General features: G+C 40.1%; 2 protein-coding genes across 2 annotated transcripts; both read left to right on the top strand.

The window, feature by feature from the left end:
- Positions 1 to 14,940: 14,940 nt before the first annotated feature.
- IL18RAP (interleukin 18 receptor accessory protein) lies at positions 14,941 to 46,910 on the top strand. The gene is made up of 10 exons (XM_069493853.1): positions 14,941 to 15,010; positions 15,481 to 15,802; positions 15,897 to 16,080; positions 33,654 to 33,801; positions 37,804 to 37,869; positions 39,331 to 39,454; positions 41,261 to 41,412; positions 42,547 to 42,684; positions 45,474 to 45,647; positions 46,426 to 46,910. Exons 1-10 carry the CDS (start codon positions 14,941 to 14,943, stop codon positions 46,908 to 46,910), a joined length of 1,863 nt encoding a protein of 620 aa, XP_069349954.1.
- A 22,003-nt stretch (positions 46,911 to 68,913) lies between these two features.
- SLC9A4 (solute carrier family 9 member A4) lies at positions 68,914 to 127,461 on the top strand. Its single transcript, XM_069494832.1, has 12 exons — positions 68,914 to 69,169; positions 73,945 to 74,408; positions 98,381 to 98,640; positions 99,970 to 100,187; positions 103,900 to 104,102; positions 104,656 to 104,742; positions 107,716 to 107,786; positions 109,614 to 109,775; positions 116,271 to 116,367; positions 120,901 to 121,032; positions 121,562 to 121,658; positions 127,106 to 127,461. The coding sequence occupies exons 1-12, from the start codon at positions 68,914 to 68,916 to the stop codon at positions 127,459 to 127,461; spliced, it is 2,403 nt and encodes an 800-aa protein (XP_069350933.1).
- Positions 127,462 to 144,179: the final 16,718 nt, after the last annotated feature.

Here is a 144,179-nt window from a genome sequence, read left to right as displayed (position 1 = left end):
ATAGAATTTAAGTTGGAAATGCAAGCATGGTGGGGGTCATTGAAAACTTGATGGAATCAATATAAGACTCTTTTGTGATTAAATGATTATTGGAATTACAGGATTTGGGGAATAAAGCTGAATTATAGGAGGTAATTTTCAGGGAGTAGGATGCTTGAAATTGAGAAGATGAAGGTGTAGCAATTATTAGTAATGACAAGTATAGGGTATGACCATGGGAATAAATGGCTAAGGTAAGGATGGAGGACAAGAGCTTTGGAGGAGGGGAAGTCAAAGAACTGAGAGCCCAGGATGTTAAATTGATCATCTATGTAAATACTAAAATGACCTAGAATCAAACAGGAAGGTTTCTTGTGACAGAAAGAGTGGGCTGGGAGCCAAACTCTGCAGAGAATGAGACAGAATGACTGTGAATGACTGCAACAAGGAGGGGGGTAATGGGTGGCTTAGGGAAAGGATGTGATATCCCTAGGAGGAAGGGAGGTACAGTAGCAGGACACCAATAGCACAAGGGGCCTGAGAGAGAAAACAACCACCATTCAAGTGCTGTTAGAGAAACGATGTCCTGAGGGGAGAAAAAGTCTAGGGAAGGGTGTGCAAATACTAGAGAGGATCAATTTAACCGTCTACACCTGAGGTTTCAAAAAATTAGTAAACATTCAGTGAATTCCCTCTAGGAGTCATCCTTTAGTTCCTAGCTTAGCTAAGAGCCCCTCTCCCCCATGGTCTGCTGTGCATACCTCTGTCTAACATTACCACGTAAGAAATAACCTTTAGAAGTCCCTCTCCCTCCGCTAAACTGTTAACTTCTGAAGGGCAAGAGCCATCTCATATTCATCTGTATGATGACATTTCCCAGGGAAAAAAGAAAAATAGCTCAGAGTAGTCTGAGCTATATGAGGTATGTAAAATTTATCAGGTCCAGAGACATCAATATGAGATTTCAGTCATGAATCCCTTGCCTGGGGGCCATTGTTCAAAAGCATTTTGTTCCTGACTAGCTGCCTTGCCCATTGTCTTCACATTCCTGGAATTTTTGATACACAGAACAATGTATAGCAAATCAACAGCTTATATTATTATTATTTTAATGTAAATTCTTGATAAACAATTTAGGAACTGCCTCTTTTTTTCTTTGAAAATTGCACTTGTAACTGCTGCTAACTGGAGTATTAGGGCACTTGAATCCATGCTCCCTGGTTGCAAATTCAGAGCAACTTGAATCTATCTATGCTCCTAGGTTGCAGTCCTCAACTTTAGCCCAAACTCTCTACTTATATGAATTTTGCTTTGCCTTCTTCCTTTTGGGTCAACATATTTGGCATAGTTGGCAGGATTCAGAGTGACTCCCCTCCACCACCTGATGTTTTTCCCTGAAAGCGAGGCTTGATACCAGCATGAACTCATTGCATTTTCTCCAGCCTCAGAAGTTCCTTTGGGCTCTCTTGTATTCAGGCCTCTCACTCTTTGGTTGAAGGTCTAGACTTTATTTGGGCTGTTTTTCAAACCCTCTCTTTTCATTAAGAGTGAGGCCTTTGGTCTCTGTCTTATTGGACAGAAGATTCAAGTAAAGAGCTTGCAGAGAACTGCCTTTTTTTCCACCTCTGTCTCACAGCAGAAAAAAAGGGTCAAGGTTTTTATGCCTCTGTTTCAAGACAGGAGGTTCAGGTCAAGGGACTGTCAGTATGACACTGGTGTTCTCATTTTACATAGCATGCTTTTAAGATTGCAGCTGTTTTCTACTATTCGAGGTTGAGACTTGGTTTTTCATTTATGACCAACTCTGGTTAAACACCTGCTAGATTCACATATAACACTCATGGGGCACCCTCTTGTAAATTATCTAGGAAAGTGGACCTAACCTGGGATGGTCATAAGCAGCAGTCGCCAAAATTGGATCCTTTGAAATGTCTAAAGTAATTCATTTGTGTACACGACTGGAAACAAAAAGCTGCTTTTAGAATAAGACTAACTGAATGAGAGACCTACTCTATGTTCCTCCTGGCTGAAATCTGATGATAAAAGATTTGGAAGCTTTTTTTTTTTTTTATTTTTTTTTAGAGCTCTATGGTCAGAAGTCAACTTAATTGAAAGCTGATATTTAAGCTACAATTTTTTTGGGAAAAATGCCTTTTTGCTTTTTCCTTTTTTGGATCCTATTTCTGGAATATTATCCATTGACTAAAGTGCCTTTTTAAAAACGTTTGATCCCTCTGTTGGCTTCCTATTTTGTTGGCATGATTTTTGCTGAGAAAAATGTAAAGCTTCATTGGCTTCCTTTAAATTATCAATCTGTTGATTACTTGTTTCATTGCCCTAATCTAAACAATTGTTAGCTAGGCAACCCTACATTTGCCACTTTTAAACCTGAATGGTTGTTACTGAAGGGAGTACTCATTTCTTTGGGCAGAAATAAAGGTAGGTTTGAATACTTGGATGTTGTGGGAACACTCACCACCAAGGGATATGACTCCTGTGGGGCAAGGGCTCTCACAGAGCGTCCTGATTGGCATTAGGTCACCCACCAGACTCAGGGCAATGTCTTTGTAGCAAGAAGCACCATGGAAATGTGCATTCCAGTCCCATGGTGTTTCCCTCTGTCCTCTGTCTGGGGTCCCAGTATTCAATACAGAAGTGGTGTTAGCAAAAGTTCAGTACTTGCCCTTGAGGCCAAACGAAGAACAAGGACAAATGGTTTGAGGAAAAAGAAAGAGAAGTATATTAATTTGCTGGCATATGAGGAGGATGGCAAACTCCTGTCTTAAAGTACCATTGTCTTATCTATAAACAGAAATACAGAGCTTTTCAAAGGAGTGTTCAGCTCCGGGCTATTGCTGTTTAACTATAGCATCTCCAGTGAAGACAATCTCATGACCTTGGCTGGGAGAATTCCGTTGAGCCATCTCCTGTGGTACAAAGAACAAAGAACATGTTCCTGTCCCTCTGATTACTGGCCTCAGGCAAGGATGTAGGTTTTAATTCCCAAAAAGAGTGAGGGTGTCTTAAAGAGACAGCTCATAAAATATTTTGCTCTTTTCAGGCCTTTACTTCTGTTACAGTGGGATCCTCAATTTTTAAAGATCTAGATATGCTACCTTCTACTTGTGCCTGCTCTTCACATATTTAAATATTAGGCCCTGGAAACTGCAAATACTTTATTTGCCTTGTTCATAGAAAGGCTTCACCATGAAGACATTAATCTAATCAAGAGACAAACTAAGCTGAAAAGACCATCTAACTAGATTGGCCTCCAAAATATGCCCTTCTGGCATTTAGCTGGCTATTTTGAAACACTTTGTAAAAAAAAAAAATTGCATCTATAAAGGAAATCACTAGGTGTAATTGCATCTCCCTGCACCCAAGCCACTAGAAAATTTTACAGTGGGAAAGACTCTGGCTTAAAGTTTCCATAACAAACCCTACATTTGTTTAAGATATTTTTCCTGGGAATCTTGTCCTGACTGAGCCTTTTTGTCTATGCTTTTTATGTTTTGGCAAATTATCGTGTTTAGATCTAAAGTTCTGTCCCTTTGAGATGTAAATTTTCAACTAAGTGTCATTTCTTTGGAAGTGCAAATTTAGGATGACCTAGCTTGTTTAGGGCAATGAAATAAGAATCAACGGCTTGATAATCTAAAGGAGAGAGGGAAATTATTTGAAAACTAACAAATAGAAAAACCTGATAAAGCTATAAAATCTGCTTCTGTGTGTCCATATGTCTATGTTTATATATGTCATGTTTATCTGCTCTATCACTACCAAATTATCTGAAAGAGCTCTAATTAATTGACTTATAGAAAAAGTAAGTCTTAAATCAAATATTTTATCAGAAAAGTAGAAACTGACTCAAATGCCTTTTGGTTCACATGACTTGAATAAATCTTTGGTAAATAAGACTAGTTTTTGGTTTAGTGAAAAGTTATGTTTTTTAGTCAGCAAAATACTCATGTATTTTTTTTTTTTTTTTTTTGAGACAGTGTCTCACTCTGTTGCCCAGGCTAGAGTGAGTGCTGTGGCGTGAGCCTAGCTCACAGCAACCTCAAACTCCTGAGCTCAAGCGATCCTCCTGTCTCAGCCTCCCGAGTAGCTGGGACTACAGGCATGCGCCACCATGCCCGCCTAATTTTTTCTATATATATTTTTAGCTGTCCATATAATTTCTTTCTATTTTTTAGTAGAGGTGGGGTCTCGCTCTTGCTCAGGCTGGTCTTGAACTCCTGAGCTCAAACGATCCGCCCACCTCGGCCTCCCAGAGTGCTAGGATTACAGGCGTGAGCCACCGCGCCCGGCCAATACTCATGTATTTAAGTTTTATGGGTGGCAACTGCCTAATGTTCACAGGCTGTAGAAATTATTGACAAAGGAATAATTTGAGATAATGGCTAGCTTTGTTTAATGAACTGCTCAAACACAATTGTTACAAATGAATACAAATGAATGTAAATGGGATAAAAGTTCATAAGTGAACTTTTCATAGTTTCAAAAATCTTTTTCCAAATTTAAATCTTAAAGTAATGTTATGTTAAATTAAGTAATAGATGATCATAAGATGTTTGATAAATTTTTATGAGAGGAAAAGCTAAATATATGTAGAGATGTTAATAAAAATTAAAGAAAAACTATCAAATAGTTTTCTTCTACAAATACTGGTATAAAAAATTTCAAAATTACTTACTTCCTAGAGTTTTCACTGGAAATTAGGGTTACTAAGAATTAACATTGTAGTTAATATATATAATTAAAACTACTAGATACAGGAGAAAGAATTTTACAAACAGAGTGTATAAAGAAAGTAAGATGTAAAGAAAGTTGAAAGTTGAAAAGAGAGACTAATTTTTTTCTTTTATATTATGGAGGACTTTGTGTGGTCAAAACCATAAGGGGGAAAAGAAAGTAAAATTTTGTAGAATGCCAATATAAAAAAAAAGGAAGTATAGGACAAAACTAGAGACTTAAGAAAGCTGTAGAAGGTTTATGGAAGATTAATCTCATGTAAATAATTTTGTGTTTGATCAAGTTGTCTACAATTAGAAGGGAATTATTTATAAGTTTTTTCTAAAAATTGAGCATCAATATGAAAAACACACTGATTTAAGGTCAGAGTCTGGGCCCTTGTGGGAGAACACCAAAGTTTTTTCAGAGCATTGATCTGGTCTTTAATAGAAAATTATGAGGTTGCAATAGGTTTATGGAAATCTTATCTTGTGAGGTCAAAGCTGATTGAGATTGGATAAATTTGTTTAGAAATTATTATTAAAATTAGCTTTAACCTTAATAATATACTGACCTAATGATAGAATTTGGTTTTCTCTTTTGAACAAGATTTTTGTGTAATATTAATGAGAGATGATAAAAGGTTTGTGTTCATATTTTCAGTAAGCTTGAAGAAAAAAAAAGGGGGTTGGGGGAAGAGTTTACCTCATGCTATTTTTATTAGGTCTTTTGATTATTTGGAAAGCTGAGTCTCCTCTCTCTCAAAGAGTAAAGGTTTTTGCTTTCTGAAATTTTTTAATTATCGTTTTGGCTAAATTGTAAGAAGAAGTTTGGTACTTGTCCCTGAGGCCGAATCACTGAGAATGAAGAATGAGGAGAAATGGCTTGAGGAAAAGGAAAGAGAAGTTTATTAATTTGCTGGCAAATGAAGAGGGTGGTAGACTAGCATCTCAAAAGACCACCATCCTGTCTTTCAGCAGAAAAACAGGGCTTTTTAAAGGGGGGAGGGGTTCAGCAGTTGAGCCTGGGTCTACGTGACCAAGTATCACATGTCGTGGCTTCTGGCTATTGTTGGTTAACTATAATTGGTGGTTTCAGTCAACTTTATTTCTAGTGACCATGATTTTGTGACCCTTTGTCCAGACAGTTCTGTTCAGCTATCTCCTGTGGTTTAAGATACTAGAAAACAAACATCAAAAAACATTTTTCTGCCCTTTTGATTACTGGCCTCCAGAAGAAATGCAGGTTTTAATTCCCCCAAAGGGTGGGGAGTATTAAAGAGACAACTCATAAAACATTTTGTTGCCCTTTTTCAGACCTTTATCTCTGTTAAAAAATGAATGACCATTATTTTTCAGGGATCTGTGATCCTATTTGGATCAAGTGTTTTAAACCTTTAATGTTTGACTTACTTCCCAAAATCAAATTTCAAATTCTAAAATTAAGTCTTTTCCAAAAGGAACCCCTGGAAGTCCAAAACAGACATATTAAGCTTATTTGGTATGTTAAAATTGTACAGGAAGCATTGCCAAATAAGAATTTGAGTTATATTTGTATGGATACATTATTAATATGTGTCCCAAAATTATGTGAGATTCCTAAAATTTTGATATGTCTTAATATGTCTTGTCCAATATAATTATGGTTATTATGTTAAAATATTAAATGCCACAGAAATAACCAAGTTTCCTTGCCAATCTCATCTTTAACCATGGATACTCTAAGTCTTTTGTCATTCACAGTTATTATTTTACTTTGATACTTCTCAAAAAGTGGTTTATAATTGGCTACAGTCCAAAATTACTCTTTCTTCCAGATTCATAGAAAAGAACCCTGGCAAATACTCATGAATGCAGTTTTTTGATAATTTTGGAAATCATATCACTGAACTAAGTAAAAACTTTCAGAGCACTAATAAACTGATGCATTCATGAAGTTTGCTAACCCAACATCAAACAGAACAAGAATTAATTACACGGAACTGAACTGGTAGAAGACTGAAATGATTTGTAATAACTTTTATTTGAAACATTGCTGATTCTTTTTAAATTTTGTTTTCCAGAGTCAAGAAAACTTTTTTATTTTGAGTTATTGATATCTTACAGCAATTGGGTAAAATATACCTTTGTGAGCAAAGTTGAAACATATGCTTTTTTCTCCACCCGATTTCTCCAAGATTGGGAAACTATCCATGAGTATTCTTATTTTGTGGCAATCTAGTTATTTACATAAGTTTAGTAAGAATCTGTTTTCTGTAACAAGACACAATTGGAGACACTGGTTCTTTTACCAAGCAAGGTTTTGACTGGAATGGCATATTTTCAGATATGACCAGACTGCTTTTAGGAGTTGACATTGACTTTATAGAACTGAGCAAAAGCCCCTTGGATCTCCAAAACCTCACAAGGACAGCTCCCACACCCCAACTGACTTTGTTCAACTAGACAGTTATTGAACACTTGTCATAAACAACACCTTATTTTTAGCCTTTTTCACCACCCAACCATATCTCTCCCAGACTTCCCAGGTCTACTGCCCTTATTCTTATCCTTGGTGCTATTTCCACATGCACTGTGAGCCTGGAGCTTCACATTCATGGAGTGTATTTTCCACTGCTCCCTCTCACCACGCTTGCAATTGGCTTTAAAAAAATACCCTAACATCCCCTGCAATTGTAGGCAAATTCATGATCAGTGGTGGATACATTTTTGGAGCTCATTTCTGGCTATAGTTGCTAATTCATCTTCTACACTTCATCCCAAAGTAAAGTTAGTTTTTATTTGTAGTTTATGTTATTGTCCAGTTATATGTAGAAATAGCTTGGAGCTTTGATGTTGAAGGAGTTTGAGAAATTTCACCCTAAAATATGACTCCTTGGTATAAAGAGTATTTTGAATTAAAGGTCTTTAGAGATCAACAGGCTTTGGAAGCGGCTTTTTTTTTTTTCTTTTTGGGATATCGTATGAGCACCCTCTAAGGAAGCAGGCTTTATTTGCATTTTAGGAGTGAACACATATATAGAAAATGCTGCAACAGGTTGATATGATGCTCAGTCCCTTTTTAAGTGACTCCCTGGGGAGAAAGTCAAAGACCTCGGGAAGCAGAGCAATGGAATGCGAACACAGAAATTACCTACGGTTCACCTTGAGTAAACGACATGGCCTAACTGCAGCCACTCCCAAGAAGTGTTCTTCCCGCCAAGGAGTGTTTACTTCACGTAAACACCAAGGAAACAACATGCCAAGCTGCGTATTTGAAACAAACATGAAGTTGCCTATACTGGCCTCGTGTGTACAGAAGGAACTTTGGTCAGACCGTGACAAAAAAAGGCAGATGGTTATGTGGAATTCAAAGCACAGTTCTTTGTGTCTAGGAACGTCTTACTGGCGACACTAACTGTATGATAACAGAACGTTAACTGGGACAGGATTTTATGCTTCTCTTCCTATCCTAAAAAGAGGTGCAACAGAGGAAATAGACGCAAAACAGAGGAGGATATTGTTTCCCGGGTTATTTCAGTGCACTGTGGAACTGCATACACGGGCCAGAGTGAGGGGTGCCCTTAGCTGTAGCCCCCCGAGTTCTGCGTGTTCTGCGATGGTTATTTACAGGAGGGTTTGACAAAATAGTTAACTACTAACGGTATCTAAAAAAAGCCTGAGAAAATCTGGTTAAAATGCATACCCTTGTATTGCTACTGATGGGAGTAGTCAGTCCATCTGGACCCATCAAAAAGAACAATTGACTTCCCTTACCCTCCCTGTTATCTCAATATATTACAGGAAAGCAGATCAAGACTCCAACCAGATTTGACCCAAATCATTTTAAATATAATGTCTGTCTCTCTGGGTAATGAAATTTCCAAAGAGAATCATTTACAAGTCAATCTGTTTCTCTCCATCCATTCATTCTCCCAAGTATCTATTCATCCTCCCTAGTAACCATTTATTGTCCCTAAATGGAATTACCTATATTCCTCATCGCGCTGTCCCTCTAAAACGAGATTATATAAACTTCTGTACTCCATTGGTATATTGAGTAATCACTCTGTGATTTTCCCCATGCACATGGTAAATAAATCTCTTTCTCTTATTAATCTGCCTTGCTGTGAGTCAATCTTTCAGTGAACCTTCTGGGGTGAAGAGGAAGTTTCCCCTCACCCCTACAATATGTTAAGCTATATCAGGCTTATCTTTATTAGGATATTAGACTCTTGAAGGAGGATGATATCTAGACTTAACCAAGATGTTTTCTAGATAAAACTCTTTATGACCAGTGTGGTCTCTGAGTGTCCTAAGTGTTAAGTGGTTTTAGTTGCTCTGTCAAAGGAACAATGAACTTCTTAATTATATGTTCTTTTCTGAAGTGTTCTCTTAATAAATAGGTATGAAAAACCTTGAGCAATTGTAGACTTTAAATTTACTTCCCTCTCTGTATCAATAAATTATTGCTTCATATAAGTGGTATTGGAAAGATCTTTTTTCTTTTTCAGAACTAGAAAGTTAATCACAAAACAAGCTTTAGTTTTTATCTTAAAGGTTACACTTTTGGGGGTTAGTTTTACAAGAAGAAAAAAAAACCCACAGTTGAGAAAATGAGTTGATGTTAATATTCTTTACAGGAAATTCCTGTAAAGGAAACAGGCTTACTCACTCTTTCAACTAAACCCAACCACAAAACTTATCTAGTCAAGGAGGCTGGTCAAAGAAGAGTTTTATATGCTTCATCTTGAGGGCATTTCCTTCTACCGATAGAGGTAGTTTATTTGATTTTCCTCTGTACGACCATGCATTTCACAATGTTAATGGTCATTTACAAAATACCAAAAGTTTTCTTTTTTCTCTCTAGGTAGAATAAATTCAAAGTGTGTGAGTTAAATGGCTATTGTGTCTTCTCCAGGTATCCCTCTGATTAGGAAGAAATACAGTAGAACTCTTTGAAAATGGATATTCTCACATGTTTTTCTTCAGTTACAAAAGCCGGCAGTCACTGAAATAAGGACTTGAAGTTCCTTCCTCTTTTTTTATGTCTTAAGAACAGGAAATAAGGTAAGACAATAGTACATTTTGTTTCACTAGATTTCCTAACCCAAAAATATAAATTGGGAAAAGAGCTTAAATAATTTTCAAAATGAATTGCTAATACAATTACTTTTCCTGCCATATTTTAGAATACCAGATGTGCTATCTCACTAGTATAATTTACATCTCCATATATATGGTTTGTTTTTTTTTTTATAAAAAAGCTTTTTCACTTTTTAAAAAACTGGTGGTTATAAAATAAACCCATCCATAGTGCTTTGAGCATTTTACAGGAATAGTTAAGAGTAGAGGGATTCAAGATGTTCGCTGAATTTGAATGCCCATTTTAACTACCCACTTTAAGATCTTTGAGGGCAGGCACCACAACCTTCATTTTCTCTTATCCTTAGACAGTGGGGTATATAGCTACCATGGACCATGTGAGAATCCTAATAATATTAGTTGAATTAAATACTGTTACTATCATACCAGACCAAATCTCTATTTGCACATGTGTTCTCCATGTAAAGTAGTTTAAGTCTGCTTTTGACAGTGAGATTCCTCTTATGGGCCTCAGATCTCCTGTTGACACCTGTCTGCTCCAGCATTTTCTCCTCTCTCCTCCCCTTCTCCCATCAAAACCTTTGGTCAGCGAAAATTTTAATTCTTTGTTCCTTCCGAAGATAGTTGAAGGTATAGCCTTGACTAACTGAATGGGAAATCTTCATATTCTGACAAAAGTAATATGATTTTCAAAAAATGCATCTGGAAAATGCTTTGGGAACAAGACCTACAGATTCTCGAAGCCCTGTCCGGCTCTCATTCCCTTTTATGAGGGACAGCATGGGGTGACGGGAAAATCAGAAGCTTTGAGACCCTCTACACCTGGAGAGCAATCTCTCTTCTAAATCTTGCCGGGCAATGTGAGCCTTGGTTGTCCATCTGTAAAATCAGAACGATGACACTCGTCTTTACTTTACAGAAAGTAAATGAGTGCTACATCATCGTACTTCCATGAAAGAGTCTGCAGCCTGGTTTGGCTTTAGTTGCCCAGTGCTCGATAAATGATATACTCTGCACTTGCATGAATCCTTATGATTCACTGAAGCATTTTGGTGATGGTGGAATTAAAGGTATCCCTTAGACATTAGATGGTCTTAAAAAGGTAGACATGACAAGCCCTAAGGTGTGGGTGAGATTTCCAGAATGGGCTTTTCCATGTGTTGTTCGATTGCCAACAGTGCTGGAAACAGCTACTAGAATTTAACGCTGATCCACCTCTCCAAGTTCTATGCTTGTCCCTGACCAGGGCTTCCCCAAAATGTCTCTTGGATCATGGTGATTGCCCTGATGCTTGTTTATGATATAGATTCCATTGTTCTTCTCCGTAAGAATCTGATTTAATGAGTCCTTGGTGAGCACAGAAATCTGCATTTGTAACAAGTGTTTTAGGTTAGTCTTAAGATAATTTGAGAAACACTGTCCCAGAGTCAAAGTTGCAGCCTGGAATCGGCCCCAGGCAGCCTGAGGTCCAGGGTCAGCAGGTGGGTGCATCACTAGGGAATGTCTGTCATCTCAAGGTTGGAATGGGAATTCTGAGGGCTGGAGACTGCTGAGGGTCTTGGTAATCAATTTACTACAGGCTTGGACATGCAGACATGGAATATAAAACAAGTATATGAAACAACAATTCTGTGGTAGTGTGGCTAAATTCTGAGCAAGCAGTTACAGAACTCCTGTTGTTAGCTAGGCACTGTTCCTGGAGAGAGGATGCAGAGCCCAGAAAGACAGACTCAGTTCCTGCTGGCACGGAACTTATATTTTCGTTTGGGGAAAATCTTAGGAATAAAATATTTTCAGACAATAATATGTGCAAGGACAAAAAGAATATAAAATGAGTAACAGGGGAGATGACTTCTGGTGAGGAGGGAGGGAGGGGCTTCTTTATCCAGGTGGTCAGGGAAAGTCTCTCTGAGGAAGAAATCCTACAGGGTTTTGTACATGGTGCATTGGAATCAGCTCTTTATTTCATGGGTGTTGGGAATCGGTGGAGTTTTTAGTATGAAAATGAAGTTCTCAGGGTTGATCTTTAGGAAGATGTCACAGGGGGCTCTAGCTGGAGAAGACTTTCTCTCCGGGGTAAAGGAAAGGCAGGTGGGGAGACAGCATCTTTAAAGGCAGTTGCTTATCCTGTCTGGTTCTTGCTTGCAGGCCTTGTAAGAAGAACCAATGGGGATAAAGAACACAGTGACCTAGCGCCCCCCCACCCCGTCCCCAAACCGTCCCCAACCCGGTGCTCTACAGGGCTCATTTCCTTCTCCCCTGAGCAGGCCCTCGCTCTCAGCCGACCGCAAGGTTAGCAGCCAGGTGGCGCCGCCCCGGACTCGCAGCTCCCACCTGGGCAGAGGGGCCTGGGCAGAGCTCCTCATTCTGCCAGGCTCTGCCTGCCTGCGACCCACATTAATCTCTCCGCGGTGTCGGGGACCCCATCTCTTCTGGCCTCTCGCCAGGGAGAAATGAGTCCATGCCCTCCCTCCTCACTGTCACTTGTACTTGACCCCGCTGGCAGGCTGACTCATCCCCTCGCAGGGGAATCTTGCCCAAAGCGCTCTCATCTTCAACACCAGCGACAGCGCCTCGCTTCCCAGCGTTTCTCCCACACTCCCCGTTCCCTCCTCTGCCCTCTTCATCCCGCAGCCTCCATCACCTCACCCCGCTGCTCATCTCTCAGGGGCAGACCCGGGGGACATGTCTCAGTCTTGCCCGTGCGACCCTGCAGCTGCCGACGTTGATGTCTAGTCTCTCCGCCAGACTGCCTCTGTCCTGAGTGCCAAGGTGGTCTCTCCGCTCTGCTGCTTGCCTTCCTTCTAGGTTTGTTATTCTTTATTTCCCTAGGGCCTTGCCCACTCTTAAAGGCTGATGTTCCTCCGGGGACCTCGCCTGCCCTTCCTCTGGGACTGCGGACTCCCCAGTCATGCGGCTGACACGCGGACCCCGCTCTGTCCCAGCCACCCACACAGCTGCCCTGGGACCGCTCCGCTTCCATCCCCGAGACACCTCAAACTGAACGTTTCTGCTAGAGAAACATTAATTGCCAATTAATTTAGAATGATTACAATTACTTCCTCCATCCTAAAGATGTTGGAGACGGGATGTGTGTGTGTGGCAGGCGGCAAGGGGGAGTGATTACAGATGAATTTTATAAGGTGAGAAAAGCTAAGTATGTCTTCATGAGAAAAGATGGAGCTACCTGGAAAGAAAGGTCCTGGGAAAGCTGGGGTTGGGGTTGGGGCTGCAAGAATGGCCTAAGAGCACAGGAAGGAGTGAGGAGAGACACTTCCATGGCTGGATAGACGCAGAGGAGAGAGACAGAGAGAGAAAGAAAGAGATTGATTTTGTCAGTGGCTTAAAAAAATCAGGGATATTATGAGGAGACAATTTTTAAGGGGCATTTTTAGAATGACCATATAATATTTAATGTAACTTTCCCTCCCTCTCTTCTCCTCCCCTCCCTGCCTCCCTTCCTTCCTTCCTCCCTCCCTCCCTCCCTCCTTCCTTCCTTCCTCTCTTTGGTTCTTTCTTTTCTTCCCTCTTTATTTTTTTCTTTCCTGTCATCACTGCACTTTGTTTCCTTATTGCATTTTGTTGTAATGATTCATCTGCATGTTTATGTTGACAAGGACTCTTTCCCTGGCCAACTTTTAGTCAGGTCCCCCGAACCTTCTTCTCCATTAGGCCTCAGCCTTGGCACCTGTCCTATCTTCCTCCTGCCCAACTCAGTTAGCAAAAAATCCTGCTAAGTTATCATCCACCCTTGGAATCTATTCACTCTTGATATCTGAGCAAGTTCCTCATCCACCACCCTTGATATCTAAGTTCTGCATTTAGAAAGAATCCTGTTAGGTCAGTTTAGCACGATTCCGTGTTTCCTTGATGTGTCTTAGTAATTTTCCATCCATTAAACCCCACCCTGCTCCTTGGCTATAAATTCCCAGGCATCCTGTTATGTTGGGAGGTGAACTTGCTCTCTCTCCCCTATTGCAATCAATACCTGTGTTGCAACAGTCTTGAGTAAAGTCTTCCTCATTGTTTTAATGAGTGTCAGAATAATTGTTTCTTTTACTATATTCTCCATACTGTGATAGATCCTTGAGGACAGGCACTGTACCATTTAGTACCCCGCCCCCCACTTCCCCGAGAGATCCTATGACAATGTGGAAATGTTTTAGTGGGAAATTTTAGCCAAAGTTGTGGGGGAACTTACTATTACCCCAGGGGTTATACATAAGTTATTTTTAAGTTAATGATAGTAGTTCAGAATTCTAAGAGACGAGACAAAACTGTTCTGTAGCTAAATACTTTTAGTTTCTACCCAAAACAAAATGAAATAATAATCAAATATTACCCACCCAGGCTTCTCATCTCTGATCTCTTGTAAGTGGTTTGAAAGTTACCATGACCACCCAATCATCAAAGGAGATAAAAGCACCACGGACACAGCCCAGCTCTGATTCTCTTTCTTGGGGTGACCTATTCCCCACTTCCTATTTGAGAAGATTGGTAGTGATGCCATCCAGGGACAACTTTCCCTTTTTTATTTAGGGCAGGGAGAGGCAGGCTTCCTCTATTCTCCAGCAGTTAATACAAACTAGCGATATGCAGGCATTCTCACATTTAGTAGATAGGAGCTATAGCTCCAGCTTCCCTAACTGTGAAGAATCTGACGTTTTCATTCAATCTGGGTCATCTTTTCAGGAAAAGTTAAACTTAACTCTTTCCAAATTACTCATAGAAATATACATGCTAGATAAGAACATGAAAAAGAAAAGAATTCTATGAGGGAAAAAATGGCATTAAAAGAACACACTGTATTGTGCAGAGGTCCAAGGGATACCATGAGCTGGAGATAAGTTCCCTCCTTTAACTGTGTAAGAAATGACACAGATAAAAGGATTGTTACACGCCACTGGAAATACCCACACAAAGTATGGGTATGCGGGTATGCGAAGGCCCGTTTGGGTAGGACCTGCCCTTTGAAAGCTTCCTGTGTGACTTGTATTTTGGTTGCTGGTTCCGATTTCTCCATTTCCCATTTCTTGATTTACAGAAATGAAGAGGATACTCAGGGCGGAGCTCTGACTCTCATCTTGCTCTGCTCTGGCCCAGAACAAAGTTCCTGAAGTGATGACGGGAACGGGGGAGAACAATGCTTTATTTGGGCTGGATGTTTCTTTGTCTTGTCGCGGGAGAGAGGATGAAAGGACTTAATATTTCAGGTAGGAGTTTTCACTTTTCATGTTAACATTGCGAGTCTTGTGGTCAAAGTTTAAAGTGACAGATAATTTGATGTATCAGCAGTGTGACATATCAATACAGAGCTTTTCCTTTCTACTGTTAAAAAGAGAGTAGGAGGAGAAGTATTGCGTGTGAACAGCTTTCAGCTGACACTAAGCGTTAATGGGGGACTCAGTAACTGCAGCTGAGTGTTTGGTGAGCACAGCTAAGGAGGAATGAACAATGGTTCAGCCATCTTTCACAGGAAACCGGGGTGCTACAGGCCATGCTGACGTCCACTGCGAGGGAATTAGAAATTGCACTTCCTTTCCCTGATGAAGTGGTCACAGTGAAGAAGAAAGACACACAAGGAAACTTAATCTCTTGCCAAATCAAGTACTATTTGTAAATATAGGTTAGAGTTTCATCTTCTAATGTGTTTCTGTGTTGTTTTGTTTATTGTGATTTTCAGATTGTTACACCAGAAAACTCCTTTGGATGTATTCTTCAAGGAGTGGTGAAGAGTTTGTCTTATTTTGTGATTTGCCAGAGCCACAGAAATCGCATTTCTATCATAGAAGTCAACGCTTACTGACACGAGGCCCTGAACACCTGCCCTGCGGGGGCAGTAAGGACCTGTCTGATGTCCAGTGGTATCTACAACCTCAGAGTGGAGATTCATTAGAGGAAATTCCAGAAAGCTCTCCTCACATCATTCAGGAGAAGAATACCCTTCGTTTTTTGACCCCAGAGATGAATATTGCTGGGTCATATATCTGTAGACCCAGGATTAGGTACGTTCCAATGCATTCCTATCTGGGAACATTCCCAAATTCTTTATTATGTGGGTAAAATATCTATGTTCACATGACCTTGTTAATCTCCTAGGAGCCCCCAGGATGTGGCCTGTTGTGTCAAGACAGTCTTAGAAGTTAAGCTCCAGACAAACTCATCTTGTGAGAACCCGCCATTACACAACCAATACCTACTTTTTGGTAGCACTAACTCCATTCATTGCCCCAGTCTCAGCTGCCAAAGTGGCGTACAAAGTCCAGAGGTGACCTGGTACCAGGTGAGAATGAATTCTCTGAAATTAATACGAGAACATTGTTTTTATGGTAACATCTCTGCAGGCACTTTATAGAAAACGTTTAGAACTTCTCAAAAACAAGCCCCATGCCTGTGTAGGAGAACTGACTTTCTCAAATGGTCTCATCCCCTGGATAGCCACACAGAGCCTGATATGCTAATTATTTAGAACCACCTTTTCATCAATGCCAGAAACATTTCTAAAATTCAAGTACATTACACATCAGGTAAGACATAAGCTTATATCTGGTAATGCAGAAGGGCAGGTTAATTCATTTTTTCTGTTTTTAGAAAGCAGTGGGCACTGAGAAGGGAACACCAAATAAGAAAGTTTTGAAGGGTTTGTGAAAGAAATAGGAGGAGACTGGAATACTTTCTAAGAAGGACACACCTGGGAGGACAGTTAGGACAAGCCCCGGGTGGCCCTGGGTAGCAGGTGTTTTGTACAGGTGAGATGGTGGGGAGTGAGTACAGCGCTAGGAGAAAAAGGGAACAAGGGTAAGTTTCATAATGATGTTGAGTCATTGACCACATGTACATGAACTCCTGTAACAGAAACATTTCACATTTCTACCATGGTTTATGGCTTTGCCAAGTGCTAGCAGATGCGTAAATGCTGTTTAAATATCTCCTTCAACAGAGGCTTGTGTCAGTTAAACCCTAAGTGGTGGATTCTGGGAAGAGAATCTATACTGCCCCCCTACAATTATAATATCTGAAGTCCAATACTTTGCCTTAAAAATCATGCACAATTTTACACTCAACTTTATAATATTGTTTGTAAATATAAAAATATCATTTTAAATTGCCACTAATTAAAGTCAGAAAGGTGGATCATGCTTACCTGGTGGTTTTATGCACCCCAAAATTTGAGAATGAGGGACTCCTGGGAGTGCAGTTAGGTACAGTTAGTGTGGCAAGAGAAGACATTTCCCCACTTGATTCTTGACACTCTATGATGACAGGTGGACAGAAATAAGTACACAGACAGGGCGAATGATGTAGCTGTGGTCTTCCATTTGTATTTTAAAATGACAATGAGAGAATACTGGTCTCAATAAAATTCGAATTCAAGAAACATTAATTTTATAACCTCTAAAATGAGGTTAGTAAGAAGAGTCAATACTTCTGTTCATTATTTTCAGTTCTCTCTCAAGAACAACACTTCCCTTCGTTCAAAGTATCTGTAATCAGGAATGACAGCTGTGCCGCTGTCTAGATGGGCTGCTCCTAGGTCAGCAAAGCAAACTTGTCCCAGTTATTTCAGATGAAAATGTGTTTGGGTTTTCAATGACGGTATACCTAAAATGAAAGCTATGTTCACTTTTCAGGTGAGCACGAGGCACATAGTACTGTTGCCGGCTCTCTGCATCTGTTGCTCTTGTAAGCTAAACCCTAAAGTTGTATGCTAGTCACAAAAGGAAGTTTTGTTTCACTTCTCTGAAACTTTGACTGCAAACATCAGTATATGTTTAATGGTGAACAGGCAGCTATTCTGAATGTAGGCAAACAATAGCTGTTGTGATAATCATCCCTCTTCTGATAGAGATTTGGATAGGTCCTAGTTCAGGTTATGTTTCACGAATTACATGTAAGCTGGATGTCGCAGACCTCATGGCAGTTGCATATCACTAAAAGTGATGACATTAGGCAGGGAATAACTCCAGTGTCCCTTTCCTTCATGCTAACCCACAGTTTCTCGTGTGGTAGGTGGGTCACACTTAAGATCTCTGAACAGATGAAGCTGACACTTGCTGAGAGAATGAACGTGGTATTATTGAATTCAAATGAAACTGCTGACCAGGGATACACCTACAAGATGTACAGAATATCGAACTGAAATAAATTCAGGGGCTTGGAGTCTCTGGAGGGTCCTAAAATATTTTTAGTAGGTACATGAGAAAATTTAGGATTGGTGATTCTTTTAAAATTTTTTCAGCTATTTTATTTTATTATTCTATTTTTTATTCTTTTAAATAAATAAATCATACTTGTCTACATTTAAAGGATACGGTGTATACAATTATGATGATGTTGTGATGTTTTGATATACTTATACAATGTGGAATGATTAAATCAAGCTAGTTAGCATAGCCATCATTTTGCTTACTTTTTGTGGTGAGACATTTGAAATCTACTCTCTTAGTTATTTGAAATATACAATATATTATTATTAACTATAGTTACTCTGCTATGAAGTAGATTTCAAAACTTATTTCTCTTGTCTGTCTGAGACTTTGTACTCTTTGACCAACATCTCCCCATTCACCCCCTTCTCCCTTCAACCGAGCATCTGATAACCATTATGCTATTCTCTACTTCTATGAGGTCAACTTTTTCATCTTCTACAAATGAGTTGTCTTTCTGTGCCTGGTTTATTTCACTTAGCTTAATATCTTCCACTTTCATTCATGTTGCTGCAAATGAAAGAATTTACTTCTTTTTAAGGATGAGTAGTATTAAATTATGCATATCATATATACCATATTTTCTTCATCCATTCATTTATTGGTGGACACTTAGGTAGATTCCATGTCTTGGCTACTGTGAATAGTGCTGTAATGAGCATGAGAGTACAGATATCCCTCTGACGTATTTATTTCAATTCCTTTGGCTACATACCAAAGTATATATTCCAAAGATATATACCAATTCCAAAGGTGGCATTGCTGGATTATATAGTATTTCTACTTTTTAGTTTTCTGAGGAAGCTCCATAGAGTTTTCAATAATGTCTGTCCTAATTTACATTCCCACCAACAATGTGCAGGAGTTCTCTCTTCTCCACATCCTTGCCAACATTTATCTTTTTTTTTAATTTAAAAAAATTTAGGGGTTACGAGTGTTCTTTGTTATGTGTATCGATTGTATGATGCTGAAGTCAAGGCTTTCATTGTACCCGTCACCAGGATAGTGTTCACTGTACCTAATAGGTAGATTTTTATCCCTCAACCCCCTTTTACCCTTCCCTCTTATTAATTTTCAATGTACACTCAGCCCTTTATGACCATATGTTCCCTCATTTAGCTCCCACTTATAGGTAAGAACATGTGGTATTTACTTTTCTATTCCTAAGATACTTCACTTAGGATAATGGTCTCCAGTTCCATACAAGTTGCTGCAAAAGACATTGTTTCATTTCTTTTTATGGCTGAGTAGTACTCCATGGTGTGTGTGTGTGTGTGTGTGTGTGTATACCCACAGTTTCTATGCCTGGTTTTTTGAGAGTTTTTATTATGAAGGAATGCTGGATTTTATTGAATGCTGTTTTCTTCTTTCCTTTAATGAAACTGCCAAGCAAATGCTTTTTCTGCATCTATTGAGATGATTATATGGTTTTTGTTTTTAATTCTGGTTATGTGGTAAATTACATTTGTTGATTTGCACATATTGAACCATCCCTTGCATCACTGGGATGAAATTGATCATGGTGTGAATTGTCCTTTTCATGTGGGTTGGATTCAGTTTGCTATTACTTTGTTGAGGATTTTTACATCTATGTTCATGAGGGATATTGGTCTGTAGTTTTCTTTTTCTGCAGTGCCCTTTCCTGGCTTTGACATCAGGGTAATATTGGTTTCATAGAATGAGTTAAGGAGGATTCCCTCCTTCTTGATGTTACGGAAAAGTTACAGTAGGATACATGATAGTTTTTTGTAGGTCTAGTAGAATTATGCTGTGAATCCATTTGTTCGGGGGCTATTTTTTTATTGGGATATTTTTTACTACTGTTTCAAACTTGCTACTTATTATTGTTCTTTTCAGGATTTCTGTTTCTTCCTCATTCACATTTGGGAGTTTCCATAAATTTATCCATTTCCTCTAGATTTTATAGTTTGTGTGCATAGAGGTTTTTATAGTAGTCATGGATGATATTTTGTATTTCTGTGGTATCAGTTGCTCTTTTTTATTTCTGATTGAGTTTATTTGAGTCCTTTCTTTCCTATTTCTGGTTGACCTAGCTAGTGATCTATCAATTTTATTTATCTTTTCAAAGAACTAAACTTTTGTTTCATTGATCCTTTGCATTGTTTTTGTTTGTTTGTTTGTTTTTGTTTCCATTTCGTTTAGTGCTTCTCTGAGCTTTGCTATTTTGTTTCTTCTGCTAGCTCTGGGTTTAGTTTGTTCTCCTTTTTCTAGTTCCTTGAGGTATGATATTAGGTTGTTAATTTGTGATCTCTCTGTGTTTTTGATGTAGGCACTTAAGGCTATGACCTTCACTCTTAGCATGGTTTTTTCTCTATCCCAGAGGTCTGTGGAAGCTTGTGTGGTCTTTGTCAGTCAACTGGAAAACCTTTTGATTTCCATCTTAATTTCATCAAGGATTTGACCCAAGGATTGCTCAGCAGCAGGTTGTTTAATTTCCATGTATTTGTGTTGTTTTGAGAATTTCTCTTGAAATTGATTTCTAGTTTTATTCCACTGTGGTCTGAGAAGATATATGGTGTGATTTCCATTTTTCTAAATTTGCTGAGACATGTTTTGTCTATCCTGAAAAATATTTCACTTTCTGATGAGAACAATGTATATTCTTCAGTTTTGGGGTAGAATATTCTGTAAATGTCTGTTAGGTCCACTTGTCCTAGAGTCCCATTTAAGTCCATCATTTCTTTGTTGATTTTCTGCCTCGATGATCTGTTCAGTTCTGTCAGTGGAATGTTGAAGCCCCTGACTATTATGATGTTGCTCTTTATTTCTTTCATTAGATCTAGCAGAATTTGTTTTATGAATCTGAAAGCTCATGTGTTAGGTGCATATATATTTAGGATTGTTATATCTTTTTGTTGAATTGCTCCCTTTATCATTATATAATTACTGTTTTTGTCTTTTTTTTGCCATTGTTCATTTAAAGTCTATTTTATTTGATATGAGAATAGCTATTCCTGCTTGCTTTTGGTTTCCATTTACATGGAATATTTTTTTCCATCTGTTTACCTTGAGTCTATGAGAATCTTTGCAAGTTAAATGGATTTCTTGGAGACAACATATATTTGGGGTTTTTTTTTAATCCATCAGCCAAGCTATATCTTTTAAGTGAGGCATTAAGAACATTTACATTCAATGTTAGTACTGATATGTGAGATAGTGTTCTGTTCATCATGTTAGCTGTTACCAAGTTGCTCTGTTTTCTCCTTGTGTTACAGTTTTATAAGGGCTGTGAGCTTTAACTTTTGGGTGTTTTTACACTGGTGGGTATTGATTGTTCTGTTCCATGTATAACTTTTGAGCATATGTTGTAGGGCAGATCTAGTAGTGCCACATTCCCTTAGAGTTTACTTGTCCAGGAATAACTTTATTTCTCCTTCATTTCTGAAAATTAGTTTTGCAAGATACAGAATTCTTGGCTGACAGTTATTTTGTTTAAGAAGACTAAAAATGAGACCATAATTCCTTCTTGCTTATAAGGTTTCTGCTGAGAAATATGTCATTAGTCTGATGAGTTTTCCTTTGTAAGTTATTTTTTGCTTTCCTCTCTCCACTTGTAGTATTTTCTTCTTCACTGTGACTTTGGCCAGACTTCTGACTATGTGCCTTGGTGATGTCTGTTTGCTATGAATCTTTCAGGTGTTCAATGAGCTTCTTGAATCTGGATATCTAAATCTCTAGTGATACCAGGAAAGTTTTCCTCAATTATTCCCTCAAATAGGTTTTCCATGCTGCTTGCTTTTTCTTCTGTTCCCTCAGATATACCTATGATTTTTATATTTGTTTGCTTTACATAGTCCCACACTTCTCTGAGAGATTGTTCATTCCTCTTACTTCTTTTTTCTACATGTTTGACTGACTGAGTTAATTCAAAAGTCTTGTCTTCAAGCTCTGAAATTCTTTCTTCTGCTTGATCTAGTCTGTTGTTAAAACTTTATACTGTATTTTGAAATTTCCTAAATGACTAATTTCTATGAGTTGTGTTATATCTTTTCTTACATTATCTATCTCCTTAGTGATTTTTTTTCTTTCATTACCTGAATTGTTTTTTTTTTCCTTTGGGTTGGTTTTCAACTTTCTCATCAATTTCATTGATCTTACTTCCTATCTATATTCTGAATTCCACATATGAGATTTCAACAATTTCCTTTTGCTTGGAGTTAGTTGCTGGTGATTCTTTGGGAGTATAAAAACATCCTGTTTTTTCATGTTGTTGGAGCACTTATTCTGGTTCCTTCTCATCTGGAGCCTCTTCTCTCAGTTCAAGAGAGATAAGTTTGTGGTGCACTTGTTCTTTTCTGGTGGGAACTCTATTGCTCAGTGAAGAGAGAGAGAAATCCCTGGATGGTGCATTTGAGTCCTACTCTGGAAGATTGAACAGGTAGGAGAGGGGCAGATGCACTATGAGCCTTTAACATTGCTGCTCTCCTGCATCTCACAATTTCCTGTGGTTGTCATGGGCAGTTGGTGTGCTGTGGTATGGGCGATCACCCTGCCCAGGTCGGGCAGCGGCAGCAGGGATTGGTGTGAAGTAACCTGAGCATTTCCCCACCCTGGTCCGCCCAACACTTACCTTTCATTTATTTTATAAGAGCAATTCTAACAAGTATGAGGGGATATGTCATTGTAGTTTTAATCTGCATTTCCCTGATTATTAGTGATGCTGAGCATATTTTTAATATACCTGCTAACTATTTGTATGTTTTCTTTTAATAAATATGTGTTCAGATCCTTTGCCCATTTTTATTTTATTTTATTTTTATTTTTGAGATAGAATCTCACTCTGTTGCCCAGGGTAGAGTGCTGTGGCATCAGCCTACCTCACAGCAACCTCAAACTCCTGGGCTCAAGCAATCCTACTGCCTCAGCCTCTCAAGTAGCTGGGACTACAGGCATGCACCACCATGCCCGGCTATTTTTTTCGATACATATTTTTAGCTGTCCAGCTAATTTCTTTCTATATTTTTTTAGTAGAGACAGGGTCTTGCTCTTGCTCAGGCTGGTTTTGCCCATTTTTAATTGGGCTGTTTGTTTTCTTGTTATTAAGTTATTGGAGTTCCTTATACATTATGGGAAATAACTCCTTATCAGAGTTTGTAAATATCTTTCTCCATTGAGTGTATTATCTCTTCATTCTGTTGTTTCCTTTGCTGTGCAAAAGGTTTTCAGTTTGATGCAATTTCATTTGTCTATATTTGCTTTTTTTACCCAGATCATTGTTTTGGAACTTTTTCTCTATGTTTTCTTCTAGTAATTTTAATTTCAGTCTTATATTTTAAGTCTTTAATCTAATTTGAATTGACTTTTGAACATGGTGTGAGGTAAACATCCAATTTCATTCTTTTACATGCAGATAACCAGTTTTCCTAACACCATTATTGAAGAAAATATCCTTTCTCCATTGTGTATTCTTGGCATCTTTATCAAAAATCAACTGAATGATAATTCGTAGGTTTATTTCTCTCCGTTCCCATTGGTTGATATATCTGTTTTTATGCTAGTCTGATGCTATTTTGATTACAATGACTTTACAATATATTTTGAAATCAGGGTGTGTTGTACCTTCAGCTTTGCTTTTGTTTGCTCAAGATTGTTTTGGCTTTTTGGGTTCTCCTGTGGTTCCACATGAATTTAAGGAAAGTTGTTTCTATTTCTATGATAAATAACATTGGAATTTTGGTAAAGATTGCACTAAATCTGTAAATCACTTTGGGTAGTAAGAACATTTTAACAATATTAATGCTTCTAATCTATGAACACAGGATATCTTTGCATTTATTAATGTTTTATTTCATTTCTTTCATCAGTTTTTGATAGTTTTTAGTACACAGATTTTTCTCCTCCTTGGTTAAATTTATATCTAAGTATTTTAATTTTGTTGCTGCTATTGTAAATGTGCTTATTTTCTAATTTTCCTTTCAGATAGTTCATTTTTATACATAGAAACATTACTAATTTTTGTATGTTGCATTCATATCCTTCAACTTTACTGAATTCATTTATCACTTCTAAGAGTGTCTTGTTGGAGTCTTTAAGCTTTTCTATATATAAGATTGTGTCATCAACAGATAGAGACAATTTTACTTCTTTCTTTCCTATTAAGATGCATTTTATTTCTTTCTCTTGCCTAACTGTTCTGGCTAGGACTTCCAGTACTATCTGAAAAGGAGAGGTCACAGTGGGCATTCTTGTCTTGTTCTTGATCTTAGAAGAAAGGCTCTAAACTTTTCATAATTGAATATAATGTTAGCTATGAGTTTATCATATGTAGCCTTTATTGTGTTGATGTACATTCTTTCTATACCTTATCTGTTCAGAGTTTGTATCATGAAGGGTGTTGAATTTTGTCAAATGCTTTTCTGGCATCTATTGAGAGGATCACATGATTTTTATCCTTAATTTTGTTAACATTTATTTATTTGTGTATGTTGAACCATCTTTGCATCCCAGGGATAACTTTCACTTGATCATAGTGAATGATTATTTTAATGTGCGGTTGAATTCAGTTTGCTAATATTTTGTTGAGGATTTTTGCATCTATATTCTTCATGCATATTGGCTTGCAATTTTCCTTTTTTGTATTATCCTTCTCTGGCTTTGGTGTCAGGGTAATGCTAGCTTCATAAAATGAGTTTGGAAGTATTCCTACCACTTCAATTTTTTGGCAGAGTTTGAGATGAATTTATATTAGTCTTCTTTAAATGTTTTATAGAATGCAGCAGTGAAACCATCCACTACTGGGCTTTTCTTCGATGGGAGACTTTATTTTTACTGATTCAGTTCCCTTACTCATTATAGGTCTGTTCAGAGTTTCATTCTTCATGATTAAATCTTGGTAGGTTGCATATATCTAGGAATTTATACGTTTCATTTATATTATACATTTTGTTTGCATATAATTATTCATAGCAGATTCTTATGATCCTTTCTACTTCTGTGGTATCACTTGTAATGTATCCTCTTTCATTTTGATTTTATTTATCTGAGTCTTCTCTATTTTGCTAGTCTAGTTAAGCTTTTATTGATTTTGTTTATATTTTCACAAAAAAAATTTTAGCTTCATTTATTTTTTTATATTGCTTTTTCTAATCTCTATTTCATTTATTTCTGCTCTAATCTTTATCTCCTTCTTTCTGCAAACTTTGGGTTTAGTTCTTTTTTTTTTTCCCTAGCTCCTTGTGGTATTACATTAGATTGTTTACTGGAGATCTTTTTTCTTTTGATGTGGGCATTCATTGCTATAAATTTCCCTCTCAGGACTGCTGTTGCTGCATTCCATAAGGTTCGGTATGTTGTGTTTCCATTTTTATTTGTCTCAAGGTCTTTTTAAATTTCTTTTTTTATTTCCTTTGTGACTCATTGGTTATTTATGAACATGTTGTTTAATTTCCACATTTTTATGTATTTTCTAAGATATTTCCTATTCCTGATTTCTAGTGTCATGCCATTGTGGTCCAGAAAATTACTTGATTAAGAGGATAATTTCAATCTTCTTAAATTTTTAAAGATATTTTGTGAGTTAACATATTATCTATTTTAGAGAATGTTCTGCGTATGCTTGTAATGATGTATATTCCGCAGCTGTTGGATAGAATGTTCTGTATATATCTGTTAGGTCCATTTGGTCTAAACTGTAATTCAAGTTCAACTTTTTTTAAACTAATTTTCTCTCTAGATGATCTGACCATTTTTGAGACAGGGGTACTGAGTCCCCTACTATTAACGTATCACAGTCTATCTCTCCCTTCATTTAATAATTGCTTTATGTATTTAGGTGCTCTGATGTTGGGTGCATATATATTTAAAATTGTTATGTCCTTTTAGTGACTTGACATTTTATCATTATATAATGATCTTCTTTGATAATTTTTTTACTTAAAGTCTATTTTTCAGATATAAGTAGAACTATCTTGCTCTCTTTTGGTTTTATTTGTGTAAACTATCTTTTTCCATTCTTTCACTTTCAGTGCATCCTTAGTAGTAAAGTGAGTCTATTGTAGACAGCATATGGTTGGATTTTTAAAAAAATCCATTCAGCCTTTCTATGACCTTTGACTAGAGAATTTAATTCATTTACATTCAAGGTAATTATTGATAGATAAGAACTTCCTACTGACATTTTATAATTTGTTTTCTGGGTATTTTGCAGTTTTTTAATTTATTTTTTCCTCTATTGCTGTCTTCCTTTGTGTTTTAATGGTTTTCAGTGGTGTTATGTTTTGAGTCTTTTCTTTTTCTATTTTGTGCAGCTACTACAGGTTTGTTTTGTGGTTACTATGAGGCTTACATAAAACACTATTCTTATAACAAGCAATTTTAAGTTATAACAACTTAACTTTAGTCACGTCAAAAAACTATACTTTCACCCCTTCCCCACTACCTTTTATAATTTTTATGTCAAAATTTTCACTTTTTGTAGTTTGTATTCTTTAATAATTTATTGTAGCTACAGTTGTTTTTTTTAATTAGTTTTGTCTTTTAAATTTCACAGTAGCTATAAAATTGCTTTATATATTTATGGACTAGAGAATTCTCAATATGACTACACATTACTTATACTATTGTTTTCTAGTTTCATTTTTGGGGTTATTAATTAGAAGCTTTTCATTTAAGCTTAAAGAACTCTCTTCAGCAATTCTTGTAAAGTAGTCCTAATGATAATGAATTCCCTTGGCTTTTGTTCATCTGGGAAACATTTATTTCTCCCTCATTTCTGAAGAAAAACTTTACTGAGTAAAATATTTTTGATTAAGTGTTTGTTTTTCCCCTTCAGCACCTTGAACATATCATCCCACTCTCTCCTGGCATACAGGGTTTTTGCTGAGAAGTTCACAGATAGTCATATCGGTATTTCCTTGAATATGGTATATTTCTTATCTCTTACTGCTTTCAGTATTCTTTCTTTGTCATTGATTTTTGATAATTTGATTATGATGTGTCTTGGTGAACTCCTCAGTGGGTTGAATTTGTCTGGAGACATCTGCACTTTCTGCATTTCATATTGTCTTTCCTCAGATTTGGGAAACTTTCAGCCATTATTTCCTTAAATAATGGTTTTTCTCTCTATTTTCTTCTTTTAAAATTCCCATTATGTGTGTGAATCTTATTTCTCTTGATGATATCCCATAATTCCCTTAAGCCTTCTTCCTTATTTTTCATTCTTTTTTCTTTTTGCTCCTCTGACTGGATAATTTCAAATTTCCTAGCTTCAGAATCACTGATTCTTTCTTTTGCTTAAAGCTTTTTATTGTTTTTTTTTCAGTGCAGTCTATTAATATTATTTATCTCTAGGATTTCCATTTTTTTTTATTGTTTCTATTTCTTTTTCCAAGTTCTCATTTTATTTATGAATTGTTTCTAAAATTAATTTGATTTTGTATACATATTTCCTGAGTTCCCTGAATTTCTTTAAGATTATTCTTCTGAATTCTTTGTCAGTTATTTCATTGGTCTCCATTTCTTCAGGTTCCATTATAATAGATTTATTAGTTTCTTTTGGTGATGTCCTATTTCCTTGATTTCTCATAATCTGTGTGCCTATGCATTTGTGCCTGCACGTTTGACCAAATAGTCCCCTCTTCTGGTCTTTGCAGATGTTCTCTGGTGGTGATAGACCTTCACTATTTAGTCTAGCGTAGGATTCTAGATGGGCCAGCTAGTAGTCACCCCAGATAAGCAGAACTTGGTGTCAGGTTTTCTACTGGGCTTGGCTGCCACCTGTACTCTGAGGTCAGATGGAACTGTTGGCTATGCTCTGTGGTCCAGTGAGACCACTGGCTATTCTCTGTGGTCAGGCAGAGCTGCTGGCTGGGCTCTGAGATTGCCTCTGATTAGTCAAAGTTGCAGATTATTTTCCCTGCCTGGGTGGTACTGCTGTTTAGACTCTGCAGGCTTCAAAACAAGATGAGTTCTCTGTGGTTGCTGCTCAGCCACTCAGAGTGAGTAGGGGTAGAGGCTATGCTCCACAGATATGTGTGGACTTAATTTTGCCTCTGGGTCTAGGGTAACCTTAAGCAGAGCTGTGAGACTTGGTTAGGTTGCCACTTGGCTGCTGGGACTGGGTGGGGCCACCTGATCCCTCTGCAGATAATTGCTGACCTTCACTTGCTTCCTGGCCTGGAGAAGGCTTAAGCAGAGGACTGGGGCCTGGCTGGGTCACATGCTTGGAGATTCTTAATTAAAATATTTAATAACTAAAAAGTCAGAATTAAAGTGAGTTATTTGTTCTTTATTCTAAGAATATTTTCTCCATATTTTCCTAATTTCTAGAAATATAACAAAAATACCTTGGCATAAGCAAGCTTTATCTTTAATGATAATTATGTTTAATGGAATGGCATTTTTATGATGTTCAGCTAAGCAAATCTTTGACACAAGGCAAAATTATAATGAAGAGCAGCAGTAGGAAAGTATCCTCTAGAATGGCCTCGAGCAACAAGGTATGGGTTTCACTGACACCGCAGTGACCTGTTGTTAGTAGGACGTGTGCCCTGAATAACATTTCCATTGGTGGTTTAAAACAATCTCACTCATGCCATATTCACTTGCCACAATGCTGATGTGGCTGCTGGGTTGTTTTTGAGGCCTGTGTTCCATAGAATTTTTTCACCTAGACCTGCCATTTCTTCTCATTTCTTTTTGACCTAGTTCTTATAACTGGCAACTGTTGGCATTCTGTGAGCCTAGTACTGTGAAGAATTGGTGGGCATGGTGAGATTGGCTAGACTCCAAATTTACTATGTTTCTAAATGGGGAAGATGTAAAGATAACCTAGATTATATTTTTGAAAACTATTTCCATGGTTGATGCATTGGCCCATTCAGTTGTTCTCACTGTGAACATTTCAGAACTCTCATGATGCTGGACAGCTTCCTAACACCTGTTCAATACAATAATGCCCATGCTGTCTAACCAATACTGAAAACAGAGAAACTATTTTCTTCCTTGTTCTGAACAGAATATTAATGCAGCCCACAATTGCTTTAGCTTTGGGACAGCCCCATTATACAGTTAATTTATTCTGAATTGGCAGGGAGGTATTTTGAACAAGAACTAAAATGGAGCCAATTATCTCTATTTTGTGCTTACAGAGTAGAATTTGTAACCCATACTCATGATTTTACATTCATTACTATTAAATTATAATTTGTTGGCTTTAGCACATCATTTCATGTGTCAAGATATTGGAATTCTGATTTTGAATTCCAACATATTAGCCCTCACACCCAGATATGTGAGGCTTGTAGAAGAGATAAGCATGTGCAATATGGGCTCACTAAAGCCCCTAGTAAAACTACTGCACAGGCTAGCTCTGAGGACAGAGTGATCCTTCTAGTTACATATGGTCCATTAATCCACAACTTGGGTGTATTGCTGCTCAATTATGTAAGAAGGTACCCAAATGTCCTATCATTCAGCCCACATGTGTCTTTTGTTTAACAGAGAGGTCGTGAAAGTCCTTTCCAATTAACTCACTATGGTGAAGAAACACTGTATCTGCTATATTCCTCTGAGCCTCTGGTCTAACCATTCAATCAAGAAGGAAAATGTTATAACTTTGATATGATTGTTGTTAGTGAATGCAAGCTGGCTGATATTAACCATCTACTTCCTTTCCTATGGGTTCATAAACCACCTGTTAAATAATTAAGACTTTCACTAGGGAATCACATGTATCCCATCATCATTAATTTCCATAATGTACCCTTTTCCCATTAAAAGATAAGTATTAGTGCAAAAATTATGCATAAATAGAATGCTCTCAGTTGATAATTGGGGCAAGAGACTGTGCTGCTATACTTAGCAAGAAAGAGCAACATAGGCAACAGAAACAAAAAAACAAAGGGCATATTCAGTGAATGATGAGGGCTCAGCATGATGGAGCAGAGAGTTCTTGAATGGTATAACAAGAGTAGAAATGAAGGTTGTGGGTTGATCATATGAGATGGTTACTGGAACCCTCTTGATGTGTTTGAACTTTACAAGTGTGAGTTCTGATCCAGGGAACTAGAAGTGGGAACAGAAAAAAGGTGGCAGATGCTAGTGAAATTTTTATGAAATAAAAAGACTAAAGCTTTGACTCAGGGTGGGTAAAAGAAATGACTATAATGTTTTGGGTATTTCTGGCTCAAAATATATTCATGGTGTTTACTAATTTACCATTTGTCATTTACCAGAGAAAGTCGAAATTAATTCAATTAGGAGTGGGAGAGAGGTAATGTATGCAGATCTGGACACATGAGTCCATGATAGGGCACATTAAAATGGACATGAAAACCTGAAGCCCTTCAGAGAGGACAGGACTAGAAATGTCCATCCTAGGAGTCCTCCCAGATGAGGTGGTGGAAGCTCAGCTAGGAGCCCCTCTGCGTTGCCCAATTCCAGGGAGCACCATCCCCACAGAATTATATAGTGTACATGATGCTCCCAGGAGTAGCTGTACTGACTGGCAGTACAAGAACTTGTTGAGATTGTAGTATAATATCATCATAACTGCCCCTAGTAGTAAGAATGATTTTCTTCTTCTCTTTGCTTCACACATACCTTTAAACGTCCTTGCTAATGTCTTCAGCCCTTTTTTTGTTTGTTTGTTTGTTTGTTTTTTGCGTATTTCAGTTTTTTCTAGGACTTACTGACAGTATTCATGCAGATTCACACTGGTGGATATTCTTCCTTCCCTGTTTTGTTCACAACTACTTCACATATGAGCAAAATAAAGAGCTCCCTGTGCAGTTACATTAGCCTGTCTCTTTCCTACTAGGATCATTTGTAATTGTATTATCTGAAGGTTTCCCATTATCCTTGACATAAATTGCTAATTTCTTTTCTTTGATGTTTCCTTTGAGTTCCACGTCATAAAGGCTTAATGATACGCACTAAGCCATGCTTACCTTTTTATGAAAAAGAAACCAGGTCCATGTGGTTATGCCCCATGTTCCCCAGTGACTCAGCTGAGGTCTTAATGACACTCTGCATCCCCTCTCCGCTACTTTCTCATGTGATTTACTACACACTTCCCCTCTAAATTCTGATCTTCACATGCTATTACTGTGTTCTTTAAAGTTTTTTTCTGAATTCCCACCCCCTTCACCAACCTCTTAAACTTCCATTGGAAAGGTTCTTGGTCCTTGAGATCATCTAACAAATATTTAACCTCGTCTGTTCCGACCTCCTGGCCTTTTGCTACTTCCTCCTCCCTGCAGCTGCCTCTCTCTGACAAGTCTGGCCTTCCTCTCAGGCTCCTAGCTAACCTACTGGAAAGTCCTTTTTGGACCACAGGAACCACACCAGAGATTTGGAGTGGGGGAATCCCTGCTTCTACCAGTCGGCAGGCAAAGCGGAAGGGAAATTCCTCAATCAGAACATGAAACTCAGAACCAGAAAATGCTAGATTAATTCTCAGTGCTCTCATTTATGAGCTTTGTCATATAGAGAAAAACCACTCAAATTCCAGAACGTCTGTTTTCTCATCTATAAAATGGAAGAAATAGAATCCACAAAAAGCAAGACAGAATCCTCTGGATGATCATATGCAATAATATGTGAGAAAGAACTCTGTAATCTATGTAAGATAACAGACTCTTATTATTTTATTTTTTTCTTTGTTTACCTCTTTTCTTCCAACTACAATGGTAAGAGATATGCTCCTGGTTCTCTCAGTTGGAAACTGGAAGCGTACGTACCATAGGACATTATTATACATGGAGCACAGGGGCTACATGATTACTGGCACAGTGGTAATCATTCAAAAAATATCTATTGAGCCCCTACTATGTCCTAGCCCCTGCTGACACAAAGGTCACTATGATAGTCTTTGCTAAAGCTTACAAGAATTTCCATACCAGCTGCCAGTCCTTTCTCTAAAATGTTTGAACGTGTGACTCTCCTGCTCGAAAACCTTTTTTTTTTCAATTGTACATTCACTTAGTCACTCATCATTTTCAAAGAGCTTACTATTGCTGTCCCACTTGATAAATACTGGAGACACAAAGATCAAACACGTCTTTGGTCATCATCCCTTTCACCTTGGCCTTGTTTCCTAAGTACACACTTTGCTTCAAATATTCCTAAAATGGCACTTCCTTTCAACTGATTGATTCCTACATATTATTCAAGGCTCTGTTTAGCCTTAAGGGAGCATCTCTGCATCGCATGAGCTGAGATAGGGCCACCTGCGTGCTCCCTGCGCATGCTGTGCGTGGTGCCATGGAACGGCTTACTACTCAGGGCCTGCATTCTTAGACTGAGAGCTTGCTGAGAGAAGGGACCTGGGTTTATTCCTCTCTGTGGGTTCAGGACCAGCTAGATGCCTTGGCACCAGGGCTGTTCTCAATAACCATGGAGAAGGAGATACATAAACACATAATTACTACAAAAGGGCTATGCACAATAATGGTTTGTGCTCACTATTTGGGAGCTTGACATGACCAATTCTGCTGGGATATGCGTGATGACTTATCACCTTAGGAGCTACCTGTTGAGTTGGAGCTGTAGACTGAGCAGCGGCCTACCCAGTGGGAAAAAAGTGGTGGGAGACATGTGCAAGTTCAGGGATCAGGAAAGAACTTGGTTATTTAGGGAATGGCAAGTGGGTAGATGGGCAGTACCAGCAAAGGAGACGAAGGAGGATTGGCAAGACCAGACCATAAAGAATTTTAGACTTTTTTCTAAAGACAGCAGGGAGTCACTGATAGATTCTAAGTGCGGGAGAGACAGATTAACAATCACATTGAATTCTTCCTTGACTTCAGGTCCACTGTGAGCTAAATAATTGTTTCTCCGTCTTTAGTCATTCTTTGTACTATTTATGCATACCTGTTTATTTAATATTTTTATCTAAAAATTATTCTTTTATTAGAGTTAGCTTTATTTAAAGAGGAAATTTTATATATAACCCTCAGACATGGGCAATCTGTCAGTTTCCAGAAAAAAATATATACACATACACACACACTTTTTTTTTTTTTTAAATTCATTTAGGTGTCAGCCCTTAGAACACAACAAGCTTCCTAGAATACTCTCAGGGACCTGAGCCAATGCTCTGAGAAATCCTAGGCTAAGTAGCTCTTTGTGGGCTGATCAGGTTTGGCTCCCTCATTTCTACATATGATGTAATTGTGTTAGAAAATGCCCCTTCGCCGTTCATGGTGGCTCACTCCTATAATCTTAGCACTTTGGGAGGCAGAGATAGGAGGGTCACTTGAAGCCAGGTGTTTGAGACCAGTCTGGGCAATACAGAGAACCCCATGTCTACAAAAAAATTTTAAAAATTAGCTATGTGTGGTGGTATGTGGCTGTAGTCCCAGCTACTTGGGAGGCTGAGGCAGGAGGATTGCTTGAGCCCAGGAGTTTGAGGTTACAGTGAGCTATGATGATAAAAAAAAAAAAGAAAGAAAGAAAGAAAAAGAAAAAGAAAAAGAAAATATCTCTTTTTTCAAATAAGAATCTTACAAATATAGTTTTTTAACTCAATATCTTCATAGCTTATGGGATTCCCTTTTCTCAGACTGATCTTCCTCCTCCCTGGTTCAAATTTGTAAAGTTTTTCTATAGGTATGATTCATAAAATTTTTCTTTAACGAAACCCCTATGGTTAAAGAAAGTTGTTTAACTTTCTTATCTTTCTGATTAGAATGGAAAACTCTCTGAACAAAGGAGCAACCCAATGGTAGTGGATGAAGTTTATGACTTTCACCAGGGCACATACGTGTGTGATTACACTCAGTCGGATAACGCAAGTTCATGGACAGTCAGAGCTGTTGTTCAAGTGAGAACCATTGGTAAGTGAGATTTTTGTCTCAGTATTTGAGATCTTAACTCCAACTGGACAAATTAAAATTATCTTCCTTTGACTTAGTAAAAAAAAAAAAAAAAAGGACAGTCATATATTTGTAGTCATGAAAAGCCTTGAATGTGGGCAAACATCAGTTTTCCCACTAACCCAGTTCCTATCCCCCAGGGAAGGCTTGGTTCTGAACCATGTTCAAGCTGTCACAAGTTGGGTTGTCCATGCATTGGTTTCTGATTTGCTTTTGCAATAAATGAAAAATACATTAAATATATTTCACACACAAAAATATTAAGTGACATACATGTACCTATCACCAGCTTTAAACACATTAATGTTTTTCCATGTGCTTAAAATCTTGTTTTTTTGTTTTTTTTTCCACAAAGAAACAAAACATTGCAGATGTAGCTTGAGGTCTATGCCCTATTCCTTCTCTTGCCCTTTCTGTGCCAGTATAGTCACATCTTATAGTTTATGTCCTTCCCATTTGTGTATTTATGTTTTTTCTACAGATGTATGTATCTATTAATAAAATATTGGTTTGTTATGGAATGTGTTTCGTGTCACAAGCACATGGAATCATACTAAGGTATCATTTTGCTAATTTACACCCTCATCAGTAATGAGCAGATTCCTATTATTCCCAAATGGTATTTGGTGTTATCAGACTTTTTGATTGGCATTACACGGGATTTTTTTGTTTGTTTGTTTTCTTCCAATTTACATTGCCCTGACTAATAATTGGTTAAATGTCTTGTCATATGTCTATCGGCACATTGGATATTTCTCTCTGTGGCTTGTCTATTTTTGCCCTAACCTTTCCCTTGGGTTGTTCTACAAGTATCAGCATGAATAAACTACATGATGTAATTAATTTAACCATGGCTTACGAAGTGAAAACATAACAGAGCCAGTCATTCATACTTTGTGTCAAAGAGCTACTGAGTGGTTGACTTAGCTCTCAGTAAAGATATTAATCAATTTTATCTCCTCTTCTTTTATTGTAACATACAAACCACATGGAGCACCCGAAGACAAAGTTAAACACCCTGCCTACTTCCTGGCCCTTGCGCCCTCTAGTATTTCAGATTCGTTTTATTTTATTTTATTTTATCTCAGATTTCATATGTATTAGATTGCTCCTTGAAAAAGTAGTTAGAATGTAAATACCAGTAGAGTTAGGGTTAGGGTTGGGGTTGGGGTTAGAGTTCAGGTTGTGCATCTCTTGTCCCCTCCAAGTGATGTGTGATTGTTCTTTTATTCAGCCATCACTCAGCCCTTCAAATTCTCAGTGGCACAATCTGCTTTTCTCTGACACAAAGGACACCTGGCAGCATCTATTGCATCTATTTCAATCTAGGCTGCTCTGCCGTCATTCCTGTCTTCCTGATCAATGCATTCGTTCTTACATTTATTCTTTCCCACACAAATATTTATTGCACATCTAACACGTGTCAGACTTGGAGCTAAGGATGTGAGAATGAGTACCTGAACTCTTTATCTGGCCTCTGAGGACTTACCGTTTGGGGAGCAGACAGGTGGGAAGTAGGCTACCGCAATACAGTGTGGCGAGAGAAAGGGGAGCAGTGGGCATACGGGAAGCCCACCGGACCCAAACCTGGGGAAGCCCACCCGGTCCAGGTGAGAAGAGCTAGCTCAGTGAAGGTGGAAGCTGCCATTCCAGGCTGAGGGAGCAGCACAGCTGTTGGGCAGGAGAAGGAGGAGGGCGTGGTACCATCCAGAAAGAGCAGGAAGGTCAGCTGAGGGGGGGAGTGTGGAAAAGGACTGACCTCACACTGTTCTAATAAGTTTGGATTGCATCCCAGGAACAATGGGGCGACACTGAGGGTTTTAAGTGGGAGAGTGTCATGAATAGATTCGTATTGGAGGTAGGTCCCTCTGTCTGTTGTGCAGAAAATGGGTTTGAAGAGCAAGAGTGGAGGCAGGGAGAGGAGTCAGGAGGTTGCTGAGGTCAAGCAGGCAATTGCTGAGGGGACCTGAACTGGGGAGTGGTGGGAGACGGTGTGAAGTTAGGAGGCTTGTCTGGAAGCATTTAGTGATGGGAGTGAGCAAGGGGGAAGGAGGAGCCAAGGATGAGAGCCAGGTCTTGAGTCGGGCAAACAGGCAAACTTCCTGCAATGTCCTGAGTCTGTCAGTGCAGAGGCTGACAGAGCACAGGGCTGGGGCGCAGCAGGTGTGGGTCCTGTCATTAAAAGATGCCTCTGGGTGCTCTGTGAGTAGACTTAGCAGAGGTAACAAGAAGTGCCTGGAGGAGTGAGCCAACAGAACATGATGATGGATTTTGTGTAGAAAATAGGCGAAAGAGAAAATCAAGGATGCTTCAGTTTTCTGGCCTGGATAAGTTGGTAAATGTTGACACCATATCATAAGGCTTGAACATGCTGAAGAAAAACAGGGTCTGAGGAGGAGATTAAGTATGAGGCCTGGAAGGTCTTGTAGTCATCCAACTCATGACGACAAGTGGGTATTTGGATAAACCAGCCTGCTGAAGTTCTGGCTACTGGTGTGAATGTGAGAATGGCCAACTTTTCCATGATACCTACAGCCAAGGAACTGAATGAGATCACCTAGGAAGTGGGCATAGAGAGAGAAGGGTCTAGCACCAGGCCCTGGAGTATCCCAACACTTGGAAAGGTGGGAGAGAGGAGGAAGATCCCCAAAGAAGCCAGAGCATGAGTATGAGAACACAAGTCGGCAAGTGTGTGTCAGGGGAAGGATGGGGAGAAGAGGAGGGAGGAGGTGGAATTGATGATGCAGAGAAAGAAAATCGCAGGCACCACAGCCCTTCATAGGGAGGGGTGAACTGTACTCCCCCGGGGGGAGCAGGAAGAGTGAAAGAGCACTAGGAGAGAACTGGGAAAACAACTGATGTGCAAAAGAGGCCCAGAGGAAGGGGTGCCCACAAGGACACAGAGAAGTGAGCACAGAGGTTGAAGGAGAGGACAGGAACATGGGTTTGAAACGGCGAAAGGGTCTTGAAGAGAGTGTGGCCAACAGTGCCAATGCTGTTGAGAGGTAAAGTAGATTAAAAACTCAATTGTGCCCAGTGAATTTAGGTGCAAGGGTGTCACTGATGACTTTGGCCAAAGCAGTCTCAGGGGAATGACTGGAACAGAAACAAGACTGCATGGCAGGTGAGGGAATGGAGGAAATGAACACAGAGAACTCTTTTTAAGAATTTGGCTGGGAACGAAGGAGAATGGGTGAGGCAGGGATGGAAGGAAGAGGGTAGGGTGTTTTCTCTTTTTTAATACAATGAGACTGAGGATTCTGAGCATGGATAAATGCTGATGGGAAGAAGGGGAGGGAGAGAGAGAGAGAGTGAGTGCGTTAAAGACACAGGACAGAGATGGTGTAACTGCAGTAAGGTCTCTGAGAGGTAACAGTGGGTAACATCGAGAAAAAAAGCCCTGAATTTTCCTTTATCAGGAGATAGGACACCTTCAGGAGGAAGATTGACAGTGAGCGCAAATGGAAAGTTTGTGGTAGGAAGCTGAAGGGTAAAATTGTTAACTAAGGGCTGGACTGTCCGTTATTTTGAAACAAACCAGGAATTTAAGGATGGAGGAGGTGGGCTCAGATCTGCTTGACTTGTACAGTGTCTCAGGTGGATTCTTCTTTCCGTTGGATTACTCAGCCAGAAGGCATCAAAAAGAAATCTAGGAGAAGACCAGGATGGGGACTAAAGTCTGCAAGGGATGAGCAGGATTGGTGAGGAAGAAAAGGCACTCAGGCAAATACAGATTAATCAAGAACTGATGTTTTACTAACACCTGTAACCTGATGTCACAGTCATTCTGGGGACAAGCTTTTCACCTGGAAACTTGAGTTCCTAGACTCATGGATTAGGGATAAAATTTGAAAAGGGTGATCCAAAACATTTAGATCAAACTGTGGCCATGCACCCACATCTTCAGCAAGCAGACCTTCAGGTTTCTCAATGCAAATAATGATTTTTATTGTCCTCTTTTAGTGGAAGACACTAATCTCAAACCAGACATTCTGGATCCCATCCAGGACACACTGGAAGTAGAACTTGGTAAGCTGTGCTTTATCATCCTTGAACAACATGTGCTTCTGAGAGCAGGTCTAAGTGTGATATAAGGAAAAGAGGATCGGCCTTTCCAGTCAAACAACTGGGTGTGAATCTTGACTCAGCCACTGACTAGTTTTGTGACCTTGCACATTTACTTAATCCTTCTAAACCTCAGTCTTTAAATCTGAAAATAAGTATCAATACATTGATCTTACGAAGTTGCATTGAGAAATAATGGGACAATGTATGCTAAGTGGCTGGGCATTGGATATGACCGATAGATTTTAGATTCTTTCTTAACTCTCTGCAGGAGCAGGTGTATATTGGTTAGGTCCATTGAGTACCTCTGTAAATGTACCAACTTGAGCAGCATTAACCCTAATGAATATGATGTTTGGTCTGGCCTTTAAAAATCATTGCAGTGGAATACTACAAGCCTTGCTCAAACAATTTGCATTCCGAAGTAGTGTCTTCTGTTGGGTAGAGAGGAAAGTGACTTCCCTGTGGTCTCCTTTTATTTTGTCAATTTCAATAACATCTATATCTTTCCACACAGCCAAATAAGAATTGCTCTATTTAAAACCAATTGCCAGTTGTTTCACTAAAATAAGTGCTCTTTTACCTGCAAATAAAAGATTTATTTTTGTAGGAATAACTGTAAAAGTAGATATTATGGTGTAAGATCAGTAGGTGGCAGTAGTGGCCTGTCTTGATTGCAGAAATTGCAGTAGCCATATGGGCAACGTCACAAGAATGGAAGGAGGGAGAAAGGAGGAAAAAAATAAATTAATTTGAAATAATCAAGTTACATATGATGGGATTAGTGAATTTAAGGTATCACTGGTGAAAAAAACATTAAGGTGCAACGATGAGTTTTCAAGTGGAGTTCCTAACCGTTTCATGGTTAGGTAGTAAGTGTGAGTCAGAGCATACCTGGGTAACCCTCGTGGAGAAAATGGGTAGAAAGAAGAAAATCTAATAACACGTGTGCTCATCCCTAGGGCATTGTTCAGAAAAGCATCTGAATACCTAAATAATTTTTTTCTTTAAACTACATGTTATAATAACCTCTTGATTTTCATTTAATATAGAAATATTGGTTAGGAAAACATTTTCTGTTGATGCCCCTTGTTACTCAATGGTGTTGAAGGCAGAGCTGTTCACTGAAGCTCCTCGTTTTCCAGTGTCTCTATCAAGACTTTTAGTGACATGATCACGCTCATCTTCATTTTATGAACACACAGTTACATGGTCGAGATATCAAAATTGCCCATTAAAGACAAATGTACCTGGTTTTGTGTGTTTCTGAGAGAGAGCTATGTAGGTGGTTCGTTATTGCTGACACAACTGTTCTATCTGCAAACCTGACCGTCAGCAGTCTTCTGGGCAACTCTCCCCCGCTCTGCACAGGACAAAGCGTTCTCATCACTGCCTTCCTGTTTTCTCTGGCCTCTGCATTTTCAGGAAAGCCTTTAACTATTAGCTGCAGAGCAAGATTTGGCTTTGAAAGGGTCTTTAAGCCTGTGATAAGATGGTACATCAAAGATTCTGACCAGGAGCGGGAAGTCTCAGCACCTGAGGTGAAAAGGTAAGAAGAAAACTCTCGGACTCTATTCTCTGTAACCCAGAGGAGAAGCTTCCACCTTTAGAAACTTCTAAAATACACACACAGAGTCGACGGTGTAGCCAACAGCACCAATTAGTGGTGAAAATAAAAGTACAGAAATACAAAGTGAAAAGGGCCACAAAATGAAATATTTAAGTTGTTTTAAAACTCAATTTGTAGCAACATTTGATGTGGCTGCTTTAAAAGTCAAGCTATGAAGCAGACAGACATACTGACCGAGGCTTCAAGAGAAGTAGCACGTCCAACAACTGGGAAAGAAAGCCCCAGCTCCCATGTCGCTTGTGCCATCCACTCAGAGCATGTGGTGAATTCAGGGTCCCAGGTGCGTGGAGCAGTGTGGAAAGTGTCCAAGGGAAGTGGCACCATTATAAGGAGTCTGGCAAAAGAATATGTGAAGTGAATGAGGCATGGTTGAACCAACTTAACTTGGAAAAGGAGGCTCAGAGGTTGGCTCTCTGTCTTGAAGTACTTGGAAGCTATTATATATTATGAGAAATTAGACTTAGTTTGTTGCTCTCTGGAGCCCATAACCCAGTTCAGTGGTCAGAATCAGTGATGAGAGGTTTTGACCAATAGCAAGGAAAACTCTAGTGTTCAGAGGTAACCAATATCTCAAAAAGTTGGTCTCCAGTCCCCAGAAGGGTCAAAGGGCTTGGGTCCAATCATCCCCAACCAGACATGTGGCTAAAGGATGCCTTCTCTCATTTTTCCAAGATCTCACCCAAACTAGGAATCTATGCATTAAGTACCGTCTCCTGATTTTTGGAACATTTCAATGAACAAATATGACATCATTTTGAAAAATATACATCATTACAAAAAATAAAGGACAGATTTTGATAACAATAATGAAATTTAATGAGAATTCCTAAGTTCAGGGAAATCATTGGTGTCCATCTTAACCTGACATTACATTAAAGTTCAGAGTAGGAGAGTATGGCAAAGACAGTATACTTTGATGTCACCCACACTCGGATTTGAGTTTCTTCTCCATCTAGTAGCAATGTGACCCTTAACCCCAGCGAAACTCCATCACTCCACCCATAATCCACCCATGGATAACAATGTCCACATTGCAAGGTCACTGTAAGGGACAGATACAGGCAGGGTGATATGCTTATCACAGTCAGAGCAACACAGCCTAAAACATCGTCCCCATAAACATGTGAAGACACATTGTAGACTGGCAAAATTATGAGTAAATGCCAAGACTCACAACTCCCTGGATGGGACAGAATGGCACATACCCTGGAGTCAGGCTGCCACTCCCAAGCGATGTGACCCAAGGCTGCTCACTCACCTTCTTTGCCCTTTTTGTGTAGCTGGCTAAGTTGGGATGATTGTATCATTATTTTGTAGGATTCCTGGGAGGTGAGGAATGGAGGAGATTAGAGAGTCCATATTCACTGCTCAGAAAAGTGCCCGGTGCATAGTAAACCCTCGGTAGGAATTAGACATATTTAATATTATTCTTACAGTGTTGTTATTATCTGTTCTTGTGGGGAATTCTTAGAGTTAGGAAGGTCAGATGAGGCCCCCAAATAAATTACATCTTAGTGTAAATGTTTAGTAGAGTCATCAGTTTAATCAAGAATGAGCCCTCTTTGACCATCTTACATTCTTCTGGATCTTCTTATACTATAGATCTCACAGTTCTGAAAGCCAAACTGGTGGCTGTTTATAAGAGTTCCAAATGCTGCACGTGGATGCTATTTTATGTAACTAAACGAATGTGGTGGTTTTTTTTTTTTTTTTCTCTTTTCCCAGTATTAAATCCACTCTAAAGGACGAAGTCATTGAGCGTGATATCATCTTGGAGGAAGTTACTCGGAGTGATCTTCACAGGAAGTTTGTTTGCTTTGCCCAGAACTCCATCGGGAACACGACCCAGACCATCCAACTGAAGGAAAAGAAAGGAGGTATGCCTGGAAGGTTGTCCCAGAATATATGCAACCACTTTTACTTGAGAGGGGAGGAACTTTCCTAAAGAATAGTAATAGCAATGATAGCAATTAACATTCTCCAGATGCAGACATTGTTCTCAGCGCTTTGTTTGTGTTAACCCATTTAATACCTTGACAAAAGCCAGATGACAAGTAAATTACATATTAGTGATCCAGAGCTGGTCCTCTTAACTAATTAATGCTCCGCATATGGCAGCTGTGTTGGTAAAACCAGTCATTCTTTCACTGACTCACTCATTCATTCATTCTACAGATACCCACGGGGCATGCCCCCTGTGGCATGCATTGTGCTAAGACCTAGCTCCCTTTCTTATTTTCCTTTCCTGGCTTCCAAATCCAGAGAACATGATGGATTCATGTTCTGATGGATGGAGAATGGAGGCGAGAAAGAGTAATCTTGCTCAGTGTTCAGAATGATATGTGTATGTCACAGACCGTAGCCTTTTAAAACGCTGGAGTAGAAATTCCAGGTGAGAAATAGCTTTTAACTTGCTTTAAGAAGATGCCCAGAGATGAAGTTGATATCATTCATTCATTCCCTCATCCAATTAATAGACAACTATAGTACAAGCAGATTTGAATGTGTGTAAGGCTCAAGCCAGACAAAGTTTGGTCCTGGCCTGTAGTGGATGCTCTATAGAGGTGGCTTCCCTCACTGGGGGTGTGAAGGGGAGCCCTGTGTTGGGTACCAGGGAGGGTGCAAAGGTAAGCCACAGGTGACTCCAGGTCTCAGGAGGTTTAAACTTAGTAGGGATGTTAATCCATGAAAATACTTTACAGTATACAGTACGAGAGATGCAAATGGGCTGTGTGGAAATTTATAGGGGGAAAATAAATAAACTGGCTACAATGTATTTCCCAGGTCATGCTGGTCAGGAATTGCCCGTTCCCCTGGATCTAGAGTTTATTAGAAGATAGTCCTCAAGATGTGATTTAAAACATTCCCAGGTTCGAGAGAACTGCTGCCAGTGGCAGTGATTTTGATAAAATAATGGGGCAGGAGAGGGCGCTGGGTGGGCCACGCGTCCTGAGTGTGCTTGGCCAAGACTGCTGCCTCTGCACCTGCTCACGGCTGCCGTGTTTCCCCAGTGCTGTTCCTATACCTCCTGCTGGGCACCGTCGTGACGCTGGTGGGCGTGCTGGCGGCGAGCGCGCTGCTCTACAGGCACTGGATTGAAATAGCGCTGCTGTACCGAACCTACCAGAGCAAGGACGAGACGCTCGGGGGTAAGGTCACCCCAACATAGGACCCTCTGACTTGCCCTCTCGTAGTTGACATAGAGCAGGACACTAGAAAATGCTATCACTGCCCCTTGACTTTGTTTCCTCAAAGTTATCGTAGGTGAGAAAACTTCAGATGCCTCCTGCCAGCCAGGGCAGAGCTTGTGGGAGGACCTCAAGAAAGGGGGGGCCTCTGATGGATAGAGTCATGCCCCTGATGTTTTGAGACCTTCCTCCAAGTCTGGTGGCGTCACACTGGGAAAGGCTGGAGAAACAATGGTTTTTTTCATTCCGGTTGCCAGGAATCTTGTAGACAATGCTACTGTGAGACATGCTGGACTGGAGAATAATCTCTCTGCTAACCAACCTAAAGCAAGATGTGCAAACAACTTAACAACTCTGTGCCTTAGTTTCCTCATTCATAAACTAAAATTGTAATAGCATGAATCACAAAGGATGCTGTGAGGGTTCATTGACATATTATTAAGACATGTTAAGCATTTAGAATGGCACCTAGCATGTAGTAAGCACTCAGCATGTGCCAGCTATTGCTGTTAATATTTTATGAGGACTGGAGCATATGCCCATCATGGCTATTAGCTGCTTTAATTTTCACAGCAGTCCAATGAGCCAGGCAGAGAGAGATGAAGTCATGTGCCCCAGACTGAATTGCTGTAAGGCATTAGAGCTTGGGATTCAGCCCCAGCTTGTCTGGCTTAAGAGTTCCCATCAGCTATCACTTCAGTTAGCCTCCTCTGTACAACAAGAAGCTTTAAGATGGTGGAAATGCCTCCAAAAGTGGGAAATCCTGCAAAATGCAAACACTATTACTATTAATAAAGTATCTGTCAATTTTCCCACGAGACAGGATAGTCATGTTCATTAATGTTTCCTTCTTTAGAATAGAAAAGCTACTTCTGTTTTTTTCTAGTCCTGGAATTCTCTAAGGTTAGAATGTCTGCAGTTTCAGTAAATGATTCTGTAATCCCCTTCTGCTGGATTTCATGGGTAATTATTTATCTCACTGGGAGGACTCTCCAAACTCCAGTGCTTTTTCCACACTAGGAATTCAGTGAGGAGCTGTCAGATCCCTGGGGAAAGGGCGACTAAAGAAATGCATCAGCTATATCTTTCTTTAGACTAATTACTGAGAATACATGCTAGAAATCCTTAGGCCAAAAATGTTTTTAAGATTTATTTTTTTAAAAAATTAGCTTTTTCAAATGGAGCAAAGTATTGAATCCATGTCTTAATCGTTTCCCTAGGCAATTTCATAGGTCTTTTACTGAAATGCTATTTACCTTAAGATTCTAGAAGGTAGAATCTTAAGATTCTAGATGTAGAAGACTCAGTCAACTGTGAAACATTTCAATGTATCCTTTCTCTTTCTATTTTGCAAAGACAAAGTAGTCATCAGATCTGGAGGCAGAACCGGGTTTTTAAGCACAGTGGTGCAGTGCCCTCTGCTGGACAACCTGATGTTTTCCAGCAAAATGATTGCTTTGAGGTTAATGCTGAGTATCTAAAATTTTAGAGACGTAGAATGTTAGAATTGTGCAGGGCCAAGGAGGACAAATAATACTCACTCTCTAATTTTATGACTAATGAAATTTAGTTTCCAAATTATAGAAAAATAATAGTTTGCTGGGGTTTCACATGATACGGAAGATATATAGGCAACTCCGGTGTGTGACGCATTTACGCCGCAAGGCACTTGTACTTACCTGCCAGCCGCGCCCGCCCCTCGAGTTCCTCCTCTGCACCTGCACGATGGACTGGCTCACAGATTAGCCTCGTGGCCTCACCTCGGCTCTTTGGTGTTCTCCTCCCTTGACTCTTGGATCTTCCTCTCGGGTAGCTGCACTTCCATCTGCCGAGGCCTCTTTTTAGATCCAGCTTGAGCAGATATACTGCTAAATAGCATCAGACACCAGCGCTATTGTTTACCACTTTGTAACAACCCTTGACAGGGCTTGCGGGAAGCGCTGGGATCTGAACCCTGTGTCCCATTCCAAAGTGAAGTCCAGTGAGTTAACCTCTGGCATTTTCTACTTCTTGCAGGTAGTTCCTTAGCATGTCCCAGTCATCAATGTGCATTTGTAATAGTATAGTCAACAATAACGTATGAAATCTTTAAAATACCCTGTAACAAATTCTATAGTTTCCCATTAGAAGGGAGGCGAATGGACATTTATCTTGGGCCTGCTAGGAGCCAGACACTAAGTACTTCGTATACATTATCCTATGCTACCCTTAAAACAGCCCCCTGGGGAGTTAATGTTACCCTCATTTTACATATGGGGATGCAAACATAGGTGTATGAGCTGTCAGCTCTCCAAGGAGGTAATTTTTCCTCCTACGGATACAATGTGCTGGGTGTTAGCAGAACTTTGCTCACTGGATCTTATCACGCTTTGATAGCGCAGTCTCCTCTTTGATGTGTAACTAATGAGACAGAAACGCTGCAGATGCAAAGAAGGCTCAGAGGAACTCCCGAGTACATGAGATTTAATCATAGAAGGCCCCAGCTGTTTGATGTAACGTCAGTGACGATGCAAGAGTGCTTCATAAATTAGAACTCGATTGTGGGGGGAACAGTCAATACCACTCTGCGGCGTGGTTTTGAAATGGATGCAGCTGCTGCTGTTAATTTTTCAAATCAATTTTGTAAGGATCTCAAATCTTATTTCTTATCCATTTGCCATACATTTCAAGCATGTATATGTGTACCGTGATAGTAAAAGAAAAAAAATGTAAATGGCTTACACTTTTTTTTTATTGTTCCTCTTCCTCAGATAAAAAGGAATTCGATGCTTTTGTATCCTATGCCAAATGGAGCTCTTTTGAGAGCGAGGCTGCGTCATCTCTGAGTGAAGAACACTTGGCCCTGAATCTGTTTCCTGAGGTTTTGGAAAACAGATACGGCTATACCTTGTGTTTGCTTGAAAGAGACGTGGCCCCAGGAGGAGGTAGGTCCTGCAAGCCAAGAAAAAATACAGAATAAAAAGGGCAGTTAAAGTCAAGCTCTTTCTAAGTGTTTTCTGTCATCTTTTCTTTTGGGATGTACATCTTTTTGTGAGGTCTCATGAACTTAGAACATCTTGGGCAACAACACAGAAAAATATGTATTCAAGTGACCTGCACCAGCATCATAAAAAAAAAAAAAAATCCACCTTCAGAAGAAAATAATAATAGGGAGCCCTAGGAAGGCCTCCCAGAACAAAGATATGTTTCCTGGCTTTGCAGCAGGAGGTTGTCTCTATTGTCCCAAACAGGTGTCCTGCCACCCACCATCCCTGATTTCTGGGACTCTGCCCTCCACACACCTAAGCACGGTTCAAGCAGACTCCTCAGGCCTGGGCCCAGCCCTGGCCACCATGGGACATCCAGACCTCAGGCTGTCCTGGCCTCAGACACTCCCACCGAGGAGTCTGGGACATTCCAGGACCCCTGTTACTCCAGCTTACCTAGTTCCAATGTGCTTTGCTCCTGGAGGAATTGGCAATTTGGGGAGTCAGATCACAAAGGGAGGAATGTAAACTTGAGGGTCACTGGACACTAGAGTATATCTTCAACTATCAATAGAGTTGATACGTTAAAAGTGATAGTGTAAGCCTGTCTCCTTTCCCCCTTATGCAAAGAGTACCCATTACAACAAACTCTCTGGATAGATCTGGGAGATTCAGGGTTATGGTGACTCATGGTTTAACCATTTCAACTGAAAATATTTAAATTCTTTATTTCCAGTCTACACAGAAGATGTTGTGAGCATTATTAAGAAAAGTAGAAGAGGAATTTTTATCTTGAGCCCCAGCTACGTCAATGGATCCTCTGTCTTTGAACTACAAGCAGCCGTGAATCTTGCCTTGGCTGATCAAACACTGAAACTCATTTTAATTAAGTTCTGTTGCTTCCAAGAGCCAGAGTCTCTACCTCATCTTGTGAAAAAAGCTCTCAGGGTTTTGCCCACAGTCACCTGGAGAGGCTTAAAATCAGTTCCTCCCAGTTCCAGGTTCTGGACGGAAGTGCGCTACCACATGCCGGTGAAAAACTCTAAAGGATTCACGTGGAACCAGCTCGGGATTATCCCAAGGGTGTCTTGCTGGAAAGGACTCAGTAAAACAGAAACCACTGGGAGGAGCTCCCAGCCCAGGGAACAGTGGAGCCACCTCCCCTCCAGTCCCAGGGACAGAGACACTGCTGGACAGAACACACAGCATGGATCAGGCTGATAGGAGTTTGAAACAGTTTTCCAACAGCCACAAGCAAACCTGACAGACACTGGAATGAGATTGAGGCTGTGGTTTGGAGCCTTTGATTTCCTGGACTGGACAAAGGGTGAATAAATCCCCTAGACCTCGTGTGTACTCAGCACACAACACCCCCGAGATCTTCCCAGTGGTCTGAGCAGAATCAGCAGGTGCAGCTGCCTGGTGGCCATGGACCGTCACATCTACCCTGCATTGTACATATGACTTCATGTACACTTGCTGTCAAATAAATAGTTTATTAGAAACGAGTGATTTAAACTCTGCTTAAAGCATTTCTGTAAAGAAGGCAATTTTTACTCCATGTTCTCCCATCAACTCTGGAGCACAGAAAGTAAGTATCAAAGGTAGAGACCGATGGGACACAGAGTAGACAGGGCTGTTGTTAGTTTCTACTGTGTCCTTATGTGAAGTGCCCCCTCTGGGCGGAAGGAGCCCTTTCCTTTGGGCCGATGCAGTCTGTGCCAGGATACAGGCTTGGGGAGAAGGGTAGGGTTAATCTTAGTTCCTCCTTGTGCTGTTGGTCAGAGACCTTTGTTATGGATATAAAGTATACAGCCTTACCCTGGGCTGCTGGAAATAAGAGCCAATTGGACCAAAATTATTAGGCCAATGAGGAGACAGGAAATGTGCGAGCAGTTCCATACAACTTAGAGAGGCAGTGGCAAGAGTCAGCAGCCATGCTAAGAGTCTGGGAAATCGATGTATACACTGGTTAAAAGGCAGCGAGAGTGGAGCTCGAACAGGCTTTAGTCTGAGCCATTCACCCACTATGTGCTTCCTGACCTAGTGGTCTCAGTTTCAGCCCTCCTAAGTAATGGAGGGATGGGCTGGAGGGCTAAGTAGTTGTTCCTGATAGACAAGGCTAATTTCATTCTCATAATTTTGTTTTCTTTACAAGAGTTCAACCTGCAGTTAAAATAGTGTTCTAGTCATAGATGGATATCCTACCCTGATACTCTGTCCTCCCTGATGGAATGGAGTGATTCATCATTTGAACAATAAAGAAAAGCAACTTTTGGACTCATTCACATGTAATGGGTCACATCCACCCAATGTGATCAAGTTCAGAGTGGCTAAAAGTCATGGCCATCTGGCCACTCCTGGTGCCTGTGTGAAATTCTCTTTTGGTCATTCTTCACAGAGGCACCCACATCATAAAAACCACGGTGGCTTTGGCACCAAGCAACATCCTTGTTGGAAATTTCAGTGATAGAGTTAACGATGAGTTAAAGGGTATAAATTATTCCTGGAGGAAGTTTCTGGTGGGAAGGATCATTGCAGGGTGTCAGTGGGGAGGAACCCACACTGTCATTGTGCCTTTGTGCTCTGGGGATGGCCAGGATCCCTGGCTTTTCTGCCAGCTGCTCTCTGAGATCTAAGGCTCAGAAATTTCTTTTGGCCAGTTCATCCAGGTTTATCTTATTCTCAGATAGATGTTACTGTAACTGTGCTATCCATAGGTCTAGAGTTTTGTCCTTAGCTTTATAGGAAATCAAACAGAACCTCAGGTTTGTACATACACAAAAGGATATATATCTAGCTCTGATATTTACAGGATATACTCTTTCCAGGTTAGTAGGTACCCTGAAAATGATAAATTAGCATTCAAAACAAAGGGCTATCTATACTTCTTACATGTAAGTCAACCAAAACAAAGCAGATAACCAAAACAAATGTTCTGTGTAGGAGACTGGTTTTAATCAAACAATTGGATGCAGTTGTACACAATTAGTAAAAAGTGTTTTCCCATCACACTTCTAAATAAGGTGGCATGTGTTCTGGGTCCTGGTTTACACCTGCTGTCTAAGTGTAATTATTATAGTGCATTCTTTCACTCTGAAAAAGTGTGCATGATGAAAAGTTTGGATGATGGCCAGCCTATTTCTAATACACACTGTAGAGTCCTCCTTCCTGACCCTGTATGATAGCCAGGCAGTTCTCACAGCTTTCCTGGTCTCTTTTAGTTTTTAATATCTGTATTTAACATATATATTAGTTCCAAGTTGTAATTCCAGGTAAGATGCAGTAAACGCACATCATCCTGTCTCTTCCTCTTATTTCAGCTACAAAACCTGTATAAAATGCATAAAAAAATCAATTTGAGGATTCTAAAAAGTAAATAAAAGCAGGAAGATTGCAGAAGGCAAGAATTCAAAATTCCACAATTTAATTTCCCCCGAATTTCTCCTGACTTAGGCTCAGTACAATTTGAAACCCAGAAGTAGACTCCAGTGATAATAGAAAGTGCTCCAGAAAAAGCCCTCTAGTTCTAGCCTGAAGACTAGGAAAGGGGTTTCCTAATTCTCCTGCATTTTCTCTTCTATGTTCTTTCACTGCTCAGCCCCGAAACAATCCTGTGGTGACAGCAGTGGCACCAATAAAAGCAGTGGCAATTGAGGTCCTTGGGGGCCTACAACTCTGAGGAACAGGAATTGTCCACTTTGATGTAAGGAGCTGCGGTCCGAAGAGGGTGTGGCAAACTTCTACTGGTTTTTTCTCTCTTCGTGTCCTCTTACCATTTGGTTATGCAGGTGGAAATAGTTATGGAAAGTGCACTGTGCAGTGGGGTAAATAAAGCCCCAACACTCTGGCCAGAGAACTGCACAGAGGGGAGGAGGCCTATGGAACCAGAAAGTGCGGTGGAGGTAGCAGACAGAGAAGAGCTCAGGAAAATGAACCCATAAAGCAACTGATAAACTCCTGGCCTCATCCCCAAGGTGTATATGTATGACTCTGACCCTAAAATGGAATACTGTACTCTTTGAGAATTGAACTATAGGATAGAACACTTCTGAGTCCCAGACTGGCCACTGTAAGGTGTGTGTGTGTGTGTGTATATATATATATATATATATATATGTAGGGTAGGACCATATAGGACTGAAAGGCAGTGAAGTAGAACTGACATTGGAACCACAAGTCTGCTTAAAGTTGAGGGCCTTAATCCCACTGGGTCAACTGTCTGCTAAAACAAAAATAACACTCTACATAGGTTTTCAACAAGACTCAGAGTTGTATAACATAATATTTAAAACATTCAGGATGCAATCTGTTGAAAGCAAAATATGACATTTTCTCGTAGTATTTTCAAGGTAGGTAGATGTAATATGTAAGTTATCTACAACATAAAAGAGAGAGGGTAGGGAGACTTATATAATAGTAAGGCATCTACATATCACTTAAAGTGGTAAAATACTGATTCTAAGTAGAACCTGAAAACAATAATATGTTATATTTTAATTCATTAGGCAACCACAAAAACAAACAAAAAAACCAAATAGTGTTAAAACATGATCAAAAATGGAATATTATTCAGTCTCTAAAAAGAAGGAATTGGTGCGATATCCTTCAACATGGGTGGACTTGAGAACATTATTTTAGGTGAAATGAGCCAGACACATAAAGGCAAATACTGTGTGATTCCACTTATATGAGGCATCTAAAATAGTTAAATTAATAAAATCAAAGACTGAAATGGTGGTTATCAGAGACTGGAGGCCATGGGAAATGAAGAGCTATTAATCAACAGACATAAGGTATCAGTTAAGTAAAATAAATAAGCTCTAGAAATCTACTGTACAACATTGTACCTACAGTCAACAATAATGTATGGTACACTTAAAATTTATTGAAAGGATAAATCTCATGTTAAGTGTTTTTACCACTTTATTCCATTAAAAAAAAACTCACATTTTTAAATGGAATAATAAAAATGTTTAAATAACCCCAAAGAAAAGAAAAGAAAAGGAACAAAAAACTGAGGAAATAAACAGAAATCAAATAATAAAACTGTAGACAAAAATCCATACATAATAATTATATTAAATATAAAATGTCTAAACACAATAATTAAAAGACAGAGATTAATATCATGGAGTTTTTAAATGACTCAACCTTATTTTTATTAGAGATATCTCCTTACAATAAACATACTTCAAATACAATGACAAAGATAGGTTAAAAGTAAAATGTTAGATGAAAATATATGAACATTAATTAAAAGTAAGCTAGAGTGCCTATATGAACATCAACTAAAGCAGACTTCAGAGCAAAAAAAAAATTACCAGATATAAAGATAAATATTACATCCTGATAAAAGGATAAATTTACCAAGAAGACATAACAATCTTAAATGTGTGTGTACCTAACAAAAGTGCTTTGAAAATACATGAAGGAAAAATTTACAGAACTGAAAGGAGAAATAGAAAAGTCTACAATTATAGTTGGAGACTTCAACATTCTTCTCTTAGGTATTGGTAAAACTGGTAAACAGAGATTTAGCGAGGATATGGAAGACCCGAACCCCACCACTGAAAGGGGGTTTTTCTGGACCTACTTGACAGTCGTAGGATTCTCCACTGAACAACAGCAGAATACACATTCTTTTGATGTGCACATAAAACATTCACCAAGATAAACCATATCCTAGATTATAAACATTAGCAAGAATTAAAAAATTATACAAAGTCTGTTCACTATTTGTAATGGATTTAGAATAGAAATTGTTAGCAGAAAGATGACAGAAAAATCTGAAAACTTTTGGAAATTAAACAACACATTTCTAAATAATCCATGGATGAAATAGGAAGTCTCAAAAGAAATGAAATAATATTTTTAAATGAGTGTAAATAGAAATGCAACATATCAAAATTTGCTGGGTGAGACTACAGCCATGCTTAGGGGGAAGTGTATGATATTAAATACTTACATTATAAAAGAAAAAAGATCTTAAATTAATAATCTAAACTTCCACATTAGGAAGTAAATAATAAAGATAAGAACAGAAATTGATTCCAATGACTATCAGAAAACAATAAAGAAAATAAATATCACCAAAAGCTTGTTGTTTGAAAAGATCAATAAAATTGATAAACCCCTAGAAAGACTGACCAAAAAAAAAAAAAAAAAAGGAAGGCACAAATAACCAATATTAGGAGTGGAGGAAGAGCCATCACTACAGAGTGCTCACATGTCAAAATGATAATAAGAGAATACTATGAATACTATATGGATACATATCTGACAACTTAAATGAAATAGACAAATTCTCAAACACCACAAGCTACAAAAACTCACCCAAGATTAAATAGATAATTTGACTTGGTCATAACTATTAAAGAAATTGAATTCATATTTTTAACTTTCCAAAAAGAAATCTCCATATCCAGATGGTTTCACTGTCTAATTCTACTAAACATTTAAAGGGAAAAAAATTGTACACAATTTCTTTCAGGAAACAGAAGAAGAAGGAACACTTTCCAAGTAATTTTATGAAGCTAGAATTTTTCTAATACCATAACCAAACAAAGAAAACTACAGACCAATATTTTTCACAACATTGACACAAAAATATTCAAGAGACTATTAGCCAATTGAGTCCAGCAATGATAACACACCACAATGAAGTTGAGCTTATCCTGGATGTGCAAGGCTAGTTTAATATTTAAAAATCTCTCAATGTAATCCTCTATATCTGTGGTCCCTGACCCCTGGGAAGAGGACTGGTACTTGTCCATGGCTTGTTAGGAACCAGGCCACACAGCAGGAAGTGAGTGGTGAGCAAGCAAAGCTTCATCTGTATTTACAGCTGCTCCCCATCACTTGCATCACCAACTGAGCTCCACCTCCTGTCAGATCAGCAGCAGCATTATATTCTCATAGGAGCACAAACCCTACTGTAAACTGTGCATGCGAGGAATCTAGGTTGCATGCTCCTTATGAGAATCTAATGCCTGATGATCTGAGATGGAGCTGAAGTAGTGATGCTAGCCCTGGGGAGTGGCTGCACATGTAATAAATGTAATGCACTTGAATCATCCTGAAACCACACCCCCCACTCCTGTTCTGTGAAAAAACTGTCTTCCATGAAACTGGTTCCTGGTGCCAAAAAGGTTAGGGACTGCTGCTGTATATTAACGGTCTAAAGAACAACCACATGATCATACCAACTGATTCCAAAGAAACATTTGAAAATATTCACCAGCCATTCACCCATTCAAACAAAAAAACTATAGCTAAAAATCACACTTAATGGTGAAACACTATGTGCTTTCTCTGTAAGACTGGGAAAAGGGCAAGAATATTCAATCTTCCAATACTGTAGAACCTTGTATAAAAGTTTTCACCAATGAAATAAGGCAAGAAAAAGAAATTAAATGCATGTAGTTTGGGAAGAAAGAAAGAAACCTCTCCTTTTTCCTGAAAATTGATTTTCTATGTAGAAAATCCAAGAAAGTTACAAAAAATTTCCTAGAACTAATATGTGAGTTCAGCAAGTTGTCAGGATACAAGATTAACTTGTAAAAATTGAACATATTTTTATATCTAGTGACAAACACTTGAAAACCAAAGTTAAAAGGTAAAACCACTTACAATAGCTCAAAAATAAAAAAGAAAAATTAGGTATAAATCAACAGAACATGTGGATATTGTATAAGTTGAAATCTATAACATGCTTATGAGTAAAATTAAAGAACAATTAAGTAAATGAGGACGCATAGCATGTTTGGTGACATAAAGATTCAATATATTCTCAAATCAACAATTCTCCCCAAATTGATTTAGAGGTTAAACACAATTCCAACCATGGTTTTTCATAAATATAGGCAAACTGATTCTAAAATTTATGTAGAAAAGCAAATAAACTAGAATAACCAAAGCAATTTGGAAAAGAAAATAAAGTTGGAAGAGTCACAGAACTCAATATTATGCATCAATAAAACGTTACAGCATTCAAGGCAGTATGATATTGACAAAATGATAGATCGATGGAACTGAGTAGAGAGTCCAAAAATACACCCACACAAATATGGCCTGTTGATTCGTGACAAAGTTCCAAAGGCAATGCAATAAAGAAAGAATAGAGTTTTAAACAAACGGTGACGGATCAATTGGATGTACATATGCTATATGAATCTCATGCCTTACACAAATATCAACTCAAAATGGAGCCATATATCTCAATGTAAAACCTAAACCTATAAAACTATAAAAAGAAAATATGACCTAGGATTAGGAAAAGAGTTCTTAGATATGATACCAAAAGCATAATTCATAAGAGAAAAAACTCATAAATTGGATTTCAGCACAAATAAAAACTTTTTTTTTTTTCCAAGAAAAACACTGTTCAAAGAATGATAAAACAAGCCAGGTGCTGTGGTTCATGCCTGTAATCCTAACACTCTGGGAGGCCGAGGCAGGAGGATCACTCGAGGTCAGGAGTTTGAGACCAGCCTGAGCAAGAGTGAGACCCCTGTCTCTACTTAAAAAAATAGAAATTAACTGGACAACTAAAAATATATAGAAAAAGTTAGCTGGACATGGTGGCACATGCCAGTAGTGCCAGCTACTTGGGAGGCTGAGGCAGGAGGATCACTCAAGCCCAGGAGCTTGAGGTTGCTGTGAGCTAGGCTGATGCCATGGCACTCTAGCCCCGGCAACAGAGCGAGATTCTGTCTCAAAAAAAAAAAAAAAAAAAAATAATGATAAAACAAGTTTTAAACTGGCAAACATTATTTGAAAGTCACATATCCAACAAATGTATATCTTGTATCAAGAATATATTAATCTAAAGATCTTTCCAAATTAAATAAGAACAAGAAAACCACCCAATTATAAAAGAAGCAAAAACTTGAAAAGTCATTTCACAGAAGAGGATATGCAGATGGTAAATAGGCACATGAAAAGATGTGCAACATTCCATGCGTTAGGAAAATGAAAATTAAAACCACAATGAGAAAAACTCCAACGCACTGCCATGATCAGGGGTGGGGAGCCTGAGGAGAAAGAAAAGTCACCTGACACTACAAAATGTAGGTGCAGGTGCAGAGCACCTGGAACTCCCACGTGCTGCTGGTGGGCTTGTAAGATGGTGCAGCCACCCTACAAAACAGTTTAACAAACATTAATGTGAAACATCCACCGACTATATGTTCTAGTAATCCCACTGCTAGATATTTACCCTACAGAAATGAAAACTTATGTTCACACAAAAACCAATACAAGAAAGTTTATAGCAGCTCTACTCATAATCATCAATATCTGGAAACAATTCAATGACCTTCCACCAGTATGTATCAGTTTGTGTCTAATCAAGAGAGAGAAACATAGTAATTTTAAAAGGGAAATATTGATATAAATAATTATTTGGCTATGATAAGAGAGTGATAAGGATGTGACTAGAATTCCAAAGGGTATCTCAGGGCCAAGGAAGAATGGAAAGACTAAGTTGGAAGTGGTCTCCTCCCCAAGGTATGTGGCCCCTCCTTTGCAGTTCAGACGTTGAACTTTAATGTCTCCATTCAAGCTCAGACATTATTAGACAAGATGTGGTACAGCCCATGGAATGGTAAAGATGCTCTCCATTTTGCTTGGGCACAGGTGCTGGGAAAATGGAAGCAAACCTACGAGGCATAAACAAAGCATAGCTGTTGGGTGGACATACAGCATTGGTTAGGGCATGACTGTGAGGGGTGTGGGAAACAACGCTTTGGGGTGCAGGTGAGCTGCACCTGATGTGGGGGTGCGTAAGGCATTTGGAGTGCTGCTGTGGGTGTGGGGCCAGAGTGCAGAGTCCATGTCAGGAGGATGTGGGGACGTGGTCGCCTGGGCGAGGCTAGGACTATGAGGTCGCTGAAAGCCCGCTTCCTCTGGGTGCATGGCCAGGGCAGAGCACACACATGCTCACTGCTGACTGATGGCGCCACACAAGCAAGGACAAACACAGAATGAGGCAGCTGGAGCCAGGAAGACTGCTGGAGTGCTCCTCCAACTCCCTCTACTGAAGAGCTTAACACTGTGTTCCCTTTATGGGATAAACGCCTCAGAAATTTAATCCATTACACAGAGCAGGTATTGAATGGTGAATCTGCAGCTGAGAAGTAATAAATTGATAACTGGCACAAGGTGAAGTAATCAACAAATAGTTGTACATGCAAATAATGAAATACTTCTCAGCAATAAAAAAGAGCTTATTATCACTGAGACATGCAACAATTTGGATGAATCTCAAGATAGTATGCTGAGTGAAAAAAGCTAATTTCAAAAGGTTACATTTTTCCATTTCTATGACATTCTCAAAACAGCAAACCAGTGACAGAGAACTGTAGTTTCCAGGGGTTAGGGGTTGGAGAGGTTGTGACTCAAAGGGAGAACACAGAGAGTAAGTGACCCCATTGTCTTGGTGATCATGTGACTCTACATTCATATTAAAAATGCATTCAACTCTAACACAAATGAGCTAATTTTATCGCATGTTAACTTAACAATAAAAATTTTAACCATACTCCCTAACCTCACGAGGACTTCCACTGTTCCTGGTGCACCTGAGGCATGTGATCACTTTGGCTCTGCTTCATCGCCTGCTTCCTCCAGTAAAGCCTCTAAGGGTCGGTTCTTCCAATGTAGCCCCAACCTGGTTGTCTTGCACAGCATTCACCTGGCTTGTAGGGAAGCGGCTACCCACGTTCCCCACCATCGCTCCCACCATTTCCCTGTCTTTCTTTGCTTTCCAGTTGCAGTTGTTCCAGCTGAACTCTCACCGTCAATGATATTCTATTAAGGGTCAGGCACCCATCTGATCTGTGAACCTCCCAAATTCCAAACTCACTCAAGATTTAAAAAAAAAAAAACAAAAAACTCTTCTACATCCAAATCCCATGCATGCTATTGGGGTTAGCGCTGTACACCTGCAGCAGAGGATTAAATGTCAGTCCTCCTGTTGCTGAAACCACAACGGGGTGTCGGACTAGGTCAAGTTGCTCATCACACAAAGATCCAATTATTGAGACAAAGAGGATTGCCAAGGAAGAAAGGAATTTTTTAATAAGAAAGATGTATTGTCAGGAGAACTGGAGTAGCTGCCTCAAATCCATCTCCCCAACTAACCACGCTCATAGGCTTTGAAAGGAGGGGCCAGGTACCTTGGGGCAGGTCATGGTGGAACCAACAAGGGTCTACATGCACTGGGAGGTAGGTTCTGAGGGATGGTGAATCTTGGTGTCAGGAAGTCTACCCAGGGGGGTTCAGAATCTCAGCTCCTTTGACTTGCAGAAAGTCCACCATTTCTGGGAAAACAACTCAATAGATCAAGCTGTTAGTTACAGGAGAGGATTATTAAAAAACATATAGGTGTCATTGAAATTTTTTTTTTTTTTTTGAGACAGAGTCTCACTCTGTTGCCCAGGCTAGAGTGAGTGCCGTGGCGTCAGCCTAGCTCACAGCAACCTCAAACTCCTGAGCTCAAGCGATCCTCCTGTCTCAGCCTCCCGAGTAGCTGGGACTACAGGCATGCGCCACCATGCCCGGCTAATTTTTTCTATATATATTTTTAGCTGTCCATATAATTTCTTTCTATTTTTAGTAGAGGTGGGGTCTCGCTCTTGCTCAGGCTGGTCTCGAACTCCTGAGCTCAAACGATCCACCCACCTCGGCCTCCCAGAGTGCTAGGATTACAGGCGTGAGCCACCGCGCCCGGCCATGTGTCATTGAAATTTGTTCATAGAGCCGGTTGCACTTCTAGCTGGGAAACAAGCCCATGTCTATGAGTTGTTCTCTTGGTGCTCTCTCACTGGCGGGGCTGGACTGTCCTTTACACAGGTCATAGGGGTTGTGATTGCTGGACCAGTTTGGTTGCCCTTAGCCAAGTCCTGCAGGGGTTTTGTCTAACACCACTTTGTGGACTGAGAGGGCACTTGTCACTCTCAGTTCTTAAATTTGTGACCTCTGCCAAATTCAGTCAACTGGAAAAGTCCCATTTAACATCAGACTGTACCCTCCCTCAGTGAAGTGTCTGTGGCCTCTTAAAAACCAACCATGTACAGCACATCTCTAACCAGAATGTTGCACAATTAAGTATCACTTACCAGATATTCTTACCTTTCTACTCGTGTTCATTTCATGTCTAGGAGTTTTTCACAAGCCTCTAACAACTGTAACTGGATTATTGAACAGGCTGAACTTACTAAGATATCTACAGAAAATGGCATTATTCTCCCACTGTCACCTCACTACATTCTCTGGGGTCTCCTTTGCTTCCACTGACCAGATTCTGTAAGAAGCTATTTACAAATCAACCATTCAGCTAGCATGGATGATCACTTATGCGATTGTACCTTGAGTCTAATAGAGCTAACTGCAGAGGTATGGTAGAGGCAATGCTAAGTGTTCACCAAAGTCATTTTGTTTTTCTGAACGTACACGACAGCCACTTTCCTTAGCTTTCTTTGTAGTTGGTTGGGGTGATGTGACTAATTTTTTTCTACAAGATGAGAAGAAGTGATAGGTGATCTCTAGACTGAGGCAATTAAGTTCAGGTATAACTTTTGTACACTGCCTCCCTCACCACTGTGACCTTGGAGGCCACACACTTGAGATGACATTGTCACATGATAAAGGTCTTTCCAGCCCTTTACATTCGACTATAACGTAAGTGCAAAATAAACTTGCTGTCTTGAGCCACTGAAGTTTCTGGATGATTTATTACTGTAGTAGAGTCTAAACTCTCCTGACTACTATAAGAAAGAAGACTTTTCTGTTCTTCTCCTTGACAGAGTGTTTTTTAGGGTTTTTTCATCTGAAACTGTCATGCTTTTCAGAGTTAAAGAAATTCATATTGAAACAGTTCTTTCTTGGTGAAGTGTTCTGACCTCCTCCCATGTTTTGCCTCATTTTCCCTGTATGCTTTCTCCTTCTTGCCCTCTTATTGTGGACTGAGTGCCTGTAACAAAGTAATTCAAACAATCATTTTTGGACAGAGCTGAGCTCTGGTGTACCACTTTATGAAAATCTCAATGAAGAATCCACCCCACCTGACTCCCAGACTTGCACAAGTGGCATTGACAACTTATTCCAACAGGTGCTTTTTCCAACACTTTCCCAAATTCTTCTATTTTCCTCCTCTTAAAATTAACTAAATGTCTCTTCCCTTTTGTCAAGTAAGTAGAATATAGACATTTCTCAAACGAAGTAGAATACATTGGAATCGCATCATTTAGCATATTTCTCAGTAAAATGGGATTCACTCTGAGGGCATGGATGTGGGTACCCCATTGCAAGCGGGTTTAATTGGTATGGAAAGATCACATACACCCACCCAGCATCACCAGTCTCTCCCAACAACCACACGGATAATTAAAACAATAGAACAGAGCTGGCTTCTGCAGGTGGGGCACATGCAGCCTTCCTTGCAGGGATTTCCCTGGCCTTTTGGTTTCCTATGAATCATAGCATCCTTTCACTTTCTCCAGGCAATGAGATTCCTGCCAGAGTTGACAAAATAGCCTCATTCTTGGCACCCTACTAGTCTTGGTCCTTAAGGATCATGACCGAACGATCTATGACTCCTGTTTAAGGGACTTACAAACAAACTGTGTGCTCTTAGTTGTTGAACACAATTCAGTGTTATTTCAGCCACACCCTGGCATGCAGAGGAAGCAAAGTCAATGTCTGGGCCCCTGAATTTTACCTCTGTCCCTGCTTTCATGTGCCGGAGAAACCATTATTTTTCTCTCACAGAAAACATCCTGACTCTGGTTAAAAGCCTTGTTACCTAAGTGGTTCCAGTGATGACTTTGGATCAAGAACCATGAGCACAAACTCATTTGCCTACAATAAGACACAATTGCATCCCATGGGTTCAATTACCCAATTGCTACCTCACTGTGAGAGGCTTTCTTTTACACCTGAGCACCTGGCAATTATCCCATGGGCAGGTCCTGCCTGCTAGTTGACAAGAGCCTACCACCGTCCCTCCTCCAGCCTCAAAAATTTCTGGAACCACACAGATTGTGTTACCCAGGCCTTCTTTGCCTGATGTTTGCCAATTGTCTCTTAGCAATGTTGCTTTGTTTTCTTTTTCTGTTTAGGAGCCTGCTCTCGTCTCTCTGTCATACATGTGTTGAAGAAGTTAACTACTCAAGCAGAGGGAAGGGTCCTTGGCTGTGGAAGTTCAGGCCAGCAGGCAGGGAGGTATCTAGGGATAGGGTGGGATTTCCAGCCCATGTTAAAGAGACAGGGATTTTTATCAAGGCCCCAACTTTCTTAAAGTATTGGGAAAAACCAGATGTGGAAGTTAAGAATCTTGTCCTCTCCTTCTGAGGCACACCTGGCAGACTGGTTGGCTACAACAGTGCTTGCTGGCCTCTGCTCCAATGGCCACTGAACTGGTAGCTACAGGGTAGTTTCTTCTTCTCCATGGCAGAACATTCTGATAGGAGTCATCCATTTCATCGATTTATACAGACAGGCCTTTGGAGAATCTGTCTAGCTCTTCATCAAAAACCCTCCCTTTGCTAAAGGCAGACAATCATGAATGCTATATCATTAAGGGACATAAACTCTGTCTTGTAACAAAGAACAGAACTCAGAAGTGACAAGCTACCTGTGGGAGCCTCCTGCACCAGGGAGATTAGCAGACACACTCTTCTGTCTTAATGGAGTACCTAAGAAAATTCAGTTCTACCAACTGAGACAGCAAAGAAAGCAAGTTCTTCTACTGTAAACAACTAGCTTCATCATGGGAAGTCATCAAGGGAAGCCAGGCAGTGACAACACTCTCCCAAAAGTTTTCTGCTATGGATGGAATTGTGCCCCTCAAGTAGATACATTGAAGCTCTAACCTCCAATGTGACTATATTTGGAGATAGGGTCTTTAGGAGGTAATTAAAATTAAAGGAGATCATTGGGTGGAGCCCTCAACCAAGAGGATTGTTGTCCTTCTAAGAAGAGACACCAGAGGTCTAGCTCTGTTTCATGTTAGCATGCACAGAAAAGCCCATTTGAGGACATGGCAAGAAGGCAGCCAGGAAGCTGGAAACCTAATCAGCTGCCACCTTCGTCTTGGACTTCCCAGCTCCAGAATCATGAGAGAATAATTTTCTGTTGTCTATGTGCCCTCGTCTGTGGAAATTTGTTATGACAGCCTAGGTGGATTAATCCAGTTTCCAAACTCACCTAGGTATGTGATATTGGAGGGAACAGGCAGAAGCCTGTAAACCAGGCAGAAGGCTTGAAGGAAGAATAGTTTCACCTGGACTGAGCCACAAACAACGGGAGGTGGCAGTAGTTCACTGGCATGCAAGCTGGTTCCTTGCGAACTAATTGTGAAAAAAGGTCAGCTGTTTTCCTCCACACCCAGGCATGTCCTTGAAGCCTAAGTGGAGGAGAACACTGAAATCTCCTGTGGCCCATGATATTGCCCCACATGTCACGAGCCTGTGTCTGCCACATTTAGCTAAACTGTCTGAAGATCTGTCAGTGATTCTTCTGGACTAACAAATGCAGCCTTCTCCCAATGTCAGCACATGTTATCTACCCACCTTAGTGAGAATCAGAGTTCCTCAAAATGTAGCGTCATGGTCACCCTAACGCAGTAGGAATTTGTTTGGGGGATGAGAGGCAAAGAGGAGTAATATTAGAAAGAGAAAAGAAAGAACAGACCTACTAGGCATTCCTAGCACGAGTGATGGTGATGGTGGGTGGGGTGGGATGGGGAGGGGGTCAGCCCCTGGAAGGGAGGGAAAAGAGTAGGGAAGGTACTATTGCTAGCTCAGCCATTTTACTCTGGATCAACTAGCCTTGTGACTTGTTTTCTGAGTAGCGGTAAATGGTGACAAGGTGGGTCAGTAGGATGATACATTGCATTTTCAGCCACCTGGCTGTCTTAATTCATTGAATACATTTAGGGTGCATTGAGGACAAGTAACATAGTAGGCAGTATTATGGATACTAAACAATATAAGACTTCCACCTATATGGAGTTTATATTCTCTTTGAAAAAAAATCAGTTAATACTTCTCTAGTATCTACCCTGTACTATGCATTTTTCCCTCTATGTCATGTCACTTAATCTTCAAACAATTTTTAAGCATCATCATCATCATCATAGTAGATAAAGCAACTGAGGCTTGAAGGGGTTTGACGTGCCCTAGTTCACATAGCTTCAAGTTTTTCCCCATTGCAAAATTCCTATTTCCTTAGGGAGGCTATCACATTAGAATTGCAAAAATGTGACATTAACTCTGGTGTGAAGATCTGTCTTATTCCAAACTCACATGCATGCCCACCTTAACTAGTCACACTGCACAGTGGTACCTAGCCTCTCCTCCCCACATTGGAGAATCCACTAGATTTGATTATACCCTTTAGAAGGCCCCTCTGCTTCTCTCTGAGCAGTGGAAGGTTGACTTTGGGGAGCAGAGACAGAGCTCAGCTTCTGTGTCCTGAAAGCAGGGTCAAAGCTCTTGACTTCTCTCCAGCGTGGGATGCAGGCTTTCAATTTAAGGGTATGGTGTATCAGAACTTGATCCAAGGCCATCCAGCCTAATTGCTAGCTATGGGCTTGGGAAGCAAATCATCTTTCTGGACAGCATTGACCAATTCTCTATCACTGCTCTTTTTCCTTCTTCTTCCTAAAAAAAGAATAGAAATTTGAGCCCTGACAAAGTAACAAGAGCTCAGGGTCAAGCACCAGATACTTCAGTCTCAAAAGTGCTGTGCAAACGTTTTCTGGTAAAGTCAATTATGACCACACAGTATGGGAAGGAAGAAAAGGCATGTTGATCATTTTGTTGAAAACTGTTCTTGGAGAGAGATGACTTTCTAATTCATCATGTGTAGGCACAGAATATGGTGTCCGTTTTGCTCTTGTTTCCTTTGGAGCTTCCCTAAAATAAAAATCCTCTCTGGAAAATGGAGGGTAAAAAGGGAAGAAAACCCCCCAAACTCCTCTTTCAGCTGTGCACAGCTGAAGGCCTGGGGGATGGAGATTCCCCTGCAGGGTGTTCCACCCTCAATTAGTCCCACAAGAGTAGACAGGATATGGTGACCTAAATTATAAGGCATCCACTGAAGAGAGGAAGTCAGGCCATTCCTTCCCCACCACTGAGCTCTATGTGTGAGCAGGTTTCCAAGAGAAGATGACAAAGACCACAAGGATTCTTGGGACTGGCACCCAATGGCGTCAGGAAGGCAGGTCAGAGAAGGGCACGTTTCTAATGCCAATACTGTTATCTGAATAATTAGATTGAAACCTTCAGGGAATTCAATAGCTTGCTGCTGACCTAGAGTGCCAGAAAAATTCCTTCAATTCTCTGCTTTGCAAATGAAAAATTTATTTTTATTCACCTTTCAAATCTTTTTTTCTATGCTCAAGTATAGATAGATAAGTGCCCAGTACACAATGATGCTGTTGTGCCTCTGTGAATGAAACTTTTCCAAGGAATTAAGTTCATTGATGAGTATCATTTGGACCTTATTACCATGTAGACCCATCAAGGTAAATTTGGTTTCAATTAAACTATGAGGGTCCACCTATAATGCTCCCTCTAATCAATTGCCCTGATCCTTCCTAAATATTTACAGTTTCTTGCTTCTAGTCAGAGAAACCTGCATAACACAAAATGTGTTCTTTAAACATCACATCCTCTTCCTGAGATACCTTTTCCTTCTTGTTATCCCCAGGATAATGTGATGCCAATTCTGTACATTTTTGAATGAATAGAGGCTGCACTCATCTCTATTCCATCCTCTCTTCCCTGGTTAAAAAACAATTATTGCTTAGTGCTTCCTATGTACCAGATGCTGTTCTAAGCACTCTATGAATAGTAACTCATTTAATTAATTTCATTAATTTAATCTTCATTCTTTTGCCAGTGTACATCAGGTTTTCCATTACCATTTGCTCAAAAGGCTATTGTTTACATATTGCATTGTCTTGGCACTCTTCTCAGAAATTAATTGACCATAAATGTAAAGGTTTATTTCTGGATTCTCAATTCTGTTCTAGTGATTGATACAGCTATTCTTATGCCAATAACACATTGTTTTTGATTATTCTAGCTTTGCAGTAAGTTTTGCAATTGGAAAGTGTGAGTCTTCTAAATTTGTTCTTTCTTTTATAAGATGTGTTGGTTCATCTGGACATATTCCATAGAAATTTCAGGACCAGATCATCAATTTCTAAAAAAGAAAAGAAAAAAAAAGATAGCTAGGTTTTTGGTAGAGATTGTGTTGAATATGTAAATCATTTTTGAGATTACTGCCATCAAAACAATATTGTCTTCTGATCCATGAACAGGCATGTCTTTTAATTTTTTTAGATCTCCTTTAACTACTTTCAACAATGTTTTGTTTTTCAGAATGCATGTTTGACACTTCTTTTGTTAAATTTATTCCTAAGAATTTTACTTTTTGATGCTATTATAAATGGCATTGTTTTCTTAATTTCATTGTGTTTTGTTCATTGCTACCATAAAATACAATTTGTTTTTGTGTATTGATATCAGATCCTGCAAGTTACTGAACTCATTTATTTGGATCTAACAGAATTTAGTCAATTATTTAGGATTTTCTATGTAAAAGATCATGCCTTCTGCAAATAATATTGCTTTTTCTCTTCCAGTCTGGATGCTTTATACTTGTTTTTATTGCCTAATCCCCCTGACTAAAATATGCAGTAGAATGTTGAATAGAACTATCAAGAGTATACCTTCTGTTGTTCCTAATCTTAGGGGAAATGTGTTTAGTCTTTCACCATTAAGTATGATGTTGGCTGTGGGTTATCATGTTGAGGAAGTTCCTTCCTATTCCTAGTCTGTGCATTGCTTTTAAAATAAAAGAGTGTTGATTATGTCAAATGTTTTTTTCTCAGCCTATTGAAATGGTCATATAATTTTGACCTTTTTTCTTTTGATATCGTGTACTATATTAAATGCTTTTTAAATGTCAAACCAACCTTGCCTTCCTAGAATAAATTCAGCTTGGTATATATACATTTATAATTGTTATATCTTCTTGATGGATTGATGGTTTTATTTTTCCAAAATGTCCCTCTTTATCTCTAGTAATATTTGTCATTTTAAAGCCTACTTTGTCTGTTGTTTGTAAAACTATGCCAGCTCTCTTACCATAATGTTTGCTTGGTATATCTTTTTCCATTCTTTTACTTTTGACCTACTTGTATCTTTGAATTTAAAAGTGTGTCTTCTGTAGACAGTATATAATCTCATTTTTTGTGTTAAAAACTGATATTTTAGATGATATCTTCTAGCAATTCTTGATACTGATTCCCTCGCTTCCCCCAACCCCAGGGCTTGTGGCTGTTTGATTGTTTGTTTATTTGTTTAGTGACTTGGCTGAACTATTTCAGTAAAGTCTATTTCCCTGTGTAGTTTTTGCTATTATTCTTCAGCCTGTGCAGGCCTAGGTATGCTCATAATCTCCCTAATCCTCTCTTTGCTTCCCCAGGATGACAGTGGCTTTATCAGGCTTCTCTTTGACTCTTTCAAGGATCTCCCTGTTAAGCTTATAGCTGATCTGTTGTTTCTCTTGATATCACACTCAGCTGTTAGTCTAGAATAATTGTTAGCTGAATGGTCCATTGTTTTCAACAATGCCTTGGGCCGTAAATTGCTCCACAGCCTGATCAAATTAGTCCCCTTTGCAGGGTAATCTCTGAAGCCAGTCTTTGAGACTTGCTCTGACCTTAAGAGGGTTCTCATTAGCTACCACTTTCCCTGGTTCTTCATTCTATTAAAATTCTAGTTGGCCTACTCTTTGCCTTCTTGCTATGATAGAACTACTACCTGTTCTTGTTTTCTTACAACCTAAATCTCCTTTGTTTTTAACAGTGCCCTTGTCCTTGAACTTCTTTTTACTTTGTTCCAAATAAAGTTAGTCCACTTAGAGATAGCTAGAGAGTCTTCTCTTTTGTGATCTGCCTCCTCTCTCTGGAAGAAACTCTATTCCACTACTCTGGAAATGAGAACAGGGATAGCAACCTGATTCTCTTGGGGCGATACCCCTGCTTTATGAGGGAGTGTTGGACAGGGACAGTAGCCACTAGTCTTCCTAGCTCATTCCTCCTGGTATGAAAACTCAGTCATATGAGCAAGCTGAGGTGAGAGTGACTGGGGCCCAGTATTCCTGGCCTGCTGTGCCCCATGGTAGAGCTTCAATCCTATGAGTGGCACTGCATGGAAAAGGGATCTTTCACTCATACTGTCTGCGGTAGAGCTTGTGCAGCACATTGCTGGGCTTGGGGTGGAGTGGGGCAGGTGTTGGTAGCATATACTGACAGCCTGACTTTTGTGGGTAGGAACTGCAGCCCTAAACTGGAATCTGGGGTTAGAGGAAGCTCCATCCCTTTGGTTACACCCACCCAGAGTAGAGTTTTCCTTACACTGAGCTGAGGGGTAGGGAGAGGAAACAGGTCATGCCACAGACTCTTGCAGGTCTTACAAATATTTAGATTTGCTTTAATTGCTGTATGCCCTCAGGACAATTTCCAGAGACTGAATGGTTTTATTTTTAATAATTCTCACCAGCTATGGGTGTTCCACTAGGGCATCTGTGGAGCCCCTCATGCTGTCAGTCTGGAAGTGCTTCTTCTTGCTTCCCTTTTCCTTCACTCTTGCTACCCTTGGTTTGCACCACTCATGGAAGCTTTGTCTCACACTCAGTTTACCAGGGAGCTCAGATTAAGACAGCATTTTAGAAAGAACGTTCAGACATCTGTGTGAAAATATTGCATGAATGGAAGTGATGCCAAAGGTTGACGAGGTTGGCAGCTAAATATTTTTTTAATATTATTTTTATTTTTATTTTATTTTAACTTTTTCTGGAGACAAGGTCTCACTCTGTCTCCCAGTTTGGAGTGCAGTGGCACGTTTGTAGCTCACTGTAGCCTTAAACTCCTAGGCTCACGCAGTCTTCCTGCCTCAGCCTCCTGAGTAGCTGGGACTATAGGCATGTGCCACCATGCCCAGCAGGCGGCTAAATCTTAACCTGGGCCATGAGTTAGTGAGCTGCTGCAGAAATCAAATTGTTCTACCCCCTCCCTAGATTGGCATCCATTCTCTAAGGGTGATTGTACTATCAGCCATCAGTTGATTATAGGGCCAAACAAGTTGTTATACATTCACGAAGATTTGGAATGTTAGAGCAGAAAAGGAATAACTGGTATGGACAACATTTTCATTTTATAGATGAGAAAAATGAGGCTCAAATGGGTAAAGTGAATTTCCCAATGTCAATCAGATAATTAATACCCAAGAACAGACATCTTTTGATTTTTAGTTTTGGTCTTTCCACAGAATACAGTGGGAAAATCTCTCATTTCTTTTTAGAAGAAAAGTACAATAAGAATGCAAGTAAAAATAAACTTTGTATTCTAAAGTAGCTTTCTCTTAAAGGCTATTCATGTACTCTTCTCTGAGAAAAAATAATTGATCTAATATGGTGCCCTTCTTGTAGTCAACCTGGTGTTCTCATGTGAGTGACTGGATCTATCTATTTTGGAATCAAACTGAAGGAAAGAGAAAAAAACCCCACATGTGAACTTTTAATTCTATTGTCTTGCTGTGAGTTTGCATCCAGGTGTGGGGCCTCCTCAACCATTTCTTCCTCAATTTTCCGGTGATCTTTGCTGAAATATGTGTGTGGGGGAGTGTCATCTGCACTCACTAATATGAACTGAGAAAAGAGCACAAATCATCTTCCAGTTTGACGCAGAAGAGATCTTGAGGTAGTATATGAATTATGAATAATTCTCATTTTCTACTGTGTGCTATTCGTCATTGCAACAGTGTTGTATTTTATCTTATCCTATAAGAATAAGAAATGTAATCAAAAATAATAAAAGCTAATATTTATTTTATTTATTTAAACACCAACTATGCACCATATTCTTTACTTGCTTTATCTCATTAAGGGCCCCTAGCCACTCAATGAGGTAGACGTTATCCTCCCCTTTGCAGATAAAGAATTTTTAAAAGGTAAGTAACTTGGCTAAGGTCACCTGGCCAGCAGTAGAAGATACAGAAGTAGACTCATAAAAATTCATCTCAGACTTCTTCCATAACATTCTGTGATATTGCTGCTTTTGAAAAATTGACCACAATAACAAATTTCTTTAAAATGGAAAATTTGAATGTGCTATGAAGTTTTTCAAAACCTGGCTTTTAGATGTACTTATGAATCTCGTCCTTTGGGTTCTTGTTTTTTTAAAAAAAATACTGTGTAGAGTTTATGGAGAGGTGAAACTTCATTCCTTCTGTGAATTACTGCTCATGGAATTTGGTAAAGTGCAAAAATTTCAATGTTTGTTGTCAACTTTTTTGTTGCCACTGCCTCCTTGTACTTCTTCCTCATTTATAGAGACCATAGAACACAGGTGACCAGGACAGTTCTGGTTTATACCTATGACCTGGCAAATTATTTATAGCTCTTTTTTATTCTCAAAAGTGCCCTGGTGTGGATGATAATTCTATGCTCACCTTAATAGTTCATTGCTGAACCTGCCAACGGTGTTATATGACAGGTGACCACTAGGTGTCAGCAGTGCGACCTCCGGAGAGCACCCAAAGTATTTCCTTACAAAAGTCAAATCAGAACAAATAATTAAGTGTGGTTCAAGAGCTACCTGAAGCGTTGGCCATTCAAAACAAGTGAGAGAGCTGGGGGAGGAGAGAAGGAACAGGTGCGGGACAGGTTGCTCCTTGCTGGGATATGATAGAGAGGGAAGGATTCCCTTCCTCAAGAGGACTCCAATGACATATAGAATGAACACTGTAGTGTCCTTTTAAATTTCCACCCTCAAGAGGAAACCAGTATGCAGTGAAGTGAGGAAACGGCTTTCAATGAAGAGATATTGTTTTCCCTTCATAAATTGCTCAAGTCATGATCAGATGGAGGTCCTACAGGTAGCTTGCTGGACTTTAACAAGTCTATTGAATGACTGCAATTGAGCCAGAAGCTGAGTTGCCTGAAGACAAATGATTTAAAGAAGATTAGACAACATCTACAGGCAGAACTCAATAAAAGACCCGGAGTCTTCTTGGAATGACCCACGGACTGTATATATATTACCTTTGACCCAGGTGGACGCAGCTGCTCTTTAGACACCCTCCCCACGGCAGATATGTGGCACACGCCGGCACACGGGGCTAGGTAGGAGAAGCCCACAGGTATGGGTCGGAAAATGTTTGTGACTTTCAGTCCTTGGAATTGGTTGTTATTGCTCGCAGCCCTGGAGTGTTCTGAAGCATCTTCTGATTTGAAGGAATCTGCAACTTCCACTGCCCAGCATGTACCTAATGCTTGGTTTGCTGCTGCCAGCTCAGAGCCGGATGAGAGGATATCTGTTTTTGAACTGGATTATGATTATGTGCAAATTCCTTATGAGGTCACCCTCTGGATACTTCTAGCATCTCTTGCAAAAATAGGTAAGTCCCCAAATATTTGGTTTGAAGAGTTGTTTTTCATGTGAGATAATGAATGTGAAAATGCCTCATAGCCCACTGATGGGCTAAGTGGATTTTAACTGTTACTGCTATTACAGAGAGTTTTCAGAAATTTTACAGAAAATCTTCCCTTCAGTCAAGGGAAAGTCATAACTGCTTTTTATTAATGCAAATCTATTTAGTGCTTCAGGATTGTGCTTTGGGATGTAAGAGCATACTTCTGGGTCCTGAGATGTTTTGGTTTCTTCTCATTTCAGAGTGACAACCATGTGACATTTGGCATGTAAACGTCTCAAATACTATGCCTTAAAAAATATAAAGAATAAAGCATGTAGACCTGGGAGCGATGAGGTTGGAAATTTCAGGAACTACATAATGTTTCTTCTGTAAAATATTCTTCCTTCTTTCTTGGCTGTGTAGCTGTGGGCTTCATCAATGTCCCCCACTGTTTATTCTTTAAAAGTGACATGTGCTCCCTGCAAATTGACAGAAAGCAAGGAACAAGACAATCACGGGCAGATCATATCACTCAGTGACGGGATGTGGGGGCATATAAGATGATATCTGTTGGTAAAATATTGGTTTACACCCAAGCCAAATGGAGCCAGTGGGGCACCTCTGGTTTCCTTTGTGAAATAAAGTGAATTCAAGTTAATGGATTAAATTCCAGTCAAGGGTTCTTTGTGCCAAAAACTAGAGTGATATTTTATACTCTGTGACTATTTAATCCCTAACTGAACCCCCTGTCTTGTTAAAAACAGCTTATTCCAAAGTGGAAAATCGATACAGTTATCTCCATTACTAAGCATAATGTCTTCTCTGCCTCAGTTATAAACTATGTTATTCAAGTATGTAGATTGCCTTACTGCGATAGAATCTATAAAATATTTTGATGCTTATTTTTACATCTGTAAAATATATATATTTTCTGTAGGATGGGTGTGAAATATAGGTTGAGCCTTGAGGTTTGACAGTCAACTCCTGTGGGCTCCATCTATTCATCTAAGTCCATGCCATGGGTGTTGGGGACAGTGACGTATTCATTAGGTGCTCCTTTATAACTGCTATTCATTTTGAGCTAGTAAAGTGTGAAGACTGAATGGGAATTGTTGGTTTAAAGAACTCTTGTGCAATTTGTTAACTGCCTAAGTTATACAAAGGGTCTGACATTATTTTTTCGTGTTCAAGTAAAAATGGCTTTCCAAATAAATAACACTCCCAGTTCAGAGCAAAGGGTCTAAAAACTTTCTTGAAACCACATGGACACAGATTATATTCCAGGTGATTTCACGTGGTACTTGAGTTTTCCTTTGTAAGCAATTCTAGAGATTCTGTGCCCCCCCCCCCCCCCCCCACTGCCCGCACAACCCGGTTTCCTCTTCACAGTAATGGCTGTGGGTCTGAGAGGCAGGAAACTAGATCTGTCACTGGCTAGCTCGTCACTCCGTCTATCAGTAAACACCTAAGTGCAGAGAGAACATTTTATCTTCGTTTTGATTTCATATTAGTGTAGAACATAGCTTGTTCTTTAGAGGATTGGATGTGCCCAGGTTCATTGTGTCTGGGAGTGAAGAACACTGTAAGGACGCTATTGTTCATAGAACTGTTGGTTTAAATGTTCTTGGTTTTCATGTTGATGTAATTCAACATACTTTAGAAAAAGAAAATAACTTAGCTGGAACATGCTCATTAAAGTATAATTTCATATTGCTAGTCTTCAAGAATTCAGATTATTTTTATATTCCATATGGAAATGAGGAGTGAGGGAGAAAAAAGGCCATATTTATTGACTATATACTATGTGCCAAGTACTGAGCTGGCAGTTTGATATATAATGGCTTATTTGCCAGAGGCAAAATAATATTATAATGATTATTATAATAATGATGATGATTTATAATATAAAACGTTAACACTTATGGAATTCTTATGGGTTTTTTTAGATTATATTATAAAACCTGAACAGAATATAATTAATGTTATTATTATTATTATGATTCATTCAATTCCTTATTCTGTGCAGACATATTTACTAAGCCCCATGCCATACATAGAAATGACCCTGACCTCAAGGGACTTAGTCTAATGGGAAGACAGGTTAACCTGCTACTGCCTGTAGGCACTCTGACAGAAAAACATGAAAACTTCCCCTGCAATCCTTTTTAAAACACCCAGCTGTGCAGGTATAAAACAAACATATTAGAGAACAAAGATAATACAAAATCATCTCGGACTTTGTGGTTTACCTTTTATTTCAGTTTCACTTCTTGGAGCATTGTCATAGAAGAACTCACCCTGAATCATCGGGAAGAAGGGAACTGTGGGGTCATGTTTGACTTTCAGGCCAGCCTTTCACTGTTCGTGCCTATTTGAGTTTCAAGCACTGAAACTATAAAACCTCAAAGTCCTCGACTCTATTGTCCATCACGAAAGGGAGAAGAGTCTTAAAATGTGAAATGCACCTGCGTTTCCTGTTGCAGAGCCCGACTTATGGGTGTGTAGCCTCTTCCTGCTGCAACTGTGTAGGGTGCACCTTGGCAGGGGGATGTTGGATCCATTTAAGGAAACTGGATTCCCGGAAGCAGGGCCTAACTAGGGAGCCACAGGCCTGAGAAGGTCACACTATGGTCTCTTTCACCTCCTTTACATATTAAGAAAAGTTAAGTTTGGTTAAAATAAGCACTAACTGAAGGAGAAGGGGAGGGAAAAGGAGAAAAATGAGGAGGAGGAGGAGAAAAAGAAGGAAAAGGAGGAAGAGAAACAGAAGGAGGAGAAGGCAGAGGAGGAGGAAGTCATTTGTAGAAAATGAAGAGCCAGCACTCTAGAAGGGGGCCTTAAACTGACCTTGATGCCAGTGGGATTGGGGTGGGAGTGGGGATCATACCCTGTGATGATAATGATACCCCATTGTGTTAACCTGTCTGCTTATAGTGAATGAGAAATTCAAAGCCATGGCCAGAGAAGCCCACGTCCCCTTTGGGTGGCTGAACCTAACATTTCCCAGGCAGACATTCACTGGCTGCTTATGGCCCATGGGAGGAAGCCCACCACCTTCCTTACCTTTAAATTCAAGGTCCTCTATTATTTGGCTCAAAATCATCTTCCAACTCTTCTCCCAATACTTTTCCTGATACAAAATGTGCTCTAACCAGGTGGACCTCCTCAGGGCATGTCAGAAATACCTGGCTGGGCCATTTCTGCCTCTCTTCTTTTTGCTCTCAAATTCTCCCCACCTACAATGTCTCCAATTCTGCTATCTAAATGTGCAAATGCTCAGCATCCTCCAGCAACCTGTTCAATTTCTTCCCATGCAAAAGCTTCTCTGATGGATATTTAATCTTTTTATTCACTTGTTTATAGACTTATAGCTGATTTCAGCAAATAAACCAGCTGTTGTGCACAAGATACTTTGCTAAGCACTTGGGGAGATGTGAGGATGTAAATCTGAGTTTGGAGAGTTTACAGATTAGTAGGGGAGACAAGTTGTGCACAGAAATGGTAAGCAGGGATCATTGTTATTAGATAGGTACAGATAAAATATTTTGATAATTCAGAGGAAAATATATTTTGAAATCAGGAGGATGCTGGGAAAAGTGTATCCTCAAAGGCTGAGCAGGACCTAAAGGGACCGAAGAAAAGTACAATGCAAGCCGTGATAATAGAGAAGGAAGACAAGAAAGGGGACCTGCAGAGTGGCAAGGCGCGTGGCTGGCTGCAGTATGTAGGATGTATAAAGGTAGTGCAGGGTTTGTGGGGGACCGACTGGGATAGAACCGAATGGTGACCTGCTGAGCTCTGATCGCCTACTGTGTTTGTTGGTGTGTTCAACATGCTTTTCATCATATACTTATATGTCACAATGTTTTCATCTTATTTGTTCAAGCCTTGGGAATTGCAGTAGCCTACCTCCTTGGTCTTCCCCTTCGCAGTTCTTAACAGGGTGTTGGTCTTTGCCCAGGATTGCTCAACAAATATCCTCGGTTTACAATCCATGAGGTGCTTTGTGTGCCTTCAGGGTCTTAGGGGGGGATGGAGACAGCCAGAGACGTGGTGTAGAAAATCACCTGGCAGTCGAGTGTGGCTTAGGGTGAGATTGGAGGTTCAAAGGACAATGCGGAAATTAGGACGAGAAATGGGGAGACCCTCCATAAAGGCGGTGGCTGAAGGAAGGAGGGGTGGGGATGGCCTTTAGCTAACGAGCGTGCAGTCTGAAACGCGGAGCTGGCTGCGGGAAGGCGCGCGGGCGGCGGAGGGCGGTTCCTGAGAATATGGCCCGATTTCCCTCATCGGTGGCTGCGCAGATGGCTGGGCCCTTGGTTAAATAAGGGAGACGAAATAAAGGACTTTAATTTTTGTGTATCTGTTTGGTGAAGAGGTTTGGAACAAGCTGAGGTTTGGTGACCGGGACAGACCCTGCGTGAGCTTCACAGCTGGGTGCGCGCGGGCACAGTTGCACCCTCTGTTCTCCTTTTTCCCTGGGTGCCCTCTCAGCCCCCTGTACGATGGGAAGGCAGGCAGGAGGGGGTTGGGGACAGCTGGCTGAGAACGATTCTGTCACCTGTGCTGAGCCTGGCATGTTAAGTACTTGAGGTCATGGACAGTCCCGGAGACACTTCCGGTTCCTGCTACAGGCAGGACACTGGGCTGAGGAGCCCGCCAGCCGGCCCAGTCCCACTGGCTTGGCTCTACAAGACCTCAGTACACCCAGAACCCTTTCCCTTGCAAACACCTAACTGCGGCTCTCTGCTGTTCCCCAGGCTTCCACCTCTACCGCAGGCTGCCAGGCCTCATGCCAGAAAGCTGCCTCCTCATCCTCGTGGGGGTGCTGGTGGGCGGCATCATCCTTGGCACCGACCACAAATCGCCTCCGGTCATGGATTCGAGCATCTACTTCCTGTATCTCCTTCCACCCATCGTGCTGGAGAGCGGCTACTTCATGCCCACCCGGCCCTTCTTCGAGAACTTCGGCTCCATCCTGTGGTGGGCAGGCCTGGGGGCCCTGGTCAACGCCTTCGGCATCGGCCTCTGCCTCTACCTCATCTGCCAGATCAAGGCCTTCGGGCTCGGCGACATCAACCTGCTGCAGAACCTGCTGTTCGGCAGCCTGATCTCGGCCGTGGACCCCATGGCTGTGCTGGCCGTGTTCCAGGAGGCGCGTGTGAACGAGCAGCTCTACATGATGATCTTCGGGGAGGCCCTGCTCAATGACGGCATCAGTGTGGTGAGATGTCAGGACACGTGCCCTGGGGGGAGGAGGAGGGGTCGGTGGGCCTAGGGACAAGAGGCTGTCCTTGGGGCCAGGGGGACGGCTGCAGTATGACTAGGCTGCTGCAGGACAGGGAGAGGCCTCAGTGCATGCGGTATGTCCTAAGTTCTGGTGACTTTCCTGAGGATCTGCATTGCCTCCATAACGGCTCACTAATGCCGATTGCCCTTCACAAGCCAGCTAGTGTCTTTAAAGAGCAAAAAAGCAGAGAGCACGCATAATCGTTGAGTTGAATTTAGTTTTTCACTTAGCGAGCAGAAATCGTTGCTATTGGCTCTTCTGAGTTTTCACACTAGCAACAGTAGTAGCTTATATTTTGTTTTCTCTTATTCTTCAGACCTTACTCCCCATTCCCTTTATATTCTTTAAAAAACATGCTGCATTAGATGAAGTTAAATAAAAGATAAGGTTCAGTGGAGAGATGACAGAAGATCTGCAAAAATGTATTAGCTTGTATATCACTCAATTGCAGGACTTCTATGAAAAATGTGAATGAAGAATTTTTGCTTAGGTGTCCTTCTGGAGGGAGTCTGAGAAGGACTTAGAGGTTTGAGCAACACATAACCCGAAGGCCCAGGAGAAGTCTGTAGGCTGGGGGTGCTGGAGTATTCAGAAGTAGTTAGTCCCATTGCTCAGGTTCCTTAATTACTACAAACCTTCACCGGGGGTTAGTCTGTAAGACCTACATATGTACCTTTATATACTTTCCTTATTTTAGAATTTATATCATAGCATAAATAGAAGTAATATTAGAATGCATTTTCATTATAAGAGTCAAACAGTACAAAACTATACAGCATAAAACACAAAAGCTTCTATTTGTTCTCTTTTCCCCCTCTGTGCAAGAGGCAACCATTCTTACCAAGTTAGCATTTCCCTCCACCCACAGTCTTTATTATATGCACTTAGATACACACATAGACGTAGATCTACTTTTTTTTCACATAGAGTGGGCGTATTGTATGTATTGCTTAGATGTAACAAGTCTTGGAATTCTTTCTATGTCTTTTCAGGTGTCGCATAGTATTTCATAGATTACATTTACAATGATTTATTTAACAATTTCCTGATAGAGGGTTATTCAAATTGTTTTGGAGTTTTCACTCTCACAAACAATGTTACAGTGAATATTGAATATTCTTATTTCTGCATGCCTCTCTTTTTGCATTTGTGATTATTTTTATAGGATATTTTCTTAGAAGCGAAACTTCCAGGTTGCATTTGAAATATGCTGCAAATTTAATCACCTCCTTTCACCCCATTACTGAATCAGAGATTCTCACTTCAGAGTTACGGAGATGGCCAAACACATGACACCAGACACTGAACAGATGAGATTGGGAGCAGTTTATTAGTCACATATACTCACGGCCCAGGGGAAGAAGATACCACATGCCACAGAGGGCCACACAGCCACACATGCCACACAGGGCCACACAGGTGGGAACAATGTGAACAACTAGGAACTGTGGGAGGCAAACTTAGTAGTAACAAGAGGGTGAGGTATTCCCTGGTTCTCCCAGGAGGGTGTGATTGGCTTGTTTGAATAATTTTGTGGGTTGGCAGGGAAATGAAACCTGCTACTCAGAGATAAGCAGCAACCATGGCTGGTCCCCTTGATAAGGAGGTTTGTTTGGTTGGGGACCTTATTGTGGGCCTCTCTGGGGAAGGGAACTTGCAGTTAGGCCAACTGAAGTCTTCCCGGTTTTGCCAATGTCAAGGCAGCACACAACACTGAACCTTAATTTTAGACCTTATATCATAGCTGCCAAGATTTTCTGAAATGTATTTATCAGCTTACACTTTCATAGACAGTATATTGTTTATTTTCGTATATCCTAGACAATAAGAGACATATTTTTCTTAAAGTTTTCCAAACTAATGCACACAAAAGTATTACCAATGTTTGTTTTAATTTGCACGATGATATTCAGTAAAGTAATGATACTCAACAATTCTGGATCATTACTGTTTCTCATGCTGTAAATGGGAAGTTTGTATCCTTTCAGAGTTGACAGGCTTAAGAAAAATACAGGACAGTGAGTTAAATTCAGATTTCAGATAAACAACAAGTAATTTTTCAGTATAAATATGTCTCATTACATGCAAATATCGCATCTTGCTTAATTTTGGGGGGGCTCTTTGCTTTTAAAAAAGGATTTGTAGGAACTCAATAAATTACCTTAGTTTTAAATGTCTGAAGATTACATAAAAACCAAATTTTTTTGTGATGCTGTCACTTTAAATTTTTTAGATTATAATGTCTTTTATCCTATAGAAGTTTTAAACTTTTATGTAGTCACACCTACTAATGTACTCTTCTATTGCTTCTGGGTTTCATATTTTACTTCCAGAGATTGTGTGTAACCCAAGGTTATGTAAATATTCTGTTTTTATTTTTCCCCTTTTACAATGAACTGTTTAATTCACAAGACATGCAATATTTTTATTGTGAAAACTTTATGCAAAAAGAGTACAGACAGGAAAAGTTTCTTTTGAGAAATAATCCGAGCTATCTGAGTGGATTCACCAAGCAGAGGAGACCCCTACGTGAAGCCAGAAGTCAACTTATTTATTTGTAGTGAGAATCCCTGAGTGTTGGGTCCAGACACAGGACTCCTCAGACCTGTACATTCTGTCCTGGGCAGGCTTCACAAAGGCCACATTGTCGGAGAGCTGCCAGGGGAGCCTGGACTCCAGACAGCCATAGGACTCAGAAACTTCACTTCCCAATGAGTGGACCTCAGGCCACGTGCCTCAGAATCACACTGGTGGATTTGATGAGTCTCCGGGGTGTCCAAACCCGTCCCACACCCACTGACTCAGACTGTCTTAGAGTGAGGCCTGGGAATCTGTATTTTTAACACTTCCGATGATTGCTGAAGTTTGAGAACTACTCATTTATTGCCTTAATGTTGGGAGAAGCTGATATATCTTGATCTAAAATGATGATGAGCCTAGAACAAGGACTGCACATTTCTCCACACTGGGCTAGATTAGCCTCTGATATCCCCTTCCCTCATCGATTCTTTCTTTAGATATTTTCATAGTGCCTGTTTTGTTACAGTTGAGTAAGTTTTATAAAGGTGTATGTTCCAATTGAGTTTTTGTCTGGGAATCCATTCTGAGCCACTGTGTGTTCATTTCGTTGTTTACCTCCCAGTGATAACCTTATTTCTCTCATATCCAAGTTTTTTAGGGCTACTTGCTTACTCTGATCCCCACTACTGACAATACCCTTGACAGCGCCCATCTGTGATAACATCAGAGCCACCCTTGGGAGTCCATTCTGAGGCAATTATTCAACCTCTGCTTCATAAATTATTAGAGGGGTTAAGAAACGACTTTCTAAATACCACCTCTTTGATTTTCACAGTACACACTGTTTCTTCATCAGGAACTCCATGATATAATCTATAAAAAATCTTGCCAAGAAAAAGTCGTTATTAATTACCAATGAACGCATTTGTCTCTGCTGCCACTGTGGACTGCCCCCTAGCTCGGGAATCTGACTTCACCCTGGGCTGTCTGTAGATTTCACACCTAGAACCAATCTCAGCTTCGTTTCTGGTTGGGGTTCCTTTGCTAGCAAAATTTTCTTGACTTCCTCAAAGTTTGATTGCTCCTAGGGTGACATTTTTTTTAGAATGATCGTTTCAGAATAACATTATAATTTTCAAGTGACCAGAGTATCCGCTGAGGGCGCTGCTGTGACCTCTGCTGGGCAGAGCTGCTGTTGTGTTGGCTCCAGTGGGGTTGCCCACACGTCACTCCCGGGTCACCCTGCGGCTGCCCACAGCACAGTGAGTGTTAAGTGTGTGCTGGCACTGCCGGGTCCCTAAGTGAAACCAGAGAAGCCCCAGGGCCGGATTTAGAAGGCAGCTTGAAAGCAACGGATAGTTTCTGCCGTCCAGTTGTATTTTGAGCTAAGAGCCTTGACTTCACCCTTTCATTGAGGAAGGAGCCTTCCCAAGGGCAGAAGTCACAAGCGTGTCCTTACAGCAGAAAGTCTGAGTCATCCAGAAGGCAGCCTGTGATTGCGGCTTACGTGTGACAATGCTACAGATCCCTGTCCACCAAAGAGCTGCCTTCCCACCAAGGAGCAGGAGCTGCTCCAGAACTGCCAAGATATTAATGAGTCTGATTCTCCAGGTCTCTTGTCCCACTTGTTTCTCCGTTTTGCTGAATATTTTAGGTTATGACTCTCATCACCAGAACATACCCTTAGCAGTAGGCGAAGGAAGCGGAGACAAAACCCAAATAGCTTTGAAATCATAACCAATACTGTATTGTACACTGGAATTTGCAAAAAGAGATTTCAGGTGTTCTTACCCCCTACACACACACAAATGGAAAAATGATAACAATATGAGGAGATGGATACGTTAATTAGCTTGACCCTAGTAATCACTTCCCTCCATACCTTATACGTATATCAAAGTATCATGTTGTACAACGTAAATATATATGATTTTTGTTTTAAAAATACAGGATGTTTCTAGGATTGCATAACTCAGTTGAATCTCATGGCCAAAATCACAGCAGGAAGGTAGGTGCAGCTGCTATATCCAGGCCCCAGGTGGGTCACTTTTGCATTTATTAGTATTTTACTAAATCCTTTAATCTTACTAAGAGGCAGGAATGAATACCCTTATTTCACAAATGAAGAAGATAAGACGAAGGAAGTCAAACCGAACAAGGGCTCACTGCCCGGCCGATGACAGAGCAGACAAGGGTGCTCGGTGCAGCCTCCTTTCCATCGTTTTCCCTTTTTTCTTACCTGTTGAATTTCCACCTGATAGAGCTGTAGGGACAGAAGAGAACCCACATGGTACCTATGAGGATACTGGGCTCAGAGAGTGAAGCCCAGGCTCTTGCTCCAAAACAGAACCTGCCTGCTGGGCTGATTGCAACGCGTGGCTCTAGGCAAGCTTCTGATTCTCTCAAGCCTCCTTTGCTGTAAATTGGGATGATGACATTCCTCAGCTCATGGGGTCACTGGGACATTTATATTCAGCTCTTGGTACAGTGAGTGCCCAGCCTGGAGTGAGCACTCAACAGATGCTGGCTGTGACTTTGTATCAGAGCAGCTTGCGGACGCTGTGCGGTGGTGGGCTCATTCTGTACTGGCAGCTGATTTAAAATCTGGCACTACCTCATTCATGTAGAGAAGATTGTTCTCATACTTATATCCCTCCCTGGTTTTCCCGGATGGATCCACTTGCTGAATAAGCAACAAAGTGAGGCCACCAAGTTTTCTATCCTGCCTCATCTCATCCCATCTCCCCACCTCCTCTACCTCATCTGAGAGGTCAAAGGGGCCAGGGCTGAGATGGGAACCCCGGGCAGCCTGGCTGCAGGGCACCTCTGCTCTCCACAGCCACGCCTCTACGCTGCTCTTCACACCCTCTCCCGCTCGCTCTCCCCTCCACGCTTACCTCTTGTTTCCTGTCCTTTCCCCTCCTTCCTCTAGTGGTATCTTCATGCGGCATCTTGCTGCCACTGTGTTCCGTCCTCTAGGAATACAGCGCTAGGGGAGGGGGGACACGCTCGTGAGCACTGGCTCCGGGCCACCCAGCTTGATGGGTGCTTTATGCAGTTTCCTCACTCAAGCCTGGTGACAGCTTAACGAGGTGGGGACAGTACGTAGCAGTTAAGGGCAGAGACCACCTGGACTCAGACCCTCTAGGTTCATATCCCTGCATTGGCCCTTCTTGGTCCTTTGGGCCTCTCAGTTGAGTTACAGATCTCCACGTGCCTAAGTTCCTTCATTATTATTTTCGTTATAAGCACACACACTGTTAGAGAAGTAATTTATCTATTTATTGACTTGGATTTATTTTATCGCTCAGTATCCAAAAGACAGAGTGGAAAGTCATCCTTACACTGGTGGGCCCAGCCAGCAATTCCCTCCAGCTGAGGTGATTGCCAGCGACAGTTTCTAGCAGAGACCTTGTACCTCTCATTCAGTTTGCTATTTATGATGAATTCTCCTTGCTAGCACCAGAGCCTGAATCCCCTGACTCCTCCTGCTGGGGCTCCTTTGCCCACCTCTCTTCGCATCTCTCCATCCCCACATCAGCCTGTCTTTGCTGACCAGCTGCCTGTTGTCTCTCCTGATTTCTCTCCCAGCTGTTCCCTCCTGGCATCTGCACCCTAGCACCCCGCATCTAGCACTGTGCTTCGCAGCGGGCACTGAGCAAATGATTAATGCAGGAATGAATGCTACAGAAAGAGTAAATGCATGAATGAGGGTGGGAGCGATGGGGACCAGGAGAGGTGTGTAGGGGCTGTGTTGGCCCTGGGGCCGGCCTGACCCCCAGCCAGCTGGTCTCTAGTGACCACAGCCTCCTTCCCTTCCCCCAAGAGTGAGCAAAGTAGGCTATTTTCCCTCAAATTGTCACCACTAAACCTCTGCAGCGCTTCCTGAGCCTCAACACTAGGCGTGCGATCAAACCAGGGGCAGGAGTGGGTGAGAGAAGCACTCGTGTCCCATCCCTCCTTCCCGACACCCTGTGGTGCACCTGCCCTGCGCCCACGCTGTCCTGGACACACCGTGCATGAAGGTGAACTGCACATCTGGCCAGTCCATTTGAAGGCAAATTTTCCTTCATGGTTCTTTCTGGTTTATATTTTCCTATCTCAGAAGGGCCCCTGACTATTACATCCTGCTCAAGAGCATGGATGGGAGGCCATATGCTTCAGTTTGTGTCCTGCCTTCACTACTTGCAAGCCGTGTGACTTTAGGTAAGTCACTTAACCCTGCTGGGGCTCAGTTTTCTGTCTGTCAAATGGCGATAGGGTTGTGCAAGGGTTAAAAAGAATTGACACACATAAAGCATTTAAAATAGCACCTGGCACAGAGAGCTCATGTAAGTGTTGGTGTCTGTAGTGGAAGCCACTGGCACAAGAGCTCCTGAGCCACGGGGCTCTCCCCACCCACTATGTGAGACCACACTGGCGTGTCCGTCTGTCTGGACTTCGCAGTCTCACGTTTCCCTAGAGAAGAGCTGTGCACAGACTTGAACAGGATCAAACAGGATCTTGAGGGGAGAGTAGGCAGCTTTTTTTTGTCTTCTTTTTATTTCCTCGTTCCCTGTCATTACATTTGGATTCCAAGGACAAGAGATGAGAGGAAATAAGTTTGAGGAGACAGTTTCCTCTGGCCGAGGACGTGGGGAGCTCCGTGTACAAGGGGGATGTGGGCTTACAAGCTGCGTGATCTTGAGTGAGGGACTCCGTCTTGTTGTCCTTCAGTTTCCACGTGAGTGAAAATGGGAACGATTAATCCAACCCCAGCGGATGGCTGTGAGGAGGGTGTGAAATCAGACTCCTAGACGCCTGGCTCGTGGTGGGTGATGAGCGAGTGTCCCCTTGCCCTTCCCATGTGCCAGAGGTGGATCCACATGAGAAAGACAATCTGCTTGGTGTCTGTCGGCATGGAAATGGAGATTCGGCCTAAACAGACGCACAGGGCCAGGCACTCTTGGTTGGTTGACTTCAGGTGCTTGGGGACTGGGGAGTGGACTCCACCAACATGCAAAGTCCTGGCAAGTGCCCCAGTTTGTGAGGCATCTCCCCCTCCCCCCATGGGGGCAGGGCAGGAGTCTGGGGCCCACCCAGCCCAGGACCCAGGCGTTTGCCTTCACACATGTGCTCTCAGCCAGACTGTTCAGAAGTTTGCCTGGTGAGCATTTCCTCAGCTCATAACTGCCACTGGCAGTGAGACATGGTGCTGGCTGCGTGTGTGTGTGTGTGTGTGTGTGTGTGTGTGTGTGTGTGTCTGTCTGTCTGAGAGAGAGAGAGAGAGAGAGAGAGAGATGCGGCAACCACTATAGCTTGGGATGAAGCTTGGACGAGTGTAGGGAGACAAGAGGAGCTGGGAGAAGGGAGGAGCAGCTCAGTGAAGGTCCCAGCAAGGGAAAGGGTGTGTTGGAGGGGGCAGGGGTTCCCCAAATCTGCCTCCTAACCTTCCGCACTGGGTGGCACCTTTACCTCCTGCACATCGGGGGTCTAAGCTGCAGACTGTCCCTTTCACCAGCAGCCCGAAAGTTCTGTTCCTTAGGCGTAGGTTGGTCATTCAGAGGTACAGGCCTAGAGCAGCATTCAGCTACTGTTTTAGTGCAACTCTGCAAATTTGAATCATAAACACTTGTTTGGTTCATTTCCTTTGGGCCGAAGAAACAGAATGGGAAACAGAACGGTTGCAGTTTGTTTGTACAAATTGGTTTTCCAGCAGCCTACGCTGTGAGCCACTTAGAGGGGGTTAAACTCACTCCCGTTCACAAGTGCAAAGAAAAGGAACAAAGCCTCCCTGGTTAGCTGTCCTTTCTTTGCCAGAAGGTAGGGTTGAGCAGCTATGAAAATGGATTTGGAAAAGAAACACTTAGGAAGAAAAGCAGCTCCTTAGGGAATAATCAGAATGAGTGCAGAGAAGCAGGTGGGAGCAGGTCTTCCCGCCAACTGTGCCGAATGCTGATGATGAAAAAGCAAACAGGCTTTGTCCCCTGCCTTTGAAGAGCCACAAGCTATGAACATGTGACTTATTTCTTGTCATTTGTAAATTATTCTTCTTAACCCACAACCATGGACCTGCCTATTCTTCTGTATTTTATTGTAATACTTTCCAGCCACAGAGATTTCCTAGGAGATTACATAATATGCTAATGGAAAATCCCTGACCAGAGAAGAAAGTCTAGAACTCCAAACACAGCCTAGAGAGTTTCCTAGTCCTGTGATTTCAACAGATGCCCCACCGCAAACACCACCTGTGTGTGCCCCAGGGCCTGTTGGGTACGCTGCACTGCCCTATGGCACATCATGTTCGGTGTCATGTGAAAAGCCCCATGAGTTGGCTCTGTCGAAGGTGCTGGTTGACAAACAATTATAGCTGCCTCAATGGTTGCCTAAATGTATAACATCCAGCAAAACCTGCTGTGCAGGCCTGGTCAGGACCATGAGATCCAGGCAGTGGGTGGGGGAGGGAGCTGCTGAGGCTGCCTCCAGGCAGTGGTAATCCACGTTTCCTCCTCACCACCCAGGAATAGCTTCCGTTGTTAGTGAGTGATAGAGAAGACAGCTGAAAGACCATGAAATAAATGCAACTCCTTTATTTTATTTTATTTTATTTTATTTTATTTTATTTTATTTTTGAGACAAGGTCTTGCTCTGTCTCCTGGGCAGAGTGCAGTGGCATCATCATAGCTCACAGCAACCTCAAACTCCCGGGCTCAAGCGATCCTCCTGCCTCAGCCTCCTGAGTAGCTGGGACTACAGGAGCTCACCACCATGCCCGGCTAATTATTTTTTTTCTATTTTTTGGTAAAGACAGGGTCTTGCTCTTGCTCAGGCTGGTCTTGAACTCCTGAGCTCAAGTGATTCTCCTGCCTCAGCCTCCCGGAGTTCTAGGATTACAGGCATGAGCCACCGTGCCCAGCCAACTCTTTTATTTTAAAGATGAAATTCAGTCATGTTTGGTGGAGCAGAAGGTCCCCTGAGTTCTCATTATCATCCATCCATCCATTCATTTGTTAATGTATCAAAAAATATTACTGAGCAACCACTTTCTGTCAGCCACTGCTCTTTCCACTATGCCAGAAAAGGCAAATCACAGAGCTAGTCTTCAGTGGACTTAAATCTCCTGGTCACATCTGATGCTTGCATTTATAGTTAAAAGAGTGTTGAGGTTAAATAGCCTTTAAATCACCTTTTATACCACGTAGGTGCACGGACACCAGACGGTGAAAGATAGTCCTAAGGACATTTGTTCCAGTTGGTGTGGGGAGTGAGAGAGGAGAAGGATTTGTGTAGATTGAGGGGTGTCAGGCTCTGAAGCTCCTTGGATGGCATGAGGGGTGAGGAGCAGGTGTTACTGGGGGGTGGTTGGTTACTAGCAGGTTAGTTTTGAACTGCTGAGTCTGAGATACTGCAAGCCATTCAGAGGAATTGTTCAATCGTTTTGGAAATAGGAGTGTAGAGTCTGGGCAGAGATCAATCAAGATACATCTTTGGGATTCTTCCACAAATAGGTAGGAATTGCAGCTGAGAACTGTGGCAGTGCTCCATCTTTCTTCAAGCTCAGGTTGTCAAATGTTTAAAATTGGAAAGAAATTCCTTTAAGGAATTTCTTTGCTGTGCCCTAAGTCACAGGATTTATTGACTCACACTCATATTTTATCTCCTCTTCATTATATGTTTCTGACAACCATTCAGTTCACCATCTTCGCTGTTGTTCTCTGAGGTTATAAGCAATGAGTGTGCAGGGATCTCAACCCCAGGAGGGTTGCTAAACACCATGTTTAACTCTCCTATCCAGGGCTGCAGATCTTCTGGGGTTTTTGTTTGTTTGCTTGTTTGTTTTTTCATTAGACGTGAGGTCAAAGAGCTTCCTCCCTTCTGTCTTTTACAACATTATGTGGGGCTTGCTGGGTGGTTGCTGGTCATCTTAGTTGGTTTCCTTTAACAGTCAGAGAGTCAAAGCAAGTGGTTGCCAAGAAACTGCCCAGGACAGAGTTTAATATGCAGGTGGCCATTAATACAAGCTATAAAATTAACTGGATTCATTATTCAAATTTTGTCTAAGGCTAATGTGTACAGGTCTTTATGATATTCTTTGTACCTTTCCAGCATCTGGTGTGCAGTAAAGATCATTTTTATTGTACTGTGCTGTGACTCTGAATTTCCGATACTTTTCACAGGCACACAGGGTCAGTAATTAGTTAGACTTTCTGTTTGTAAGAAACTGAGTTTATGGTAAGCTCAAGCAATGAGAATTAATTATAAAGATATGCAAGGCAATAAGGAAGACATAGATCCTGTATTAGTCCTCTAGGGTGGCCATAACAAAATGCCACAGACTACAGGGCTTAAACAACAGAGATTTATTTTCTCACAGTTCTGGAGTCTGTAAATTCGAGTTCATCATGCCAGCAGGGTTGGTTTCTGGTGAGGCTTCTCTCCTTGGCTTGTAGGTGGCCACCATCTTGCTGTGTCCTCACATGGTCTTTCCTGTGAGCCCCTCCCTGTTGTCTCTTTTTCTTCTTATCCAACATGGGTCATATTGGATTAGGGCTCCACTGTTATGACTTCATTTTAACTTAGTTACATCTTTAAAGACCCTATCTCCGATATGGTCATGTTCTGTGGTACTGAATGATAAGACTTCAGCATACAAATTGGGGAGAAAATATCTCAGCCCATAGCTGACCTCTCAGGAACCCAGGAATAGTAAGTACCTTATTATGTGGCCTTACAAAGGCTGCAACTAGAACTAAGCTGGTTTTAGAAATTTTGGAAGCTCAAGTTCATCGATGTCTTACCATCAGGATGAACTAGGTTATGCTGTGATAATCAACATCTCCCCAAACCTCAGTGTCCTAAAACAACAAGATCTATTTCTTGCTTGTACTACTTGTCTTTCAATAGCCAATAGGACGCTCCCTCTGTAATGGTTACTCAAGGTCCTGGGCTTATGGAGCAGCTACGGTATTGAACACTGCCAGTCACTGTGCCAGAGGGAAGAGAGATTTCTGCAGGTTCTCACCTCAGCCAGCAAATCCCCTATCCCCAAAGTGACATGTATCACTTCTGCTCAAAACTCTTCAAACTCAAAAGTTGGCCAGGGGCCGGGCGTGGTGGCTCACGCCTGTAATCCTAGCACTCTGGGAGGCCCAGGTGGGTGGATTGTTTGAGCTCAGGAGTTTGAGACCAGCTTAAGCAAGAGCGAGACCCCATCTCTATTAAAAATAGAAAGAAATTATATGGACGGCTAAATATATATATGGAAAAATTAGCTGGGCATGGTGGTGCATGCCTGTAGTCCCAGCTAATTGGGAGGCTGAGGCAGGAGGAATGCCTCAGCCCAGGAGTTTGAGGTTGCTGTGAGCTAGGCTGATGCCACGGCACTCTAGCCCGGGCAACAGAGTGAGATTCTGTCTCAAAAAAAAAAAAAGAAAAGTTGGCCAGGCACAGTCAAATGGTGACAACCAAGCTCAAAGAGTCTAGAAGAGCAATCCTACAAGGTGCCTAGAAGGAAAAGAAGCAATGGGTAAGCAGTGCCAATAACTATCACCTTGTCATTCTGGAGCCTCATCACGGATGTGTTGGGTCATTTGCTTAGACTCTGCTACTTTTTTAAATAGATTCTTTTATTTCTCTTTCCACTCCAATTAGCTTCCATATCATTTACTCAAATATCTTCTACCTGCTCTTAGTTTATATTATTCACTGTGTTTATGTCCTCATAACTCATAGTTCTTCATGGTCACTCATGATCCCTTAATCTGTCTCATTATGTTTCTCTATTCATCCATACCTAGTCAATTCTCTTTGTGCTTCTCTGAAAAGACAGTTACCACAGCTCATAACTGGGCATAGGGTTTCTCCTCAGGCTACTTCATAGTCTCTGGACCATAGACAGGCTTCTTGAGGGTCTGTCTACTCTTGTCCTTAAGTGGAGCTCTCATGTTGAAAGTAATGTAGCCATGCAAGGCTATCCGTTTCTCATATGCTGTGTCATAGAAGTTAACCTTAGAAGGATCCATGAGCATGATGGGGACCAGGACCGTCATGACTAGGAGGGCTGGTAGTTACAAATAAATGCAATAAATTATCATTAGGGCCTTAGCTATAAGTGTCAAAGTAATCCATGAAATTTAACATTATGATGACAAAGACCTTCTCAATTTGGTTCTTAAGGATGGTTAAAATCAGTATATTTAATGGGCCTACATGATTATAAGGTTCTTTATTTCATGTGAAGTAGTATACTGTTAACCCAAAGTATGTTGTAAAAAGTTAAGGATGTTATCGTAGAGCAGCACTAAACATAGTGCAAAGAGGTATGGCCAATAGATAAAATTAAAATAGAATTCTAAAAAGCATTCAATAAATGAAAATGAATGCAGGAAGAGACAATAAATGGTGGGGGGAAGAGAAAACAAATAATAATATGGTAGATCTAAATCCAACTATAACAATAATTACATTAAATGTTAATGGATTAAACGTTCTGATTTAAAGCCAGAGATTACCAGAAATGATTATAAAGCAAGACCCAAATATATTCTTTTTATCAATTTACTAGACTTCAAGCTATACTACAAGCCTATAGTAACAAAAACAGCATGGTTCTGGCACAAGAACAGAGACATAGACCAACGGAACAGAACTGAGAACCCAGATATGAAACCATCCTCATATAGCCATCTGATCTTTGGCAAAGCAGTCAAAAACATACACTGGGGCAAAGAACCCTTATTCAATAAATGGTACTGGGAAAGTTGGACAGCCACATGTAGAAAACTGAAACAAGATCCACACCTCTTACCTCTCACAAAAATCAACTCACAGTGGGTAACACATTTAAACCTAAGGTATGGAGCCATGAGAATTCTACAAGAAAATGGTGGAAAAACTCTTATAGACTTTGGCCTGGGGAAAGAATTTATGAAGAAGACCCCAGAGGCAATCATAACAACAAAAATAAATAAATGGGACCTGATCAACTTAAAAACCTTCTTCACAGCCAAGGGATCTATCATCAGAGCAAATAGACAGCCTACAGAATGGGAGAAAATATTTGCATGCTACACATCTGATAAAGGGCTGATAACTAGAATCTATATAGAACTCAGGAAAATCAACTAGAAAAAAATCAAAGGATTGCATTAAAAACTGGGCAAAGGACATGAACAGAAACTTTTCAAAAGAAGATAGACTAATGGCCAAAAAACATGAAAAAATGCTCAACATCTCTAATCATCAGGGAAATACAAATCAAAATCACGATGAGATATCACTTAACTCCAGTGAGAATGGTTTTTTCTTTTATCAAAAAGTCCCATAACAACAAATATTGGCACGGATGCAGAGGGATGGGAACACCCTTATACTGTCGGTGGGACTGCAAACTAGTACAACCTCTATGGAAAGTAGTATGGAGATACCTCAAAGAACTAAAAGTAGACCTACCATTTGATCCAGCAATTCAACTACTGGGTATTTACCAAAAGGAAAAAAAGACATTCTATAAAAAAGACATTTGCACTTGAATGTTCACAGTAGCACAATTCACATTTGCAAAGATGTGGAAACAACCCAAGCGTCCATCAATACATGAGTGGATTAATAAAATGTGGTACATGGATACCATGGAGTATTACTCTCCATAAAAAATGATAAAATAATATCCCTTGTACTATCCTGGATAGAGCTGGAGCCCATTCTTCTAAGTGAAGTATCCCAAGAATGGAAAAACAGGCACCATATGTCCTCACTATTAAATTGGTACTAACTGATCAACACTTATGTGCACATATGGAAGTAATATTCATAGGGCATTGGGCAGGTGGGATGAGGGAGGAGGGGATGGGTAAATTCATACCTAATGGGTATGGTGTATGATGTCTGAGGGCTGGGCATGCTTGTAGCTTCGACTTGGGCAGTGCAAAGGCAATATATGTAAACAAAGTGTTTATAACATTCCAAAATAAAATAAATAAATATAAAAGAAATGCAATTTCATTATTAAAACATAGAGTAAAAGCAAATGGATGCAAAAAGACACACTAGGCAAACAGTAAGCATGAGAAAGCTGATGTGGCTACATTAATATCAGTTAAAATAAACATAAAGATAGAAAGTATTACAAAGAAAAATAGGGATATATCATAATGATAAAAAAGCCAATTTGTCAAGAATGCCCAAAGATTGTTAAGTGTGTTTGCACCTGATGATAATGCAATTAAATACATGAAGTAAAAACTAATTAATAGAAAGGCAGGAAATGATGGTTTCACAATAATATTAGGATATTCTAAAACCCTTCACTTAGGAAGTGATAGAAAAAATAAGCAAAAATTGGCAAGACATGAAGGATCTGAATATTAGCAACCACCGTGTCCTAATTACTATTTGTAGAACACTATGCTCAACTACTGCATGCTAAATATTCTTTTCAAGGGCATTTACTATGCTCAGCAAAAGTGACCATGTATTTGATCATAGAAGAAGCCTCAATAACTCTGGAGGCCTTGATATCATACAGAGTATGGTCTTTGTCTATAACAGAATTAAATTAATATAAATTACTTTAAAATATCTAGGAAAATCTTAATATTTGGAAATTAAACAGAACACTTCTAAATACTTCATGGTTCTAGAAAAAAGTTATAAAAAAGATAATAATTTTAATTAAATGATAATGAAAATATAGCATATTCAAAATTTGTGGGGTGCAGTTAAAGACATGCTTAGAGGAAAATTTATAGCTTTAAATGCTTCCATTAGAGAGTTGAAAGACTTAAAATCAGTGATGTAAGGTTTCACCTGAAGAAACTAGAAAGAAGAGAGCAAAGTTAACCCAAAGTAACTAAAAGGAAGATAGTAATAAAGATGGTAATAAATAATAATTAAAAATAAGAAATTTAAAAATATGACACTTTATCTGTATCTTAAGGAAGAAATAATATTCATTCTTTTTTTTTTTTTTTTTTTTTTTTGAGACAGAGTCTCACTCTGTTGCCCAGGCTAGAGTGAGTGCCGTGGCGTCAGCCTAGCTCACAGCAACCTCAAACTCCTGGGCTCAAGCGATCCTCCTGTCTCAGCCTCCCGAGTAGCTGGGACTACAGGCATGCGCCACCATGCCCGGCTAATTTTTTCTATGTATATTTTTAGCTGTCCATATAATTTCTTTCTATTTTTTAGTAGAGATGGGGTCTCGCTCTTGCTCAGGCTGGTCTCGAACTCCTGAGCTCAAACGATCCGCCCACCTCGGCCTCCCAGAGAGCTAGGATTACAGGCGTGAGCCACCGCGCCCGGCCCAATATTCATTCTTGATAAACTCTTTCAAAAATAGAAGAGGAGGGATCACTGTCCAACTATACTATGAAGCCAAATTTATCCTGATACTAAAACCAGGCAAAGATAATTCAATGAAAAAAAACTGTAGACCAATATCCACAATGATTATATACTAAAAAATTCTTAAAATATTAGCAAATCAAATTCAGCAGCACATAAAAAGGAAAATAAATCATGACCATACAAGGTATCCCAGAAATATTAATGCAAGTATTTTGAATATTAGAAAAAAACTTGTAAACATAATTTATTATATAAATAGAATAAATGCTTGCATTAATCAGAAAACCCCACTTGACAAAATTCAACACCCATTTATGATAAAAACTCCTGGCAAAGTAGGAAGAGTAAGTAACTTCTTCAACCTGGTAACAGATATTTATGAAAAACCTATGGCTAACATCATAGTAAAGGTTAAATGTACCCACTCTCAAAACTTCTAGTAATTAATCAAGAGAAAAAGACCACAATAAAGATAAGATCACTAAGAAAATTATGTCTATTTGTGGATGACCAGAGAATTTATGTAGAAAGTCCTCAGGAATCTATAAAACAACTATTAGAATTATTATAATAAGTGAATTTAGCAAGATCATGGGATATAAGGTTAATGTACAAAATTGGTAGCACTTTAATATATTAGTGGCAAACAACTTTACCAGTGGCAAAAGAAAATACTAAAATTCCACTTACAACACTGCCAAAACAAAAATACTTAGAAATAAGGTCAACAAAGATGTGCAAGAACTTTTCACTGAATATTATAGAATACAGCTAAAAAAAAAATTAAAAGACCTACATAATATCATGTTCATTGGCGGAAGACTCAACATTGTCAAGCTGTCAGTTTTCTCTCAATCAATTCAGTAGAATCCACTTAAAATCCCAGGAAAAAAAATTAATAGATATTGACAAAGCTGACTCCAAAATCTGTTTGAAAACTCAAATGACCTAGAATATACAAAGCAATTTTTTAAAAAGAGGAAGTTAAAAGACTTGTCAGAAGACTTATCATAATGCCACAGGAATTATAGTAATGCTACAGAAATTACAATATTGATTAAAGAATAGATATGTAGGCCATGGAAGAGACTAGAGAATCCAGAAATAGACTTACATGTACATGGTCAATTGATTTTTGGCAAAGGAACTGAGGCAATTCAATGGAAGGGGAAAGTCTTTTCCACAGATGGTATGAAATAACCTGGTATTTATGTAGAAAAACATGAAAATCACCCCTTACTTCAAATCATATGTAAAAATTAACATAAAATATGCTACAGATGATGAAATATAAAAGCTAAAGTTATAAATCTCCTGGAAGAAAACAGGAGCAAAATCTTTATGACCTTGCAGTAAGTAGTCCAAGGACAGGAAAAGCGCGCACACACACACACACACACACACACAAAAAAAAAAAAAAAAAAAAAAAAAAGGAAAGAAGTATTAAGTTGGAGTTTTGCCAAAAAAAAATTTGCTCTTCCAAATGTACTATCAAGTAAACAAAAAGGCAAGCTACACAATAAGAGAAATTATTCACTATGCATGTATTTTACAAAGCAGTTACATAGACAATAGGCAAAGAATTTTATAACTCAAAAATAAGAACATAAACAACTTAATTAAAAATAGGCAAAATATTTGAATAGATACATCATAAAAGATGATATACTAGTGACAAATAAACACGTGGAAAGGTGCAATACCCAAGGCTTCTATGACCCATATGTGGATTGCTCTGAGTTTAGCCAGAAAGTGAAATTGGACTAAACAAACTCACTGAACCAAGATACAACCACTAAGTTTCTTTTGGATTCATTTTGAAACCATAAATCACAAATTTTTTTCAAATACTTAGCCAAAGTTTTCTTGAAACATGTCTTCAGTTTGCTTAAACAAAATAGACCATGAGGTTATTAGATGCATACTAATTTGCATTAGTAATCAAGGAAATGCAAATTAAAATCACATAAATTTAATGGATACAATAAAAGGACCTACAAAATCAAGTGTTAACAAGGATATGGAACTTTTTGATAAAGGCCATTCTCACTGGAATTAAGTGATATCTCATTGTGGTTTTGATTTGCATTTCCCTGATGATTAGAGATGTTGAGCAGGAAACAGTCCAGGTACCCATCAATACATGAGTGAATTAATAAAACATGAGATATACACACACATACACACACACACACACACCATGGAGTACTACTCAGCTATAAGAAACAATGGTGATCTAGCACCTCTTGTATTATCCTGGATAGAGCTGGAGCCCATTCTACTATGTGGAGTACCACATGAATGGAAAAACAAGAACCATGTGTACTCACCATCAGATTGGTTTTAACTGATCAACACATGTGTGCACATATAGTAATAACATTCATCGGGTGTCAGGCAGGTGAGAGCGGGGAGGAGGGGATGGGTATATACACACGTAATGGGTGCAGTGCACACCATCTGGGGGATGGACACGCTTGAAGCTCTAACTCAGATGGGGCAAAGACAATATATGTAATCTACACATTTGTACCCCCGTAATATGCTGAAATAAAAAAATTAAAAAAAACAAGAATATGGAGCAGCTGTAAATCTCATATATGTGTGGTGGGAATGTAAAATAATAAGATGACTTCAGAAAACACTTTGGTAATTTCTTAGAACTTTAACATGTGTCTATCATACTACTTAGCCATTCTACTCCTAGGTATATACCTAAGAGAAATGACAGCATAGATCTTCACAAAAGACTTGTACATGAATATTCATGACAGCAATATTAAAATAGCCAAAACTTGTCAAGGGAGAGGGGAAAATGTCCATTAACAGGTGAATGGATAAATAAAATATGCTATTACCAGACAGTGGAATGCTACTCAGGTATAAAAAGGAATGGATCACTGTTACCTGTAAACAACATGGGTAACTCCCAAAAACATTATGCTGAGTTAAAGATGCTGGACACAAAAAAATTTCATACTTCATTATGCAATTTATATAAAATGAAAATTAACCTATAGCAATAATAGATCAGAGATTTCCTGGGGCCAGTGTCAGAGGGAGGGAAGAACTTCAAATGAGTGGGTTTGTGGAATTGTTCTATATTTTGACTACGCGGTGGTTTTATGGGGGTATAAAATGGCCAGAATTTATTCGTTTTAGATGAAGTTTATCACATGTAAATTAGCTCTCAATAAAGTTGATAAGAAAAAAAAAGTCAGCACATTTGGAATCAGCTTTCCACCTCTGTTGAGACTTCCTTTTTGGGCTCGTATTTTTAGTCATTATGTGAATTTCTGTGTGTTAAAAGGGCTTTGCAAACTTTTACAGTGGAATCAGTTAAAATGTTGCCATTATTATAATCTTGGGAGGCTTGGAAAGCTCCCTAAAGGTAACATAAAAGGACCATTCCCTGAAACAATGAGTGAAGAGAGAAAATCTAGCCTTGTTTTCCATAGGGCGGTGGGCATGTTTGGGATTTAGCACCGGTTGGGCTTCTTTTTTTTCAATATATAAAAGATACACACACATTATTGTGATTTGAGATGAATCCAAAGAAAATCTTGTGCCACTGTAATGATACCCAGAGCCTGGTAATTTGAAAGGTAAGGACTGTTTTTCATGTAGTCGTATGGACTGTGACTGTAAATGTTGTCTCCCCAAATTATATGTACTACTTCAGCTTTGGAGACTGCCATGGCATCTTCCTGGCAGGGCACACTGGTGTACAGGGTCAGGGTTGGCCCAGTTGACTTTCCCAGGCCATGAGAACGGTCTGGGGTAGCAACTTATAATCTGCCCAGCTATGTAAAAGAGTTTTATTTTGTGGCAACAATATTCAAATCTCTGTGTCTCAATCATATTCCCTGAGCTCCCTCTGGATTTGAGAGTCAAATAAACTCTCATGTTCCACTTAACCTCATCCGAACCTGCCTTTTCTGGGTCTGTGAACAGTGTCTGCCTCCTCATCTTGGCTTCATTCTTTTGAATGTGACCTCAACTCCAAAGGTGCAATTCCCAGGGCTTGAAAGACCCATATATGGGGCACCAAAGGCAGGCAGAGAGTGAAATTGGATTAAACAAACTCACTGAGTCAAGATACATCCACCAAGATTGTTTTGGATTCATTTTGAAACTATAAGTCACAAATTTTCTTCAAATACTCAGCCAGGGTTTTCTTGAAACATGGCCTCAGCTTGCTTAAATAGACCAGGATTCTAACAGTTTTGTAAAATATGACTGATATACAGACAGACAGATATTGTCCAAGGTCATCCATGGTCGAGACATGCAGAGGGCACTAGATGTGTGAAAGGTTTATTAGGGGAAATTCCTGGGAGGGGAACGGGAGGGAGTCCAGGAAGCGCAGAGAGCTCTCAGGCCACAGTGCAGAGTAACCCCGGGCAAAGGAGAGAGGGAAGGAAGAAAGCTGGATGCCACTGTCTCACTGCATTTCTCGGAGAGTTTATCAAGCCCACCGAGAGCCCTCAGGCTAAGGACACCCATGGGAGGAGTCCTGTGCCCTCCAGGAAGGGGCCTACCTCAGTGGCCCTGGCACGGGGTCCTTAGCTGGGAATAGCAGATGGGAATCCCTGCTTTTAGGGATCTGAGCATCTCTGACTGTCCCAGATAGAGAGATGGATGGTAGATGCCAGGCAGATGACAGAGTGACAGACAGACAGGCAGGATTACAAAAGGACATATTTATAATATTAATATTTCCTGTGGTTTTCTCTGGGAAGGATTGTGGGACATTTGTGGGTATTTCCTTTGCACTTTTGTTTCTGAAAACTTCTGCAATTTAGCATGTGTATTCTTAAGCAAATCTAATTTAAAATTTCCACAAGTCTTTCTTTTTTAAAAGTAATTCCCTTTCTAATTTCGGAAATCCACACTGTTCATGTTGTGTGTGTGTGTCCTTGTTGGGCCAATTTGCACCAAGCTTTCTAATTCTTCCTCACCTTACTCAGCTGCTTCTCCTCCCAGAAAATGTACCAGAAACATCTCTTTGAGGGAAGGCGACATGTCTGCTATAACCTTCAGTGCACACTCTCTTGTCTCACTAAGCTTACTGGCTACTGGCTGCTTATGGTTAATATGTTAAAAAGGGGGCACTGATCCATACCTCGAAACATGTGTCCTAGGATCTCTTAAGAAACATGATGGAACCAGAAAGGAGACAAGCCATAGTTTAGGTAGGACCTTGTCAAATTCAAAATGAAATCATTTGTGCTCTGAGAGATTTATAACTGAAATGTCCTAGTCTATAATGTGAGTTAATTCCATTGTATGGACATTTTGGTTATAAAAGCTGTACTGGGTAGACTAGTATCCCCTTAAAAATTCATGTCCACTTGGAACCTGAGGATGTAACCTTATTTGGAAATAATGCCTTTGTAGACATAGTTGAGTTAAGATGAGCTCACACTGGCCCTAATCCAGTGACTGGTGTCCTTGTAAGAAGGCCATGTGACACAGACGAGACATGCTGCAGAGAAGGAGACCATGTGAAGACAGAGACAGAGACTGGAGTCATGTGTCCACAAGCCAAGGAACCCCGAAGATTGCTAGGATCCACTAGGCGCTCAGAGGAGGCAAGAAAGGACTCCTCCCTAGCAGCTTCGGAGGGAGCAGAGCCCTGCCAACAGCTCCATTGCAGGCTTCTAGTCTCCAGAACAGTGAAAGGATAAACTTCTGTTAATTTAAGCCACCCAGCTTGTGGCACTTTGTTACAGCTCCCTAGGAGAGTAACACGGGTTGCAAAGCTGCATCGTGGAGGTGTTTGTGGACCAAGAACCTGTGAGCAGAGGGCGACTGTGTACCCTCCCTACACCCCCTCTCCCCCATCAACAAGGTACATTGGCAAGGAAGCACCCTAGTGAGGACTCATGACACCTGAGCTCCTTTGGTGACTGTCCCTCACTGACGATTCACGTTCTGAAGCCCAAAGCTGTGCCATGTGATTTTTGATTCTGTGCATCGCATAGGGGGTAGCAAAAAGCATGCAACAGTTACACGGTGACACCAGTGTGAAGACACCCATCTCCATAACCAAATGCTTCTGCTCTGTCACTAGAGGACAAACTCCCTCAAACAAAAGTGAGGCACCCTCAGAAGAGAGGGCAAGTGAGAAGCAGGGGGCCTTTGTTTCCAACGCACTCTGACTGTTTATGATTAGGAACAAAAGGAACCAGCCCAGGGACAACCTGTGTACATGACCAATCATCTATTGCCAACCTCTCTGTGGGAAAACAGCAATTTTTCTCATAAAGATGATGTCATGGGGAGTCAGCAGAGGCCAGGAGGGGGGCTGGGGGAGGAATGGCTGCTGCCACCTGGGGGTCGCAGACCACAGCCAGCGGGTCAGTGTGTGCATTAAGCAGCATGTGGTCCTGGTTAGCCCTGAGAGTGAAGCCAGAGCCAGAACCCAAAGGCCATCAGGCCACAGTGAGGAGTAGAGGTGACACAGAGTGTCTCCATAAGGGAGATGGGAACAGAGAGCTCAGAGTGGGGCAGGAGGTGGGGTGTCCACTGCCAGAGGGGAGGTGAGAGCAGCCTGCGAAAGCGAGGGGATGAATGGGGTACAGACCGATCAGTTCTGGAGGGTCCATGGGGGTCCTCCTGTGTGTCTACAGCACACACAACGTGACCACTGCCATGAATTCCCTCAGTTTTAGCTGTTGCCCTCTGCTCTGATTTTTTTCATTTTTCCTGGTATTGGCAAACAGAGGCTAATAGGTGTGTGCTGTGGACCCTTCCGGTGCTTATATCTCACAGGTCCTCAATTTCTGCACAGATCTTCCTTTGTCTGTTCTCTGTGTCTCATTACCATGCACCTGCTGCCACTTCTCAGAAGCCAGATCTTAGCTCTGGGCTACAGAGTGACATGAAATAGTGATCCTTGTATTCCTGCAACATCAAAATAGATACTGAAATAAGAAGAGAAATAAGTAGGAAAATCGAGAGTGTGCATCACACAGGCTAGAGCTGTCTGCAGGATTCAGTGAAGTGAGGTACAGTGTATGGAGCGTGTGGCAGGCTGGGTTCAATCAGGAAAGAGAAACCACACAGTGGGTTAACCAGAAAAATTTCAGTGTAAAACTTACCTGTAATAAAGGAGTAACTATAAATATAATGGAACTCTTTGGTACCCTAGGGCTGAGGGAGGGCACCCAAGGAAGGACAAGCTTGGACGGGGCTCAGCTGTCACTGGAGAAGGTGGGATTGGCCACTGGATAGCAGAGAAGGTGGCTGGTTTAGCCGGACTGGAGCTGGTCTGGAATTGCTGAGCAAACAACAGCCCACCCTCGGGAAGGCAGGTGGGGCCAGGTGTCAGGCAGCAACCCTGGCACAGGGCTGCAGTGGGAGCCCCTGCTCCAGAGAGGACACAGGACAGGGCCTTCAGGGGGGCAGGCTGCTTGGGGAGGGGGCGCGGGAGAAGGCTCCCAGAGGGAGGACTGCTTGGGTGCAGCTCTAGGCCACAGACATGCTGCAGGAGGGCTTGATGCAAACAAGTTGTCCCCAGGCTGAAGCTGCAAGGTTGCAGAGGAACCATTTTCATGGCCCGTGGCTCAGGCGGGCTCCACTGAAAGTCTTCACACCCACAAGGCTGACTCTCCCCACAGGCCCCAAAGAAATTGCTGGAAGTCCCTTCCTCCTATAGTATCGGTTCTGCGCCCTTTACTGAGGAAACTTAACCTGGTGCTCACCTTAAAGGACAGATGCTTAAAAGCATCCCATTGTTTATTTTAGAGCACTAATGGAAGGGTGCCTTTGCAGCTTAGAGGCAATAAAATTGACAAAAAGCTCAGCAAAGACACTGGCACATAGCAGGTGCTCAGTGGGTGGAAACTGTGAGTATTATACTTTTTATTCAGTGTTACTAACTGAATACATCTGAATTACTTGGAATACCTTTAAAAATTAGGTAGTCATCTTAATACTTGTTGTCATATAATTTATTGTGTGTATTATTTAACTAGACACAAAGCTGGGAATCTGTGTCTGAAGTCTTTCTAATTCCTAATTCATGTGTGTTTTCTTTTCTTTTTCTTCCTATCTAGGTCTTATACAACATATTAATTGCCTTCACAAAGATGCATAAATTTGAAGACATAGAGGCTGTTGACATCTTGGCTGGATGTGCCCGGTTCTTTATTGTGGGGGTCGGGGGAGTCCTGTTCGGCATCGTGTTTGGATTTATTTCTGCGTTCATCACACGCTTCACTCAGAATGTCTCTGCAATCGAACCACTCATCGTCTTCATGTTCAGCTATTTGTCGTACTTAGCGGCTGAAACGCTCTACCTCTCTGGCATCCTGGCGTGAGTACAGTCCAGGGGTCAAGACTCACAGTAACGTAAAGAAGGTTTAGGGCCACAGCATGTGAACCAGGCCTCTGGAAAAGGCCTGACGTCTGATGCCAATCTCAAAGGCATTGCAGGATTTAGGATCCTTTGTAAAATCTGATTCAGGTTCTTTGCCAAACAAATATTCTCTCCGACATTTGCGTTTGCTCTCTCTTTGCAATTTGCCTGAGGAGAAGGTAGCGACGATGTCAATCTAGAAAGCTCAGGGAAGCTGGTGCAGAGAAGATCTGGGGAAAGTTCAGGGTTAAAGTCTTAGTAGTTTGTTTTTCCTTGAAAAATTAATCTTATATGTTTAACTGATGGTCCAAAAAAAAGAAAAATTAAGAAAACTAAAAATTAATTTTAAGTTGAAGGGAGGCACGCATGACGGACCAGCCACCGTACCTGGGCTCTACCTTCTGCTCATCCCCTCCGACCACAGCACAGCTCCGTGGCTCTTCAGTGTGGAATGAAGCTAGGGAGATGGATAAGACTCTAGAAATCTAGATCTCCTTGTCCTAATGAGAATATTTTTGAAATGCTTACCCTTGTGTCCTTGTGTCCTTGTATGCTTCAAATGTTTGTCTTGGAATGAGCCTTCACAGTTTGGGTTGATATTTCTGGTCGTGTTGTTTTCTCTATGACATTACCCTCCTGTCCAGATATTCAGGTACAAATTCTTCATTTTGTTGTATAGAAATGCCTTTTTAAATTAAATATTATATGGTAAACTGTAGGCATCCATCATTTCCCCACCTTAAAAATGACCCAAACCCCTAAGATGAGGGGCAAGGTTCTTTGTTTTCCCCATACTTGCTAAATGGCTTTAGAACAAAAACATTCGAAATGATGAATTCCTTATAAAATTGTTTTAAGAAATATTGTTCACTTGGAGGAAATGAGGGCCTTGCTGAATCATTCTGTCTAGGCAATTGAAGTGGACTCATTTTGGTTTAAGGCAGAGTGAAGCAGACAGTAAGAACTGAGACTGACAAGCTCTTGATGAGGAAGGGCAAGACAGAAGCATCTGCCACTGGTGTGCCCATGTGGATTGTGTGCCATTATTTTTGTGGGAAGGACATGCCACAGCCGCCTTCTCCACCACACTCAGATTTACCTTGTGGAGTCCCCTTGGGGAGGGAATAGAACAAGAAAGAAAATCTGTGGAAAATCTGCAGCCAGAGAAAGAAATGGAGTAGATGTTCTTTCTAGATAAACACAGGGTTCCTGCAACTGTGGCATCCCCAACTTCCTTAGCGGGACAAAACCTAGTTGATTCTCTCTGAGACTTTGCTCCTTTTGTAGAATCACAGCCTGTGCAGTGACAATGAAGAAGTACGTGGAAGAAAATGTGTCCCAGAAATCCTACACGACCATCAAGTACTTCATGAAGATGCTGAGCAGTGTCAGCGAGACCTTGATCTTCATCTTCATGGGCGTGTCCACTGTTGGGAAGAACCACGAGTGGAACTGGGCCTTCATCTGCTTCACCCTGGTCTTCTGCCAGATCTGGAGAGCCATCAGTAAGAGACCTAGGGCTCCAAAGAGTCTCCTTTTTCACTGCATATTTAGTTCTCTTATTCCCTTCTGTAAAAACATGAGTGGTGAGTGGATGCCAACTGGTTTTACTGGTTAGGGGAGTCTAGGAATCTTGCAAAGACCAGGAATGGTTTCTGTTTGCTCCCTCAATCAGCTCAAAGTAATTAGTGGCTGATAAGGTTGTGCACTGAAGTGAGGCTGGGACAAGGAGTCTTTCCTTTCCTTCTCTTTCTTTTTTTTTAGTTAAAAAGAGAACTTTCACATCTACACATTTAAATATAACTCAGCAAATGTATAATTTGATCTTCACTTCTTTGCCAACTTGCATCCCCTTGCACCTTAAATCAGATATAGATTATAAACTGTGGGCATTTATTTATACTTTTGCTACAGGGCAAGTGAGATCTCACAAATTATATTCTAAATAAGACAAGTATTATTAGAAAACATTCCCCTAAATAGTACAGGTAGTTTTATTTAAGGGTTGAGTGCATGAGCCTGTGATGTATAGCAAACAAAAAACCAGGAAGTGAATCTTTATTTTAGTATTAATTAGTAAAGGTAACTCTATAATGGAACTGGCATCTGAGATCTTAAAACGAGATCTAGTGGCTGCACATTTATCTTGTACATTTATATTTTAGGAGCTAGCAAAGAACATTAAGCACTGAGCTACAATATATGTGTTACCTTTTCATTAGAAGCAATTCTATTTTTAAATGAATTTGACCACTATTTGAAGCTTTTGTTAAATGACTTTGACCAATATTTTCAAGCCAATTACTCAAAGAGAAATTAGGAGAAATGGCTGAGAACTTACCTTGAACATTTCAATTCCAAATTAACTTAGGATGAGTTTTACAATCTAAGGAAGAATAACAAGAATACAGAAATATTAAAATATTCATAAAAGTAACTCTGAATATATATGTTTTTGGGCCCCTGGGAGGAACAGAATTGAGGAAACTGTGATATAAATTTATAATCTCAAATCAAATCCTGGCACTATTACTAATTAACTATTTGACCTTGGACAAACATTTAATTATTCAAAATCTTCCTCAATGACAAAGTGATGGATTTGGACAAATTTCTTAGTTTCTTTTAGTTCTAATATCCCAGGAACCTACAGGGGCATAGAGCTAATGTCGAGAGAAATAACATCACAGAGCTTGAGCCTGACTAACAAGAAAAGGAAGAAGATTGATATTGCAGACACCTCAACATTGTTGACTCTTAGTGACCATCTACCCCAACTCAATACCCTTATAATTGAGGGAACTGATAGAACAACCCCCAAGGGAGTGACTGACTTGGCCACATCACAGTGACTGACAGAGGCAGGTGTCTGAATCCAGTCCTCCCACTCCACCCTGGCTCACTGTAGCTAATAACCATTCACACTCATGGAGGCTTATAATGTATAAGGCCCTGTTTTATGTTATTTATTAGTAATAAATCCTTATTTCCACCTTCTGAGGTAAATACTACTGTTACCTCCATTAAGCAGATGAGGGGTCTGAGGACAGGAAATATTTAGAAACCTTGCCTGAGGTCACATGACTGGTATGTGAAAGAACCAAGATAAACAAAACAAAACCACAAATTTTAAATTTTGTTGTGTTTTGCACTACTAATGTGCCTATGATTAATGGAAAAGAACCTAGACTTATGAAATAATTTAAAGAGATTTGTTCTGAGCCAAATGTGTGTGACTGGCCTGGATCATGTGGCATCAAGAGGTCCTGAGAAAATGTGCCCACGGTAGCTGGGTTACAGCTTGGTTTTATACATTCATGGAGGCAGCAACTCCACATAAGATCCAAAGTCAGTATGTGGAGGGTGTACATTGGTTTGGCTTGAAAAGGCAGGACATCGCCAAGGGGAAGGGGAGCTTACAGGTGATAGGTGGTTTGAAGATTTTTTGATTTTAATTTGTTAAAGAAATGAAGCTTTGTCTAAAAGCTTGGACTATTTTAACTTAAGATAAGGATGTCTTATTAATCAGAGGCAAGCCACTGGACATTTACCAAAACTCAAGTAAACTGTTAAGTAAATTGAAGGCCTGTAGGTGTGGTTTAAGCTTTGCCTTGCATAGTCTCAGGCCTGATAATGATTTAGTATCTTACTGTTACAAAGAATATCGCCAAAATGCAGGGGGCATGACCCCCCTTCTCATGGCCAGCAAGTCAGCTTGAGGGTTTTTCTGGGGTCCCCTTGGCCAAGAGGGGGCCCATTCAATCAGCTGAGGGGTTTGAGATTTTAATTTAGTTCACACTAATATCAAAAAATGTTTGCTGTGAAGTCTATGTGATTAGAAGTACATGAGGATATGGAGATCTTTATTATACTAAAATAAAACCTCTTCTTTAATTAGTCATAGTTTTAGTGAAGAGACATTTCCCAGCAGGAACCACTGCATTGGTAGCTGCTAGGTCATGTGGGCTACTTGGGAATGGAAAATCAATATGGTAGAAAACACCTCTGTGTTTTAAACAAGCTCTCCTACCCTTCACCTCCCTGCCATTAAGCTCACTGGCAATAAAAAGCACCCACCTGCCCAACACTTGCCAACTTCTTTCCTTGTTTGCATTGAAGCTCAAGAAGAACTGAGCCAACCATAAAGGATTTGCTCTACCCTGTAGAGCCCACAGTCACGGTGAGGGCTCCTCTCACTTTTAAATTACAGGCCTCCATTGGGTATCCAATGAAAATGTGAGAGGATAAGAATGCGAGATGATAAGAATGCATTTATCCCCACAACAACATCCTTGCTTTGACTAATTTTAAAATGCAGAGTAAAAATTATGAATACAGATTAAAAAATATATACCTTACATCAAAAAAAATCAAGATTTTTATTACTTTAAGCACATAAAAACACACATATACACGTAACAACATACGTGCTAGGATACTACCAGAGAAGATTCCAACTTGAAGCATTACTATTGTTACCAAAAGCTCCACACTTGTCCTTGAGGCATCAGAAGAACGAGAACAAATGGTTTGAGGAGAAGGAAAGAGAAGGAAAGAGAAATTTATTACTTTGCAGGCAAAGGAGGAATAATTGTAGACTATCATCTCAAATTCCAAATTCCTGTACATAAGCAGAAATACAGAGCTTTTAAAGGGAGGGCCCTCAGTTCTAGGCTATTGTCTTTAACAATTCTAATTGTCAAAACTCTGTTGTGGAAGATAAAGCCTGTGACCTCTGCCCACCTGGGAGGCCCACCCAGACCCTGGGACTGAGCCACAGTTCAGCTGAGCTATCTCCTGTAACACAAAGAACAAAAGACATTCCTCTGCCCTTCCTGACCACCTGCCCCAAGGCTGGAGGCTGGGATGCAGGCCTCGGTTCCCCAAAAGAATGGGGAATGTTTCAAAGAGACAGAAAACATCTTTTGCTTTATTTTCCCCAGGCCATTCCCTCTGTTACATATTCCCCACTCTCAATTTTATGCTTCCATATCTAAGGGAGGAGGGACGACTACTCTGTTACTCTATCTCACAACTAGCCAAAAAGTGAAAAGCCATGAAGGACATTCTATTTGGGATGGACAATCATGGGCATGTGATTAGATATTGCAATTAGCTGTTTTGTTTGGAAGGCACGTGCACGCAGCCTCAGGTCACTAGCACTGTGTCTCTGCACATTCATGATCCTCTGCTCTAACACGCATTTCCCCTTTCTAGGCGTGTTTGCTCTCTTCTATGTCAGTAACCAGTTTCGGACTTTCCCCTTCTCCATCAAGGACCAGTGCATAATTTTCTACAGTGGTGTTCGAGGAGCTGGAACTTTTTCACTTGCATTTTTGCTTCCTCTGTCTCTTTTTCCTAGGAAGAACTTGTTTGTCACTGCTACTCTAGTAGTTATATATTTTACTACATTTATTCAGGTGGGTAGATTTTCTTCTTATTTAAAATAAGTAGATTCCTACAGGACAGTGTATTAAGTTAGCAAAATACAAATAAAGGCACTTTATCTGATTTTCAGATCTGTGCTCAATAGCCAAACAAAATTCTTAGATATTTCTAGGTCATCTTTGTGGTCATACTTATCTTCTAAAACACATTGCCTTTTAATCAATACAGTATATTAATCAAAATATTTCTGGGTGACTGGTGAATGATAGCTACTCTACTATGCATCTCTGAAAATTAGATTCCAATTAGTACTAGATAGCACAAGTTTTTGTTTTAGTGAAGTTAGCTCTTAATGAACTAATGAGAAATTAAGATTCCTATATTAAACTACAGATTATAATAACTATTCTTATTGTAGCATTTAAAAGAATTAACTAAAGTAAACTTGAGTGTTTATGGAGTAGACTCTAGTACCAAACAAATGCATACAAACTGAACATTGTAATAGTTTTGCTAATATATTTTCTCTCTATAGTGACAAGCTTCACCACAACAACACACTTCATTTTGTTATTTCTGATCTAGGGGATCACAATTGGCCCTCTGGTCAGGTACCTGGATGTTAAAAAGACCAATAAAAAAGAATCCATCAATGAGGCGCTTCATATTCGTGTAAGTTATCTCTTTGTCATAACTAATATATTAATAAGATGTTTCCCATCTGTCACCTTGGATGAGATGTGTGTACACATCCCCTGACTTATAGCCTCCTCCGTCCTTAGCTGTACCAAGAGTGACTATACTATTTTCCTATGGCTGCTGCAGGAAATTACCACAGATTTAGTGGTTGAAAAAAAAAAAAAACAAAAAAACACAGATTTATCTTCTAGTTCTGGAGACCAGAAGTTTGAAATGGGCCTCATTGGACTAAGATCAAGAGGTTGCAGGGCTGCATTCCCTTCTGCACTTCTGGAGGCTCTAGGCGAGAATCTGTTTCCTGCCTTCCCAACATCTAGGGGCTGCCTGCACGCCTTGGCTCATGGCTCCTCCATCTTCACAGGCAGCAGTGGCTGCTCAGGTCTTTCTCATGCTGCATCACTCTTACAATGACCCTTCTGACTTCCTCTTCCACACTGAAAGATCTTTGCAATTACATTGGGCCCACATGGATAATTCAGGAAATTCTTTCTATCTTAAGGTCAGCTGATTAAGCAACCTTAAGTCCGCCTGCTGCCTTAATTCTCTTTTGTATGTAAACTAACATATTCACATGTTCTTGGGGTTAGGATGTGGACATCTTTGGAGGCCACGGTTTTCTCTATGCCAGTCTGCCCTCTGTCCCTCAAAGACTCATATCTGTTGTGCATGCAAAATACATTCCCTCTATCCCAACATCCCCCAAACCTCAATCCACCACAGCATTAATTGAAAACCCAAAATAGCATCTAAATCTTATCAGTTCAAAAGTCCAAAATCTTATCATCTCTAAATCAGTGAAATCAGGGCTGGGTGAGGCTCTGGGTATGATCTATCCTGAGGCACAGTTCCTCTTCTTCTGTGAACTTGTAGAGCTCAAAAAACAAGTTATCTGCTCCCAAAATATGTGGTAGGACAGTCATAGGGTAACAGTTATAGATATTCCCTTTCAAAAAGGTGGAGAGGGAATGGAAGCAAAAAAGAAGACCTCGATCTCAAGTAAATTTTCAGTGTTTCCCTGGGCAAGTTCTAATTAGTTTCAAGGCCTGAGAATAATTCCCTGTAAATCTTTGTTCTACTTTGTGGGTTTGGACTCCACCCTCTGAATCATACTTCCTTTTTTATAAAGGTAGTGTGGGTTTGCAGCTGAGTTGTTTTATCAACCTGTTCCTTGTTTGTAGAAATGTGGGGTTCTGACAGCTTTCTTTCATTTTGTCCTCTCTCCTTTTTGGTCCAAGCTGGAGGTGTTTCCATCAGGGTTCAACAGAGAACCTGGGAACAGTAGGATATATATTAATATATTAATATATTAATATATATGTGTGTCTGTGTACATATATATATGTATATAGATAGATTTTAATCATATCCACAACATACATTTACAACAGCATCTAGAATAGTGTTTGATTGAATAACTGGGGACTTGCCCAGCTAAGTTGATACCTCAAAAGACTATCACAGTGACTAACATTTAAAGTTATCCTACTTGCTTCTAAAACCATTGTTCCAGTGGAATATGAGGTCCTCTGTTCTTCCTGAACTCTTAATAGAGAACATGGTCTGGTGGCAGTTTTTGGTGAAAACATCCCACTCTGGCAGAGATAAATATGAAGTTGAGCATGGTTTCTACCTATTTAAGTTCAACACAATGAAGGGATTCTATTCTGGATGGATCCAAGGAATAGAAATTAAAATGAATTTATGAAAGATATAGGGAGAGAGAGACTTCAGCTCAGTTAATAAAAGAGCATGCTGATAATTTTTTCTTGATTGGCACACCAAAAGGTGAAGTGGATATGTCCTAGCAATGACTGGGAACATTTGGCATAGTTGCTATACAGGAGATTCAAGCTTTGAGGCTATGATTGAACCTGAAAATGTTTAGTTTTATTCTATCCCTGAAAGATCACAATTCTAACACTGAAGAAACTGATAAAGTCTTACAAAATCTGTCCTGAATTTCATGGTCAATGTCACCTGTGGAAATTAAGTAATTTAAATTCCAGAATATTAAAATGAAAATTTTCAAGGCCATTTAAACATATTTAATATATAAGAATAGGGAGTGACTTTTAAAATATTAATATATAATGCTGTAACCTGATTGAGATTTTTGTCTCTATCTTTATCTCCTCTAATTCATTATTTGAGAAATTAGACAATATACCTAAGTCTGTAGAATTTAGATATTGCATTCCTTTCTTGTTCATTTTTCTTTTTCTCAAAAAATTATAATTATTTGTAGAACACCGTGAATTAAGTATTAAGAATTAATTTAGTATTTGCTTCTACTTTTCCAAAAAATTCAGAAGCCAGCATAAACATTGATGATTTAAAATTTAAATTATTTGGATGCTAATTCTTAATTATTTTGAATATTATATTTTTTCCTAACTTTCTATAAATAATTTTAAATACAACAAATGCAGTTGTATTGGATTGGATGGTGAAATGTAAATACTTAGACCAAATGATCAGATAAAATAATGGGAAATATAGATATTTTGTGATTATATGTTATTATAATAGAATACCTGCAGAATTATATTGTCAGAAACTGACTGGATACTGGTGCATTCTTTTCTTTTGCAATGGAATGAAAAGTAACAGTTAATTATGATGCTTTGCCTCCATATGATTTCGATAATGAGAAATTTCCTAGGTCATTCTGGAAAAGTATTATTCAAAGCAAATGCCAGGTGCCCTGTTTTTATCGCAAATTATGTGAGTTATCAAGAAACTTATCTACAGAGTCTTTAAATCATGAAACTAAGTTGAATTACTATGGAAGGCACGACATATTTATTACATGAATAGAGTGACAGAAAAGAGGACGCGCTCTGGGAAATTAAAGCCTCTGTTTTCCAAAGAGTGTTAGCTTTCCTGGTATGTCCTTCACAATCAGCGTTTCACCAGCCATCCTTTTTCTTGTGTTTGGTTTGGCAGCTGATGGATCACTTAAAGGCCGGAATTGAAGATGTGTGTGGGCACTGGGGCCACTCCCAAGTGCGAGACAAGTAAGGAGGCTGAGGGTTTCAGCCCCTCACAAAGGCTGTTTGTGGCGTGGGGAACCGTCAAAGGGTGCACTGGAAGCTGGGCGTACACAAGGAGAATCCAGAGGAAGGAGACTGCAAAGATACGGGACTCGGGCCATGCTGTACAGGAAGCAGGTGGAAATCTCGGGCATGCCCAGCCTGGAAAGTATAGAGCTGCCGGGTGGAGGAAGCTGTAGCCACGGTTTAGGTTGTTTCAGAGAGAACTAGTACCACTGATGGGCTGAAATGAGGAAAGTCAGATTTAAGTTTAAAACAGGAACAAGTTTCCCAATGATAAGAGCAGCTCAACCATGGAATGATCAGCTCCATGAGGTTGAAAGGAACTTGGAGGACTCATTAGGGGTTCTGGGAAGGGGCTCCTCCATTGTGGGGGAGGCCACAGTGGAAGATCTTTAAGGCTCCTTCCCACATAATGATTCTTTAAACACTGGAAACTCTCTCTTCTCTACCACATCTCACATTTCAGAGCTGATTCTCTTACTGGATTTAGTTTTGAGCGCAGGAGGAAGGGTGTGGCTGGAGATGGAGGCTGTAAGTTGTCAGTGAGTAGCCGGAAGCTGGCTGAGGACAGGACTCAGATGCGCCGGTTGTCAGGGGTCAGGTCAGGAAAAGACAGGGTGGAAGGAGGCTGAGAAGTGGTCAGGAAGGTTGGCAGGGAAGCGGGGTGAGTCGGGATATGGAGGGCACAGAGGGGTGACCCCAATGCTTTAGGAGACGCAAAGCAACCAGGAGGGTAAAGGCAGTGGCAGCCTTTGGACCTGAACAGGACAAGGTCCAGGTGAGCCCGAGAAAGTGTGAGGGTGGGGAGCCGATTACGATGGGCTGAGAAGTAAACAGAAACCATGGCCTCTTATGCAGAAGGGCAGACAACTAGAGACCTGACGGTGACCCAGTCAGAGCAGGGGCAGGTCTGGGCTGAGCTGAAAGACTGCAAAGCTCAGGAAGGCAGCCCACTAACCCTGGAGGGGACTTAGGGCTGCAGAGTCCTCACCTCACAGATGGGGAAACCAATCACCAGGCACTATGCCAGCAGCCCAGGAAGTCATGTTCCCCTCCAAAAAATAAAGCAGGCAGACAAACCACTCTCTGAATGTAAAATGATTGGAAGTGTTGAAAATTCCGACTGCAAACAAATGGCTGACTCGGAAGGCCCCGCATGCATACGCACAGCTCAGTCTACTGGGTGGACCAGAGGTTGGTTACAATAGTCAGCGGCCATCAGTGTCTCGCCTATTCAGAGTCTCCATCATTCAGACTGTTGGGACATATGTGGGTTTTTCTTTCTCCCCCTTAATTGGCAGGATTCAAAATGATCTGCAGCATAATGGGGCAAAACTACTGTAACTACCGGGCCATTTAAACTTATTGGGTTCTGGCTGAATAGGCCAGTATTACTGTAAGTGCAGCTGCCGCTGTTATGAGCTATTAGAATGGAACACTTGTTCAAAAGCCTCAGCCCCCTCATTTCTTCTCTTACAATCGGAGCTGAGCTGGGCTGGGCCTCCCCCGCGCCTCACTTAGGCACACTTTTTGCCCTGATTGCAGCTTGTCCTTCCTTTTGTGTAGTTGATTTTCAATGTATTCAGGCCAGCAGGCCATTCTTTCTTTATTTAAAAAAAAATGCATAAACACTATGAATTTTTTTTTTAAATGTGCCTATGAATTCCAGGCACTGTCCTGATGTTTTTTTCAGAGTAAAGTTAAGTAGTGAGTAGTTTAAGAAAAATGCATACTTACATAACACATACAGAAATTCAAGATTTCCAAAATGTTGGTTTTCATTTTTAGGTTTAAGAAGTTTGATCATAGATACTTGCGGAAAATCCTGATCCGAAAGAACCTACCCAAGTCAAGCATTGTTTCTTTGTACAAGAAGCTGGAAATGAAGCAGGCTATTGAGATGGTGGAGACTGGGATACTCAGCTCAACGGCTTTTTCTGTACCCCATCTGTAAGTCCGATCTGCTCTTCCATCACTGTCCGAATTCCAAGGGCATTCACTCATCGTTCCATTTAAAGCTAATACCAGGAATGAAGAGGCAGAAATATGTGGAAGGAATCATGAAAAAAAATATAATCTAAATCTTGGCATTTTATGGCTTGACCTAGGTTCAACATGTTTCACCTCATTTCTAAAAATTACTTTCCAGCAAAAGTTGCCTACTTAAGAGTTTAGGGCACCTTTCTTTGGGAGGGAGGGGGAAGGTAGTGTATAGAATTGCAGCATATTTTACGAGACTTTCTCATTTTCCTCCTGGCTAGAAATCTCTACCCTTTAACCCTTGTTCATGTGATTCTGCCCTTCCCACCATTGTGTTTCTTCCCATAAGTCATTTTTCTTATACCTTTAGATGAGAGATGAGTGAGCTTTCTGAGATGCTAACTTGGATTAGGGCATTAGCAATGGTAGCAAGAGGTGTGCTAGTTAGTGGGCTATTTAAAGAGAAAGCTGTGCTTGTAATTGCGTCTAAGGCAAATGTCTATATGAGATTGTGAAATTTGCCTTAAGTCTATGTGAGACCAGCTTGGAATAGGAGTAGGGAGTCGCCTGGCTTCCCCTGAACAGAGGATCACAGGGGGTTGGTGTGGACGAGGGGCATAGGGAAGGTTTATATCAGTATATAAATCTATCATTACAAGATGGTTTTCTATGAAACATGTTGTGTTTGTTGGAGCATCTGGTAACCAGTTATCCCAAGAGCTGACTAAATATATTTTTTTCTGTTTCATTTGTTTCTTTTTTTCTCCTTTTTGAGTTTTTTTAATTGGCAAATAAAATTTATACATATTCATAGGGTACATGATGATGTTTCAATACATATAATATATAGTGATTAGATCAGGGTAATTAGCATATCCATCATCTCAAACGTTTATCATTTCTTTGTGTGGGGAACATGCAATATTTGAAACTATATAATGTATTATTGTTAACTATAGTTATCCTACAGTGGTATTAAAGCTGTTTTAACTCTGACACTTAAAAAATCTCCTTCCATGTCAAAAGAATTAATTCACCTCCCAAAGATGCCCAATTCTCTTCCAAGAATAGTTTATAAATTGGGAAAATTAATAACAACATATATTTAGAATAAGGAACACAGTTTCCCTCCATCCTGTTACCTTCAGCTGCTGAAGACACTTCATCATGAGCTTCAATTAAGTCCTCACATTTGAAAAGCAAGTTAAGAGAAGAGCTAAGAATAGGTAGCAACAAAATTGTCACTATTGCCCGAGTGTTATTTCTCAGATGACACCTTCCTCCCTTACCTGCTAATGAATTAGAGACACCCTTGCCTTTCTTACATGGCCTGGGAAAATCTTAACTAGCATCCCTGAGGATAGCTTGGTATAAATAAAAAGCTCTGTGTCTTATTTATTGGTGAGATTGTTTTTGTGGTTTGTTTGTTTTGGTGCTGCCCATTACATGGCTGTAAGGAAGCTTCTGATACTAAAATAGGAAAATGTTAACAGGTATATATTGGCAATGCCCTGCTGAGCCACAGTGGGGCCTGAGGCAAAAGGAGACGTCGGGAATACTGAGACTATTTTTATTTAAGATGTTGATCTTTTATTCATCAATGATTTTTTGTATTGGCCTTTATTTTCTTTAAAAAAAAAAATTGCATCCAAATCTTACTTATCTCAGTTACTGAGCTTTTTGGCAGCCCCTTGCATTTTGCACCTTAGATCCAGTCCTGTTTATTAGGCATCTAGTATGTGCGTACGTGCCAAGCACTGAGAAGCAGACACAGGCCCTGCTTTCGTGGACACCATACTCCAGTAGGGTTATGACATTCATAAAAAGGGTCACACAAATGTATAACCATCAAGAATAGGGAGCTATTCCAGTATAGGAGAGGTACACCTTGTCGGGTCTCCTCGCATTTGCCCTGCTCACTGAAGGATGAATTCCAGTTAATGCAGTGAGGGGCTTGGACAGCTTCAGGCAGTTCAGACCATTAGAAACTTCCTCAATTGCCTTGCTCACTAGTTAGGCAAGCACTTGGTCTAGGAATGTAGGGGCGCTTATCTTAAATGAGAATCAGTCTGTCAAGCAGTAAAGCATATTTTGAATCTCTGTATAAGCAATTGTCCCAGTTGCTGACCTGAACTCAAGGCAATTTATAAACCAGCTTTATTTGGAGGGGCCACCATCTGAGTCAATTATTTCTTTAGACATTGATTCAAGATTAATAAGAGAGCCTTCTTAGGTAAGACAGATTTTTTTCCCTCCTATACCTCAAACTAGTTAGTTAACTGGGGTGGGAGAAGAGATTTTTTAAAGCCGATATTTAATATGAGTTTAGTATTTAAATTGCATTTATTTGATCTCATCAGAAATCTGGAGGATGTCAAGCAAAAAGGAATTCCTCTCCTAAGATCAAAGCAGCTAATTTCTTAAAAAACAAACCTTCATACAATAATAGGAAAAAGAAGTGTGTACTCAGCTCGCTTTTTATTATTCTGTATGAGATGATAACAACAAAATGCACATATATTTTTTTTCTTTAGAAGTTTAAGCAATTGTTCTACAAAAGTTTTAGATTTCCAAATTCTGTGACCTTCAGGGGAATGCTACCACCAGAATTGTCTATACCAGTGGTCCCCAACCTTTTTGGCACCAGAGACTGTTTTCATGGAAGACAATTTTTCCACGGACAGGGTTGGGGGTGGTAGGGGGATGGATGGTTTTGGGATGATTCAAGCGCAATATATTTATTGTGCATTTTATTTCTATTATTACTACATTGTAATATATAATGAAATAATTACACAACTCATCCTAGTTTGGGGACCCCTGGTCTATAGCACAATTCAGTGATGTTGATTCTATGGAATTCCATTGCTTTTACTTACATTATCTTATTGGAAGTTCAAAACAACCCTATGGAAGAGGGAGAATGTGCACTTTGATTATTATTTCAAATTTGAAACAGCTTGTCTCACCAATGAGTGATAAGCTGTTAGAAATTATCAGAGGATAGAATCTCAAACTGATTAAAAATGGTGAAGCTTTAAAAATATTTTGGTTAATATTAGAGAGATATTAAAATATTTATAGATTTATGGGTATAACAAACTACAACTATACAACCTCAAAATATTATACTTTAAAACTCCCAAATAAATTTAGCATGTCATTTATTTTTTTACAAAAGCATAGAATAACTTCATATTAGCTTAAGAATTTTTTAATTGATCAAACATTGACAGGTATAAATTCACATTTCTGGATTCTCACACAAAAACACAGACGACAGGGATGCATTTTTTGGGGGTGGGGGAGCAGGGTTTTTGGTCTGTCACCCAGACTGGAGTACAGTGGCATCATCATACCTCACTGCAACCTCAAACTCCTGGGCTTAAGCAATCCTCCTGCCTCAGCCTCCTGAGTAGCCGGGACTACAGGCATGTGCCACCATACCTGGCTAATTTTTCTATTTTTTTGTAGGGATAGAGTCTCTCTTTGTTGCCTAGGCTGGTCTCAAACTCCTGGCCTTAGGTGTTCCTCCCACCTCGGCCTCCCTAAGAGCTAGGATTACAAGCGAGAGCCACTATGCCCGACCCCTGGGATGCAGATTCTGATGCCATTTTTCACTTCCCTAATGGAACATTGTACAGTGGGGAGCAGAGCCATCTTTTCAGCCACCCATCACTTATCCCAAATGTTGGTCATCTTGGTGACCTCTGTAAAAAGATGCGGGGCAGCCACACACACACAGAGCAGCAGTGTGTGCACCATGGGAAAGTCTTGCAGTTATCTCAGCATACTCTTCCTGCCGACTTCAGATCTAATCTATTAATATTAAAAGAAAATGGATTCTTCTAAATGAATCAGCATATAATATTTCATCTTTTAGGAAATCATACTAGAACATGAATATAACATTTACTAGACTTTATAATAGAATTGAAGCCTCTTTTTATATAATAATAGATTCTGATGAAGAAAAAGAGGGGAGATGAAGAGAGTTTGATTAGTGGGTACAAATATTCACTTAGATAGAATAAATAGGACCTAGTGTTCAATAGCAGAGTAGGGTAACTCTAGTTACCATTAATCGATTGTACATTTCAAAATAGCTAGAAGAGAATAATTTGGATCTTTCTAGTGTAAAGATAAATAAGGTGATGGATATCCAAATTACTTTGATTTGATTATATTAATATATCAAATTATCACATATACCCTCAAAATATCGACATCTATTATGTATCAATAAAAAATAAATATTTAAAGAGTTATAAAAATATGAACCTCTTATTCAAACATATTTAGATTCATATTTTCCCAGTTTGATTTTTGTAGACATGAATTACCACAGAACTAGTCCTGTTTTTACGTTTTTTTCATTTGAAAAAAATAGCTAATCTTCTCTGTATCATTCAAATTTTAGTATTCGTGCTGCTGAAGCAAGCACGACCAAACTTTCACTTAAGATAATGGATATTTCCTTTATGGATAACGAATGAATGTTCCAATGACAAGAGCCTTTCGGTTAATAATTTGACTCTGTTGCTGTAGAGATTATTACCCATTCAGTTTTCTAGGGATTGTATCTTCCCTGTGCTTGTGATATGAGCACTTCAGGGGTATTTTGCTCATGAAGTGGTACGAAGAAAAGTCCAGATATCACCTTGCCTGAGTTAGTCATGCCTCTGTGTCATTTCATAGCTGTGGCCTCTCAGTGTGTGGCTCAGTGGGAGGCATTGCCTTGGACACCTATAGCTCTCATTCTAGCCCACAGCCTAGACGGACCTTAATACAGTCTGGTCTTTCCCAAAGCGGTCCATTAAAAAGGGGGAAGACTGCCAAGTTATATCTACTGCTGTATTAAGTTTAACTTCACCATTTCCTTTATCGATGGTTTTTCCTATTTGATTCTTTTATTATGAACACAGTAAATGGAACTGTTTGACTAGCTATTGTTTCTGCTTAGCAAAACATCACACCTACCATACTCAAAAACCGTGTTCAGACTGTAGGGAAGTGTGCAGACATATCTAAATGAGAGTAAATTTTGTTTGAAGGACATTTAAACAGTTAGGTTGAAATGCTCTGATACTAATGTTTAGATCACCAACGGTGGTAACTGAACATCAATAATTGAAGTTACATTTGCAGCTTTAAGATATGAAAACTCTAATGTCAATAAGTTTGTAGAAAAGACATTCGTAAGTCAACAGATAGCATTGCTAAATAAAATCCTGGCATACTGTGGTATCTAGTGACCAAGTTCTTTAAAATCTTTTACCAGTTGTACATTACTTTCAAAATATCCTTGCTATTTATGGCTGTATTGCTACTGATATCTAGAAAAAATACTTAAAAGTTGGCCTGTATTGAAACTAACAATTACTCATCTCTGTGATTAATTACCTTAAGGACATATGCAAACAGATATCAAAGGCTTCAGTGCACTTACTCATTCAGAAAATTTGCAGTTAGAAAAAACAAGCAAACAGAAAACCCCATTAGGGTTTATACCAAGATGTTAAGGAAGTTGACTGTATTAAAAAGGGGAGTTAAATTTATTTTAGTTCTCTCTTTTTCTGTTCTACAGGGAATATATATTATTTATGTAATAAAAAGGTTCTAAGAATTGCTGCCACTAGATTGTAATCAAATACATTTGTCACATGAGAATTCTTCCCATAGCAGTGTCTTAGCCTTGAAATCCCCAGAGGACAATTGTGCATTGACAGCTAACCTGGACATGCATAACCTGGATTTTTATCCCTTCTAGGGGCAGAAAGGTTCATGGTGTCCAGCGTCTCAGAGCTGGGCTGACTATTGTGGCATAAATGGTCTAATTCCACTTGTAAAATATGATTCTAGTTTCTTAGATTATTCCTTACTAAAGATAAAATCCCTAAAGGCACAATTCCAAGATAAAGGTATTCATGAAACTTTAATATTCTGTTAGATCAGTGCTACTTAAAGTGTGCAATGTAGATGGTATTGGTCTGTGACCTGTTTATCATCCATTCTCAATGAGATAAATAAGTGCAAAACTATTAAAGAGTTAGCCTTTGACCTAGTAACTTTATTTCTGTTGCATTTAACAGTAAAATATTTGGATTGCATTGTATGTACTATTTTCTAATAATTGATTTTTATTTTATTTTACAAACATGTCAATTCCTAACAGATTTGAAGGAAAAAAAAATAACTTTTTGTCACTACCTTAAACATTTTAAAAAAATGGATTAGAATAATTATCACATCAAAGCTACAGGCAAAGGAACAGTGAAGTGAAGTGAAGACATGTGTTCTGACATTTCAAATCAATTCACTAAAACAACAGGAAAAATTGTGCAAAAAGAGGTTTTTGGAATTTAGGGTTCTCATTTGTATGGGACAAGGCCCGTTGCTATTTTTGTGGTGCCTCTTGCCAAGATGCAAGAATAATGCTTGGCTTTATTTATTTAATGTTTCCAGGGCTCAGAGGATACAAAGAATCAAAAGGCTTTCCCCTGAAGATGTGGAGTCCATGAGGGACATTCTGACACGAAACATGTACCAAGTTCGACAAAGGGTGTGTATAAGCCATCTGCTTTGTCCCTATTGCCTGTCTTGGAAACAGTCCTACAGGAATGTGCTCTGGTTTACATTATCTTCTCTAAAGCAGCCTCTTGCTGAACATTTTTTCTCTGCTTAGTTTGGAGAACAGAAAGTTAATTGTCATGTTTCTGATGCCAAATTGGCACCTGTGGCATAAAAAGAGCTGCAAACCCAGTTTCTGTTTCTAGGGGGCAGGCTGCCCTAGCCCTGCAGCCGGTGCTTGGCAGAAGCAGCAGGTCTCCCTGCAGCACAGCTCCTCCCCCACAGAACAAACATGGCACCCGGACACTCATCACAGTGGAGTTGTCTCAGTTGTATTGACTATAACAGAGATTAGAACATTGAGGTAGTTTAGGTTAGAATATTAAGACTATAATGCTGAAAGCCTGAATAAAAGGAGACACCTTATTTCCCAATTTTGAAAATAGGTATGGAATCTATACTGGTCCTTGGGGACTTGTCCTAAGTGCATACCAAGAACATTTTGGGGTGCAATTGATGAATCTTTCGGAAGATTTGACTTAGCCAAATGATATTTAAACTTGTGTCATCTAACTAGGAGTTTTTTCAAGTTTGAGGATTCGATTGTCCATCCTAATTTTGGGGTATGATTATAAGTAAATTTATTGTGAGGGCCTTTGTTTTTGTGGCTTTGTCATAGATCATAGTCTTAATGGGACCAAAAACAGGTCATCTAGTCAAAGCTCCTCATTTTCAAATTTGACACTCCCTGGAGGTCTAGTGGTTAGGATTCAGCACTCTCTCTCTCTCTCTTTCTCATTTTCAAGTAGAAGATGCTTAGGTTAGTGATGTTGGTTATATGACTTGTTCAAGGTCACAAAATGAATCCAACTTGAGAACGCAGGTCTTCCGACCACCTACCCAGGGCTCTTTCCATGACTCCAGGCTTATAAAGTCAAATGAAAGTGAATGGTTTTGGCTTCCTGTTTCAGAAAGGTCAGTGATTAAGGGGCATGTCATTGGAAGGCTGTGCACCAGCTGAAGGACTATATAGGTCAGCATCAATCATAGCGTGCTTAGAGTAAATTCCATGGCATTCAAATCATTCCAAGTGAAACTGTTTCAGTAAAACTATCACATCCAGCCTGAGATAAACAGATAAGAACTTCCTGGTTTGAAGAATGTGGCTGGCTTAGTGAGGGCCAGGGCCCCACGGAGTTCAGCCATTTCTTTCTCCATGTTGATGAAGGTCGAGTTTAGGGAAAGGTCCAGAAAGGGAGCAAACATCCTAGGACTCCAGTCCGGTCTAAAATAAGGTCAACTGCTCATCCTTTTTTTTTTCTTCCTTAGATGCAGGCTTCCAGATAGCCTTCTTTCTTCTCTGTTTATAAGTGGCCCACTCAGTCTGCCCTCCAGAGTTCCCCCTTCTGGGCTCTGCAGTCTCTCTCTTCCTTGTTGTTCACAAATTTGAGCACGTGAGCCTCTTTTCATTGAACGGGTTTGTTGCTCAGCACCATGGGAGTCAAATGGGGAGAACATAATTAATGAACAGAGGATGTTTGGAAGGTTGTGAGGTGGCTCTTTGCCTCCACTTTGGCTACTTTGAGGGTGAAGCTCACCAGTCCTACCCCTCCTGCTCTTGCTTCCTAACCCAACTTTACAGAGGTCACAAGCCTCCTCTCTCCCACCATGGTCCTCTTGCTCTCTTGAAGGAAAAATCTACTGAAAATGCAACTCAGGACAACTATAGATCCTTCTATTTCTAGTGGACAATATATACTTTTGAGGAATGTCAAAAGGGGTGTGTATCCACCATCCAGGGCACTCTAGCCTGGGTGGCAGGTGCAGGCCTGGTGGTTGGGGCATTTCTCACTGACCATGTCTGGGAAGAGGCCACTTTGGGCATCAGGAGTCACTTCAGGGCAGGGCAGAATGAGTACAGGGTTTGACTCTGGTGATGCTAATACACAGTTGATCGGAAACTTGGGTCTGCTGGCTCTGGGTGCACTCCAGCCATTCCTGTTTGAAGTCCTGCCCCTCCACACACCCAGGACAGAATCTTCACAGGTAGGGAGGTTGAGGAACTGACCTCTGGAGGTTCTCAGTGGGACAACCACAGAGGAAGCTCTCTGGAACACAGGGGGGATAGAAATTGAGAAACATTCTTTCTAAACTTATAAGAAAAGAAACTGGCCTCCACCCAGACTCCCAGGATAGGTCACAGATTGACGGGCAGTTCCTGGGGTGGCCTAAGTGATAAAAGTCGCCCTCAGAATTTCTACATAATTTCAAAGGAGGAAAGCAAAATGTATTTAATTTCAGTTCCTTTCAGCAAATAGCAAATGAACATCTAGACTGGGCCACGCATCAGGAGCACTGCACTGAGTACGACAAAGTTCCTGCTCCCACAGGGCTCAAGGTGCAGCAGGAAACACAAGCTTTAAGCAGTAACCAACTCTTCCACTAAAGGGCAGAAATGAAGGGAGAAAAGGGAAAGGATTTGCATACATATTGCATGCCTAGAAGCTTCTATGCTCTCTGCAGGCAGGCAAAATAGAGAAGCACGTAGGTTATGGGATGTGAGGTGAAACAGAAGACCAACATCTAAGTGTTCCTTAAAGTACAGCCTCCCCCCAAGTCTAGGTGTAGGAAATTGCTACTAGTAATACATTGTATGTACACACACACACGTATACACACATAGATGTGCATACACGAACATGCACACACATGGAATTCAGTTTTACATGACTTTAACATTGAGAAAAAATTATAAAAGTTTATCTCCATATTCTTGATTCTTAATTGTTAATTTTTTGTGATAGTGTCAATTATCATTTTTAATATTGCAATGCATAAAATGCACTTAGCTTAAGGTCTATTATTAATGATGATAGATAAGAATCCATATTTCACACTGTCTTCAAAATTCAATTTTTGGGTCCAAATTCTTGTCAGATCAGTTAATTTTTCAAAAGTAGATTGATAAAGAGCTCTTCATAGGAAAAGCAGAAAGTCAGCTTTGCTGCTTCCTCTTTGTTCCCTTGGCCTTCGGCGTATGGCTTCCTTATGGACCTACTCTTAGACAACTAGGTATTTTGTGAGGATTCATGTAGTTAATAGAGCATGACAACCACAAATCTCCTTAACTGGACAAATACACCCTAAACCACAAATGGTAAGCTGAAAGCCACTGAAACCAATGAGAATACTGTTGTCAACCCTTGACCATGTATGGACCAGGTCAGGGCCCATGATAAATCCATAGATTAAGTACTAATAAAGCTTGATCTCTTTTGTATTTTTTGGATAAAAATCAGTAGAAATAGAAGTATTAGTATTTTCTTTACTCACCCCGTGGGTCTTCTCGTGGCACTCCTTGGAGCGTGTATCCCTCACCTAAGAGATACAGGGCCTGGAGGATGGAGTCTGCTCTTTGCAGGTTGTCCACAGCCTGGCCCTGGGCCCTCCTTGCCCCACCACGCTCCCCTTTTACCACACTTTAAATAAAGTACATACTTGGTTTTCCCGTGGTCACACACACATTCCCAGCTCTTTTGCAGTGTCCCTTCCTACAGCCCTAATTGGGTAACAGCTCATGTCTTAGCTCCTGTGTTCCCTTTTCCTGGAACTTATCCCCAGGATAGGACCCACTCATCTTGCACGACTCAGCTCAGTGCAATGAGCCTGTCCCATGCAAGACGCGATGAAGTGCCCTTTGTCTGTGTTCTGCAATTCCCTGATGACCCCAACATCTCATTACTTACCTAAGCACATAACCTTATATCCTTATTTCATTGACTCCCACAAGGGGACTGTAAGCCTTTTGAAGACCAGAATTCTAATTTTCTCCTTTCTTAATCCTGTGCCTGGCACATAAAACATTTGCTCTACTGCAGTCGAGCTCAGTTGCACTGACTGTCCCCATCAGAGCGTCCATCATCCGGGAGGGAGGGCACCGGCAGCACCTCTCCCATCACCCAGCAGGACTTTGGGGTTTATCAGAGTGCAGTGTGTCACCTACTGACCCCGGGAAACAGGGCACTCACTGGCGAACCTCGAGTGAGCAACAAGGGGAAGAAGAAATTCTAGTTAAGCCCTTTGTCATCTGTCTGAGGACTGACCCATGTTGGCCTATGGTCCAGGATGAGTTTTCACTGGCCTCGGATAAGGACAAGGAAGACATTTGTCATAAAGCTAAATTGATTCAATTTGAAGGACTATTTCATTAAATCCAAATCCCCAGGAACCACTGGCCTGGCATAAGAAACCTGACGTGGGAAAGAAAGTGAATATATGGAGCAGGCCAAGTCTGTGGGTATCTTGGGGGGACCGCTGCAAGGAAAATAGAGCAGAGGGGACGGGCTCCAGACACAGCTCTGCCCTGAGAGTGGTGACCTCAGGTCACAGAGTTTCTTCTCGGGGCTGAGGTTTGCAAACGCTCCGCGGAGCTCCAGGGCGCCTGCCTGCTCTAGCAGTGTCAGGTTCGTGATGTTTCCACAGCTGGAGAAGTCCTCGTGTAGTTGACATTCCGTTCTCTCTGCAGACCCTGTCCTACAACAAATACAACCTCAAACCCCAAACCAGTGAGAAGCAGGCTAAAGAGATTCTGATCCGCCGCCAGAACACCTTACGGGAAAGCACGAGGAAAGGCCACAGCCTGCCCTGGGGAAAGCCGGTATGCTGGGGACTGTGGGTGTGGACGGGACATTCCTTCAGTGTGCAGAGGTGTGTCACCTGGGAACTGAGCCTGTCCCTGTACGAGGTCTCCTCAGGTGAATGACCATCAATATTTAGACAAATAACACCCTCACTTTGTTGCTGGAGAGGTACAAAGGCAAGAGCGTGCAGGATGCCACGGCACCTCCTTCTCTGGGCCCTTCTCTGGCCGAGGTGTGTGCCCATGGGGTGCTGCTCTTAGGGGGTCAGGGACTGCTGCTCGCCCACTGGCATGTCAGCTGCCCCCGGCCTCAGTGGGGCTGTGGGAGTAACTTGGAGAGGTTGATAATGGGCATCTTTTCATGAGAGGGAAAGGAAATGCACATTAAAGACCAAAGGGTTCTGCTTTCTTGAAGCAGAAGTAACTGACAGCCAGTTAACCAAGCAAGGTGCTGCGGTACAGGGCTGTGTTCTTCATTGTGTTTGCCATAGGAAGCTCTTACTTGTAGTGGCTCATTCTGCTTTTTCTTTCTATTTGCTACTTACAGGCTGGCACCAAAAATATCCGCTACCTCTCCTTTCCCTACAGCACCCACAGCAATCCTCCGTCTGCGGGAAGAGACGTGAGGGCTGCTGAATCCACAGGTAAACGCGTGCTGCCTGCTCTGATTCTTGTCCTGTAAAGTCAGATGGCAAATATTTGAGGGTTTGTGGGCTGAGAGGCAAAATCAAGAACATTATGCAGTTTACTTATATGACGAGCAAATCAAGAAAACGACTTCTTTTATGAATGAAATTCAGAAATTTATTTATGGACATTGAAATTTGAATTTCATATAATTTTTACTTGTCACGAAATATCCTCTTTTAATTTTTTCAGCCATTTAAAATATGTACCAGCCATTTTTAGCTCACAGTCCATACAAAAAGAAGCAGCAGGCCAGGTATGGCCCAAGGGTCATAATTTGCTGATCCCTGTCTTGAAGAAATGTAATAAAAGGAGCACTTTATTGAAGTTGTGGTATTCGCCCACAGTTTAAATATGAGCAGAATTCTCCAAAGTTGGTTAAATTTTACTAAAATGATTTCATCAAATTTTACTGATTAAATTTTTCCCATTTAATATTTAATTCTTAAGTAGGATTCTTGGAATTATTGAAACTGCTTATTATTCTAATAAAAGCCAACTTATTATTTTAAAAATGTGTGTACAAAATTATTTTCTATTAACAAAAGGTGACTTGTAATATATACAATATGCCATGCTATCTCTTTTGATTTTCCTAATTTTTTAAGTTTTAAAATCACATTGGAAATTCAAGGAAAGTAAACCAGATGATTTTATAATTAAATCTTTAAAGAGTAAATGTAACTATTCTTTAAAATGCAACTTTTTTTCTGATTTAAAAACATGCTTGAAGCAAAATCAAAATCAACCTGTAGAGAAAAGCATGAAAAAGAAAGTTTAAAGTACATGAAAATCCAACACCCAGAAAAAATCTCCATCTCCATAGGCAATTTTGGCAAACATCCTTCTATAATTCTTTTCACACCTGCCTAACCTGTATATTACCCATACCTGATACTTCCCCCAGAAAAATCACAAAAACAGCATCATATTATACATAAAATCAAAGTATATTCATATTTTTGTAATTTTTATAAATTGCTCAGCTCACTCAACAATGGCATAGATTTACATGGAAATAGATATGAATCTAATACTTGTTTTAATGAGTAAATAATAGTCAATTATATAGAAGTACCATGGCTTATTTAGCTAATTCCTAATTAATAAATACTTAAGGTATTTTTAATTTTTAATAAATATAAGCAATGATATGTAGTAAGCACCCCTGGATCACTAGTGATCGAGTTTTACACAAATAACCAATTATTTGCTAAGTATATTTTCCTGGAAGTGAAATTTTGTGGTCAAAAATCACATATATTTAAGTTTTTACCTATATTGCCAAAATGCTATGTGTAAAAGTTATCCCAGAAATTTGCACTCACACCAATAGTCTGTAAGAACGGTCTTTTCCCAAAATGTTTACCATTTCTGAGCTGTTGTCAAAGTTTTGAGTAATCTATGATATGATAGCACAAAATTTATATACCTGTTTCATTTTCATATGAATCTCTTTTATTTTTAGTGAGGTTGAACATCTTTCATATTTTGAAGACAACTGTATTTCTTTTGGGGAATTTTCTGTTTCTTCCTTTGCCCATTTTTTTCTATTTGGTTGTTGATTTTCTTTAAATGAATTTGAACAACTTTTTATAACAAGGATATCACCCAACCATTTTCTCTCCTATTTGTTGCCAATGATTTTTCCTCAAGTTTCACATTTATGTTTTAGTGTTCAAATATATTTGCCCTTCAGAAATTTGTTATTAAATCTCATCTGTCTTCCACAGAAAAATTAAAAAATGATTCACTCAATTTTTTTCAGTGAGAATTGTAGTTGTTTAATTTGCCCATTTAAATTGCAACCCATCCGAGACTTATCAGTGTGTAAGGCTTAAGACCAGGATGCACTTCAGGTTGTTTGCAAATGGCTATGCTCCTGTTCCACTACCATCTTGTCCTCCAACATGAAATGTCACCTTTTTTGTACTAAAGTCATTTATCCTGGAGAGGGTTTTGGACTCTCTATTCTATTTGTTGATCTAGTCCTCAATTCCCACAACACAATCTAGTAACTAGTGTTATTCTATATTGTCAGTGAGCTATTCCACAAACAAAAAAACAAGAGAATACCAGATAGACATAGGGTGTAAGATATATTAATTTTTAAAGAAATCTTCCTGGTAAGAATAATCTGGCACACTTCTTGTTGTTTGAGTGACTAGAAAATGAGAAGGTGTCACAGTTATTTCCTACAAGATGAACATCAATACTGCACAACTGTGGTAGCAGGAGATGACCCTGGAGCAGCCTCACCTGAGCACTAACATACAGTCTTAAACAAGCATTATAAATGAAATACAGCAGAACATTAAGGGAATAATACACCTTGCAAAGTGAGGTTTATTCCAGAAGGTGAGGGTTGTTTAACATTTGCAAATGTATTTACAGTATTTCCCTGGTTGCAGGATCCTACCATTTCAATAGATGCCCTCACAAAAGGGCATCTCACTCAAACTTTCCCTAAAACCCAAAAAATGCCAGGAAAGCATATATAAGACCTATATGAAGAAAAAATAAAATTCTACTTCTCCACATTGTTGTTTGCTGTCTGTAAAGGGGATAATGTTGGCATCTCCCACATACAATTGTATTATCTGGAGTGAGGCCAGTCACATACAAACAGGTACCTGCACAAACAGGACACATGAAGTTGTTAGAACAGGATCTGGAACCAAGTAGATGTGCAGGAAATATTAGTCATTGCCACTTTTGAGGGGCATTAAAGACATCTTAACATGCATAGCTATAGGTGTTCTTGGAAAGGAAGACAGCGCTTTAACATATCAGTTCTATGAATTAATCTAGACTTGGAATGAAATGTTTCCCAATGATTTTTTTTTCTTTAAAATGTGCTCAACTGGTTCTGAATTTCATCTAGGTGAGCAAAGAGTATAGATAAATTAGAAGTCTGAGAAGGAAAAGTAATGAACTGGCACTTGTATTACCAGTTATCCTTAGAAAGTTTTAAAGAATTATAACGATCGGGGTGAGACTGAGATAACCCTTAGTGTGCACCAAGGCAAAACTGATGGTAAGAATCCACCTTCTCTTCAAACCTGAAGTCTTTTTGCGGCAGAATAAGGTCATAGAATACCTGGAGGAGCTCTGCGGGGGACCACAGAGGGTCTCGTTCCACCGGCAGTCCGTGGCCAACCAGCCTGAGCCTCAGAGAACCTGTCCCTTCCTAGCTGCCCCCTCGCCTTCCGGGGTCAGGACTTCCCTTGCTCTGAATGTCTGGGAACTTCATGCTGGTTTGGGGGACTCCACATGCTTTTCCAAGGCTCCTTTGCCTGTGGGGTCACTTGGTGTTATAATTAAAAGGTCTCACCTCAAACCCCTTCTATGTCCGGAGGCTGCTTAAAATCCGTGTGGATGGGGGGAGATGAAAAAGCTCTGGGGTTGAATGGTGGTGACGATTGCACAACGATGTGAATGCATTTAATGCCACTGAACTGTAAGCTCGTGTGGGTTGTGTCAGGTAGTTCATCATCACCTGTGTGTTTGGCTCTGCCCTGCCCCGAGCAGAAGCACTTTCCGTATTTCGCCTTCCGCCCCAGGGTGCCCACGTCCAGAAGTTAACCATGTCAGGCAGGTACAAGGTAAAAGATCAAATAATCAGGTTTTGCTGTGTGCTCTCCCTGTAGCTGTGCTTCCTGGATGCTCACCTGGTGGAGGGTTGTACAAAGAAGGAAAAGCCAGTTCTCACCCTTCCTCTTTCCTCCTTCCCACTTTCTAGCCAACTTCTCCCTCACATGTTGGGCAGATCTAGTCACTTGAGTAAAACCTTGCAGGTCTCGTGCCCAAGCCTCTTCCTAGTGCTTGGATCCCACTTTATAGCACCCCAGAAGGTGGTCAGGAGATCGTGGCTAGAATGTGTCTCCTGATCGGGAGCTCACACTCCAGAGGAATGGTCCCACCTGGAGAAGGAGCAGGGTTTGGGGGGCAGAAGCCCCCAGGCTGTTGTTTTCTTAGGTAGTGCTCCAAGCACCAAAGGATCAAGAGGAACTCCGGCCCCAGCCTCATCGTAGAGGCAAGTCATGGGAAAAAATTGACATGTATAGTAATTAATGTTTTCTCTATTGAAAGTGGTTGATTCCCCTCTCAACTTCCAAGCTTCTCAGGTCACATTTTGGAAAAACATTATTGGACAGGATATTTTAAGATTTTTTGGCGTCCTATATTCTGAACACAATTTGTCAAGTGTCAATCTTTTGGGCACATTCGTTCTAGCTGTGGGTTTTTGTTTTCTTTGGTTTTTTTTTTTTTTTTTTAGGAGGAAGTAGAGAGTGGAAGAGAGAACATGGCTTTCCAATTCAAATATAAATGTCTGAAAATTCCTAAATTCTCAGGAGAATATTTGAAGGGAAAATAAATTTATAAGGTCAAAACTTTGAGGAAATGAGAATAAATGAGATATGTGAAATATATGCCTTTGAAGACGTGTGCACATTGAAGTAGGGAAAAGGCAAGGCGTTAGGCCTGGGTTAGGGTTACATAGTGGAGAGCAGGCATTACGTAGACACTGAGGACTCCTCCTGTCAAGATGTGGCCCTGCCCACCTGCGCATGGCATATGCAAAGAAGGATTTGCAGCTGGACAGGCTCTGCTCTAACTCCAGTCCTTTCTCGGCCAGCCGTGTGATATTGAACATCACTTAACCTTGTGAAACCTCAGCCACTTTACTTACGAAGCGAGGGCCATAATTTTACTCATCTCAAAGGGCCATAAGGAGGATTCAATGGGATGATATATGTAAAATGATTAGCACAGTGACAGGCACTTAGTAAGTTCTCAATGGATGGAAGTTCCCACTGTGATCTTTGCCATCAGGTGACAGCCACATCTGTTCACCAGCTTACTCCTGAAAGGAGAGCATCCAGTCACTCCCTGGTCTCTGCTGTGGCTCCTTCGTAACCCCATTTCTCCAAGATTGGCTTTTTCAAAGTAAAAGAAATGAAATTCAGAGGTAATGCTTTCTGGTAACGATCGATTTAAAAACAAACCAAGATAAAACCAATCCCATGCACATATGGCCATACCATGTAACCTTCCGTTTAGCATTGGCTTTGGACAAGGCAAAGCATATTTATGCCCCATGGTCTATGTCTCTGAACAATTGATCTGATTTTGTAAAAAGACACTACCTTACTTACCTGGGGAAAACTGGCTTGATACACAGTTTTCCACGCATTTCCATTTATTTGTAACATTGCACTTATGGCTTCTATGCTCCTGTGCACTTGGGGTAGTGACTTAGGAAAGGGAAAATCATGCAGATAAGAGCTGGACCATCACAGGGAGAGCTTTGCTTCACTCTGGGTTCTTGCCATCTGGATACTAGAGGTAACTCTAACCTTACGTCTTGTTTTTTGCCCTTCTTGTCATGATGTTTTCCTAGATGATGACAGCAGTGATCCAGGAGTCCTGTCCATCAAATTCAGCACACCCTCTCGGGTTTCGTCACTTCAGAGAAGAGGACAGACACAAGAAGTCATCCCGATGAGGAGACTGCACAGAGGAGGAAAGCCATTCAACTTCGGTTATCAAAGAAATGCAAGCCACGAAGAGGACGTGGGAGCAGGCAGGAGGGCAGCTTTAGGGCCTAAACCACTGTTTTACACAGTGGACGAGGAGTATGAATCTGGAGGGGAGAGTGAGGAAGAGTCCTCAGCAGTTGGGTCCAGATGGACAGCAGACCACGGACACAGCGGGGAACACCACAAATCCCACAGTCCTTTGCTCCGAAGAAAATAGTGTTACTGTTTCTGTTTTTCAACAGTCCCTCTCCCTATTATTGTGAAAGGAAGATTTTCGGAGTTCAGAAGAGAGCTGTTGAGTTCGCTTTTTTGGCGGTATTAGATATGTATCTACGGGAGGCAGGAAGATTTTTCAGAAGGCTGGGAGCAGACTCGCGGGCTGTGCCATGTTCTTAGTTGGTGTACCTTTGCAGGTGAAGTCCCTGGCAGTGGGAGAAGTTAATCACCCCAGGGATTAGTCACTAAGAATTCCTAAGAACTCTCTATCAAGAATGATCCAGTCATATACTGAGATACAGGCGTCACTGGTCAGTAATTCACATGGACTATTTGCATGTGCAGCTTGTAATCCAATTAGACCCAAATAGAGCTTTGAAGCCACATGCAAAACCCTGTGTTTACAGACAAGGATGCCTTGTCCAAGGTCTCAAGAGTTTATAGTCTGCCCTCACTCTTAAGTCAATGCATTTGATTTGGATTTTGATATTCAACATGCAATAATTGTTTCAACAGAGAGAAAAAAATTGTTATAACATTGCTATATTTAATCAGTAGCAATGATAGATGTGATACACACTATAGGATTAATCTGTGAACCATGGGCTTACAGTATGTTTTATAATTGGAATATTTATTTAAAACACAAATATTAGAAACAAAACAGCCATAAACATAGTTTAATAGCAATGATATGGACAACAGATAATCATTAGATGTGTGTTTGTAGGGTGTGATATTTTGCCCTAGGATTTGAAACTATTTTCCAATTTAATTTTCCATCCTCCTCGTCCTCAAATTTGACCTTGAATCTCACACTCCAGCTCTCCAATTTTATGAGACTACTTTATCTTTCCTCCCTCCTTCCCTTCTCTTCCACCTTCCTTCTCTTCTGCCTGGCCTGTGGGTTAACAAACATTATTAAGTGTTATTTATTATGCCAAATGACTAACCTAGGATACCCAGTTAACCAAATATCCTTTTTCCATTACTATTTTGGGCATCTCTACCATCCCCAACTGATGTAATCTTCTGCATCTTTAGAGGCCACGATCAAATGCACCTTGCTCCCTGGACCTGCCTCAAACCCCTGTCTTATCCCTCGGTGCCGCCATAGCCCTTTGGATGTGCCGCGGAACTTGTCTGTGAATTACACTTATGCATGTACATGTAGGTCTATTCTGGTGGTCTGTGGCCTGAGGACAGGGAGGATAGTTTGTTCATTTTATCCATTTATCCATTGTAGTTTTTTATCTCATTGCTTTACCTTTTTTGTATTTTTTGGCTCGTATCAATTTTTTCTCTTATCAGTTGTCATAGTGCCTTGTACAGGATAGATTATTTATCTATATCACTCAGATTCCTGCTGCAGTGGCAGAAATGGCCACCAAAGAAGCCCATTTTCTTCTTCCGAATCTGAAATATAATGCTGCTTCTAAATTGCCCAAATATCTTGATTTTAATAAAAATGATATGATACCGAATAATAGTACTCAGCCCAAAGGGATAGAAGCACATATAAAACTCAGGGATCTCTGTTTCTTTCTTTCTGTTTAAACAAACAAGCAATCAAAAGCAACAGAAAAATCTTTATTCCCCATGAGAGGGAGGCAGTGAGTCATCCTTAAACCGCAGATAGAGATACAGCCACGGGAAAGAGTCATCAGAATTTGCCTTTCCTGTGCCAGAAGTAAAAGTGATTCTTGAGAGCTGAAGAGTGCTATGTCCCTTGCGGGATTCTATCCACATGATAACAGAAATCCAAATTGCGAGGGCCCCTTCCCAGAGCAGCCAGCAAGGCCTAAGGATTAGTGGAATCCACTCTGCAACGCTGGTGCCATTAAGGTGAGGGGAGGTAGGATTTAGAAGAGTAGATTGGAACTTTCCCCTTTAGTTGGTAGAAGCCACATGGAATTGTTTTCCCTGAAGACATTTGTTCATCTAAACACTGGTTGGCCATGGCTACCCAAGCCTGGAAAGTGGCCCTGAGCTCCTGCCTGAAATGTGTGGCAGGTGCAGGGCCTCAGTGACCCTGGTGGCTCTGTGGGAATTGGAGAGCTGACAGCCAAAATGGCACCTTTATTTGATCATCCAGTATTGTTTCAAAATACAGCATGATCTGATCTCCCCTCCATGCTCTCCTGAGCGGCAGCCCACTTTGAAAATTGGTTGAGTGTACAGCAGGTACCCAGGAATGCTGTGATTATCTATTTCATGTGATAAATTTTTCCAGCAGGCACCAAGCAGAGAGACAGAAGGAGTTTCATCTTAGGTGTAGAAGAAGGCTGGTTCTTGTTCCCTACTCACCTCTGGGAGGAAACGAAATTGCATAAGGATTCCTGTCCTAGGTCTGTCTTCTGGTTCACTAAGCAGTCACTATTCTCTGCTAATAGACCCAAAGAATCTCTCTTTTATCTTCAACCTCAAAAAATTAGATGCACAACACACAACATCCCAATTTCCTTCTATGAGTTTTTGTTTTGTTTTTAACTTTCTGAAAGCTATTTATATTGTTAGCCTGAAGGGTCTTGGGTCTCAGTGAATCCTGAAGTTGAGTAAAGTAACATTTTATGTTTCCCATACAGCAGCCTTCCACCTTAAAGGTTTTCCACATGTTTTCTGGTGTTTGAGATAGATATGGCAGACACGCTGATTCATCCTTCTCTGACGTGATGCTGTGGGCACCTCCCTGTCTTTAGTCTACCTGATAAAGGAAAAAGTGGCCACAGGCAGGAACCTGCTCTGACAAATTGGAGAAGGAGATTCTGGACACTATGATGCTTCCTTTTTTCTTTTCTTTCTCTCATGCAGGCTGTATACTTCTATGCCTCTCTTCTTAGAAAAAGCTAAAGGGTCATAAGAGGTAGAGCTGGAATTACCACCCGATTTCCATGATAGAATTACCATTCCTATCAAGAGCTGGCTCCCAAGGCAGGTGTGCAGGCAGAATTCAAGTCTTCCCTGAAGTCTTGATTTCCTCCTGCAGAGAAGCACCCTGAGCACGTCCTCCCTTGCCAGGATTCCTGCCCCTCTGACCATTTAGATTTCAAATAAATACAGTCAGTTCAGAGCTCAGGCTCTGAAATCAGGCCACTTTTAGCTGTGAGACTTTGGGCAAGACAATTATCATTTTTAAGCTGAAATCTACCAATTGAAAAAGAGGATAATAATTTTGTCTACCTCATAGAATGATTGTGAGAATGAAATGAGATAATATATGTAAATTCTTAGCTTAGTGTTTGTTTTAGAGTAAGAGCTTGATCACTATCAGCTATCATTATTTAGGCTAAAGTATATGTATTTATGAAAGAGGATATGCATTGATTTAATTACATGAGGAGTGTAAATACGTGACACTGAGACTTTTCCAAGAGTTAGTTCGATTGGCAGAAGAAAGGATGTGACAGAAATAGAGAACAGTACCAACTTTATTCTACTTCTAACTGGATGTGTCTCTATCCAGAGTCCATCAATCAAGAGCAAAACCAAACATGAAGTCTGGATGTGGATTCACATTGATCAATCTCATCTTGCTTGTTTTTGTGTCCTTACCTTAAATTACAGGAATATTGCTTCTTTTTGCTTTTCTTTCTATATTTTTTCTTTTGCGACTGTTACCCTGGTGTGCAATTCTAATCATGGTTTGTTCTCAAAGAGACCATGAATGTATAGACGCTGACTCTGCGTATCATGACAGGCAGACAGCAAGAAAAGGGAAAACTTTCCTTTGTTGGGTAAAAACTCAATGGAGTTTAACTCCTCAACTTAGAATTTATTTTCTGTAAGAGATTTTTCTCTCTAAAAAAGTGATTCCTTTAACTTATGAATATTAACAAAAGAGATAAGTGTTTAAGCATTTTCAGTATGGAAAAAAACAGTTTCTAATATGTTTCCTAACACTCCAAATTAGGCAAAGTAATTTTTTTATATATATAAGTGAATATGTTGGTGTTTAAGGTTTTTGCAAGTATATTTTATTCACAAATAAAATGGCGTCTTATGGTTTTTAATTTTTTCCCTGATTAAACTCTGTCAAGTATCTTCTTTCTAACCCCTCCTGAGAAAACCCAGCAGTGCAGACAGAGCACTTCCTTCTAGGACACCAGTCACTGTTAATTGTTAATGGGGCCAGAAGCCACGGAAAATAAAAGGGATGCCCGCATCGGTGCTAGCCACTCCTGTAATTAGCAAGTGATGTGCCCTTTCATCTGTGCACACTAATAGATTTAATAAATTCTTTTTCTTTCTGAGACTCTAATGAGCTTCCAAGCCAGGGGTACGCAAGTAAGTATGACAGGTTAGAAATCAAAATTTCCGTTGCCTAGCCTCCTTCACGTTAAGGTTTAGTCAACAAACCACACTGTGAACCGAACCAAGACAGTTACTGCTGTAAGTTTCCAGACATCGTAATACAGATCTCAAGTCAAAATATACGGTCCTAAAATCAAGGTATTTACTCTGTGTTCTAAAAAATTAATCTTGAATAAGATAGTCAACACTTATAGAAGGCTTACCATATGCCAGGCACTATTCAAAATGCTTTTCATATGTTGATGTTAGTTTCAGCCTATCTTAAATGAAGGGAAACAAGTTAAAAGAGGTTAAACAATGGGCCCAAGGTCTCTCTACTTCCAAGGAAGACCTTAGACATTGGGTCCACCTTGGTTCATAATCTCCTTCTTGAGTAGAATTGGTAATTTAATGAGTGACTCAGATCTACACAAAGTTTTTTCTCACTTGGGAAAGATCCAATAGGAAGAAGCAGAGAAGCTCCATCTTGCTAAAAAAGAACTTTGCTTTAAAGTGGACAAATAAATACGAAAGAAGATGTTGTCATTTTGAAAATCTGTTTTTATAAACTTAATGCATGATCTACAAATTAGGTGAAAAACAAGACTGATAATTTGAGTCATTCAGGTTTTTTTTGTTTTTTTTTTTGAGGATTCATTAGATGTTTTGTGTGTGACTTCAAATTGAGGTTCTTTTTGAATTTCAATTATATATTGTTTCCAAAGAACTTTTTTCTTGGTTCCCGAATAAGTTCTTGGCTAGACAATCTCCATAGCCCTCAGCAGCACTGAAACAATGAACTGTGCTATTTACTTATGATGGAAATGTGAACCAACAATTCCACTGAGAAAAAAAAATGAAAGAGGATAAGGAGATAACTTTGACTATTGAAGCATTCATATATTTCAAAAGGAACTTATATTCTTGGCAAGCACTATTGAAAATACACTCTGTGCTAAGCATTTTACTAAGAACTCCATATAAACATTTTAAAAATTTGATGCCCATATCGATCTTATGAAGTGGTTATTATGATTGTTTCCCCCATTTTACAGATGAAGAAACTGAGTGTTAGGGAAGTTTTCGCCAAGGACACACAGCTAGTAAATGGTGCTATCTTTTAAAGCTGACAGATTCCAAAACAACTATCTCTATCCACTACGATGTAGTAATACCCTCATAGCAGTTCTAGAGAATACACTATGCGTGTGTACACACACACACACACACACACACACTCTTTGCCACTATCCTTTGAATTCTAAAGATTACTTTTACCAAACTGGGTACAATTTAGGTCTTTTTGATCCACTCCTGCCACTACTCCACGATTCCTTTCCATTTTACTTAATGCTAATTCACACGAACAGTCGTTATGGGCAAGTCATTCAGGAGTTTGCATCTTTGGTTAAGCATAATGAAGGGAGAGCATGAGTTATGCTTTAATTAAATTTTATTTCAATATTATTATTTCCATTGAATCTTATCTTTCAGCTAGTGAAATACTAGAAATAGAGCCAGTTAGAAACTTTTAAAATAAGGAGTCACCTAGCACCATGGCCTTGGACCAGTTTAAAAGGAAGGAAGGCCCCATGGTGTTTCATTTATTTTGTTTCCTTACAGGAATTTTTCTGGGTAACTAAGAGCAAGTGAAACTCCGACTCTGGGTTTCGCTGGTGTATTATTTCACCCGTGAAGGCCCTTGTTTTGAGTCTGTGCTTGTCCTGGACCTGGTTCAGGAGGCAGCTCTGTTATCTAACTGTGCCATCTTTAAAAGGGGTTGCGTATGTGGGAGGAGGCGTGGATGTCACCAAAGTTCTAAATGGAAAGATTAAAAAAAAAATAAGTCACAAAGAGGAAAGGAAGATAAATGTTCTGTCCTCCAAAAAGGGATATTCTTAAAAAGAGACGACGAAAGGACAGATCCTCACCCAAGGACACACCCCGGGAAAGTCACACAGAGCAGGGCAGTACAAACCAGCAGTCTTTGGGAAAACAATGCCTGCCCTACCCCACCCACACCCTTGGAGCTGAATTTCAAGTTCTGAATTTAGACAATGCAGCTGGAATTTCTGCAGTGTCACTCCCCAACACATGGAGTTTCAGGCATGAAACATTTTTACTCTCTGGTAAAAAATATTTGGACAAATATTACAAGAATGAAAGTGAAAATTTAAAAAGTAAACTACATGGATGGCAAATTTGGGTAATTAAATTCTTCCAGGTGAAAGGAGCAGAAAATAAGATATTTTCTGACATGAGGGTTAGTTTCATAATGACTTGAGGAGGTAGGGTATATTTGTTGGAAGCAAAAAAAAAAAACTATTGTGATTAAATCACAAAACTAAGCTCTTCCTGGTATTTAGGGTGAGCTTGGGAAACTTTCATATATAGGAAGCTAATTTTACATTTGATAAATTATTTGCAAGGTTTAGTGTGTTTCCCAGTGTTCTCTATAAGACCGCTTTGAATTCCATACATAAAGAAAGTCCTGGAAAAAGGTCGCATTAATGTGTCCTAATAAGTTCTAAGATCTAAATATCTTAGAGCAGTGGTTAAATCTTGGCTTAGCACTGCAGGGTCAGTTCTTGCAGGTTTCTGAACTGTCTCCAAGATTGGAGTGAGTGTCCTTTGCCTCGCAGTAGACACGTCTCCAGTAGACATTAGCCTTCTCCTCCTCGGGCAGAGGAGCATATAAGGCTGCAGAATCAGCAGGTGTGGGTGGAATACTAACTCCATCACGCAGCAGTTGTGTGATACTGCCCAAGCCCTTTACCCTCTGATGTCAGTTCCATATCACTAAGCTGGGAATAATGACATCCACTCCACCTACCTCATGAAGTGGTTGTAAGACTTGAATAAGGTCAAGAGTTTAGCAAACTCTTAACTATAGAGCGCTGGATCTATTTTGAACAAACAGAAAATTTTTGTGCCTATGAAAGAACTTAAGGGGGAAGTACAAGTGGTTGAGAGCCGGTGTACAAGAGTAAAACAGACCTGAACTTGAAGTGGTTTTGTACAATGTTACTTGGGCAATTTTCTTAACCCCTCCAAGCCTTAGCAGAGTGTTTGACATACAGTTAATGCACAATAAACTTTAGCTATTACCACAGTGATAGTTTTAGATGGTTTTGTGGTTTAAGGAATGTTAAAGAAAAAATTACCCAACGGTATCTGTTGAAGCACGGTAAGGAAGACTTTATTCGGGACCATCATGCTAGATGTAGAGGCCACTGCCATGGGATTTTGCAGTGGGGAGCAGAGAGGGATTGGGCTTAACTCTGAATACAGTATGAGCGAGTGGGAATTTATAGCTGAGGAGCAGGATGGAAGTAACTGGATGGAAAATTACTGAAAAACATCAGCTGTAAAGGGGAATCTGGTTAAACTGATCTAACAGGATTCTTTCTTGCTGAAGACAGGCCAGGGTGTTCAGACATCCAGAGGGGTAGTTCTTGCTAAACTGACCTAGCAGGGTTCTTTGCTAAAACAGATTTTACAAGGAAGTGCACAGATGGATCTAGGAGAAGGTGCAGCCTGACTGAGGATTGCTCAAGAAAGAATCTTTGTAAGGAGTGGGCTATGGAGTCACACTGCCTAGGTCCTGTGAAAAGATATTCTTTTTAAAAAGATAAATCATGCCTCTCAAATATAAAATGAACAATTGTCAAAGATTATATTAAACTCATTCATTAATAAGGGAACCAAGGCAATGTTTTAACCGGTGCGAAGAAAAATTCAAAATACTATGTAGCAGCCAGAAATGCTAACATGGACTTATAAATAGATGCAAAACAAGCTGTTTGCACGGGAGGAGGGGAAATCAAAAATTGCCTCTCCACCTCACAGAATCCATTTGCATGTCAATGTACAAAAATTATTTGCAATGCTAACAGTTTCCTATAATTTTTAGAGTTGTCATTAGCTGAAAGACAACAAAATAATTGAAAGACAATGAAAGCCTAAAACAACGGTGGATGGAGCAGATTAAAGTTAATGCAGAAATTAGAGAAAGTGAAATTTTTGTGCACCCTCATGTTGTGAATTTAAATTTCACTTTCGTTAAAACTGACAGGAAATACTACTACCCCAGAAAATTCCACTTCCCCTGGCAAAGGGAATAAGCTTCATCCAGGTTATTACCTTGTGTTCAGTTTTGCGTCTCATTCAAATTGGACTCCTTTGTCTTGTGCTCTCAATAGATTTGCCACTTAAAGAATCCACTTAGTATCCTGATCCATCTGATTCTTAGGAATCTAAGATCAGCAGTGGTCTTCATTTAATTGTTACAAATATCTTGGGATACAGTTCATTTTAGTTGTCTGCTTAAATACCCTTCTTACCCCATGAATTGTTTTTATGGTTGCTTTTAAGCTACTCCCAACTTTTGCAAAGCTGTCCTAAAATCAAGGGAAAGTTTTTCTTTCCATTATTCAGACTGTTCATTTTGATGTGTTGGCAATAGGGTTAGTTTGGGTGTGTCATTGGCATGGTATCAAATTACAGCTTTGTAGCATACAAACCATGGGACCTTAGACGAGTTACCATAACTCTTCGAACCTTTACTGATCTTTATTTATTTTATTGATCTATAAAATGGGGCAATAATATTAACTCCTCAAATAAAATAATTCATGTAAAACCCCAGGCATGGCATTTATTAAGCACTAATGAAAAATACATGTCTACCCTACCCTCTGTCTCTAAAGAGTCTGTGTGTATGTGTATGTATGTGTGACAGACAGAGAGAGGGAGAAAAAGAGAGAGCAGGAAACTAAGGCACTAACAATATTTTCTTTGTGTAACTGGTTGACAGATTTCTGAGCTCTTCCTTGAATGAGATTCCGTATGTGCCTCTTTGCCCTGTTGAGATTGGATGTGGACTAGGAAAGGAAGGCAGACACGGACAGTTGTCCCTACATTTCCTAATGAGAGATTGCTATTTAATTGTCGACAGCACTGAAAAAACTGTATCAGTATTGCTCTGATTGTCTTTAATATCTTTCAAGACAAAACACAAACAAAATCAGTTGTTTAGCATCAGGCAACACGTGACGACACTTAAGGGAAATCACTGCCACTGGCCTGCTGTTCTCCCTGAGTGCACATGGAGCTGGTGATCTGCCTAAGTGCACACGGGTCTAGTGATCCGCCTGAGTACACATGGAGTTGGGGACTTGTCTGAGTGCACGTGGACCTAGTGATCTGCCTGCCTGTGGTGTATGTCTGTCCTCTCATGGTCACACAGCTCCCAGCTCTGAGTTACTTGGCTTCAGTTGACCTATATTTTTTCTATGGTTTGTTATAATTTCTTTGTGGTTGCCAGGATTAAAAGAAAAACGTTCTAATATGGGAACTTACAATGTATATACAATGTATATACAAGTAGCAAGAAGAATATAATTAACACTCATATATCCATCATGAGCTTCAGTAAGTACTATGTCATGGTCAATCTTAATTTCAGCTACACCCACACTTGTCCCTATACCCCCCAGACAACGTTGATAGAAATGATCAGACATCACATCAAGTTGTCTGTAAATATTTCAATATTTGTCATTAAAGATAGTAACAGTGATATTTTGAAGATCAAGTTAAAGCAAAAAGCTGTTAGCACTTTACATAAAGATTGACAAAAATTTGACTAGAGAATTAATAAAAGTCTGAGGTTTGAAATAATAAATAATTAGTGTTTACTCTTTTTCAGGATATATTTGATACATACAGATAATGTGTAAATTATAATTTACCATGTGTAAATTATAAAGCAAAACAGTAAAAGAAGCATACATGAACCTACAACCTATTTGAAGAGCTAGAATAATCATTTTATCAATGAATGTGTTCTTTCTTTGTCCCAACTTTCTGCCTCTCCATTCTTCCCTGTGGTCATCAATATCTTAAATATTACATTTATTATTTTATGTTTATCTGTCAATTTCCATATTATACATTGCTCCATTTTGTTCATTTCAGACTTAAAAATGTTATTATGCTAGATATGCTCTTTTAAAACTGACATTTGTTCAGTATATTGTGTTTCTAAGATTCATCTATGTCATTGTATTTGGCTACAGTTCTTTCATTTTTTTACTGCTGCATAATATTTCACTCTGACAATATACTACTGCCTATCTATTCTACATAGAAGTTATATAATATTCTCTAAGAAAAGTTTCTAAAAATATAATTGCTGAACCATAGACTATGTGAACTGCAAAATCTAAATGAAAATACCAAATAGTATACCAGTTTACATTACTACCAGAAGTGTGTTTATGTTCTTATTATTTTACATTTATATTATTATTTGGTATAATTGGACATTTTTCCCCCTAAGAAATGGTGTAAAAGATATCTTGGAGAAAATGATAAAACATTTTTGGAAGATATTAATGAAGACCCAATTGAAGAGAGAGGAGGGGTAGAAAGACTCAACATAATAAAGTAGTGAAATATTTACAGATAAATTGATGTGATTTTTAATAAAGATATTAATTCTTCCAAATGAATCTATATATTTAATAACATTTAAATTGAAATTTTCACAGGTCTGATATGGAGTTTGTGAAGATGATTTTTAAATTTATATTAAAGTATTTTATATTAAAGTATATATTAATTTTATATATAAAGTATAATTTTATATATAAAGTATAATTTATATATAAAGTATAAATTTAATATAAATTAAAAAAATTTATATTAAAGTATTATATTAAAAATAAACAAGACACTCCTGTAGAAGAAGAAGTTTTGAGAGGGACTAGTTATTCCATATCTCAAGTCTTTTTATAAATCTATACTAGCTAAGAGAGTGTAGCACTGGGAAGAGATAGATACAATGACCAGTAGTTCTACTATTGTAGAACTACTGTTATAATGTTATACTACCAGTAGTATAACAACAACAAAGACTCTGGAAATGGACTCACATGCATATGAAATGTACTTTTAAATAATTCAGTAGACATTGTACATTTCTGGGAATTAATCAAGAAATGATGAAACAACTGGCCACTCATCAGGAAAAAAATTGTATTGTCACCTTTCATCACACATAAAAACAAATTTCTGATGAATTTAATACTTAAATATGATAATATGGCAGACTTTGGGTTATTGTCTCATCAAAAATTACTACTAGAGGACATATCTTTTAAGCTTCTAAAAAGCATCATTAAGCAAGAAAATAAAAAATACCTGGGCCAGAATGTAAATGAAAGTGGGGATCCAGAGAAGAAAGAGCAATGAAGCTAGCTGTCATCTGAAACATATTTGGCAAGTCAGGTGAAATTAACTTATATTTAATGACCTTGTAGGGCTCACTCAAGTATGAGTTACTAGGAGATCTTTTCCCCTGTAAAACTGGGATGCCATAATTCACCCTTAACGTTCCAGATAGACCTGAGAGGGCCACTGTTACTTCTGGCTGTCTTGAAGTTCCTGCATGAGCAGGAAATAAAGGCTAAGGCAGATGTATTAAACTGCCTGAGCATTGAAGGCATGAGACAACAAACACAGAGAGCCACTGGAAGGCTTATTGGCTTAATGCATTTAAGGAAGTCTCTGATGAATCCTTAGCTGACTACTAAGCTAACAGAGCAGAGACTTCAGTGCCTACACACTATAGAAAATATGGACTTTACCTGATAAATCCAGCAAAGTCACCAAACAAGTGACCCCCCCACCAAAAAATAAATAAATAAATAAATAAAATAAAATAAAGCAAAAATAAAAATACAACAACAAAAAATCCCTTGCTGGGAGGTAGGATGATTTTCAAGTTACTGCATTATGCCATCTAAAATGTCTGGTTTTCATTAAGAAACAGGAAAATATAGCTCACAGTGGAGAAATAAAGCAGTTTATCAAAACTGCCCCTGAGAAGGCTGTAAAGATAGGTTTACTAAACAAAGACTTTAGCTGTTAAAAATATGTTTTAAAAATTAAAATAAAAAACATACGTAGAGAATTAAAGGAAAGTGTGGTAATGTTATATCATCAAATACAAACTAATTAATAAAGCAACAGAAATAATTTTTTTAAAAGAAGGAAATAGAAATTCTGGAGTTGAAAAGTACAATATCTGAAATAAAAATTCACTGGAGAGGATCAACAGCAGATTTGAGCTTTCAGAAGAATCAATAAACTTGCAGATAAGTCACTAGAGATTGTCCAGTCTGATTAACAAAAAGAAAAAAAGAATGAAGAGAAATGAACAGACCCTTAGAGATCTGGGGGACACATCAAGCATACCAACAAATGCATAGTGGGAAGTCTGGAAGAGGAGAGAAAAAAATTTAAGTAAATAATGGCTGAGAACTTCCCAAACTTAGTGAAAAACATTAATCTACAGCTGACCTCTGAACAACATGGGTTTGAACTGTGGGGATTCATTTATACATATATTTTCTTCTGTCTCTGCCATCCCTGAAGCAGCAAGACCAATCCCTCCTATTCCTCCTCCTCAGCCTACTCAGTGTGAAGACAATGAGGATGAAGACCTTAATGATGATCCATTTCCTCCTAATGAATAGTAAATATATTTCTCTTCTTTATGATTTTCTTAATAACATTTTCTTTTCTTTAGCTTTCTCTATTGTAAGAATACAGTATATAATACAGTAATAACATATAAAATATGTATTAATCAACTTTTTATGTTATTTATAAGGCTTCTAGTCAACAGTAGGCTATTAGTGGTTAACTTCTGGGGGAGTCAAAAGTTACATGCAGATTTTTGAATGTGGGGGTTGATGCTCCAACGCCCGCATTGTTAAAGGGTCAACTGTACATATCAAGTAAACTCAAAGAACTCAAAGTTAAATAAATCCAAATAGACCTACATTTAGATACATCATAGTCAAACTATTAAAAGCCAAAGACAGAGAGAGTCTTCAAGACAGCAAGAGAAAAATGACTCATCACAGATATGAGGCCCTCAGTAAGACTAATAGATACATGTTCACAATGTCAGGTTCCTAAAAATAAAATTAAAAAATTATTAAAAAAGGATTAATAGATGACTTCTCATCAGATACCATAGAGTTCAGAAGGCAGTGGGATTACATAGTCAAAGTGACAAAAGAAAGACTGTCAACCAAGAATTCTACATCCACCAAAACTATTCTTCAAAAATGAAGGTGAGATAAAGACACTCTCAGATAAAAGTAGAAGAATTCATCATTAGTAGACTAGCTAAAATGAAAGGGCACTTAACAATAACTCAAATCCACATGAAGAAATACAGAATAAGTTCCTATTCCAGTATTCTAGTGGGAGCAAACTATTGTTTCTTCTATAATAAGAAGTTCAATGTAATAAACTGGTTGATCCTCTAGGGTTGGTTGCTTTGAGTTTGTCACATTCCCAAGAGAAATAAGAGTCCAGCAGTGGTGAACAGTCAGTCTTGGTGAAGGAGAATTCACGTAAATGAGCTCACACATAGCTTTTGTTCCTGCTTTCATAACATTTTTCCTCATGAAATCATTAACTAATGGCAACAGAAAGAAGGAGGACTGATATTTAGGATTCTTTTTCATCTGATTACTAAGAGCTTCTGCAGTAGTGGACTTACTGAGTATTGTAATACGAGATTCAAATATTCTCCTAACCTGCCAGGTCCATCCATATTCCTTTTCCTTGCATCTGCTTATCACCAGTCCTCCAGTCTTCTGGGCTCTTATTCCTTCCATGACCTCAAACTCTGACCAACATATGGGTCCCTGGCCATGTTTTCAGATTAATGTATTAGGTAATCTCCCCTTCCAGACCAAAGGGACCAGATATATCAGTCAAAATTTTAGCCATTGGTACAATTTCTTTCATTTATTGTAAAACCATCTTCATTTGCAGTTGTAATGCTGAGGTATTCTATTCCCCAATCATGCCAGCATATATGCCAGAGCTCATGCAGAACTACTTGTAAGGTAGGCTCAGGGAGCTGTTAATGAGGCCAAATCCACAGAATGAACAAGAGACACACATTGGGAATGCGAGTCATGTACTCATACATTTCATTTTTTTATAAAGATCTTGTTCAAGCCCAATGCTGTATGTGGTGAGTAGAAGTCTAAGGGCTGAATTAGGACCCCCAAAATATGTCTACATGCTAATCCCAAGCACCTGTGAACATGTTTGGCAAAAGAGCCTTGAAGGTATAATTAGCTGAAGGACCACGGATGTGGATAGCATTCTGCATTACTCAGGTGGGCCCAGCATAATCACAGGCATCTTTATAGAGGGAGACAGCAGGGTCAGAAGGCAAAGAAGGTGATGAGATGAAGGAAGAGATGGGGGTGGTATGGCCATGAGCTAAGGAATGTCAGAGACCTCTAGAGTCTGGAAAGATAAGGAACCTTCTCTAGAGGCTTGGAAGCTTCTAGAAGGAACCAGCCCTGATGACATCTTGATTTTAGTCCTATAAGATTTATTTCAGACTTCTTATCTCAAGAACTGTAAGAGAATAAATTTGTGTTGGTTTAAGCCACTAGCAGCGTGGTACTTTGTTATTGCAGCAATAGAAAACTAAAGTTTCCATTGATATGCACATCGTACACAATCCCTGTGATTATGAGCATGATAGGTTTTACTTCTGTGATTAGGTTATGTTTTAAGGCACAGTTGACTCTAAGAAAGGGATATTATTTGGGTTGGGCTTATCTAATCATATGGTCCTTTTCAAAGCAGAGTTTTCTCAGGCTGGTCACAAAAGGGAAGCAGGAGACAGTCAAAGCATTAAAGTTGTTCAACTAGGGAAAAGTTCTCCACTGCTGGCTTGAAGGGGAGGGTCATGTGGCAAGGAGTGTGGTGGCATCTAGAAGCTGAAAATGGCCCCCAGCTGATAGCTAGCAAGCATAGACCTCCGTAATACAAATGCAAGGAACTGAATTCTGCCAAAATGAGTGTGCTTGGAAGAAAATTCTCCCTTAAGGCCCCCAGACAAGAACTCAACCCAGCTACCAACTTGATATCAGCCTTGTGACATTCTGAGCAGAGAACTCAGTCATATCATGCCAGACTTGTGACCTTGGAAACTCTGAGATAATAAATTTGTGTTGTGTTAAGCTGCAATATTTGCGATAATTTGTCAAGCAGCAATTGTAAACCTGTACACTGTACACACCCCCTCTATTTGAAAATTGGATGCTCTTTTTCTTGGTGATTTAAATAACACCCAGTTTATGAGGGTCAACTCAGATAGCATGGGCACCTGGTATCCCATAATCAGGCACTTGCAAACAAAACACAGATACATGTCAAAAAAAAACTTAGAAGAAAAAGTCACTTGCAAGGTTTAACTCCTAAACCTTTAGGGGTTTTTGCTGTGATTTCTCTAACTGAGACCTGCCACAGGCTTTAAAGGGCTTTAGGTCTTTCACAATATTTTAAGCATCATTGAATCTGTGGTATCATAAGAAGAGCCACTTGTAACATTAATTATTTGGAGTATTCCATTTCTTTGTAACTTACTCAAATTTGGCAGCCTTGTGAAATATCAGGTAAAAGTATCAGGGAAGCACCTCCAAATGCAGCATATATTGACTCCAACCTCCAGGGCAAATATGTGACAAGCCCCTGGCCTGACTGTAGTGGTAGCAGGGTTGTGCCTCTGAGGAAATGCTCAACCCTACCAGGCCACTCATGCTCGCAACAGGACAAGTGTGGAAACCTGAGACAGGATGGCGATATCTGGGTAGAAAAAGATAACTCTGAGAACTTTGACACTGCAAAGCCTCCTCTGGCCACCCGTTGCCAGCATAATCCTTGTCTTCTCATTAGAAGGAATGAGCTTTCCTTTGTATAAAAAATTTCAATAACTTACTGTGATAGCTGCTTCTCAAGAAGGAAATAATTCTCTGCCACACTTAGTCTGTCTCCCTTCAGTGCCTCTAGGACCATGATGAGAATTAGACGCCAGCATTTCCTAGAGTGAGGAGTATAAGGCTCGGTTCAGTAGGAAATAACCTATAGGGAAAGAGTGTCAGAGCTTTGCTAACTGTGTTATTAATAATAGGACTCTGGAAACATGCAGAGGAGTGGGTTCCAAGGGCATTCTCTCAAGGAGGACAAAAATATGGCTAGATCTGGCCAAACAATGGATATGAACATGTTTGCTTGAGACTCTGGGAGCTGTAGGAGAGCTATTCAGAGAGATCCACACCCTTCGGTACCTGTATTCCTCCACACTGCTAGCCCAGCCCAGCAGTCAGGTAGCTGGGGGAATAAATACCAAAGTCTCAGCCTCCTCTTCCTTCTGTCTACCTTCTCTTGGATGAACACAATTGGAAGCCAGAGGACACGGATCCTACTGACACTGTCCACCCTGGTCATTTACCTAGGGCAATGGGAAGGGTAGAAAAGGTGGGCAGTGTATTAAGAAGTTGAAAAGCAGCAGATAAGAAAAGGCATTACCATCTGGGT

Source organism: Eulemur rufifrons, chromosome 19 (genome assembly GCF_041146395.1).
Source record: "Eulemur rufifrons isolate Redbay chromosome 19, OSU_ERuf_1, whole genome shotgun sequence".
Lineage (NCBI taxonomy): Eukaryota > Metazoa > Chordata > Mammalia > Primates > Lemuridae > Eulemur > Eulemur rufifrons.
Note: the sequence above shows the minus strand (reverse complement) of the source record. Positions and strands in the feature narration are given on the sequence as shown.

What these genes read in the sequence shown, in the direction of transcription:
- IL18RAP (XM_069493853.1), top strand. Translation starts at nt 14,941, where the DNA reads ATGCTTTATTTGGGCTGGATGTTTCTTTGTCTTGTCGCGGGAGAGAGG. An exon ending in ATCTGTAGACCCAGGATTAG is followed by an intron (nt 15,803 to 15,896) that starts GTACGTTCCAAT and finishes TTAATCTCCTAG; the next exon opens with GAGCCCCCAGGATGTGGCCT. An exon ending in CAGAGGTGACCTGGTACCAG is followed by an intron (nt 16,081 to 33,653) that starts GTGAGAATGAAT and finishes CTTTCTGATTAG; the next exon opens with AATGGAAAACTCTCTGAACA.
- SLC9A4 (XM_069494832.1), top strand. Translation starts at nt 68,914, where the DNA reads ATGGGTCGGAAAATGTTTGTGACTTTCAGTCCTTGGAATTGGTTGTTA. An exon ending in CCAGATCTGGAGAGCCATCA is followed by an intron (nt 100,188 to 103,899) that starts GTAAGAGACCTA and finishes TCCCCTTTCTAG; the next exon opens with GCGTGTTTGCTCTCTTCTAT. An exon ending in GAGGGCTGCTGAATCCACAG is followed by an intron (nt 121,659 to 127,105) that starts GTAAACGCGTGC and finishes ATGTTTTCCTAG; the next exon opens with ATGATGACAGCAGTGATCCA.